This window comes from Sciurus carolinensis, chromosome 6, assembly GCF_902686445.1.
Source record: "Sciurus carolinensis chromosome 6, mSciCar1.2, whole genome shotgun sequence".
NCBI lineage: Eukaryota > Metazoa > Chordata > Mammalia > Rodentia > Sciuridae > Sciurus > Sciurus carolinensis.
In genome coordinates, this window is record NC_062218.1 from 137,668,242 (window position 1) to 137,786,656 (window position 118,415).

At 38.1% G+C, this 118,415-nt stretch overlaps 2 protein-coding genes across 4 annotated transcripts; both read right to left on the reverse strand.

Annotated features, from left to right (window-relative positions):
• Window positions 1-3,214: 3,214 nt before the first annotated feature.
• On the reverse strand, window positions 3,215-6,261 carry Il13 (interleukin 13). Of its 2 annotated transcripts, none has more exons than XM_047555273.1 (4): window positions 5,716-6,261; window positions 4,698-4,751; window positions 4,355-4,459; window positions 3,215-4,006 (listed from the first exon to the last, which is right to left on the reverse strand). In XM_047555273.1, exons 1-4 carry the CDS (start codon window positions 5,845-5,847, stop codon window positions 3,902-3,904), a joined length of 396 nt encoding a protein of 131 aa, XP_047411229.1. In that variant the 5' UTR covers window positions 5,848-6,261; the 3' UTR covers window positions 3,215-3,901. The 2 variants fall into 2 exon arrangements, with proteins under 2 accessions (XP_047411229.1, XP_047411228.1); XM_047555272.1 differs by having other exon boundaries at window positions 3,215-4,009; window positions 5,716-6,259.
• An 11,081-nt stretch (window positions 6,262-17,342) lies between these two features.
• Rad50 (RAD50 double strand break repair protein) lies at window positions 17,343-107,323 on the reverse strand. Of its 2 annotated transcripts, XM_047555270.1 has the most exons (25): window positions 106,903-107,323; window positions 105,520-105,603; window positions 95,839-95,990; window positions 92,875-93,060; window positions 85,453-85,657; window positions 82,988-83,116; window positions 82,576-82,741; window positions 81,767-81,960; window positions 81,162-81,368; window positions 79,790-79,972; window positions 79,043-79,200; window positions 77,144-77,319; window positions 76,229-76,466; window positions 68,870-69,059; window positions 68,391-68,517; window positions 67,745-67,938; window positions 65,243-65,353; window positions 64,673-64,765; window positions 64,484-64,597; window positions 50,563-50,690; window positions 48,707-48,931; window positions 24,937-25,022; window positions 24,259-24,401; window positions 21,541-21,674; window positions 17,343-20,118 (listed from the first exon to the last, which is right to left on the reverse strand). In XM_047555270.1, exons 1-25 carry the CDS (start codon window positions 107,029-107,031, stop codon window positions 19,932-19,934), a joined length of 3,939 nt encoding a protein of 1,312 aa, XP_047411226.1. In that variant the 5' UTR covers window positions 107,032-107,323; the 3' UTR covers window positions 17,343-19,931. The 2 variants fall into 2 exon arrangements, with proteins under 2 accessions (XP_047411226.1, XP_047411227.1); XM_047555271.1 differs by lacking the exons at window positions 17,343-20,118; window positions 21,541-21,674; window positions 24,259-24,401; window positions 24,937-25,022 and adding an exon at window positions 40,097-40,161.
• Between the last annotated feature and the right edge of the window lie 11,092 nt (window positions 107,324-118,415).

The following is a 118,415-nucleotide window of genomic DNA, read 5'->3' on the forward strand; positions in this document are numbered from 1 at the left end:
TCAGTCCTGATCAGCTCCATTAGGGATCACATACCAATCTCAGTTTCTTTTTGCTTTTTAAAATTTAAATTTCTTTGTCCCCCATTGGGAAATGAATGTATGCTCATTATAGAACATGTGGGAAACAGAGAGAAGGAAGAAGAGTAAATAAATGAGAAATTGCTTTTCCTGGATGGTGTCACTCGGTTCCCTTGTGTAGGCCTGGGACTGCCCAAAGGATCATAGATCTTCTGGTCTGGGTGGTCAATAGATTATAGGAGTCGCCATGACTGACTTGGGTCTTCCTCCCCACGTGGGTTTCAGGAAAAGCCGTGCGGCCCCCGCAGTCTTGTCCATAGTGATGCAGAGAGCAAGTTGACGAGAGTTACTATATTTAATTTTGGTGTCTGCGTCACCTCTGACCACACAGCAGCCCAGGCAGTGCATGGACTGGGGGCGTTTCTGAGTGACACTGTGAGAGAGCCACTTTCCACAAGAGAAGGCACGGTGGAAGGGAAGAGAGAGAGAGCAACAGAAAGTGAGGTCGTAAGTAGAAAATTGCTTCTGGGATTTCAAATGGCTTTGTCATGGGGCCCTCCCTGGCTGCCGAGAAATCAGTTGATCTGGGAAAGTTCGTTGCAAACCATGCGCCCTGTCGCTTTTGGGTGGAGCTGAGAAATGAATGAAGATAATGAGGCCTCATGACTTTTATTTTTTCAGAGTAAGAGAGGGCAGTGTGTGGGAGGCCATCCTAGCCAGCCCAGGGGCTCGACTTGGCCAGCGCGTCCAGGCTGGGCACCCCTTCTGGAGCTCCATCAGCCTCCACCGCTGGCCTTCCCACAAGGGAGCCTGGCCAAGGAGGAGCAGGGTATGTTTATTACAACTGACCATCTAACTGACTGGAGAGACTGAGCAGAAAACACCTCCCCATTGGCCATAATGAAAAAGTGACAAGCTGATGAACTGATAACCCCAGCCCTCAGGTCGCTCTTCTGTCACAGGAACCCAGACGTTGGCCTGTTCCCTGGTCTTGCTCCTCCTCATCCTGAGCCTTCAGGAGTCGTCCTCAGAGAAACCCCTGATGTGACTTGCAGTGTTTTCTGACACCTCATCTGAGCAGCAAACAGAGGTGTGTTTCACAGGAAACTCGAGCTTGTGTCTCACTTCTCACTTGAGCCCTGGCCCCTCTTCCAGTGAAACCTCCCTGACCTGGGGTTCCAGATGGTACCAAGGGGCTCCCCACCCGGGCCGCTGACATACCTCTGCCTCCCACTCACAACTACTCTTATCTCTTCTCGACCCCGTCTCTCCTGGCCCTGCTAAGGATTTGCCCTGTGTATGGAAGAGGCCAGGCTGATATCTGAAAACTCCCAGCAAACAACCCAGGGGTTGGTCCCCAGGCAGCAATGCTCCCAGCCACTGTGGCTGACACCTACATTTTTTGTTTCTTCTCCTTTCTCATTCCTGACTGCACCACCTCCCTATTGTCGCCAACAGCAGCTTGGTTCTGCGGCTCTGAAAGGCATCCTTCATCCCTGGAAGGCCCTGTGCCTGCTCCAGCCCACTGCACACCAATAGGGACCACAGGTCCCCCTGTCTGGGGACAGTTTCTTGGGACTGGCAGTTGTGGCAGGGCTGAGGATGTGGCAAGCTGTGGACCCCTAGTGGCAGGTCCTGGCACAGCTCCGTGCACCACCCGGTCCCTGCACCAGGACCACCTGAAAGGGTGGCTTGGGATGCATCCTGGGAAAAATCCTAAGGGACCCACACCAGCCCAAATGCCAGTCTTTGTTCTTGAAGGATTCCCATGGAATTTCACCGAAGAGTTTCCATCTTCTTTTTTGAACAGACAGGCCAATGTTGTGGTCATGGAGAGGGTGGAAAATAATGCTAATGGAGGATGGATCACTAAGTTCTGTTTAAGAGAAAAAAATATTACTTTTCCATAAATATCCTTGGTCTTAAAGTCCTGTACTCTGGATGGAGAAGGATGCTAAGTGCCTGGCTTACCCCCTCCACTGTCCCAGACTTTCCAGTCTCTTCCACCTCCCAGGAAGCAGCGAAGCCGCACCTCCAGAGGGCAAGGGAGAGCAGCTTCCCCCAGACCCTCCATTGTTTAAGTTCTCTGTGGTGCCAAACCTCAAGGCAATGTGATACCTTGTCCTCAATAGCCCAGGTGGCTTCTGCTATGTGGGGCCACAGGAGGTCCTCAGCAAATGTAGTGGGACTTAGGTCCTGTGAACTTCTTGGCACCCCAAAGAGCAATGAGGTGAGGAAATGGAAGGGCTGGTTCCTGAGCACTCAGTCACAGACATGGGCCCCCTGCCAAATCCCTGCCATGTCCACTGCATTTTCTGGGAGGTACACAACCCTAGGGTACCTGCCTGACAGAGTGTGAGACTGCCCTAGCAAACCCCTACCTGCTGCGAAGCATCTTGTCCTCTGGAGCCACCCTCTGGGCGCCTCCAAGAGATGCTGGCAGGCAAGATTTAGCTGTGGCCTGTTGCTTCCAGACTCCATTGATGCTGGGCTCACATAAAATAGACCTGCTCTGAGGAGTGAGGTAGCTGGAGCTCTGGGACCCATTCTGGTCTGGGGGTGAGCACTTCCTACTGAGTGGTGTCCAGACACAGAATGGGCTGTCCCAGGAAACAGACAGTGAACCCCCCTGTCAGCAGGGGGTGTCCCAGGAGGCTGATGACAAGAAAATAGTGCATTCAGACAGACGGCATTTGGACAGAGGCAAAGTCCTTGGAGCGTGGGCTTTGGAGTTCAAGTGAACCTGGGTTCAAACTCTGGCTTTGATCCCTAGTAATCTCGGGTGAGCCACCTACTCTCCTGAGCCTCAGAATCCTCATCTGTCCCCGAGGGTGACATGAGAGAGTGTGGGTGGTGCCAGACACAGGTGGACACATCAGGAGTGCTAGAAATGATCTCATCTTCAAGGTCCCCGCCCATTCCACATGTCCTCCTTGAACCCCATGCTGACCTCAGCTTCCCCTCCTCAATGGAGGCAGCCCCCAACCCAAAACCACGCACCCCAATCCCAAGGCTGGCTTACTCTTTCCAGCTCAGGTCGTACCTCACTCCAACCAGTCTGCCTCTCCCAGAGCTCCTCAGAGTTCTGTAACCAGACTGGTGTCCCCAGAGGCCAAAATAAAAGGCAAACATCACCAAGCTTGTCTGTCACCATCTTTAATTCTGGATTCCAGTTTGACACAATGGAACAGCTTGTTCGGTGACCCCCTCTCCCCGAATCCACACACACGGCCTTCAGTGTTGTAGGCCGAGTTTCCATATATTATTAACTCTTTGTTAACATATTTAATATTTAACTTTAAATACAAGGATAAAATAATAAATTACTCCTTGGCTCCGGAGCCCCATTGAGGTAGCAGGATTGTGTGCATAGTACTTGTTACTAGGGACCCCACCAGTGCCCACTGCTTTATGCTAGAGCCCCTAAGTCATAGGCACCCAGGTGGCAACAGCCTCCCCACCCAACACTAACAGACACTTAAATAACACACAATAATAAATAAGAAAGAAGACACGTGCCTGAGCTGCTCTCTGCCTCAGTCACCTGTGTGAGGCGGGTCCCTCTCCCACCACATGTCTGGCAAGAACAGCACCTACTGTAATGCTACAGTTTGCTCTAGAGAGGGGGTCCAGGTACAGGGCAGTGTCTTCACCCCGGTCCCCTGAGCTCAGAGCCCTGGACAGAAGAGGGGACTAGGCTGAACCCTGGGCACCCAGGCAAGGGGTTGGTACGACTGAAGGCAGGTGGCACAGGCTGAGGTCTAAGCTAAGGCAATCTTTCCCCTCCAAACCCTCCTCCCCATGTCTCCCCAAAGTTTCTGACACTGGTAAGAAAATGAATCTGCAACTTAAATAATCAGGGCCCGTCTGCAAATTTCATGCTTCAGTGGAGGTTTTTGTTGCGAATAAGACTCCGTAAATGTGTGAGCAGTTTCTTCACAAACTGGCCCACTTCAATTTTGGTGTCTGGGATGGGCATGGTGAACATCTGCTGCAGGACAAAGAAGGCAGTGCATTAGTGGATGTCATGGACAAGGACAACCAGGGGCTTTCCAGGGATTGTCTCATTCGGTCCTTACAAAAGTTCCCCAAGGTGGGTACTGTCATTATCCATATTTTACAGAAGTGGAAACTGAGGCTCAAGCAGGAGTCAGGAGTCCTTGATCCCAAGGCCTATAAATCCCAAAGGCCATGTTCCTATTGTCACCGAGGACCCACTCCTGGGTGAGCGTACACTTCTTTCAGGTGCTCAGCCTTGTTCCCCTGGAGCTCCCTGGGAGCCGGGGGTGGGTGTGGGAGGGGGACCTGAGGGCGTGAGGGTCGGGGGAAGACTTACCCCAGGCGTGGTCTTGCGTGTGCAGAGGCCTCTCAGTATCCTCTGTGTCTTCTGGATGGCACTGCAGTTGGAGACATTGATCAGGGACTCCAGGGCTGCACAGTACTGTGGGAGGAAGACGGCAGGTGTCAGGTCCAGAGGGGGCAGCTGGTGGGTTCACAGGAAGAGGGGCCAGAGCCTGGCAGAGGTGGGTCTGGGTTGGGGGAAGGGCCCCAGTGGTTAGGGAGAGAGGGTAGCTCTCGAGCTCGTTTGGAAAGCCCCAGGGTGTGAGTGGGGCTCAGAGAAGACAATCCCAAGGCCTACAGCCGCTGCCACTTCCCCACCAGCAGCCAAAGGTCCTTACCTCACCGGCTGTCAGGTTGACGCTCCACACCATACTGCCATTGCACAGGGGAGCCTGAGGGAGCAAAGTGACGGTGAGCAGACTGGGAGGGCCCCAGCCACCCCAGGCCAGGTTCCCACAAGGACAGGCCCACCAGCAGCCCTGGTGTGGCAGTCAGGGCTGGCAACCCCTCAGCCCTCCTGAGCTTCATTTCCTACTCTGCATAAGAGTAGGAATGCTTCCCAGCCATTAGAGAGGGTCCCGGAGCTGAGAGAGAAAAACTGGTAAGACAATAAGCTTTCTTCAACGTGCACCCACTTAGAGTAGGGGACTCAGAAGGGCTCTGAGCCAGGTTGGGTGAGGGAGGTGATGGCCCAGTCTGCCGGTGACCAGGACTAATCAGATGGGAGGCAGTGGGGGTCTGGAGTATTAGGTACCTGTGTTCTCTAGAAGCACTACCGTTAAGAACCCTCTGGTGTCAACCAGACCTAGTTTGAACCTGGCCTCTGTCAATTAACCTCACTGAATCTTAGCAAAATGGGGGTCATGACGCTTGCCTCTGAAGGTGTGGGCAGCAATAAAAGGACATGTTAATCAGTTGGCATGGGGCCTGGGTGCGAGCTGGTGCCCATGGGGAGAAGGGCCAACTGTATGATGAATCTTCCCGCTGAGTGGGCTTCACTAATCACTGACAAGGCTGGCTGGATTACTATGTTCAAAACCTAGACGGCAAATTCCAAACAGCTCTAGGAGGGCCCTGACCCTTCTCTGCTAACAACTGGCTGAGTAGGGGCTGGGAGTGGTAGGGCCAGGTCAGAGGAGCGGTGGTTCCTGGGGGCTCTGCTGAACCCCTTCATAGGTCCATATTGCTGCACCCCCAGCTGGCTCCTCTCTCTTCCTCACGGCTGGGCCTGGCCCCTCGTCCATGAGGCTCTTGCTCACCCACAGACATACAGATCCAGCCCAACCTGCTCATGACCTCTTCCTGATAGGTGCCCATGCAGCCCCTCAGAGCCCTGCTTGGTCAGCCCATACTCACCTTCTGGTCCTGCGTGATGTTGACCAGCTCCTCAATGAGCTCCTTGAGCTCTGTGGAGAGAAGCACGGGGCCTGGGGCAGCAAGGCCACTGAGGCAGGCAAGGGTGAGGACCACAGTCAACCAGGGCGCCATGAGACCCAGAACCAGCACGGAACAGAGGAGCAGACGTGTCGTGCGCTGGCCAAAGCTGAGCGGCTTGTGGCCTTTGCTTCTTGCAGTGGCTTTTTATAGGCCCAAATGGTGACGCCTCATACCCTGGCCTCCGCTTTGTCGGGCACTATCTAGAAACCACATCTTTACTCATCTTGATTTTAGTTTGTGGAAAATCCAGCATCGTATAAAGGAAAGAGCTTGATTTCTAGCGGATTTATTGAGAAGGATCTAGTACAGAGTTTCCAAGGTTGGAATGACTTAATTCCAGGTGTGGGTGAGAAGGCGCTGAGGGCGGTTGGCATCAACACTGCAGCACTTAACCTGGTGACCACCCTGAGCTCCTGGACAGCCAACCCGATTCTGAACTCCTGTCCTCAGACCCCTCTGTGTCAACAAAAGTGTTGGACAGTCCAAGTGGCACTGTATCTGTGACAGGTCTATGAGCTGTGGGAATTTGGGACTTGTATTTTTTTCTTAAATTACCAAAGTAATGCTTGACTTTAAATACAACATTCAAACGGGACAAAAGGAGAGACTGAAGTTCAGTTTTTCTGTCCCACGTGATTCCTCCTTGGCTCCCACCACGGAAAGGATTCAAAATGGTCAGACTCCCAAGTCTCTGAAAGAGCCAATCAGACTTAAGGTCCTCTTGGGACTTTTAATTTTTAAAGATGCTTTGATGGTAACTTTGGGTATGAGCAGCCTGGACCCTGGGGCTCACCACGGCCTGCAGTCAGAGCCATCCTGTTAGGGCACCCTTTAGTGCCCTAACACCAGCCCAGGTCTGAGTGTGTAACTGTTCCCAGTGCCAAATGAGGCTTGGGGCCACCACCTTTGCCCACCAGTCTCTGTAGGAGCAGCCCCTGCCCCCAAGGTCCTCACATTTCCCCTGTGCAGAATAAGCGCTGGGGAGGGCAGCTCCTGAGCCTGTCCCCTGCAAGCAGCACCCCTGCAGGGACGCTGGCATTGTAGTCTTTTCCCTGCTCTTCCCACATTTCCCTAGAATTCCTCCAGAAACCCCCACCGCAGAGGCTACAGCATTTTCTTATTTAGCGCTGACGTAAAGATCACCCTCTTACCCACTTCCTCTCCTAGGCCAGTGCCTGCCACCCCAGGTCCCCTCTTGGCCTGCTCAGGTTCCCTTGATCCCCTCCTCTTTGGGGCTCAACTTCATGAAGGTCTTCCCAAGGATGCCAGAACCTTCGATTTGCTTCTCTTTCCACTGGGACCACAATTCCCAGTCTGAGGCCCACACGCAAAGCTTTGCAGCCCAACTACAGGCCCTGACAACTGGGAGCCCGCCCCTGCCCAGGGAGTCCTCCCAGCGCCTGGCGGCATTTTCCACCTCTGTAGAATAGGGCCCATGACATCTCCCATGGGGTCTCCGTGGTGGGGGAAGGATTGGGGAAACACCTTGGGCTGTGCAAGTCCCCAGAGCCCGGCGCATGCATGAGTCAACGTGCCCCTACCCCTCCTGACCAGCAGAAGGCATGCGGGCAGTGGTGGGCCGGCTCGCCTCCGCGCGTGGGAGAAGGCGCGCTGGCGCGGCGATGGCCCGCGAGATAGGGGAGCGGCCTTATGTAACGGGAGATGGGGCCGATAAGCGGGATCCGAGCCGCACGGCCCTCCCCCGCGGCCTCCGGAGGTGGCCGGTGCGAGGAGGGCTAAGGGCGCAGAGCGGCCTCCCCGGGAAGCGAGGGGGAGGCAAGGGTGGAAGTGAGCGATCCAGCTCCTGGTGGGCAGGGGCACCATGGCCCATCGCGCCCTCCGACGCCCAGAACGCGGTGCGCACAGGCCAGGGAGCGCCTCGTCTGCAGCCCTGACCGTGTGGGGCGGAGACCTGCCCTCCTCCGGCCCGGCCCTCGGGGGCGTCGCGCGGCGGTGGCCTTCCCGGACGAGAAGCCGCGGCCACGCCGAGATGAGCACCCAGGCTCGCAGCATCGCTGCATCGAGTGGTCTTGCGTTGCATGTTCTTGATTGGCGGCATGGCCTGTTCACCTGTCACACCCCGAGCAACTGGAAAGAACACACGAACGCCCAGTACTTGACAAACGTGGCGTGCATCTAACCTTCGAGCCGTGGCGTGGGCCGCCCCCTCGCGCTCTTACAGTTGTGAACCCGTGGGGGTCGGCGATTCTCGCCTGGTTCTTGTTCTGGGCTGCTGGGAATGGGACAGTCTTTTCTGGGATCGAATCGCCCTGCAGAGTGAGGAAAACTGGGGGTGGCTGTATCAATTTTCCTGCTGTCTGGGGGACTCGGTTGCAAAGAAAAGATTCACAGCTGGGAAGTGTAAGGGTGAGTTGTTTTAGTAAGTAAAACTACTCTTTAGATTTTTAGGAGAGTTAAACTTGCAAGTAATTTATACAATGAAATAATTCATGAAGTTTGACCGTGAAAACCACCAGTGTTGGGTAAAAGTTCCCCATGGGTCTCTTGCATTTCTGTTTGTCTCGTGGAGGCATTGACTGTCCTACTTTGTCTCTTTTTTCTTTTTGCAGTACTGAGTACTGGGGATTGAACCCCCGGCCTCACATGCTAGGCAGGTTCTCTCCCACTGAGCTACATCTCCAGCCCTCCTCATTCCTTTAAAGGACATTTGTACAGCAAACAACCTTGGGAGAGATACACTCTTTCTCCAGCGCAAAAGGCAGGCGCACCTGCTCATTATAAAAAGTTCAGGTTCCCTAAGCTAAGACTTCCTCTCCTGAAGCAACCCACTGAGTGCACAGTTGCACTCTGGTCCTCTGCACCACCCCGTGAGCATTGGGATTCTGGGAACAAAAACGTTGATATTCTACTGCTTCAGTGCATCATAAATGTCTTTGTCTCTGAGCCAAGAACCCCTGGTTTATTGCCGGCATCTATGAAACTGTGACATATTGACTTGATAGCTTGTAAACACGGAAAAATCTCAGATCCTTCCATTTTTGACAAGTTGTTTTGGTTTTTACCTCCCTCCCAGTTTCTAAGTTAAACGTGTTGCTATTTCTTGATTTTTAGATATAGGCATTGTTGTCTAGGATAAATGTTTCTTCTTCCCTCCTTCTGAGCGTCCTCCACTTACATCTTTCCATTTCCTCTTGCTACCAATCTAAGATCATAATTTGGGTCAGTCAAAAGCCTTGTTTGTTTAAATAATTATTCTAATATATTCACAGCACAAAGGGGGTTAATTATGATCGTTTTTATTTTCCCTGAAAGCATTTTCCCTCTGGAGTTATCTTGTTTTCCCATTTGTTTAGTTTTCTATGTTCTCAGCGATTTAACCCTAAGCTCTTGGTCACTTACATAAATCTCCTTTCAAGAGATTTGGTTAAATCAGTAATTCTCACAGTTTTATCTTCCAGAGACAATTTTGTTTCAACCCCATGCCCTACCCCTACTAAGGATTGAACCCAGTGTCTCCCACATGCTATGTAAGTGATCAGAGTTATATCCATCAATCTTTTTTTTCTTTCCATTTTTTGTGAGATCCCGTCTCATTAAATTGCCTCTTTAACGTTTGATCCTCCTGCTTTAGCCGTGGTAGAAGCTAGAATTACAGGCAGGTGCCACTGTGCCCTGCTCATTTTGAATCTACGTCTTTTCTCTGGAAATGTGTAGGAATTTTCTAGGTTCTTGGGCTCCAAATGTCACAGTGACGTGCTTTGGAGTGGTTCTGTTTTCATCTCATGTATCAGACACACAGAGGACCCTTTCAAACAGAGAGCATGTCATTAAGTTTAGGTAACTTTTCTTTCCTAACAAACAGAGAAAATCCCCACAAAACTTGGCTATTTTCTTTTACTTCTTATTTCTGGTATTCCATTCATGAGACACAAAAATCAAAAACTATGTACATTTTAGGGGGGCATCTCTACTCCCTCTTACAAGTGACTACTTTTACTGTGCTTTTGTATAACTTATTGGGGTTTACATAAATATAAGCAACCTACTTTGTCCGTACATGTGAGGAGACATTTTGCACCTTTCTTTTTCTTACTTGTCTTTGTAAGAAGTTATTTTTGTATCCACAGTTATAGAACTTGGGACATGCTATGACTTTTTCTTCTCTCTTATTGGAAACATCAGTTAAAAAATTATTATAATTCTAGTTTATATATTTTCTAGTTTTTATAGTCTATATTCTAGTTTTCTTTTCTCTATTTTCCATTAAAATTTCCCTCCTCTTGTATATTTTCATAACTTTATCTTTCATCCCAAAGGTGTTTTATTCTTGTCTGAACATGTGTGTGTCCTCATGGTACCACATTCTTATTTAATGGGGTAGCCTCTCTTAGCAATATGAGAATTTTACGGGTTTGTTTCCTTCTCCATACACAGTCTTTATTTTCTCCAAATTCTGTCCCCATCCCACCACGCACACATGCTAGGCAAGCAAGTGCTCTGCCACTGAGCCACATCGCCAGCTTTTTTGCATGTTTATTCTCTTTCATGTTATGGGCTTTTCTTGGGTGTTGGGTGGCCCTGCGTTGGGGGTCCACTGAAAGCAGATATGGAGCTGAGAGGATGAGGGTGTGGACGTGGTTGGGAGGTGTTCACTCTAGGGCCAATAGTTAGTTGTTTCTTTTGGGGACCTGCCCTACCAGTTTCTGAAGTCATTTTTTTCTGCGGGGAAGGTAGCTTCCCCAGCAAAGATTCTCCATGACTCTCCTGTTGCCTGTACTCTGGAAGCCATGAGTGGGCAGAGAGCAAGGGCTAGGCTGGGGGTCCCCACGTCTGTTAACTGTTGACTTGGTGCCCCAATCTGAGGACAGTCAGTCTGCCCTTAGGTAAGCCTCGTGCTTCTTGGTGCAGATACCCGGAAGGGCTTCTGTCTGCTAGAGGGGGCTCAGCTGACTTTGAGGAGTAGGAGCCATCTGACTGCTTCTTCAGCCAAGTTTCAACTCACTTTCCATATTTGCGGTCCTCCCCTTTCAAAGGTACTTGGTCTTCTGCCAGTTCGTGAGCGCTGGGGATTTCACACATCAGAGTAGGTCTCACCTTCCCTGTGGCTGGTTCACAATTCTGCTGTGCTGGGTCAGTCAGTGCCTGCCCGCTGGCCCTCTGCTCTCCACCTTGCAAATTGCTATTGTGCTATTGTGGTTCTCGCCGCTCCTGGTCCTGTGTGCTAAAAGCTGAAAAATTTACTTATTGTCACTTTAGTGGGTTATCAGACAATAGTTTGTGTTCATTCCATTGTTTTTGCTTGAAATTTATGTTTTTAATGTAGAGAATTTTAAAGAGACAAGTAGTAAGAAGCAAACACTAATCTCAAGCCCTTTTAACCTGGACTCAGTAGCTATTCCCAGTCTTTTTGCTGTGTACATTTGTATTTTGTTGCAAAACTGGAATAATTCATTGTATAACTTCTTTTTGTCTTTTTTCTCTAATATCAGTATTCTGCATTTAAAAAAACATTTCACAAAATACGTTCTTGTGTAAAATGCAGAGACACAGATGAATAAAAAGCCCCCATAATCCCAGCAGCCAAAGATAATAATCACTGTAATAATTTGGTAGCTGTCATTCTAGTATTCTAGTAGATGGATGTGTGTAGAACAAGTACCGTTTCCTGAAATCAAAGTGAAACCTTTGCCTTTGTAAATAACTAGTTAGGGCACAGCACACCTGTAATCCCAGCAATTTTGGAAGCTGAGGCAGGAGGATGGTAAATTCTAGAGCAGCCCCAGCAATTTAGCAAGAACCTGTATACACCTTGAGGGGTTGAAGACTGGGGATGTAGCTCAGTGGAACAAATTCAGTCTGGTATGGAAAACATATTTGAAACAAAGAAATTCTAACAACTGTAAGTTCACTTATTTATTAAGTAAATGTTTACTGTGTGCTTACTGTATGCTGGGCATCAAATAAAACAGCACAGTTCTTGCCCTCTTGGAGATGTATTGTAGTGGGTGGGGAGATTAATCTATCTGAACAAATGAACAAGTAACTGCATAGTATGGCAGATGGTTAGAAGTGCAATAAAGGGCAGGGTAGGATGGGGTGGAGATGGGGACAGGGAGGCTACAGTGGGTGTGCTGTTGTGTAGGGGTGCTGAGGAAGGGTCTCATTGGGAAGATGCCATTTGAGTAGAGGAACCTTAAGATTGAGAGGAAGCAACTACGCAGATATTTGGGGGAAGAAGTTTCCAAGCAGAAGGCATGAGCAAGTGCAAAGGCCCTGTGTGAGTCCTTTTGTGCTATCTCAGATAACACAATATCTGAGATTGGTGGTTTATAAAAAGACATAAACTCAATTCTCACAGTTCTGGAGACTGAGAAGTCCAAGGTAAGGCACCAGAAGATTTGATGTCTGGTGAGTGCTTTCTGCTTCCAAGATGGTGTCGTCTTCTTTTGCCCATGGCAGAAGGGCAAAAGGGTGGACTCTCTCCTTCACGCCCATTTATAAGGGCACTAAGCCCACCTGTGCAGTGGAGCCCTCATGGCCTAATCACCTCCCAAGGGCTCCACCCTTTAACACCATCACCCTGGGGGTTACATTTCAACATAGGAGTTTTGGAGGGACACATACGTTCAGACTGCAACAGCCATGGAGCAGGAAGATGTGTAGTGTGGAGGATTAGCAAGGAAGTTGGCATAGGCAGGGGTAGTGAGTGGGAAGACCAATGTGCCCAGAGCATCCCGTCTTTTAAGCCACTATGCAAACTGGGGCTTCCACGACCAGTGATGTGGGAATTCACAGGTTTTGAGCAGAGTAGTAGCATAACCCAATATACCCTTTTTTTTTCTTTTATAAAAAAGACCCTTTTTTCTGAACTAATTTTAGGTTCACAGAAAAGTCACAAAAAATAGGGTTTTCATAATTCCCCTTCCCCCTCTTTTCCTAATGGTGACACCTTACATAACCATAATGCAATGATCAAAACCAGAAAACATTGGGCTGGGGAGATAAAAAAACAGAAAACATTGACTTATTGATAAACTACACTCCTTAATTTGAATCTCACCAGTGTTTCCCCCAAAGCCCTTTTATGCCTGAAGGAGCTGGTAATGTGGCTCAGTGCTTGCTTGGCATACGTGAGGCCCTGGGTTTGATTTCCAGCACCACCACAAAAAAAAAAAAAAAAAAAAAAGTGAGAGAGAGAAAAAAATAAAATAAAAAAAATCCAACCCACATCCCACGATGCATTCAATTGTTAATTCTTCCTGGTCTCCTGCAGTTTGGAATAGTCCCTCAGTGTTTTCTTGTACTTTCTAAGAATACTGACCAGTTTATGCTCTTCAGTTTGGGTGTGTCTTATGAGAAAATTATGGGATTTTCTTGTAATTGGATTGAGGTTATACATTTTTGGCAAGAATATCAGAGAAATGAAGTTGTGTCCTTTCTCAGTGCATCTTGTCACAGGATTCATGTCATCCATCACTGGATGTTGACCTTGACTTGGTTAAGGTGGTTTCTGCCAGATTTTTCCACTATAAAGTTAACACCTTTCTCTTATACTAGTTAATAAATATATTGAGGGAGATAGTCTGAGACTATGTAAAATCATTTCTCCTTAATGTGTTCCCACTAATATTAGCACCAATCAACAACTCTTTTTTTTTTTTTTTGGTAGGAGGGATTGAACTCAGGGGCACCCAACCCTATTTTGTATTTTATCTCACTGAGTTGCTTAGCACCTTGCTTTTGCTGAGACTGGCTTTGAATTCGAGATTCTCCTGCCTCAGCCTCTCCAGCTGCTGGGATTCCAGGTGTGTGCCACCACACTGGCTTCAATGACTCTTACTGTGGTTATTTGCCTAGTGGTGATTTTTCAATTTCCTTCTCTCCTTCTACATTTATTATCTGTGGTCCTATAAGGACAGGCTGTCTTGTCCATTTTATTTGGTTAAGTACTTATCATATCAGTATAAGCTCACAGGTATTTGTTTTTCTATGGGTTATAATCTAATACTGTATTTTGTTACGTTATTCCACCTTTGGTCAGTTACTTCAGGTTAGGTCTTTGAACAAACACTTTTCTTTGAATATATATATATATAATAGCTGACCCAGCTATCCCACTCCTTGGCCTATACCCAAAGGACTTAAAATCAGCATACTACAGAGATACAGCCACATCAATGTTCATTGCTGCTCAATTCACAATAGCCAGACTGTGGAACCAACCTAGATGCCCTTCAATTGATGAATGGATAAGAAGGTGTGGTATATATATACAATGGAATATTACTCAGTTATAAAGAATGATAAAATTATGGCATTTGCAGGCAAATGGATGAAATTGGAGAATATCATGTTACGGGAGATAAGCCAATCTCAAAAATCCAAAAGACGAATGATCTTACTGATAAGCGGAAGATGACACATAATGGGGGGTTGGAGGGGGGCAAGAATGGAGGAAGGAGACTGTATAGAGGGAAAAGAGAGGTGGGAGGTATGGGGGGGAAGGAAAAAAATAACAGAATGAATCAAACATCATTACCCTATGTAAATGTATGATTATGCAAATGGTATGCTGTTACTCCATGTACAAACAGAAACAACATGTATCCCATTTTTTTACAATAAAAATAAATTTAAAAAAAATTGGAACACAAGGTGTTCCAGACTCTTTTTGTATTTTTTCCTGCTACAGCCCTAGAATCAGTCACTTCTCCAAGCAGCATGGTTTCCTTATATAAAAGTGAAATCAAGATCATAATCAGGGCAGTAAGTGTGCTCATTATTACTAAGGTGCCCTCAGTGGACAGAGGTGGAATGCATGCGTGCATACCAGTCTGTGATGGTATGTACTTAGCTCTATCTCCTTTAAAGCTTTTAAGTTGTGGTAAAACACACATGAAACTTATGGTCTAAACCATTTTTAAGTGTACAGTTCAGGATTTTTAAGTACATTTGCAGTGTTGTATAACCAATCTCCCAGAACTTTCCATCTTACAAAATAGGAATTGTGCCTATTAAACAAACCCCCATCCTCCCCTACCTCAGCCCCCTGTGAGCACCCTTTTCACTTTGGTCTCTATGAATTTGTCTACTCTAAGTACCTCATATATGTGGAACCATATAGTATTTTTCCTTTGCTGACTGGTTTATTTCACTCAGCCCAATGTCCTCAAAGTTCATCCATGTTGCAGCATAGCCAGAATTTCCTTCCTTTTTAAGGCTAATATTCCATTATATGAATACCCAATATTTTATCTGTCCATGTGGGCTGTTTTTATGCTGCCATCAACAAGGGTTGAGACCCTCCACTTCTGATTCTTTTGGCTATATACCCAGGAGTGGTATATATGGCTTCCATGGTAATTCTAAATTTTTATGCTAAAGGATTGATATTCTTTAAATTTATGGTGGAAATCACCAGTTTATCACTGGGCCTGGGTTTTCTTTGTAGGAGGTTTGATTATTAAATTAGTTGATTACTAACTGAATACGTCTATTTGTTATACATGTACTCAACACTGGATTCTTATTAATCTACAAAATATGTATGTGTTGTTTTAGCACATATAGATCCTAACTTAGGATGGTTCAACTTGTCTGATTTTATGGTGTGAGAGCAGTATGCATTTGGGAGAAACCATACTTCACATTTTGAATTTTAACTGAATTTCACATTTTGAATTTGAACTTTTCCGGGGCTAGCAATATGCTTTATGGTACTCTGTTACGGTGCTAGGCAGTGGCAGTGAGCCCAATCAGCCAAGCAATCTCAAGGGAAACAAATGACACTATGTAACTACACTAGGTTGTTAACCTAGGATGTTGGTAGGTTAAGGGTGATAAGTGCATTTGACTTAGATTTTCAGCTTATAATGGTTTTTAAATTTTTTTAGATGTTCATAAACCTTTATTTATTTATATGTGGCACTGAGAATTGAACCCAGTGCCTCACAAATGCTAGGCAAGCACTCTACCACTGAGCCACCACCTTTATGATGGGTTTACAGGGATGTACATTGTACATCAAGAAGCATCTGTACATAAAAGTTTCAGAATTGCTCCCCCATGGCTCTGTGAGAAACACATTTACTTGATTTACCATTTTAAAAGATCACTGGCTCCTGTGTTAAGCAAGTGGGGAGCAGGACTGTCAGGGCAGTTAGATGGTTATTCAGATAATTTAGATTAGAGATGGTACTGTCTTGGGCTTGGGTGGTTAAGAAGGCAAGGCACACTCAGATTCTAAATGCATTTTTGAAAGTGACTCCATAGTATTAACTGATGCACTGGATGTGCAATGTGAGATAAACAGAAGAATCAAGGATGTGAATGCAAAGTTTGGCTTGAGCGACTATTAGAATGGAATTCTATTAACTGAAAGCCTGTAGTGGGTGTGGGTTCTGGGTGAAGAAGAGTTTCAGATGTCTGTTAAATATTCAAGTGCATCTAGATGTCCAGTTGTCCACAGGCAGCTGGATATGAGCTGGGAATTTAGGATTGGAGACATTTATGAGTCAACAGCATAAAGATGGTTGTTACAGGGGCTGTCGTGCTTTGCTCTGATCCTAGGACTGCCAGTATGTTCCTGACACTGGCCAACTGCTGTCATTGTCTGAAATTTTCTTCAACTGTGGAAGGTAGCTTTGCTGGTACCTAACATGTGCTACAATAGTCCTCAGCAACTGGGAAGTTGAAATATAAATATCCCATATTCTTGTTCTCCAGGCAGGGTGTAATGACATGTCACAGATTTTTTGCCAAATTGTCCAGAGTTCCCTTGGGGGATTAAACTCCTGTTGTCCACTGTGGTAGGTTTGCCAATGGCTGCCTTCTTTTTTCTATATAATTCCCCCAATCTCCTTATTACTTTCACTTGAAAATCTTGTTTCAGGTTCTGCTTCTGGGAGAGCCCAAACTAAAAATTGTTTGAAAGTTATGAGAATAGATGATATCACAAAATAAGTGGGTGTAGAGAGAAGATGCACAGATTCAGTCTCAGCACTGAAGGGTTGCAGCAGCAAGAGATCAGGGAAACTGCAAAGGAAGTGGCATGTGCAGGGAAGGAAAGAGGGAAATCTACCCAGGGCTAGAGCAGCCAGGAAAGCACAGGATGGAAGAGGTGGGTGATGATACGGCATTTAAGTGGTATAAGTAAAGGTATGAAGGAAATGAACTGTGAATAGGTAGTAGAAATTCAATCTTGGTGGGATCAAAGAATTGCTGGGGTTGGCATCTCCAGAAGTGAACTGTCACAGAGGGGTTATTGGAGAGTGAGGAATTTAACCTCCAATGTGAAATTCTTTACTCTCCAATAGAGGGTTGCAGTTCTTATTACTAAAAGAATCAGGCTCCAGAGTAAGACCATGGGTTTTCAACAGGAAGAACAGGAGCAGAGAGGTCAGGGGAATCACTATTATTATGTGAAATCATTATATATTGAAACCATCAGTGATTATTAAAGTAGTTTGGAAGGAGTGACACTGAGAAGGCAGCTAAAATCTTCACTGTTAAAAGGGACTGACTAGCCCAGATGCTAGGATACTGCAACAATAAACTGAAGATGTGAGGTTTTTCTTGATCAAACACTTAAATAGTGCTTACTGTGTGCCAAAGCAGGTCTAAGTGGTTTATTAATACTAAGTCATTTAATCTTTATAACGGCCCTACAAGACAGGTGCCATTTTACCCACTTTATAGATAAGAAAGCAGAGGCAAAAAGAGGATAAGTACTAAAGGTCCCTCAGTTGGCTAGTGATGGTGCTGGAATTTGAACCCCGGTTAACTAGATGGTTAACCTCCAAATTGCTATGACCATTCATTCTGGGGGCGGGGACATTTAATGGAGAATATAGTCTCCAAGCAGCAACAATAAGAAGGGTACCTATCTCATTTCCAAGCCCAATGAAACGAGTGTTACGAGGTTGGAAGGGTCACTCAAAGGGGCTGTGAGGGAAGCTGCATCCTGGGTGTGGGTGGGGCCTAGATTATAAATGGGAAGTCTGTTTTAACTTGTAAATCATAATTTTGTTTCACTGTGTTTAACTTGTATTTCTTTTTGTTCATTCTTTATTGCAAAGACCACAGCTTTCAGAAACATACTGATAGAAGGTACCCAGTTTTAATACTGACGAATGTTTTTGTTTTTGACTTGATAAGTAACATTCAGAAAATAGTTACAAATATGCTAAACCTGGGATATGAATTTTATCAATTCAATCAACTTATTCTTGCAGTATTGGGATAAACACAGTTTGGTTACTGTAGATATTTGCTTTAATGTATGACTGGAGTTGATTTGCTTTTATTGAATTCAGGAGTCCATGGGCCTGTGCTTGCTGTGAGAGTGATCTACTCTTCTTTCTTATGATTCTTTTGCCAGGATTATGCAAATTGGTTAAGAGGGGATTTTCAGTTTGACAAAACTAAGTAGGATGACTGAACCTTGTCATAAGATGGGCCTTGGAGCAGACAGGAGCTGAGGGTGGAGTGGTATGCCCTCCTGCCTGGCCCTCCAGAGCTTGGGTGAGGCTCTGGGCCCCCTTTTCTTAACCAGGCTTCTTATGTGAACCTCAAAACATGATTAAAGCATTTCCTTTCTCAGTTCTCTCAAGGACAGTACATAACTAGTATCATTTTAGATGCAGAGAAACTGATTTCTATATTCATTTCCTAGTACTGCTCTAGTAATTACCCAAAATGCAGCAGCTTGAAATAGCACAGACTTATTCTCTTAATAGTTCTGAAGGCCAGAAGCTCAGAATCAATTTCAGTGAACTGGAGTCAAGAGCTGACTCCTGTGGACTGTGAGGGAAGAATGTTTCTTTACCTTTTCCAGCTTCTAGTGGTTGCCTCTATCCCTTGGCTTATGGTCCTCCCTCCATCTTCAAAGTGCATCTATCCAATCTGCATCCACCAACACATCACCTTCTCTTGTAATCTAACCTCCCTCTGCCACCTCTTATTAGGTTATTTATGAATACACTTAGCACCCACCAGGATAATCTCCCTATTTCTGAGATCCTTAGCTTCTATCACTTCTACGAAGTCACCTTTGCCATTTAAGGTAACATTCAAAGGTTCAGGTTATGAGAACCTGGATGTCTTTGAGGGCCACTATTTAGCTAAGCAAAGATAATTTAGGGTCTTAGGGCTCAAACCTCTTCTGGACCCAGCATGAAAAAGGTAGTCTAGACAATATGCTCACCAGATCTGAAGATGGCCCAAAACTTGACTGAATCAAGATCCAACACAGTTCTGAATGATAAAACTCCACAAAGTAGAATTCTGAAGTATGACTTGGAAGTATCCTGTATAGAACAACTGCAAATGGCTTCAAGATGTTATCTGACAATTCCAGGGGAAAGTGTACTGAGCGTTATCAAAACTGGAGTGGAAATGAGAGGTTTGTTTTTCCGGGTCTGGTTGGAGGCACTGGGAGCAGGACCTGACTCTGCGTGAGCCTGGCTTGTCTTCCACACTGAAACCTGCCCTTGAAGAGTAGTCAGGATTTATGATGAAGCTGAGTTGATACACAGGAGATGTAGAGAGAGTGACTGGCTTCTGCATGGTGGACAGACCAGGCCTCAAGTGGGCAATTTCCTCTCTAGAGAGCCCTGAGTCTTGATGTCTATCTGGCAGGTAAGTGGGGAGAGAAGATGGTGGGTATTCAATGCGATAACTACTTAAGGTTCCTGTCAAACCTTGAGACCCCATTCAACTACTTCAGATTCAGGGGAAACCAAAGCCCAGGCAGAGAGGTCACTTGCACAGATTTACAGATAAAGGGAACCCCTTCTTCTTAACAGTGAGGGGAGGAGATATTCATTTATCCTATGGAGGAAAGAAGAGTGGCTGAGTCCAGCTATAGAGTTGCTGAGCCCTGCAGGCCTGTTAGAGGATGCTGCAGGGGGACACAGATCATGGAATCAGGGAATTTCATGTAAAACAACTTTATGATCTTAGAACTTCTTAAACATTCAACATCCTAGACACAAGGTTTCTTTAAAGACTATTTCATCAACTGGTTCAGTTGATATCAGAAGTGAGCTGCTGGTGGGGATATAGCTCAGTTGGTGGAGTACTTGCCTAGTAACTGCAAGGCCCTGGGTTCGATTCCCAGCACCACACACACACACACACACACACACACACACACACACACACAAAGTGAGCAGCTAATGAACATACGATCCCAGGGAACTAACACTGCATTTCACAATCTCTGAGCACTGATCAATGTTCTTCTTAATCCTGTAGAATTTCTCCACATATTCAGAACGTCCTAAGAGTTCCACAAAATCTTCATCATGAGTGATGATCAGAAGCTGGAAGTTACGCTGCTGGGAGCGACTCTTTATTATCCTGAAACAATATATTTAGGATATTTTATGATTTAAGAGCATAAATTTGGAAAAGTCATCACAAACCCTGTCAGACACATGAACTGCTGCATGTGGCAACCAAGCTTTTCCTGTGCGCTGTGTGTCGGGGCCTCTGGCTACCCTGCAGGAAGTGGGGGAGGGCTGGGGTGGTCAGGGGCCTTCAGCCAGCAGGGGAGGAGTCCCATCCCCTGTCCAGGCAGTGGGGATGGATGGCCTGATTCCCTGTCTTAGGGACTGTGAAGAACCAGGCCAAGAACTTGGACTCATTTCTCTAGATTGCAAAGTTTTTCCTACTAAAGAAGGTGGAGGCATTTGAGGAATGCCTCAATTGCTCAACTTCAGGAATCTGACTTCTTTCCCTACATTTTCCTGACCTGTTGCTAGTTTTCTCTGGAAGAAAAAATTTTTTAAAAAGATGACAGACAGGGGAATAACACTGCCTTCTTGAGAGCTGGGTCTACTTAGAATTCTGCCACCACTAGTCACTAGATGCATCAGTTCTATGACACACAGGAGACCTGAGTGGGTGGACTGGGAACATTTTTTGCTCATCTATATGATGAGGTAACCAGCTCTGAGACTGAGACCTGAAAGACTTTTAACTAACCACTTATTTATCTCTTGCCTGAAGCTGGATGCACTTGAGGTTTCTAAAGCAGCAGCCCTTCCTCGTTGGTCCCACATGACTACTGAGAGCAGACTGAGGAGGATAGCTCCACGCTGCTCAGGGCACTGGCCCATGCTGTGCTGTCAGGCAGGAAACATCACCTCTGCCAGAAAGTCTCTCTGGAGTTGGGAGTGCCCCCAAACATTCCCTTCTACCTCAGGGTGAGGGCCCTTCCTCTGTTAGCACGATGCTAAGGCAAGAGCTGCCCAACCATGGAGCCTGCGCCCACACAGGTGAATGTGGTAAAAGGTGTGTGCAATTTTACCCTTTGCAGTCTACTTAATCACTAGTGTGCTTTTTGAATAAGAGCTTTGTCATTCCTCAGAGCTGTTTCATGCATTGTAAAAAGCTGGAGAGACAGTCCTAAACCCACTACGACCACGTACACACATCTCAGCAGGGCACGCCAACTCCTCCTGATTACTAGGCGAGCGCCCTCCAAGAGAAGCCAAGGCTTCAGGCCTTAGGGCACGCCAACTCCTGTACGCAATGCGTGGGTTCACAAGAAAACCAGACAAAGCCGGAACCCCTCACTGTGACTTTCCTTATGAACATGCTTGGGAAGAAGCAGGACATGCCTGGGACTGCTGTTCACTATTTCCTTCTCAAGAGAATCTGAAGAATTACTATCAAAAGGAAAAGCAGAGAGTCTGTCATCAACTGGCTTCCCCAAGAAGGACACATCTAGGTCTCTTGATAAAAACTATCACAATCTCCCAAATGTGAGACACTTACTCAACCAGAGCATGTGCAAGAGATTCAATGTTTTCTCGGTCGAGATTTGTCGTTGGCTCATCCAAGGCAAGGATGCCACAGTTCAGGCAGAAAGTTTCAGCCAGCGCCAGGCGAATGATGAGTGAGGCTAACACCTGGGGAAAAGACCAGGCGTGAGTTGCATGGCACAGACTGGCATGATTGCTTCAGAAGGCAAAGGTGGGTAAATGTCACAGGATCAGTGACATTAGAGAAATTGCTGCTGTGTGGGAGGGTCCAGCCCTGCAACCAGGTTCTTATGTCCCTCTGAAAGGTCATTCAGCAGCTGCATTCTCACAGCCCATCATTTGCAATGAAATAAAGTGCTAAATGCAGTGCTGATCCTCCCCCTACCTGCCAATAAAAAACATCAGCTATAATCAAAACTTGAAATCACAGGTTTAAAACACAGATGTATTACCATTTGGCTGTATCTAATAATTTTAATAAAACTATGATTTATGACCTTAAAAGTTCTTAACCTGACCTTTAGAGTTTCCTGATAAAGAGACTTGGCACCAGGTATTGTGTTCTGGTCAACACTGAAATGTTTGTGTGTATAATTTTGAGAAAGTAAGAGGGAAAAAACAATCATGGGTCACAGTATCAGGATGAGTATAGAAGTGTGGTTTTGTTTACGCTTACCTGCAGGAAATCCAAGTAACTGGAACCATTATCACTTTCATGATTAACAGAAACCTAATACTAAAACCCTCACACTCAAATGAAGCCAACTGAGAGTATAAGGAACATAGAATTAAGAATGCAGGGCTATTCTGTGAAGTATAAACTACATTTATGTGAGCTATAAATTCCTTCTCCTACTGAATTTGTGAGTGAATTGATTTTACAGTAGTACACACCTTCTCACTGATGTCCAGGGCAGGCCAACAGATTGCAGAAACCCGGGCCACTGCTTCCCCTTTGGGGACAGGCACTTCCTGCCTTTGAAGCCCACTGCTGCCAATTTTACCACGACCCACTCACACTGGCCTCTAAGGCCTCAGAAAAAGCCAGTGTTAGGTACAAACCATTTGTTTGTCCCTCTCTCCCAATGCCAAGAAAGCAATTGTTACTATAAAGCAATTACTACTAACTATAGTAAGTCTATTTTTGCTTAGAAAGTATTTTTGAGTTGGGTGTAGTGAGGCAACTGTGGCTACTCAGGAGGCTGAAGCAGGAGGATTGCAAATTTGAGGCCAGTCTTGGTAACTTAGTGAGGCCCTGCCTCAAAAAACAGAAAGGGATGGGGGTATAGAGTGGTAGAGCATCCAAGGGGATAATTTCCAGTATCGCACGCACAAAAAGAAAGTAATTTTGAAAGCATTTTAAATCCAGAGGTATCATGATTCCAATTCACTTATAATTAACACTAAAAAATCACAAAAGCAAGTAGGGATACTGATTATAGATCATAAGTTTGTCATTTTTGCAGACTACGATTTAGATAGTAATCTGCAGATGTCTTAAATTGCTATCAGCTTTCTGGGCTGACAATACAAACACGCATGGTTTATTCATTTTTTTGTGTGTGGTGGGGGACCAGGAATTGAACCCAGGGGCACTTGCTAAATTACTAAGGTTGGCTTTGAACTTGCGATCCTCCTAAGTCATTGGGATTACAGGTGTGTGCCACCGTGCCCAGCTGCATGATGTATTCTTTCTTTCTTTTTTTTTTTTTTTTTTGGACACAAAACCTCTTTTTATTATTATGTGGTGCTGAGGATTGAACCCAGGGCCTTACGTGTGCTATGCAAGTGCTCTACCACTGAGCCACACCCCCAGCCACTGCATGGTGTATTCTTTAAGTAAAAAATTGAAAACTATAGAAATAATTAAAAACATGGGCATCCTTTTCTTTTTGAAATTTTATGAAAATCAGGGTCCAGAGGTATATCAAGTATAATCTACTTCTAATCTGAGAAAGAGAAAGCTGAAGAATCTGGGAAGTCTTTGGTAGAAACCTTGCACAGTGAAAGGACCTAGTCTTATACTGAAGGATGCAGACCCCATTATCCTGACTCTTTAAAACATCATTCTTCTTTCTGATTTTGCTGTTCTCCCAAGAGACTCATATACAGCCAGTTGGCCTGACCTGGCACCTGTCTTATGTATGTGGTGCTGGTGACAGAAGCACCTGTGGGTATCAAGGCAACTGACTGGCAAGAGCCCTCTTTTAGAGGGTCTGTGGGCCCAGAAACTAGGCTGGGGTGGTGGAGGGGCTTGGACCTACATGGGGGCTACTTTCTCAAGGAGATTCTCTTATCTACGGGACTGTCTTATCTGGGTCAACCTAGGATCTGACTTATTAATACTACTATGATTAACAGTATAGATACTATTATTAATATAATTAATATTAATACTGAAATGTTTATTTCTCTGAAATTGGAATATGTCTTACAGTTGTTAGTATTTTTTTTCTTGGTGGCACATTAAAGAGCAGTAGATGAAGCAGTGAGTGACCTTACTCTGAGAAGGAATGCTGTGAAATGATAATGGGTTCAGCCCCTTGTTCGACAAGAGCCTATCCTGAGACCCTTCAGGCCCTTCTGTTAAAACCACCATACAGAATGCTGCAGGAAATGTTGGTTGGCATCAGGAAGGGTAACCACGGGAGCTGAAAGGAGCTTCCTATCATTCAAGGGCAGCCCTGGGTGCTTCCTGGTACTGTTTCTGTCAGATTTCCGAGATACCTGCCTTCTGTCCGGCGCTGCATCGTCCTCGCATATCCAAGGCTGTGTCTCCCTTCAGCATCACCACTCGGTAGTTATAATTCCGCCTTTTATCAGAAGCTGATACATTTTCATCAGCATCAGATCGTATTTCTATGTATTCAATATCTGATGCAGAAAGAAAAATACTTTAATGTAAAATACTTTACCCTCTGCAACCTTTTGTCATTTTCTAACATTACCAAGTAAGCCTAGGAGCAACACATGAAGCTGATGTCACCTGGGGAAAACACTGGCTGGTTTCAAACTTATTTCTCTGGCTGGGGGGATTTAAGAACCTGGAAGTCTGGCCAGAAGCAGCCTGGATACCCCAAACCCTCTGCTCCTTCTCTAAGTGTTTCCTTGGGCAGGTTTTCTTCTTATCATATCAGGGTTTATCCCTAGCTACACTTCAATAAAACCTATTATGTCATCAGCCAAATATAATGCCTTCTACAGCCAAGGATGTAAGTCCTATCAGGCTTTGGAATAGAAAACTTGGCTTTTTTTTTTTTTTTTTTGCTATAAGATTTCTTAGAAAATCTCAAAGAGATGCTTAGAAAGGGATCCAAGGAGGTAATGCATGCATGATGAGAGGTCATATGGGAAAAAAGCTGTGAGGAAGGCTTTGTAAAGGGTGTTTATGACACACTATGTTAATTACCTTGTCCGCGATAGGTACTTCGCCAAAGATCACGAATAATTTTATTGATTTCTTCCATTTTCATACTATGAAATTTCATTATTGCTCTGGAAAGAGAGGCCATTGGTACTTTAATGGAAAAATAATACATACTATTATATATAAAAGATGTATGATTACATGCACTAGTGTATGTCAAAATATATAATTATATATATTAATACAAATAACATAATATCATGAAATAATTCCCTAAAACTTTCAATTACAAAAGCAGAATATGAGAAAAGAGTTGGGCACAGTAGTGCATGCCTGTAATCCCAGCGGCTCAGGAGGCTCAGGAGGTCTTGAGTTCAAAGCCAGCCTCAGCAATTGCAAGGTGCTAAGCAACTCAGTGAGACCCTGTCTCTAAATAAAATATAGGGGTTGGGGATTTAGCTCAGTGGCAGAGCACTTGCCTTGCACGTGCAAGGCCCTGAGTTCGGTCCTCGGCCCTGAAAAAAAAAAAAAGCCTAAATAAAATATAAAACAGGGCTGGGGATGTAGCTCAGTGGTTGAGTGCCCCTGAGTTCAATCCCCAGTATCAAGGAAAAAAGAAAAAAAAGCTAGAAAAAAAATAAGTAGGGCCAAAACCTTGTTGCTTCACTAGTACTAAATATTGTGAGGCATATTTATAATATTTCAGAATCTTTACCCTTCTCCATTGTCATTCTATGATACAACAAATACCTCTTTTAGCAAATACTTAGAAACTGTAAAAATTTCAGAAAACATAATTGTTTGGTAGGCTTCTTTCTTAGGCATGATAACTTACTGGAGGGACTGTTTCCCCTGATGCCCACTGGTTATAGGAAGGCCTGCTGAATGCAGGTGGGTGAGTTACAGGAAGGGGTCCTCAGTCCCTGGGGAAATTAACGAATCTTGGAAACTGCTTCCTGGTCCCTCTTCTCTTACTATTAAGATTTACCAAAAGCCAGGCCATTTGTGATGCTTCTATTCCTCAGATCTGTGAAATTTTTTCCAATTACAAGGAGGTTCTGCTTCACAGAGGGTGATTTAGAAGCTTAAATTATTATGAACTTTAAAATTTTATTTTTCCTTCCTAATTGCAGATTCAGAAATCCTAATTCTAAATGAGTGTATTAACTTCCATTTGGTCCTGGCACGCCCCTCCCCACAAATCTCTTTTAAGATAGCTCCTAAACACTAAAAATAATGTTTGTAAAAATAAAAGTAGCCTGTCAAAATATTTTATAGTTCTTTTATAGTCACCTTTCATCAAAAAAACCTTAGGTTCTTTGGAAGTAGGTTTATGAACTCATAAATGTCACTCCAATGATAAAAAGGCAAACATCACTGCCATCACCATACAAAGGATGTGAGGCGAACTTACTTCCATTTGCAGGCCTCTTATCTGATGTATACAAAAAAAGAAACTGAACGTAATGCTACTGCCTCTGCAGAATCATTTCATGATCTCTTGGTTCACCAGCAAAAGAGAAAGAAATGACTCAACATAAATACATCTTAAATATCAGATGAGGGATTATTGAAGTAGTGAACCCTGGAAAAAAACCATACTCTGCTTCTTGATAAGAATGCAACAAGTCTCCATTTTCTACTTTACACCTCTTAAGTTCCTTTCAAAAGACAGATATGTTGATGGTGGTGGCACATGCCTGTAATCCAAGTTATGTGGGAAGCTGAAACAGGAGGATTGCAAGTTCAAGCACAGCCTTGGTAATTTAGCGAGAACCTGTCTCAGAATAAAATAAAAATGGGGGCTGGAGATGTAGCTTAGTGGTAGAGCATTTGCCTAGATGCACGAGGTCCTGGGTTCAATCCCTAGTACTGAGAAAAAGAAAAAAAAGAAAGGAAAAAAAAAAAAAGTGATAAAACACTTAAGAATTTCCTAAAAAGTCAAAATAAAGCTCATAGACTGTGCTTGGGCCAACTGTATAAAGACTTCTTTCCTTAGCATTATGTAGTATGAGCCTGATTTTTCAAGGAACTTTTTAAAAAAAGTTATTTTTCCATCCAAGTTAAAAATCTTCAATAATTAATGTAAGCAAGTATTCCCAATGTGGAAAACAAATTCCAGTAGAGCAGCGGTGTCCAGTAGAGCACACAGTCTGTCCTGATTCCCTTGTAGAGCAGGAGGTGGTGCATTCCAGCCATGTAGGTCTGCCAAAACACAGCACTGCAGAAAGGAGCCAGTGAGATCCAGACCCACCTGGGTGTGTCACAGGTAGCTGATGTCTGCCACTGTTGGCTGCTCCATAAACTAATCTTTATGTCCTCTCTCTTTCTGGTATGGAGTTTACAACCATACTGTGCAACAATTGGAGATGACTAAGATAAAATCTACCTAATGGAGTAACTATATAGTGGTTATTACTGATGGACATTTACCTTATGTGAGCCACAACAATGCTAAATAGCCATATCATCTCTTTTAACCCTTACAACAATACTGGGAGTTAGATTTTATCTCCACTTACCATTAATAAAACAGATTTGATGAAATTAATAACTTGTTTTAGATCAGAGAAAAGTGGGTAGGATATTAACAGTCCTTGATTACAACAGCAAAAACTGAACAGGCAGTTAACTTCATCTTCTGAAGTTATCAGTCTCAGATTTATCGGTGTGCATTATCAAATCCTTGAGATAGACCTAGCTCCCAACCAAATATATAAAGTATTAAATAGCAAGGAAAAACATAAGTGAAAAGAGGACAGAAAAATGTCAGGCCTATTATGTGTATGAAAAGAGAAAGAAACACTCTAATTAAAACAAAATTTAGTAAGTGAGGGTATTATAAAGAACACATGACCATGTGGTATTTATCACCAAGAAAGCTAGAATAGTACAACAGAAAAAAAGATGATCTTGATAGATGTCAAAGAAGCTTTTGATACAGTGTATCACTGAGTTCTCATTAAAAATCTTCAATAAGAGAAAAATAGAAGTAAATTTCCTTAATCTGACAAAATTCCTCTCAGGTACCTACAGCAAGCCACCAATCTAATTTAAAATATACAGAAGCATTCTTTGTACAGCTAAGAACTAGAGGAAAATGCCCGCTATTATGTCCACTCTAAAATGATGTCCTGGGGATCTTCAACAGTTTAGTAGGACAACAAAAAGAAATGAGGCATAAATGATGGGGGTATGTGTGGGGGAACCTATTGTTTTTGTAGATGATATAATTGTATACCTAGGAAATCCAAGAAAGTAAACTGAAAAATTATTAAGACTAATAAGATGGTCATAAATAAATACACATAATTGGTAGGTTTAGTATCTAATGGTTAATAAGATTAGGAAAGACAATAGTAAAAAGAAGGGATCCTATTCACAATAGCAACTATTTAAAAAACTATAACATACATAGAAATCTAGCAAAAAGGTATAGAATCTAGAAGAAAAAGCCATAAAACATTATAGCAGGACAAAAAAATTGATTAAATAGGAGACATACAGTAAAAGGTCCAAAATGGTAGACCCAATATTGCAAAGATATCTATTCTCCCCAAGTAATCCATAAATAAAATGCAATCCAACAGAAATCCAAAGATTAAAAAAAATTTTAATGGTATCCACAAGGTGACTCTAAAGTTCTAACAGATAATGCAAAAGAATAAAACTTTGGTAATAAGAATAAAACAGCTGGGAGAGCCAGGCGAGGTGGCACATGCCTGTAATTCCAGCAGCTTAGGAGGCTGAGGCAGGAGGATCGCAGGTTCAAAGCCAGTCATCTTAGTGAGGCCCTAAATAGTTTATTAAGACCCTGTCTCAAAATAAAAAGAATATAAAAAGGGCTGGGGATTTGGCTCAGTGGTTAAGTACCCCTGGGTTAAATGCCTGTTACCAAAAAACAAACAAACAAACAATAAACAGTTGGTAGACACAGAAAATACAGAAATAAGCCCAATACACATAGAATTTTTATCATGACATTTTAAACCAACTGCAAAACTTTCAATATGGCTGGAAAAGAGAAAAAAATTAAAATGGTATAACTACTCTTCATCAGACCCCAAAATAAAACTCAAATGAACAAAATGATTAAATGTTAAAGTAAGCTGGTATACTGGTCTGCAGTTACAGCTATTCAGGAGGACTGCTTGAGCCCAGGAGTTTGAGCCCAGCCTGGGCAACAGAGTCAGACCCCATTTCAAAGAAAAAGAAGGAAAGGAAAAAAAAGCAAAATAAAACTACCAGAAGAAAACATTTTTCATAATCTTACGTTGGTAAGACTTTTCTAAGGCATAGAATTGAGGAGCCACAAGTAATAAGACTAAAGATTTGACTATGTAAAAATTAAGTTACAAATGACACCATAAAGTTAGTTAAAGGACAAATGACAAACATGGAATAGGTACTTATGATGTTTGTGAAATGGATTCATATCTAAAGTCCATGAAAAAGTGATGTAAATCAATAAGAAAAAGACAATCTAGTAGACAGTCGGCAAAGAGATACTGAAAGGAAATTCTCAGTAGAAATACAAGTAGCCAACATATGAAAAGACATTTAACCTTACTAATAAGGAGGGAAATGCAAATTACAGTGAAAGCATTTTTTGTGCAAAAGACTGGCAAAAGTTAAAAAGGCTGATGATAAAAGGCAGACATGGAAATGATCACTTTAATGATATTATTGATGGAAACATACATTTAATAATCGTTTTTGGAAGACAATGTAGCATTAACAAGTTAAAAATGTATATTCCCCCTGACCCAGTAACTTCAGATATCTTTCTGGTATATCTGCATAAGTGTGCAAAGATACACACTACAGCATAACTGGTAGTAGCCAACTTTTAAAAGCTTCCTTGTATGTCTATCAGTGGTTAAATATGGCAGATAATATCTATTTAGATTATGAAGCCATTAAAAGTAATGAGGTACTAACATGAATATAAATGAATTTCGTTGTGTTAAATGAAAAAAGAAAACAGAAAAATAACTAATGTGATACCATTCACATAAAAACAAAAGATATATTTGCATACTACATGTAAAGACATTGTGAGGGAAATGAAAATATGTCACTGATGTAATACTGAAGTGATGAATAAACAGTAGACACTTGTCATGGAAATTAAGCTGAGTCTAGTCTGAAGTGTGTTCTATGATTTGTATAATCATGAAGTATGGGGAAGCAGAAATTATCTATAAGACAAAGGTGAATGGGTTAAGTGTACAAAGTATTATGGAGTACGAAGGAAGGAAAAAATATCTGGGAAGGGTTTCACCGAGGCAGTATTTTGTGGAGAAGCGGTGTAGGAAAATGTGGTGTACTTTAAGGGAACAAAACTGTTCAGTTTGGTTAGGAACGCAGTAAAGAGTGAGAGATAAAAATGGGAAGGGCCAGGTATGGAAGTGTTTCCTAAAAAGAAAGGAATAGGGACCACCACCTTTGGAAGGTTAACCTGGTAGAAAAAGAAGAGTGTGTATGTAAGGGTGGGAGGAATAGTAAGAGATAAGAGGTAGAGGAGGCTACCATAGTAATATGTAAGAGTTAGGCTGGGGCCATGGAAAGAAAGCAGTTCTGAAACTGTACCCTGGCAGGAACCCTGTGGACCTAACTGCTTACTTACTGACAGTGGACCAATTAACTTTAAACACACTGAGTACCTGAATTTTTTTTTCTTTGGGGTTCTGGGGATTGAACCCAGGGCCTCTTAAATGCTAGGCAAATGCTGTCCCACTGAGCTACATTCTAGTTTTTACAGATATTTAGTATTAAATAACTTAAAGAAAGACCATGAAAGTCCCTGGCCTTTTCCTGAAGCCAAGATTTGAACTTCATGGGCTAGAAACTGTGGTAGGCAAGTGGTTACCTCATACATTAGCCCCACCACCTGCAGTGTGCATGTCTTTCAGTTTAATTGCACATACTAACTCATGTGAAATGGTATACTTTTTGTGTGTGTGAAATCAGGTTCCCAAATGGAAGTGAGAAACTCTAATATCTAAGAAAATAATGGTTTATAAATTACTTTAGCCTTATATTGAAATATTTGTTAAGAGTCTAAAAAAGATTTCATCCAGAAATTTGCAAAAATATATTGCATTTTCTGAGGATGCATACTGGCTTTAGTGGCATTTATAATTCTGGTGATCCATGAAAGCCTTAGGATGTGATCCCCACAAATGACAAAGGTCTAACATGTTTCCTGTTTGAAAGGAGGCATCGAGAAGTCAGAAAGACAAAAAGACATATGCCAGTGAAACTATTCTATGTGATACTATACTGATAGATAAATGCCATTAGATATTAATCAAAACTCACAGAACATATGTCACCAAGAGTGAATTAATGCAATCTATGGATTTTGGATTATGGTATGTCAATGTAGGTTCACAGAGCATAACAAATGTATCACTGGTGTAGGACACTGACAATGGGGGAGGCTGCACATGTGGAAGGCAGGGAGCACATGGGAAATATCTGTACTTTTTTTCCTGCTCAATTTTGCCGTCAACCTAAAATTGCTCTAATAAAGTCTATTTAAAACAACAACAACAACAATGGGCTGGGGACGTAGCTTAGTGGTAGAGCATTTGTCTAGTGTATATAAGGCCATAGATTTGATCCCCAGTGCTGCAAAACAAAACAAAACACAGACATGTGCCAGTGGTGGAGCCGTTTCCATCTGTGCCCCTTTTCCTTCTGTATACAGACATGCCTTTACCTTTAAATGCCTAGCGGACTCTATCGTCCTTCAGCACGTCTTTCTACCAGAGCTTCTGCCCCAGCTATGAGAGAATTTTCCCTTTGGTTCTAAGCTATCCAATGCCTCCAATACTTGGCATTTAAGGAATAGCTTCTTAGAGCCTCTGAGTTACTTTCTTTCTAAGCATACATGGCTTCCAGCCTCATGTCACAAAGGAAGCAGCATATTAAGCCTACCTTGGAGAGCAGTTAGGGTTCTTTTTATCATTTATTATTATTATATTTTGCAGTGACAGAGATCAAACCTTGGCTCACTCATGCTAGGCAAGCATTCTGCCACTGAGCTGCATCTCCAGACCTTTTAATATATACATATGTATATATATATATATATATATTTTTTTTTTTTTTTTTTTTTTTTTTGAGACAGGATCTTGATAAGTTCCCAGGCTGGCCTTGAACTCGTGATCCTCCTGCCTCAGCCTCCCAAATGGCTGGGATCACAGGAGTGCACCATCACACCCAGCTAGGGGTCTTGTTGCTGCTCTGATCACTTTTCTGACCATCTCAGAACTTAGCCACTAGCATTGAACTGAATGCCTGAGACACACCATGAAAGAGCAGGTATCTAAGGTATTAGAACAGTGTCACCTCAACAGACCAAGACCTCACCTTTTAGAAAACTTGTCCAGCTCTCACTTCTTTCCATACTTAAACCATCTTCAGGACTCAAGCTACTAAGAAGATTGGCTAAACTGTGCAAAATGTGAACTGATGCTCAAAATCAGAAGTACACAAGAAAGGTGAATCTTGACTGAATTTCCCTGTAATCTCAAAGCTATCTCACTGATGAGAACATTATCTGGAAAGGCCAACATTAATTCTAAAGTATAATACAAAACTAAATAATGAAAAATTAAACAAGTTGGAAAAAAGCAGTAAAGATTATATTTACAAAAGTCATTTCCCAAAAATAAATTATCCTTATCCTTGTATTTATAATTGTACCAAACTCTGAGATATGTAGGTTGCTGAAAAACTGGCTATGATTATTATTCTTTGTTACAGTGGCTATGTTCCCCTACTGCCTTGGAACTTAGCACTGGGGGAACATTCTTGCTTCCCTACATCTGGGTCAGTGAAAGTCCTCTTGCATAAGGGAAATGGTATCATGATTATTGTGTTCCAACCTACTAGTGACTTTTCTTACTTAGCAAAATTCAAAATCCCTAATTTGCCAATCTTAAATTGTTAAAAGGAAAGTGACTCTTTTTTAAGATATAATCCTCCAAAGTACTAAACTAATTTCCTGTGGCTAGACTCCTAACCATCAGTTTTTAAAATTCAGGCAATGTACAATCATTATTGCAAGATAAATATTTGGTTAAAATAACCTTCAGTAGATATGAAATGCCACTGGTTATCTTTTTATTTTGTAATCTACCCTTCCCAAGATGCTACTAATGTGAAATCTTACTGTACTCATGGTCTGGACTAGAATGGTGGCCACAAGGTGAGCCTTGAATAAAGACCTCATCCAAAGTTCTCGAATGCAGGCACCCATGCTCCAACAGCCTGAGAGAAAGATGGCTGCCTCAGATACAAAACTGTCAAAGTTGCACATTACTCTGAGTCTCAGAAGAAGTATGACCTAATATGCAATGTTCCATATCTAGGAAAAAGATGAGAGTAGAATATTTTGGGCATAGAGTAGAACATTACACCTTTAGTGATAATATTCCAAAATCATTTAAGTGGATATATTCTGAGGTAATACATTCTAAATGATGCATGTTTTCCTCTTCTCATCTGCTGTGTCTCTGACCATTGCCAATGCTTCTACTTAGTGATGTTTTTAGATGATTACTAATAACAGATGGTAATCAGCTTTTCTTGAAAATGCACTGCTAATTTCCTGTGTTACCTTAAATAGACAGCTGAATGCAACAATTACACTGACAGCATGCCTTATTCTAAGATGTGAAACAATGAGGGAAATTTTAGACCTTATTTTCTTCCGGGGAAGAAGGCAAATTTAGGGCTCACAGTATAAACCTTGAGAAGTCCATTGTTTGCAAGCATAAGCCCACAAAGACACAGTTTTGGGGAAATTTGCACCACTTTTTTCTTCTCATTTAGAAGAATCCATCTGATTACCAGATAACAGATCTCAGCAAACAGCCCAGCTTTGTTCCTTAAACCGGTCTAAACTGCTGGAAAGCACCCTTGTACCTCCCACCCCCACCCACACTGCCTGGCTCCATGAAGTGCCCTCACACGTCCTCGCCGTGCTCAATGTGATGACTCTGTGACTAAGGCATTTTGGTGAACTGGCCTTCCTTCCTGATTATAGGTCAAGGTCCAATAGAGGGTGGAGCACCTACCAAGTTCTCCCCCATCTGTTGGTAGGCAGTTTAGAGGACGGACAGGTCTTATGGTGGGAATTCCTCTGGATCCTCTGTTACTGGCTCTCAGGGTATGCAGGGACAGGTGGAGGGCTTTAGGTGTAGTGTTCTATTCATTTAACACACACAAAACCCCAGGTTGTCAGGGCAGTGCACCACAGTAAAAGGAAACTGGTTTTGGTGCAGAATACAATACTTATAAGTAAATTTAAAACAAAACCAACTTGCTACCTAACTCGGTTCACTATTCCTCAAAGTCATTAACAATCTCCATTTTGTCAAATTCAAGGGTCACGTCTTAGTCCTCATCTTATTCAACCTCTCAACAGCATTTTTTTTTTCTTTTTTTTTTTATTGGTTTGTTGTTTTTTTGTGGTGTGGGGAATTGAATCCAGAGCCTGGCATGCTAGGCAAGTGCTTTACTACTGGGTGACATCCCCAGCCCCTAGCATTAGATTCTTGAAGTACTTTTTTTCCACTTGGTTTTCAATATCCCACACCTTTAAAAAATTTTCCCTACCTCTCCAGCTGTTAATTTACTGTATTTACTGATTTATCTGTAAACATAGTGAATCTTGATTTCCCCTCTCTGTCTAGTCATTCCATATGTAATCTCATTCCATGATTTTAAATGCCACATTTATGCTGACAATTCCCAAGTTTCTCTCCCCAGAACTCTAGACTGGATTATATATCCAAATGCTTGCTTGACATCTCTACTTAGAAATCGATAGACACCTCAAACTTAAAGTGTTCAACATACAATTCTTTGTTTTCCCTCCCATTCTTTCCATTTCAAGAATGGCATCTTGTTTCTCCAATGTTCTGTTGCCCAAGTAAAAATAAGGTAGAAGTAATATTTGATTCTTTCTTTTCCTTCTCTATCCTCAATTCAGAAGCAAGGCTTGTCTACTCTATTCCCAGAACAAATCCTGATCCTTCACCTCTCTCCATTTCCATTACTACCACCCAAGTCCATTGCCATCTCCTAGGGCCCCATAGCAGTCTCCTCATGCTCCTTAGAACCTGTTTTCTACATAGCTGCTGGGGCCATTCCTTCAAATTATCAATTGGATTATATTACTTTCCTGCCTTAATCCCTCTAGTGACTTCTCAATGTACTTAAAATAAAACCAAACTGTTTACCATGACATACTCTGCCAACAATTCATCTGATTATCTTCAACCACACTTTCCTTCTTCCTGTTCCTTGAACATGTTCTGTTCATACTGGTCTTGGGACCACCGTATTAGCTACTTTCCCCCTGGAGCACAAGTTCCCTGAATTTTGCATATCTTGCTCTCTCACATCAGTTAGGGCCCAGCTTAGATGTCACATTCTCAGAAAGTGTCTTACCTTAGAAAAGTCTTCAAGTAGTCCCTCAGTCACTCTCATAATGCTAATTTTTTTGTAGCACCTACCATCACTTGTTATTTTCTTAATTTTATGTTTCTTCATTCCTGTATACTTACTTAGTGTCTAGAACAGTATCAAGCAAGCATATAAGCACTCAAAATCCTAATATAATGACAATATGTATCATCACATATGGACACACCTCAATGAGCAGTTACAAAATATATGAAAATTAGTTGATTACTGTGGCTGTAAATCAGGAAGCATGCATTAAGTAACAGTTACAACACTATTATATAAATACTACTTTTTAAAAAGGTTGTAAAATGGGCTATTATAGTAGCCTCTTGGCATAGGAGGAGGCACAGCTCGGGTCTGAGATCTAATTTTATCTCTGCCATTCAGCTGTGCAATTTTGAGCAGTCTACTTAATCTCTACAATACTTATCTTTTACAGGATAGACATAAGAATTAAATTAGATTATAACTAACCTGCAGTAAATATTCAATTAATATTAGTGTGTCCTCTGCACAGTCAACTTTGGGACATTTAAACTTTAAAAAAGTTTAAATAGGAACAAAAGAAATTTATATTTTCTTTCTTTCTTTCTTTCTTTTTTGTTTTTTTTTTTTTTTGTGGTGCTGGGGATTTGAACCCAGGGCCTTGTGATTATGAGGCAAGCACCCTACCAACTGAGCTATATCCCCAGCCCAAAATTTATATTTTCTTAATAGAGTTCCTTAGTGCTATTAAGGAATAGAGTTTAAGAACTTACATAAAAGAATATGAAAGTTAGAGTGGAAGAAGTAAAAGAAAGGTGTGTGTGGGGGGCAGGGATCTTATGAAAATCAAAAGGAGGTGAGTAAACCAGAGGCAAGGGACTAGGGGGTGGAAGGAAGGAAGGAAGAAGGAGGCAAGTACTGGGGAGTGATATTGGCCAAATTATACTGTTATATCATATACATGTACGAATATGTAACAACAAATCCCATCATTATGTTCATTATGTTCAATAAAATAATGTAGGAAAAAAGAGAATAGCCTCAAAAAGAAAATGGAAAAATATTGAACACAATATTTATGGTAAAGAAGCTATTTATAAGCTGTGTAAAAAAAGAAGCAGAATTATAAACTAAAGGTCATGATCAATATGAAAAAAAAAAAAAAAAAGAACTCATATTAAAGAACGGAACATGACAGAGAAAGGTGGACAAAACTCTAAACTGCCCTTGAGTTTTCCTTTTAACTTTCTTCATACTGAATGCTATTATGGATTTAAAATCTTTTTTTCCATTTTAAAGACAAGGAAATGGAAACTTGGGATATTTAAATAATTTGCTTAATACAAGAGAATTCAAATTCAGTTTTAAGGGACAGTACTTTTAGCCATGTATTATGGAATTTTGAGGTTTCATGATGGAAAAATTTATCATCTTTCACACAAAGTCCATTCCTGCTTTGTAATTCCCTCTTTTGTTTTTCTATCACAACCACTTTAAATTATCTTATTCCATTTAATAGGTTCTTACTAACAGAAATCTGTTTTGAATTGTGTTTCTTCAACTAAATTTAAAATATCCTTGTCAGCAGGATCTGGGTCTCCCATTCCTTAGTGTTCAATGAATGTACGGTGTTGAGTCGTTTGGATTCACAACATCTGTTGCTAAAGAACTAAAAGTAAAATGTCTCCTGCAGGCATAGGAGAAGCCTAAAGAGAATTATTGAAAAAAAAAATAAAAAGGGAAAAATATGTATATGTGTAGTCTACTGGGCAAGGATGCTTTAATAAGTCTTGCTTATGTTCTTGTTCCAAAACCTTTCTTACCAACGTTGCAGGATACAAAATCAACACACAAAAATCAGTAATGTTTCTATATGCCAGTAGCAAATTATGTGAAGAAGAAATCAAGAAAGCAATGCCATTTACAACAGCTATGAAAACAAAAACCTAGCATATGTATTTAACTAACAAGGAGAAAAATCTCTACAAAGAAAACCATAAAACATTTATGAAAGAAACTGAAGAGGACACAAGAAAAGTGGCAATATTTATATACTGTGTTAATAGATTGGAAGAATCAATATTGTTAAAATGTCCATGCTACCCCAAGAGATCTACAGATTCAATGCAATCCTTATCAAAATATCATAGAACCAGTACAAATTTTCTAAAAATTCAGATGGAACTACAAAAAACCCCCCAAACAGTCAAAGTAATCTTGAGCAAAAAGAAAAGAAGCTGAAGGCCTTATACTAAGTAACTGCAAAATACACTACCACTACAAAGCTATAGCCATTAAAACAGCACAGTAATGGACTAATGCAATAGAATAGAGAGCTCAGAAGTAAACCCATGCATCTCCAGTCAACTTATCAACAAAGGTGGTAAGAAAATGCACTGAAGAGAGGGTAGTCTCTTTGATAGATACTGCTAGAAAAAAGGGATATCCATTCACATGCAGAAAAACAAATCTGGACTTATTTCTTACCCTATACAATAATCAACTCAAAATAGATAAATAATTAAATGTTAAAGGCTGAAACTACAAAACTACTAGGAGAAAATATAGGGGAAGTGCTTTAGGACACTGAAACAGGCAAGGATTTTTTGGTAAAAGACCTCCAAAAGCACAGGAGACAAAAGCAAAAATAGACAAATGGGAGTACATCAAACTATAAAGCTTCTGTGCAACAAAGGAAGCTAACCACAGAGTGAAGAGACAACCTAGAGTATGGGAGAATGTATATGCAAGCTACACATCTGGTTAATATCCAGAAATAGGAACTCAATTCAATGGCAAAAACAAAACAACAACCCCAAAGAAGCTGAGAATAACACAGTAGTTACCAGAGGCTGGAGAGATAGGGGAAATGGAGGGATGGGGAAAGGCTGGTCAACTAAGAATTAGAATAAATAAATTCTGTGTTATATTGCACAGTAAGGTGTCTGCAATGGTAATATACTTATGTTTCAAAAAAGTTGAAAGGATTTTGAATGTTTTACCACAAAGAAATGATAGCTATATGAAGAGATAGGTATCATTTGAACATCACACGATATATACAATTATCAAACATCACATGGTACTCAATAAATATGTACAATGTTTATGCGTCAAAAAAATGACAAAATTGGGCAGGCATGGTGGTGCACACCTATAATCTCAATGGTTCAGGAGGCTGAGGCAGGAGGATTACAAATTCAAAGAGAGACTCAGCAACTAAGTGAGGCCCTATGCAACTCAGTGAGAACCTGTCTTGACATAAAACATAAAAAAGGTCTCAGGATGTGGCTCAGTGGTTAAGCTCCTCAATTCCTCATACCAAAAAAAAAAAAAAAAAAAAAAGACAAAACCAAATTTTTTTTTTCCTGGCATCAAGATTGAACCAGGGGCCTTAACCACTGAGCAACATCCATACTGCTTTTTAGAATTTTATTTAAAGTCAGGATCTTGCTAAGTTGCTTAGGGCCTAAGTTGCTGAGGCTGGCTTTGAACTTCCAATCCTCCTACCTCAGCCTTCCTCCAAGATCAAATAAGTCTGGGTTGGAGGCTGAGTTCCAAGGTTGTGCTGAATGCTGCTCCAGGGCCACTTTGAAATTTAATGTGTTTGACCTGAAGTCAAATAAGTATGTCAAATATTTAAAGGTAAGTACCCAAATAACAAAAGTATAGTAAATCATTTACAATCCAAAGGGAAAAAGAAGGGATACACAATGTATCAATCCTATAAAAGGTAGGAAAGGATTACTCAAAAGGGCAGAAATTCGGCTCTATTAAATAATTACAATGAGTAAGAAAGGATTAAGTTCAGTAAAAGATAAAGACTGTCGGACTCAACTAAAAAATTCTGCCACATGCTGGAAATATTATAAAGTTGCAGAAATTATAACCATGTTTTGTTGGTAATGGCACACAGATAGACAAAGTGACCGGTGAAAGGAGAACCTAGAACCAAACCATGCACATATGGCATTCTAATATATTACAGAAATGATGTGGCATATCAATGAGAAAAAAATAATGACTCAATATACAGAACCAGGACAACTGGCTATTTGTAAGAGAAGAAATGAAATTGAATTCCTACCTCACACTTTACATCTGTACATAAAATTCAATTTAAAATTAAATAACTAAATGTACTTAGATGCAAAAAAGACAAAACTTTAAAATTTTAGAAGAAAATGTAAGAATAGGGAGATTTCTGAATAAGACATACAAAGAACTGACTGATAAATTCAATTACCTTAAAATCAAAGTACCATCAAAAGACACTAAGTAAAATCATAAAGCTTTGATAGACATTTGTAATATATATAATTGTTTTGTTTTGTTTTGTTTTATTTATTTATTTATTTATTTATTTATTTGGTGCCGGGAATTGAACCCAGAGGGACTTTACCACTAAGCCACATATCCAGTCCTTCTTTTCCCCCCATTTGGAGACAGGGTCTCCCTAAGTTGCTGAGATTACAGGTGTGCACCACTGCTCCCAGATTATATAAAATTTTAAAAAGAATTAAAATGATGAAGAGATACAGAATGCCTATGAATCAGTTGAAAAAAAAAAGGCCAGCAATACATAAAAAAATGTGTCAAAGACATAACACTTAATAAAAGAAGAAACAATATGACCATCAAGACAAAAAGAAACTCAGCATCATAAGAAAGGAGGGATCAGAATGATTCAAGATGGCTAAACAGAGATGCTCAGCACTTACCACCTCCTTCACAAAGGAGAACCACAGTAACAGGTGTAGAGCTGTATTTCAAAGTGAATGACCACAGGAATAACTGGAAATCAACAAAAGAGAGTGAAACCTTGTAAGATTCAGAGACCTGGGACAAGAGCGTGGCATGAGAAACAAAACACCTTGGCATCTGCCACCCCAGCTTCACAGTGGGGGAAAGGCAAATCTCCCCACTGCAGAGGTAAAGGTAAAAGATAAGTCCCAGCAAACTATCAGTGCAGATATTGGCAATCTTAGATACTAGTAAGTTTCACAATCTACAGACTTGGAGCTCAATTAGACAATATGGAATGTGCACAGTAGCACAGTAGCCTTGTTTTGGAAAAGGATATCACATCATGTCCCAGTGAACCACCAGGATGCTATAGCCAGGAGTCATCTTGAGAAGTGAGTTACTGTCTGAATTTGGACTGCTCTATGGGTCAGAAACATTTGCATGTTTCCATTTCTGGTACTCCACAGACATTCTACGGAGCTGGTTCAGGGGGTTACTGCCTCATAAACCCAACTTGGTCCAGCAGAGTAATTGTAATCTAAGCCTGCTAGATGCCTGCACTGTAGGGGATGGGTGTTGTGATATGGAAGAGATACCACTCTTAAGAATCAGGGGAAGAGGGCACTTGCCCTCTGACGTCTAGGGCATGGCCAGTTATATGTGGACTTGTGCTGGTGCTAGGACTAAAGGCAGGGCACTCCTGTGATTCCTGTGGCCCCTTCTTCTCTGTGTCACACTCAGGTGCCTGTTGCTGATAGGGCAGGGAGGGAACACTATAGTTCATGCTGATGCCCTGCCCACAGGGGCACTGAGGGGGCTTTGGGCAACTCCATGGCTCCAGCCACTTCTCCACCACTGGATATACATAGTTAAAGGGGAGCTCACCTCTGAGAGGAATTTGCCTGGCTCTGTCCATGGTCCCAATTCCAAAGGACTTGCCACCAATGTGGTAGAGAGGAACACCACGGTTCCTGTTGCCACCCCACCTACATGGTTCCAACCACTCCAACTCCACACCTTGTCTGATAACGCACTGCTGCTGGAACTGAATGTGAGCACCACAGAGTGGATGCTATAGTTCCTGCCACTACCTCTCCCAAGGGAGCATCTAGCACCATTATCTGGTGGGAGGACAAGTGATTCATGTCCCTCACTACTGCTGGGGCCAGAATGCCAGAGAGGCACATGTTAGTAGCACAGCTAGCATCAGCAGTGCCTAAGGAATTTTAACACCTGACAGGGGCCACCACCCCCACTGTAAGAGTAGCCACTGTGAGGACCCTGCACCCACTGCTATCTACACCACAACTTCTTAAACTTTTAGCGTATCCCCACTCTTGCATGGTCTGCAGAGATGATGGGTCTCTCTGACTTGACCATAGAATGCACTGTGCCAAAGTCATTATCATAACCCAAGAAGCTATATAGAGACTACACTATGGTTCCCACACAGAATTAAAAGCCACTGCTGCATAACAAACTCATATCCCAAGACATATCTTCAGGAGAAAGGGGCTACTAAGAAGGTTCCCCTGTAAAAGATAGTAGAGCTAATGATCCATCAGATGTGCAAATCTCAATGTAGGAGCACAAGAAATATGAAAAAATAAGGTCATGTGAGGCATTCAAAGAGCATAGGGTCAAAGTCATAGAATTTAAAAGAACAATTATAAGCTAAAAGAGATCCAAGAGAATATAGATAAATAAATGAATAAAATCAGGAAGATAATGTAAGATATAAGTGAAAAATTCAGCAAAGAGAGATTCTGAAAAAGAATGAAAAAGAAATCCTGGAAATGAAGAGCTCAATAAATTAAAAACAAACAAAAAACAGTTGCAAGTCTCAACAACAAAGTATACTAAGTGAAAAAAAAAAGATTTGAACTAGAAACTTGAAGACAAGTCTTTAGAAATATCTTGAGTCAGAACAAAAAAGAAAAAAGAAAGAAAGAAGAAGAAAAGGAAGGAATGGAGGTAATGTTATTTGAGACCTATGAAACATTTTATTTTTATTTATTGGTTCTTTTTAATTATACATGACAGCAGAAACCATTTTCATATAATTATTCAAGCACAGAATGTATCTTATTCTAGTTAGAGTCCCATTCTTATGGATGTATATGATGGTGGGATTCACTGTGTTGTTTTCATATGTGTACATGGGAAAATTATGTTAGATTCATTCCTATGGGCCACTTTAATACACCTGTATTTATTTCTGGAGTAACCAAAGGCAAGGAGAAAAAAGTTAAAGGTACAGAAAACTTTCCTAATCTTTGGAAAAAACATAGATAGATATCCATGTACAGAAGGCTTAGAGAACTGCCAAAAGACATAATCAGAAAAAGTATTCACAGTATACAAACTATCAGAAGTTTAAGTCCAAGAAATAATTTAAAAATCTTCCAGGGGAAAACACCACACCACATTTAAAGGATTCCCATTAGACTAACAGCAGACTCTCAGCAGGTATCTTATAGACCCGGAGAGAATGGAATGATATATTCCAAATCCTGAAACAAAATAACTCTCAAACTACATTTCTATACCCAGCAAGGCTATCCTTCAGAAATAAAGATGTTCTAAGACAAGCAAAAACTGAGGGAATTCATGACTATTACGAAAAAGATGTGTAAGGGAGTCCTACATGCAGAAGGGAAAGATAAAGAACTACCATCACGAAAGCATGTGAAATTGCAAATCTCACTAAAAGAATACATACAAAAAGGAGAAACAGAAAAGAATCAAACACTGGCAATACAGCAAACCACTGAACCAAAAAGAACAAAAAAAATTTGAAACAACTAGAAGAAATCAACAAAATGACAGGAATAAGTCTTTACATATCAATAATAATCTTGAATGTAAACAGACTGAGTTCTCCAATTGAAAGATATAAACTGCCTGAATGGATAAAATACAAGACCCAACAATATGCTGCCTACAAGTAACTTACTTCACCAGTAAGGAAACACAGACTAGAAGTAAAAGTACGGAAAATGATGTTCTAAGTAAATGGAAACCAAAAGCAAGCAGGGATAGCTATACTTATATCTGACAAAATGGATTTTAAGACAAAAACTGCAAGAAATGAAGGTCACTATAAAATGATCAAGGAATAAATTCAACAAAAAGAATGATTATAAGTCTATATGCAGCTAATGTTAGAGAATCTAAATTTTTTTTTTTTTTTTTTTTTTTTGGTGCTGGGAATCGAACCCAGGGCCTTGTGCTTACAAGGCAAGCACTCTACCGACTGAGCTATCTCCCCAACCCCAGAGGATCAAATTTTTAAAAATTTATTTTTATTTTCGTTTTTATTGGTACTTATAATCATATAATAGTGGGATTCATTATTGCATATTTGTACATGCACACAACAGAACAATATAATTTGGTCAATTTCATTTCCTAAGCACCCTATTTTATAAAATAAAGTATTAGACCTAAAGGGAGAGACAGGCTTCAATAAGAGTGGAGGATTTCAATTTCCTACTTTCATCAATGTACTGATCACCCAGACCCCACAAAAAAAAATCAATAAACAGAGCTAAACTATATTATTATAGATCAATTGGACTGAACAGACATTTATAGAACATTCCATCCTACAACTATAGAACAAAAATTCTTTTCATCAGCACATGAAACATTCTCCAGAATAGACCATGTATTGGTTCATGAAACAAGTTTTAACAAATTTAAAAAAAGATCATATCCTGCCTACAAGTGTATTTTCTGGTCACAAACCAGAAGCCAACAACAAAAGAAATTTTAGAAATTATACAAATGCATGGAGACTGACAATACATTTATTTTTTCCAGTGGAGACTGAACACCTGACCTCAGGCACACAAAGCATACATTATCATTGAGCTATATGATCCACTCTCTGAACAATGGGTCACTGAGGAAGTAAAAAGGGAAATTAAAAAAAAAATATATTAACTTGGGACATTCAACCACTGAGCCACAATCCCCAGCCCTATTTTGTATTTTCTTTAGAGATAGGGTCTTACTGAGTTGCTTAGCACCTCACTGTTGCTGAGGCTGGCTTTGAATTTGCAATGCTCCTGCCTTAGCCTCCTGAGCTGCTGGGGTTACAGGCATGTGCCAACGTGCCTGTCTAAAATCTTAAAATTTCTTTAAAAAAAAAAAAAAAAAGAAAATGGAAAGTCAACATTCCAAAAATGTACAATGTAGCAAAAGCAGTATAAGTACTGCAAGGGAAGTTTACGAATTGAGTGCCTACATTAAAAAACATATATTTAAAATCAACAACCTAAAGATGCATCTCATGGACTGTGTACAGTAAGAATAAACCAAACCCCAAATTAGTAAAAGGAAAGAAATAACAAAGAGAAGAAATAAGTGAAATAGAAAAAAAAAATGATTCATGAAACAGAGTAGGTTCTTTGAAAAAGATGAAAACTGACAAATCTTTATCTACACCAACCAAGAAAAAAGAGAGAAAACTCAAAACAAGAGATGAAAAAGGAGACATTACAACTTATGCCACAGAAATACAAAGGATCATTAGGATTATAAAAATTTATATGCCAAAATGTAGAAACCCTAAAAGAAATGGACACATTTCTGAACACTTAAGACCCACCAAAATTGAACCATGAGGACAGAAAAAAAAAAAAAAAAAAAAAAAAAAAAAAAAAAAAAAACCTGACTAGAGCAAAATCAAGTAATGAGACTGAATTAGTAATAAAGTCTCCCATTAAAGAAAAGTCCAGGACCAGATAATTTTACTGCTGAATTTTACCAAACTTTTTTCTTTTTGGGTGGGAGGTAGGGGAGTCTTGCTATGTTGCCAAGGCTGGCCTTAAACTTGTGATCCTTTTGCTTTAGACTACTAAATAGCAGGGATTACAGATTACCAAACTTTTTAAAGAACTAATGCCAATTATTTTCTAAGTATTCCACAGAACTGAAAGGGAGGGGACCCTTCCAAACTCATCTTATGAGATAGCATTACCCTGTTACCCAAACCAGAAAAGGATGAAAAAAAACCAACAAAAAACTATTGGTCAATACCTCTCATAAACATAAATGTTTGCCTAGCATGTGTAAGGCACTGGGTTCAATTCCCAGCACCACATATAAATAAATAAATAAAGGTCCATCAACAACTATAAATTTTTTTTTTTTTAAATGAGGAAAAGTTGAAAGCAGTACCTCTGAGATCAGGAACAAGAACACAGCCTGTCATACATAATATGAAAAATGACAGAATGAGACAGACATCATTACCCTATGTACACGTATGATTACACAAATCGTATGAATCTACATCATGTACAACCACAGAAACAAAATGATGTACCCCATTTGTGTAGAATGAATCAAAATGTAGTTTGTAAAAAATTTTAAAAATAAATAATTAAAAAAAAAACCAGGCTGTCCACTATCACTGTGCTTATTCAATATAGTACTAGAAGTTTTAGCCAGAAAATTAGGCAAGAGAAAGAAATAAGAGGCATACAATTAAGAAGGGAGGAAGTCAAATTATCTGTTTGCAGAAGATACAATTCTATATGTAGAAAAACTTAAATCTCCACCAAAAGACTGTAAGACCTGATAAACAAATTCAGTAAAGTAGCAGGATAAACACACACACACAAATCAGTAACTTTTCTATGTATCAATAATGAATCTGTTGAGAAAGAAATCATGAAAATACTCTCATTCACAGTAACTATGAAAAAACAAACAACAAAATTCCCTAGGAATAAAATTTACCACAGAAGTAAAAGACCTCTACAATTAAAAAAAAAAATTATGAAACACCAATAAAGTAAACTGAACACACACACACACAACACACAACACACACACAGAAGCCCTCTCGTGTTCATGGATTAGAAGAATTGATATTGTTAAAATGTCCACATTACCCAAAGTGATATATAGATGCAAAATGATCCCAATCAAAATATCAATGACATCCTTCACAGAACTAGAAAAAACAATCTCAAATTAATATGGAACCACAAAAGACTGTGAATAGCTGAAGTGGTTTCAAGCAAAAGACCCACGCTGGAAACAGTGTATAATGCCTGATTCCAAATATACTACAGTTATAAATAGCATCATATTGGCATAAAATGGACCACAGAACAGCAGACATCCCAGGTATACCCATCCCCCCAAATTAATGTCACTTGATTCTCAATAAAGGTACTAACAACACACACTGGACAAAGGATAGCCTCTTCAATAAAGGGCAATAGGAAAACTGGATATCCACCTGTAGAAGACAGAAACATGACCCTTCTCTCTCAGCTTGTTCAAGGATCAACTCAAAATGGACCAAAGAGTAAAATGTTAAGACTTGAAATTCTGAAACTACTAGAAAAAAACATGGGGACAAAACTTCAAAACATTAGTACAGGAAATGGTTTTCTGGAAAGGACCGAAAAGCACAGGAAACAAAAGCAAAAACTGATTAACATGATCACATCAAACTACAAGGCTTCTGCTAGGCAGAGTGGTACATATCTATAATCCCAGAGACTTGGGAAGCCAAGGCAGGAGAACTGCAAGTTCGAGACCAGCCTCAGCAATTCAGCAAAATTATAATAAATAAATAAAAAGGGCTGAGTGTGTAAGTTCAGTAGTAGAGTATCACAGGTTTCCATCCCCAGTACTATACACACACACACACACACACACACACACACACACACAGAGAAAAAAACAGATAAACAAAAATAAAAAGTCTTCTGCATAGCAAAGGAATAATCAATGGAGTGAGAGACAACCTACAGAATGGGAGAAAATATATGCCTGACAGAGGGTTAATATCCAGAATATATAAAGAACTCAAAAAACTTAACAGGTAATTCAATTAAAAACTGGGCAAATGATCTGAAGAGACACTTCTCAAAAGAAGAAATACAAATGACCAACAAATAAATGAAAAATGTTCAATATCATTAGTTGTAAGGTAAAAAAACACATATCAAAACTACAATAAGATACCACTGAGTGGGTATTATAAATAACTATTGTAAATGCCACAGAATGGTTATTATTGAAAAAAAAATACTGGCAAGGATGTGGAGAAAAAGGAGTTTGTACACTCTTGGAGGGAATGAAAGTTAGTATAGCCATCATGAAGAACAGAACAAAGATTCTTCAAAAAACTGAAAAGAGATTTACCATATTATCCAGCTATTCCACTTCTGGGAGTGGAATATATATATATATATATATATATATATATATATATATATATATCCAGAGGAAATGAAACTAGCATATTCATTAAATACCTGCATGCCCAAGTTTATTGCAGCACTATTTACAAGAGCTGAGATATAGAATCAGTTTATGTGCCCATCAACAAATGAATGGATAAAAAATATGTGGCACGTATACACAAGCCATAAAGAAGAAGGGAATCCTGTCATTGCAGCAAAATGATTGAACTAGAAGACTTTCAAGTGAAAAAAGACACAGAAAGACAAGTATCACATGTTGTCTTTCATGTGTGGAAGAACAAAAATGTTGACTTGAAAAGGATAGTGATTACTTGAGATTGGGAAAAGTATGTGTTGGGGGAAGCGGTGGGAAAAGGGTGGATGGATTTGATAAGTGCATGCTATATGCATACACAGAAATATCACACTAATCCCATTAGTATGTACAATTACTACATGTTAATAAATAAGGGGATTGCAAATGAAGACCACAAAGATTTATTAAGTCCATTAGACTGGCAAATATTAAGAAATTTACAAAACTAATGAAAGAGAATGCATCAATGAAAAGTCTTATATACTGCTAGTGGTGTAAATTAGCGAAACCATTTTTGGAAACAATTTAGGACTGTAAAAGTGAGCAAACACTGCAACCCAGCACCACATTTTTAACTTTATTATGCCTTTGTTCCAGAAGATAGGACAAGAATGTTCCAAGCAGCAAAGTTTGTATTAGTAAAGAACTGGAAAAAACCAATAGGAGAATGGATCACAGTGGTATATTTTCACAGTAAAATTCTGTATATCAGTGTACATGAATGGCCTACAGCTATAAGCAACATGGATAAATAAAAACAGAAGAATGTAATAAAACAAGTCCTCAATGAGTACTCAGAATATAATACCATTTTTACAAAGCTTAAAAAGCCACACAAATATGATAAACCTAGTTTGTTTGTTTGTTTGTTTTTTTGCGGTGCTGGGGATCAAACCCAGGGCCCTGTGCTTGTAAGGCAAGCACTTTACCAACTGAGCTATCTCCCCAGCCCCAAACCTAGTTTTTAAAAAGCAGAGAAAGCAAAAGTCTTTGTCACTGGTTACAGGGAGTGGAGATGACTGAGGGTTGTGAAAAGGGAGGCGCATCTAAGTGGAGGCCAGTTAGTGATAATGGTAGAATTCTTGGATTGGTAGGGAGAGGTAGAATCATGAGTACTCCGTTTTAATACTAACATGCTTTATATCCTACATTCATAATTAAGTAAATATATGTATACATACATATATTTTTCTACATGGCATATATAAAATAAATTTAAAAAGAAGAAAGAACACTAAAATATATTCATGACAATGGAAACAAAATTTGGTCTAATACTTACTGGTCAAGGGTCTTATAATAAATGTCCAGATCTTTGTTTACCAGCTCTGTTGTTCTCATAACAATCATCATTTCTCTATACTTTTCCTCAGCATCCCGAAATTGAGGTTCTCGAAGTTCTTTCTTAAAATGAATAATTTCTTCCTCATAACCTTTCTGTCGCCCCAATGCCAAACTGTGATTTCTTTTTATATTTTCTATGTTCTCTTCCAACTTCTGATGTTCACTATAAAAGGGAAAATTTTTTTGTTCACAATATGTTCAATGCAGTCTAGTTTTATCTGAAATAAACAATTTTCTACAGTAATTTTTATTAAAAATTTGGACTTCTCTGTGAAAAAAAATTCTCTTGCACAAGTATAAAAACTGTAATACTGACCAAAAAGAAGTAAAATAAATAAAATCTTATGATAATCTGGCAGATTACACAGGCCTCAATGTACACTTTAAAATTTATTTATTTATTTAACAATTGTTTACTTATTAAGCATCCTTTTATGAGCTAGACATTGCTCTCAAGGTTATAGACATCTGAGAGCTGGCCTGATTGTATGTTCTGTTGACATTTCTTTTTTTTTTTTTTTTTTTTGCAGTACTGGGGATCAAACTCAGGACCTTGTGCTTTCGAGGCAAGCACTCTACCAGCTGAACTATCTCCCCAGCCCTCTGTTGACATTTCTGATGAATCCTAGTTGAAGAAAGGTATGAAAAAGAACAGATGAATTTAGTGGTCTGAATGTAAAAAGCACAAGTACTAATCACAGAAGAAATTTAAAAATATCTGGTTTGGGTCTTCAGTAGCAAAGAATAAATTATTTCATTTAAAAATTTCTTACACAAGTCTTCCTTTTACAACTTGCCAGAGAAGGCACTAATATCATACTGTTAGAGTTGAGGTTTGAGAGCTAAAGGGATGTTGGCGTCACATTCTTGGCTTTCATCATAATTTTTTCTGTGACTTCTCTTGGTCTTGGTGTCCAAATCCACAAAAAATGAAGAAGCCAAAGATGATAAGCTCTTCCAGTTATGGTCTTTGATATTTCAAAGAGATTTTAAATAGATAAAACAAGTACTTAACACAAGTCAACCATTTGTTATTTACAAATTAAATTAGAACTTCACTTTTACTATATGCTTTAGAAAATCCTAAGCATTTTTTGATCCAGATTTCTGAAAAATGCACAAGCAAGAGTTGAATGAATAAATGAGACCTGGATTAAACCAGTTGAGGAGGTTCAAATTTAAGTGTCTGGCAAGTACAACCTTTTATACCAGCTTAGTGTCTTAGCATCAACCAGGTTCTTTCAGAATTCCTAAGTTAACTCGAATGCAGACAAAGCAGGAACCTGCTGTACCAAGAAGGTAGCACCCACAGTAAGTACCAATAATACCAATTGAAGCAAGAGTCTGGCTAATATCTCCCACTCACACACACACACTCAAAATTATTCTAGTGGGCACAAAATTATAACTGGGACATGGGTTTCCATTGGCAAATTGCTCTGGAAATAACTCCACTGACAATATTATAGACTGTACAAGCTATGACCCAGGTAGGATCCACAGTCATACATTCCCTGTGCTCAGTACCATTATTCTGTGTACTAGGTCAGCAGAAGTTTGGGGATTTGACATAATACTGAGTGATCACTGCCCCTTCCCAGTGTGATTATCAATTTTATGTTACTTCTTTAGTAATTCAATTTTTAAGGTCTTGAAATATAAAAACCCTGTCCACCTTCCTGTTAAGTCTCCAGGGATATTAGGCTGAGGCTTAAATTCTTCTGTAGAATAGCTATTTAATTTCTTCACATTACATTAATTTATTTAAATTTAAAACTATTTTAAAAAACATACTTTTTCATTTGCAAAACCTGCATTTGACCCATTTCCTTCAAATGTTGTCTTCTTTCTTCTTCAACTTCTTTTAGCTCTTCATTTCTCTTTCTTAAAGTGAGGTTGTCCTGTAGCCACCTTTCTTGTATCTAAATATAAATATTTAGTCAGTTAATGAAAATAACTAAGTTACTAAATGAGATCCATAACAGGCACATGCCAACAGGTAGAGCTAATTCTGCCTTACTTAGAATCATGCTAAACTGGACAGAGGGAGAATAAACCAGTGTGAAGTTATCTCTAGGACTAGACTAATCTGGATGGCTCACTGACAGTTACAGAAGGGACATCTTCTATAATGCAGCTTTTACTGCCCTTTCCTGACCATGATGTAAAAAGCTACTTTCCTGTTTAATGGGGTGGTCCCATAACAAATCGTTTGAGCATATATCTTTGTATACTTGTTAACTTATGAAGTATATGGCTAAAAATGCGATTAAACATGTTCCTCATAACACATACAAAATAGGAATTTTAAATGATCAAATAAAAAATTAGACTTTTTTTTTTTTTTTTTTTTTTTTTTGCGGTGCTGGGGATTTGAACCCAGGGCCTTGTGCTTGCAAGGCAAACACTCTACCAACTGAGCTATATCCCCAACTCCCCAAAATTAGACATTTTAATATTTAGTACCTACATCCTAGTGGATCATCTTGTCTAGAAACCCTGATATGGAGTCTATTGATCTAAAAGATAACAAGACTCTATCAATATGTACAATTTTAATGTCTTTATGTTATCAGTTAAAAATAAATCTAATTTTTAAAAAATCACAAGAGGTCATTACTACTGTTGAAGTCTCCCTGTACTTTGTCTTTTCATGTGCCAAGACTATGAAATTCTGTAAGTTTATGTCAGATACAACCTCTGCTTTCAGGTTTAGAAAAACAAATTTAAGCATCTACCATGGATTTGGAGCATTTCAAATTTTTGGAGTAGAGCTGTTCAACAAGTAAAATCTATGCAAATACTCCAAATCCAAAAGATCCGAAATACTTATGGTCTCATGCATTTTAGGTAAGATTCTCAATCTATATAATGGTCATATAAGGCAGTAAGAGATACTATAAAAGTAGTGTTTGTCTACAAATTTCTTCATTCTTTCCTGGCCACTGAAATGAATTTGTAAAAACTGCTTGTTACTACAGGGAACTTTTTTCCTTAAAAAAAAAAGATAATCACTTAGCAATGGCAGCAAAAAAAATTTTCTCAGTAGCTTTCCTGGTGTTTATACTGAATTACATTATAAAGAGACAAACATCAGGAAGCAATTTATAAGTTGACTCCTTGGAATAATAAAAAAAAAATCTTGCAGAAATAGTGGTGGTCTGGCCCACAAAAACCCACATGTGGGAAATTTAACCTGAGTTTGGAGTCAGGACTTCTCCAAGATGAGTGGGATACCTCCAACAATAGGCCTTGCTGCTGAGTTAAACTCAGTGATGCAGGTAGCCAAGGAGGGAGGGTCAGATCTTTGGTAACACCTTACTGCCAACAATGAAGGTCAAGGTGGGAGCAAGAAGGGAAGTCAAGGCTTTCTCTCATATGTTTAATGTTCATGTCCAACCCTTGACCATCTGGAAGTCACCATTTTAAAATGTTTTTTAAAAATGTCAAAAAGTAAGCCTACCTTAATTTTTCTTAAAATACTATAAACATACACAATTTTGCTAATGGCAATATTATAAGGTAGCTAGAATAACACGGTGTTAAATGTTCTCTGAGGCTGAGGCAAGTACCATATGTAGCTGTAGATAGCTGCTATGGCACTGTAGTTAACTGCTACACCTCTTCAAGGCTCTTACATGGGAAACTATACTATATCCATTTTCCTCATTAGGAAAAGGAGAATGTCCCAATGCCTGTTTTCATCTGATACTATGTAATACTTGAATTTGCTTTCAGGATCTCGTGAAAGGACTCTTGGGGGAAAGGGCTATCACATTTTAGGTGAGACTGATTTTTGTCACAGAGTGATGTTTGTGGTCTATTTTCCTACATGATCACCAGGAAAGCAGGCATGTCTTTCTTTTAGGTCAGCTTTTATTATTCTTTAGTTTTGAAAGACAGTATGTAGCAGAGTAGTTAAAAACCATAGGCTTTGAAGTCAGGTATACTAGGCTCCAATTTTGGATAAATTAGTTTAAATTCTCTGAGCCTCAGTTCGCTTGTAACATGTTAATGAATACTACCTATTATAATGAGCTATTGTGAAGGTTAATTAAGTTAGTGTCTGTAATCAGTAGAGTGGCTCAATAATTGAGTGTAAAATGCTTTCTGGGTCAAATTTATCCTTTGAACTTTAAGCTGTGAGAATTCCAATTATAGTTTATAAAATATCCGAGAAAGGGAGGAAATAAAACCAGATTGAGTGATAGTATACCAGTACTTTTTCCCATTTTACACCAGAAATTTGACAATGAATAGTCAAGTTCTAAGTCTGTTACTATTTTTGTGTCCTTAGGCAAGCCAGGTTGTCTCCATGCCCCTTCATATACCCCTTCATCTGAAAAATAAGGGAGGCAGATTACTAGATTTCAAATTATTTTATTCTTTGGACTAAACTTAGTAGAGCTTAAATAAGCATGTAAACAAATACCATTAGGCTTCCCATTTCTTAAATAGCAACCCTACTGAGGTTGTAGCTCAGTGGTAGAGTGCTTGCCTAGTATGTGTGAGACACTAGGTTCAATCCTCAGCACTACGTAAAATAAATAAATAAAATAAAGATACATACAATAACATAAAAAATAGAATACCGTAAAAAATAGCAACCCTTATCACTTAGCTCAGATGATATATTATACAGACAGCTAGCTGAATTAGGTCTCTCCAAAGACAGAACTAATAGGACATATAAATATAGATATATGAGAAGGAATTTATTAGGGCAATTGGCTTATGTAATTGTGAAGGGTGAGGAGTCTCATGATAGGCTGTCTGCAAGCTGGAGACCCTGGGATACCAGAAGCATGGTTCAGTGGAAGAGTGAAAGGCTCAGAACCAGAGAGGTCAATTGGTGTGGCCAATGGTATAATTCTCAGTGGGAGACCAAAGGACTGAAAACCCAGGGGGCCACTGGTTTACATTCTGAGTCCTAAGGCCAGAGAGCCTAGAGTTCAAGGGCAGAAGAATTGTGTCCTAGCTCCAGAGAAAGAAAGAGGAAGTCCTCTTCCCTTTTCTCCTATTCAGGTCTCTAGCTAATTGGATCATGTCTAGTCACTCTGAGGGCAGATCTTCCACACTTAGTACACTGACTCACAGACCAATCAACTCTAAAAACACCTTCAAACACACTCAGGAGTAACATTTTGATATTTCTCTAAGTATTCCTTAATTCAATAATATTGAAACCTTTAAAATTAACCATCACAAGCCCATCCCTTTTCAACCTGGCACCCAAACATCTCCTTAAACTATACTTAATCTCCAAATAAAGAAAGATTATAGTTCTGCCTAACAAGACACAACAATCCTGCATTCAGTTGAAAACTCACTAATCCATTCCCCAGAAAAGCAGGTAAAGTTCCTGGGTAATGTTCATTCTTCTCCTGATATCCCATAACTTGAACAGTAAGATGTAAACTTAATAGTATAGTCACACATTATATAACAACATTTTGGTCAATGACAGACCACATATGATAAGATGGTGGTCTCATAAGATTGTATTGCCTAGTGATGATGTAGCTATCTTAGTTTGTACAAATATGTTCTGTGATGTATGTACAAAGATGAAATTGCCTAATGACCCATTTCTCAGAATTTATCCCCATCATTTAGGGATGCTTGACTGTGTATACACACATACACACACACACACACACATACACACACATTCTTAACAAAACAGGAAGAAAATGTTTATGAGAATTACAGTTCTTAGTTCTGTAACAGGTCACGTGGGTCATTGCTGGTATTCAAAACTTACTTCTCTTATTCTTTTTACCGTCCTTTATTCTTTTTGCCCACAGTAAGCACCTCAGCTGGTCATGGTTCTCTATCTGATGTGGTCACCCAAATCTTCACATTCCTGAAAGTCTGGGCCATTCAGTCCTGACTGGATTGGGTTGCTGCAATTTTCCATTTGACCTTAATCACAGGGCATGGTAATATTAAGAGATACCAAAGGATCTCCTGTGTTCCAGACATCCTATTCCTTACCCTCACTATGCAACAGTAGTCCAATTTCCCCTTGGTAGTCAGGATCAATCACCACAGTCAATACTGTAACTTCCTTCTTTATCTGTTGACTCAGAGACATAAAGAGCCCAAAGTGGCTGAGTGGCCATCTAAAGTTTCAGTTCAGTGAAATCATTGTTTTGTCTCCTGGCAGCAGCATTCCTCCCTTTGGAACTAAGACTTCTAAACCAGCAGAACATGAAGTCAGGAGAACAGGAAGCAAAAATTTTTGCTAGTGGGTCCCTATGGATAAGTGTCAGGTACTTCTATCTCTACCCCTTGATTCCTAGATCTGTGAATCCTGGCTATTAAAGAAATGGTATATAAATTGGTCCTTTTTTAATAGCACATACAACCCTTTGGAGAACTTTGTCCCAGTCCTGCAAAGTACTATCACCTAGCTGGCACTGTAAATCCAACTTCTGAAGGCTATTTCACAGTTCTATCAAATGAGCTGCTTCAGGATGATAGGGAATATGTTAAAAACCACTGAATTCCATAAGCAGGAGCCCACAGCTACAGTTCTTTGGTTGTGAGGTGAGTTTCTTAGTCAGAGGCAGTACTGTGTAGAATACCATGATGGTGGATAAGGAATTCTGTAACCAGCAGATGGTGATTCTGACAGAAGCACTGCTCTCAGGGAAAGCAAATCCATACTCTTCTGTCTATTTTAGTAAGGACAAAACACATCCCTTCCATGCTGCAAGTGGTCCAATATAATCAAACTACCAAGAGGTAGCTGGCTAACCACCATAGGGAATGTTGCCATATTAGGGGTTCAGTGTTAAGTTTTCAGTGTGGAAGTCTATGTTGCCAAGCCCACTTATAACCTCCATCCCTGCAGCCATGGCCACTTTGTTCACAGGCTGTTATGGTTTGGATATGAGGTGTACCCCAAAGGCTCACATGTGAGATGCAAAAAGGATTAGAGGAGAAATGATTGGGTTTCATGAACCTTGACCTAATCAATGAATTAATCCCTGATGGGATTAACTGAGTGGTAACTGGAGGCAGGATGGGCACGGCTGGAGTAAGAGGTTAATTGGGGGTGTGGCTAAGAGGTATATGTTTATATCTGGCAAGTGGAGTCTCTCTCTGCTTCCTGATGGTGTGAGTTGCTTTCCTCTGCCACACTTTTCCACCATCATGTTCAGTTTCACCTCAGTCCCTGAGGAATGGAGCCGGCTGTCTATGGACTGAGACCTCTGAAACTGTGAGCCCTAAAATAAACTTTTCTTCCTTTAAAACTGTTCTGGTCAGATCATTTATTCACAGCATCGAAACAGCTGACTAAAACACAGGCCCTCATAAAGAATGATAAAATTATGGCATTTACAGGCAAATGGATGAAACTGGAGAATATCATGCTAAGTGAGATAAGCCAATCTCAAAAAACCAAAGGAAGAATGATATCGCTAATAAGTGGATGATGACACATAATGGGGGGTGGGAGGGGTTAGTGTTGGGGTTGGAGTTGGGTTTAGGGAGGGGGGCAGGAATGGAGGAAGGAAGGACTGTATAGAGGGAGGGGGGGTGGGAGGGGTGGGGGAGAAGGGAAAAAATGGCAGAATGAATCAAACAACATTACCCTATGTAAATTTATGATTACACAAATGGTATGCCTTTACGCCATGTACAGGCAGAGAAACAACATGTATACCATTTGTTTACAATAAAAAAAAATCATCTAACTGGGTGAAAGAATAGCCTAAAATATTCTTTCTCATTAAGTAGCTATTAATAAAATGTTGATAGTATCTGAAAAAAAAAACACAGGCCCTTTAGGTGATGTGATGACAGTGGCTGGGAGAAGAGGCTAATTAGTATTCACAGGGTGGGTCATCCTAGCCACGTGATTTATTAAAGTCCTCTTCTGCTGAAACCACCCTTTGATAAGCATTTGCCTGGGACACAGATATATTTGCTTATTTTTGTCTACTTCATGAGGTCTACCCACAATATCCTTTTTTTTTTTTTGTCGCTACTAGGGATTGAGGGCAGGGTTTGGTGCATGCTAGGCAAGCGTGCTACCACTGAGCTACATCCCCAGCATCCCCCTGGACCCTTTTAAAATCTGAAACAGGGTCTCAATAAATTGCCTAGTCTGGCCTCAAACTTGCAATCCTCCTGCCTCAGACTTCCAAGTTGCTGGGATTACAAGAGAACATCACTGCACCCAGCCTCCCAAATTTCTTTTTCACCAATTTTCCAACCATGTTCTTTTCAAGTCCCTGACCATCTGGCCAAACCACTGGCTATAGTTCATTAATCTATACAAAATGCACATCTGGCTATTTCTCCTTCTAAGCAAAGGGCATCACCAGGTATACTACCCATTGGGATGTCCCTTCACCACTATCCTTCAAGGATGTCCCAGGAAGGGGCTGCTTTCTGTCTCCATGAATTTGTTTATTTGGGGCATTTCATATAGAAATAGATTTATACAGTATGTATAAATCTTTTAAATCTTTTAAGACTAGCTTATTTGCTTAATGTTTTCAAAGTTCATGTCATTGAAGATACCAATACTTACTTTTTATGGCTGAAAAATATCCCTCTGCAGTCATATATCGTATTATGTTTATCCATTCACCAGCTGATAGTCATTTGGGTCGCTCCCACATTTTAACTATTCTGAATAACTCTGCTAAGAACACTTATTGTACCAGTTTTGTGGGAACATATGTTTTCAATTTTCTTGATTCTATGCCTAGGAGTGTAAGAACCCAGACGATTCTGATGGGTTGCTCTAGCTAAGAATCACGGCTTTCAAAACACTAATAGGGCACTGCTGCTATCACAGCCAGGCTGGAAGCTCCAGCCAGACAGGTCCCTCCATGAGCATAGTAGAGGGTTTAAGGGAATTAAAGGAATCCCCATTTTGGGGAGGCCCCAGGTGTGTCTGGGTATGGAGTGTTTAGAGACCAAGGGCATTGTCCAACAAACCTGATGGACGCATCGCAAGATATCTGAGTGTGGGGAAAGAAGTTGCCACCTCTCCAGGCAGCATGCAGAGGGTAAAGGAAGGAACCATTTTGCAGCTGTGGTGCAGGGGCCAGCAACTGAGAAAGCCGATTCCTGGCAAACCTGAGTTTGGCCCAAAAGACAGGCCCAGTAAACACATGCTGCATGACACAGAGAGTGCTTAAGTGACCAGAAGAAAACCAAAGGTGGAGTGAGGTTTACACAAGGGACAAAGGTTGGGGAAACCCATTGGGTTCTACCTGTCTCCTCTAATTTGACTGCTTGCAGGACGGACTGAGAGAGACTCACATGGCCAGGAACTTAGAAGGGTGGGGCAGGAGAAATTGGAGACTAGAAAACATGGGGTCTGCAGGTGATGTAGGGGACTTAGAATTGCTCCCCCACCACACGAGTGGAACCCAAGGGAGCCCTGGAGTAAGGTCCTCCAGCATGGACCAATAAACAGTGGGTCCTGGAGGTAGGCTGATTTATAATCTCCAGACCAATTAGCATTCAGTGAAGAGCCTGGAGTCCACCTAAGCCTAAACCCTGCCTCCAGGAATTCCCCTGATGGGATTACCTCTCTTGCTCCAGAAATCCACAGGGTGGAGAATCACACTCCAGAAGAACCCACCTAAAATTTCTGAGAAGAGAAGCTGAGAATACTTTGAACTCCAACAAAAAGAATTCTTTAACTTTTCATCAAGATTTTTTTTCTTTATTCTTTTTTACTGTTTAATTGTGACCTTAATGGTACATGGACATTTATACAGTTTCCTTTTTTTTTTCTTTTTTTGTCTCCTTCTTCTCATCACTAGCATTTTTGAAGCCATTTATTTTACATGGATTGGTTTTTTGTGAACCAGGATGTTTGATTAGTATGTTTTAGTCTTGTTTTGTATTCTATTATTTGTATTTTTAATTTTTTTATTTAAATTTTTGCTTTATATGTTTTTTCTACCTGTTTCCCTTGATTCTCTTTTCTTCTACTAACAGCCAATCTCTATTGTTTCTTCTTTCACTTTTCCTTTCATCTTTTACTTCTGTCTTCTCTCCTCCTTCTCTCCCTCATAATCATCACATCTTATATCACTTCTGTTTTCTCCCTGTCCACCATTTAAAAATATAAACCCTTTTGCAAACTTGCTGTTTTTATTATAGGCATAACTGATCATATCATTTGTTTGTTGTGGTAATTAACATTGTAGATGTCACAGCAGAACTATTTGGTTTAATGATGTAAATTGTTTGCACTGGTTGTTATTATTTGTCTCCCACTAAACAGTGAGGTACTGGAAACCTTCAGGGACACTATAAGTCCACAGGGTAGAAACTCTGCTGCCTCAGATTTTATACTCTTAGATGGGCAGACACACAAACCACATAAAAAAGCAAGGAAACAAATCGCCCCAAGCAAACCAAGATACTGCAATAACAGAATCCATCAACATCACAGTGGAAGAAATTTCAAAGAAGGAGTTTAGAATGTACATAATTAAACTGATCTGTGAAGTAAAGGATGATGTCAGAGAGCAAATATAGGTAGCAAAAGATCACTTCAATAAAGAGAGATTCTGGGAAAAAAAAAAGAAATAACAGAAATCATTGAAATGAAGGAAACAATAAACCAAATTAAAAATTCAACAGGAAGCATCACCAACAGACTAGACCACTTGGAAGACTAAACCTCAGGCAATGAAGACAAAATATATAATCTTAAAAATAGAGTTGATCATGGAGAGAAGATGTTAAGAAAACATGAACAGAACTTCCAAGAAAAATGGGATAACATGAAAAGATCAAATTTAAGATTTATCAGGATAGATGAAGGCAGGGTAACAGAAACCAAAGGAATCTTTTCATTGAAAAAATATCAGAAAATTTCTCAAATCTAAAGAATAAAATGGAAAATCAAATACGAGAGGCTTACAGGACTCCAAATGTGCAAAATTACAACAGACTTAAGTCAAGGCACATTATAATGAAAATGCTAAGCATACAGAAAAAGGATAAAATTTTAAAGACTGCAAGAGAAAAATATCAGATTACATATAGGGGGAAACCAATTCAGATCTCAGCTGGTTTCTCAACCCAGACCCTCAAAGCTAAGAGGTCCTGGAATAACATATACCAAGCTCTGAAAGAAAATGGATGACAAGCAAGAATCCTATATCCAGCAAATTTAAGCTTCAGATTTGAAGATGAAATAAAAATCTTCCATGATAAACAAAAATTAAAAGAATTCGCAACCAGAAAGCCTGTAGTTCAGAACATTCTCAACAAAATATTACGTGAACATGAGATGAAAAAAAAAAAAAAAGTGAAAATCAGTGAAGGGAAGAACTACACTAAAGGACAGTCAATCAAAGGAGATATTGATTCAAATTAAAAACTAGAAATAAACCAAAATGATCAGGAACACAAATCATATCTCAATGATAACCTTGAACATTAATGGTCTAAACTCATCAATCAAAGGACAGACTGGCAGACTGGATTTAAAAACAAGACCCAACAATATGCTGTCTCCAAGAGACTCACCTCATAAGCAAAGATATCCACAGAATGAAGGTGAAGGGATGTGAAAAAATATATCACTCACATGGATTGTGTAAACAAGCGGGGTTTTTAATCTTTTAAAACAGACCAAGTTATGTAAGCTATATAATTGTAATTATACAATTGTAATATTACCTTACTACATTTTTAGCATCTTTAGGGTTGTTTTGATAGCTCCCTTTCCATTGATATATTTTCTTGTTTTCTTGATTAGACTTGTTAATATTTCTCAACTTTTAGCTATATTATTTCTTTACTGCTTCACACATTTCTGCTCCTACTCTTATTTTTTCCTTCCTACTATCTAATTTGAAAATAATCTGATTGTTAATCTGGCCTCTTTCTGATACAAATACTTTAAGTTATAAATGTTCATCTGAGGTGCTCAATTGGTAGAGTGCTTGCCTTGCATGTACAAGGCCCTGGGTTCAATCCCTAGCACCACAAAAAAAAAAAAAAAGTGTTCATCTGAGTACTATTTCATCCCAGAGATTCTGCTATTTTAAACTTTTATTATCACTTAGTTCAAAGCACTTTTTATTTATGTTCCTTGTGCTTTATTCTTTGCTCTGTGAGGTATTTATAAGTATGTCATTTAATTTTGAAGTAGTTGAGATATGGGGGTGGGGTTTTATATATCTTAAGGTAATTGATTTCTAATGTAATACATCATGCAGGAAACAGTATGCATGATTTCAAGTTTTTAAAATTTCTCAAAGCTTATTTTATGAGAGAATGTAATCTATCCTTATTAATTTTCTACTTGCCATTTTTGTGTACAGTTTTCTACAAATAACAAGTAGGTCAGGTGGCTGATAATGTTGTTAAGCCTTCTATAACATTACTCCTTCCAGCAAAGTGAGGGGGCTTAAAAATCTCCAAGTATGATTATGGATTTACCTTTCTAGTTTTACTCATTTTTACTTCATGTATTTTGAAATTTTGTTATTAGGTACATACATTTAGGATTGTTATACTTTCTTAAACAAGTTACCCTATTATGGTTATGAAATGTTCCCCTTTAGCTCTGAAAATACTTTTTCTTGAAATTTATATTAATAGTTCTACTTCAGATTTCTCATGCTTATTTTCCCCATCTTTTGCTTTTACCCTATTTGGTATATTGATTCTTAAAGAATCAATATAGAGAGAGCATATAGTTATTGCTTGCTTTTTACACATGTTGAACATTTATACCTTTTAATTACAATATCTAGTTCATTTATATTTAAATTAATTATAGATATTGTTAAAAAAAAACACCTCACATGAAGGTTAGAGGGAAAAAAAATCACTGTAACATGTATTTTAAGCTTCAATCATCTCACTTTCTATAAGAGCTGATGCTGAAACATGTTGTTTAAAAGAAAAGCCTAATGAAGTTTGTTGAAGACACAGTTCTTATTAGTCTACAAAGTATCCTTCTTTCTGAAAACAGAAACATTGTTCTCTGGTCTCAGTGTAGGGAACTCATTTCTCTTAGCCTTGACACAAGTAAAATCTTAATGAATTGTGACTTTCTTCATTGGACTACTAGAATCTTTAGCAAGCATATTTGATTTTTTTTTTTTTTTTTTTTTTTTGGTACCAGGAACTGAACCCAGGGGCACTTAACCACTGAGCCACATTGCAGCCACCCACCCTTCTACGTATGTGTGTTTTACTTAGAGATAGAGTCTCACTGAGTTGCTTAGGGTCTTACTAAGTTGCTGAGGCTGGCTTTGAACTCACAATCTTCCTGTCTCAGCCTCCAGGGCTGCTGAGATTACAGGTATGTGCCATAATGCCTGGCCAGACTTCATTTATATACATATATAAAGTATGTATGTGTGTATACACACACACACTTACTTCTCTCCTGGTTTCATTACCTTCTTGTCTTTATTTCCATATTGCTTTGTTTTCACTTTAATGTAATAAATATTTGACAATGTTCTACTGTTTATAACTTTGTAAATAATTTCTATAATAAGGCAGGTTACAAAGCAAACTGATGCCATCACATTCACTAGGCTCAGACGACCAATTTGAAAAGGATGGTAAATCTTAAGTTTTTGTATGTGTCTGTATATAAGTGTATACATAAAGAGAGGCAGGGAGCTGTTACTTATGAATAGACTGTGATTACATTATAGAGTCAACCCACATATAAGCTAGTGATAATTAAGTTCTTTGTAATACACATATCATAAATTATACAAGTATTTGGCATTTATTAGATGACCAATTTACCTTTGACTGATATTTGAAATTCCTGATGCTACAGTCAGAGAACTCAGCAGAAAGCTGATCTGGATAATCTTCAAAGAGATTTTTAATCACTTGATTATAAATGTGCCATAATGCCTGGCCAGACTTCTTTTATATACATATAATACATGCCTGGCATGTCTGGCCAGGCATTATGGCACATTTATAACCAAGTGATTAAAACAGTCAGATGGAAAATTTTGTTTAAAATATCAGGAACAGAAAAATGCAGGTTTTTTTTTTTTGCAATTTGATTTATTCACCTCAGTTTGAATCTTATAATGTTTGGTGATATTTACATTTTTACAACAAGAATATTTTTTAATTAAATCACATAATTTTAATAGGGACAAAGTTTAATTTAGGGAAAGTTATGCTGTGTACCAGATGGATGTTGGTAGACTTTTTGTAGCTAGGAAGAACCAAAGGACAAAAGAAAAAAACAGCATTGCAATTGTGGTGCCAGGAAGTTGGAAGGAAAGAAGGATAATATGCCCACCATTTAATTAAATACTCTACTTGTCTCTTCCTTTCCTAAGGAGGACCTGGAATAATATTCTTTTGTATTGGGTTTAGTGGGTTTGGGGGGCAATGAGCCAAGTAGTAGAGTCCATTTGGCAGCATTAGTCATTGATGGGAAAAAAAGAAAGCCTGTTCTATTGATACATTATCATAAAAGTCATTAAATTTAAAAATTAAATTGAAAAATGAGTTTATGAGTTTATTCAGCAAGATATACAATCAAGTGATTCTTGAAACTTGTAAGGAAAATATTAATTTCACATCAGTTCTATTATATCCATATATAGTTCTATCTTAATAACACAAAGTTAAAAACATATAGATCAGTAGGGTGAAATTTATTTTGATTAATAATACGTCTATTGAAAAATGCAGTTTTCAATGACATTAACTGCCACGGCTGCCTAAGGCATGTTGAATATAATATCTCTATGTGATTTTATTTACATTGATTTCCTTAATAAATAGATGAAATCAATTGCAAAATAACTTAATATTATAAATATTTCCCTTACAGATAACTTTAAAGAATACATTAAAGTCAGTTACACTGGTGCACATCTATGATTCAGAAGGCTAGGCAGGAGGACTGCAAGTTTGAGGTCAGTCTCAGCAACTTAATGAGACCCTGTCTCAAAATAAAAGGACTTAGAAAGTAGTTCAGTGGTAAAGTACCCCTGGGTTCAATTTCAGTACCCTGCCCCCAAAAGGAATACATTAGACTTTAATTTCTCTTTTGTCAATTTATCCTACATAAAGATATGTTAGAAAAATAAAACACACAGGGCTGGGGAGATAGCTCAGCTGGTAGAGTGCTTGCCTTGCAAGCACAAGGCCCTGAGTTCGATCCCCAGTACTGCAAACAAAACAAAACAAAACAAAACATACAGATGCATGTAGAAAAATATTCATTGCTATACTGTTTAAAAAAAGTAATCAAGTTATAGTACATACACAAAATGGGACATCTTATAATCATTAAAAAGAAAGTGATATATACGTAAGATCAAATTCTGTGAAGTGAAAAATGTACAGAATAATATAAATGGTAGGATCCCATCTGCAAAATAAATATAAACATACACACAAATAAATCTAAACTTATTTATCCTTCTGTCTGCTAGTACATGCTAGTACTTCTTTAAGAACAAATATGAAATTGCAACAATAAAGACATTTAGGAGTGAAACTGGGAATTAGGAGGAGAAGGACATTTAGTCTTATGTCTTTATGTTTAAACATTTACCAGATGGGCCTTTTATTGAAAATAAAAATGAAAAATAAAGAACAACAAAAATATGATATTGGAATTGATTTCTATTTGCATTTCTACTCAATGAATCTTCTATTATAATAAAGCTAGAGAAAAGAATGTCTAAGTGATACGATGAGCACAAAGACCTACCTTCTGTGTATCAATATCTTGTCTCATGATTCCCATTTCTTTATTGATCTTTTCTTTATGTTTGTCACATTCACTTATTTGAGTTATTACTTTATTAAGTTCAGTTTCTTTTTGCTATAAAAAAGGAAAAACTTTTAAGTGCATGAAATGAAAATATAACTAAATTAATAATTTTAAGTTTTAAATTACCTTCTTATAGTCATCTTTTCCATCTTGAATATAATTCTCAATGTCTTTCACATAACCATGGATATTTTTAATCTTCTCTTTGATATCATTCAGCTGTGGAAAAGTATTAAATTTATTCTGGATGGGATCAGGACACTTAATAGGACAGCACAGTGAAACAATGGCTTGGAAGTTAGGAACCTTCAGTTCCAGCTTCCCCAGATAAAAACTTTATGATCTCATATAAGTCCCTTTATTACCAATGGGAATGGATTCAACAGTCTCAATTCTTAACTTCTATATTAGATCAAGAAGCAAAACACTTTAAATTTTATTTCTTATTCTAACAAGAATCTCTAATATCAAAATTATCTGTGGATTTAACACAATGGTACAGCACCTGCCTAACATGTACAAAGCCCTGGGTTCAATCCCTAGTACCTCCCCTCTCCCAACAAATATACTTACATATAATGAATCTAAAAATACTATTAATCTTATCAAGCTATTTAATTTCACATGAAAAGACAGTGCTGTAAATGTGAGTTTAATAAAGATATTTTATAAGTAAATACATGAATGAAATCTTACTTTATCCTGTGCTATTTTGTTGCTTGTATGTTTTTTATTGATTAATTCTTCTTTTTCCTGCTGGAACTTTTCCAATGTTGTTTCCAAAGGATTTATCTGCTCTTTAGCATCCTAAAAACAAAAAACAAAAAACAGAAAGTCTTATATAACATTCCATTATTTTATTCTGTGTCAGACTTAACAGTTTTTTTAAAAAATTTTTTTAGTTGTCAATGGACCTTTATTTTTATTTATTTATATGTGATGCTGAGGATTGAACCCAGTGCCTCACACATATTAGGCAAGGGCTCTTCCACTGAGTCACAACCCCAGTCCTAGACTTTACAGTTTTAATAAATGCCCTTTTTATGTTCTAGGTTTTAAAGTCAACTAACTCATTTGCTCTGTTAGGAAGTTACCACTATTTTCATCCTTTTATTTCAGGCACAGAGAAAAATGTGTCCAGAGTCACAACAGTAAATGATGTAGCCAAGATTCTAATTCAATCTAGCTACAGAGTTTACTCTTTTAACCACTATGCAAGATTGCCTCAGTCACTGACTTGATAGTTGGTTCAGGCCATATGCTCCCAATTGTATTATCATGTGGCTTTAGGTACGCATTTTCAGGAGTTTCACAGGGGCCTATGTCAGTTCTGTGTGTTCTAAGAACAGGAAAGCTCATTTGGTTCAATATTCTCTTATAGGTGGGACTATGATGGCAAAACCACTTTTGTCCTTAAGCTTAGTCTGCTAAGCAATTATTGTACAATAATAAAAGTATATTCATATTGGTGTGTCCACACCTAAAGGAAGAGGGTTTTCAAGTAATAAACTATTTTACTAATCATAAGTTCCCATTATTTATCTTTGTAACATCTCTACAACATATCTGTATGATAATTACTGTTCAAAAAAATGACCCCCGAGCACCTTATGATCCTGAAATATCTACTGAATCTATAAAGACAGATATAATTATTTAGGATTACTTCACTAGGTATATTTTCTCATACTGGAAAGTGGTATGGTTTGGTGGGAAGTCAAATGTTTTCAATGTAAGAAGACATCTGAAAATCAGTGCTGCCTATTAGGTGCATGAACTTGGGCAACTCATGGGACATTTGTAAATCCATTTCTTTTTCTAAAAAAGGACTTAATCATCTGTCTCAATAGTATTGCTGAAACACTAAATGTTTTAATGTCAAAGTGATTTATAAATAGTAAAAAAAATACAATTCTGTAATATTAGACTTGGTAATTAAGGTACATCATTAAAAGTTGTACATGATAGGACATTTTTTGTTTTTATTGTTATGTTTTTACCAAATGATTAGTCCCCCTCCCAAGGCAAGCATGAATAAACTTAGGTTAAATGAAGCACGTGACATCAGTCTCTTAGAATTTGTTTTACTACATACTATCTGTATCTTTGGCTATCCTGTTTAAAGAAAAAGGACAAATGAAAAAACATGGCCTAGGGCTGGGGATACAGCTCAGTTTGTAGAGTGCTTGCCTGTCAAGCATAAGGCCCTGGGTTCAATCCCCAGCACTGCAAATAAATAAATAAAAGGTCAGCAAAAAAAAAAGAAAGAAAGAGTAAAGTAATACTACTTTATATTATATTCTAAGCCTCTGATAATCTGTGATCCTAAATTATTTAAGAACTAAAGAAACATTTATAGTAATTAGTGATAAAAGGATTCAGTAATTTATTCAGTGCTTCCTGAATGACTATGTATAATTATGAAAACTGCTGGGAGCAGTGGCACATGCCTGTAATCCTAGCAACCTGGGAGGCTAAGGTAGGAGGACTGTAAAGTTCAAGGCCAGTCTTAGCATCTAAGCGAGGCCCTATGCAACATACTGAGACCCTGTCTCAAAATAAAAAATAAAAAAGGCTGGGGATGTAGCTCAGTGGTTAAATGCCCCTGGGTTAAATTCTAGGACTAAAAAAATAAAATAAAATAATAATAATAATAATAATAATAATAAAAGAGAAGACGACGACAACTTCAGTTGATGTTTCTAAAACTGTTCATAAATTTAGTTAGTTAAGTCTTAGGTTTGATTAATCTATATTAGCCTTGGCAAATGCATTCCAGTACATGTGGCAAATCAGTGCCTGTTACATTGTATTAGTAAGGATTCAGAGACCACATCTAGAATCAAATGGAAACAATGCTCTGATGGATAAGAGACTACCATGGACCTAGCATCCACAGTTAACACAAACATCCCACACAAGGAACCCTTATGTATATTAATCCAACCCACTACCCGACCACTTCCAATAACATAAAGTTCACTGTTTAACCAAGCAGTTGGTTCTTTCTTACCACAGTCAGACTCCTCTTTCCAGAAATCTTTACTTATTTGGACAAATTCTATCACTCAGGAACCACAAAATTATAACATTTTCATTTGATTCTCATAGCAACTATAGTTCTGGCCATTATACCAATAAACATGATTTCATATATTTGAACTAATTTTAAAAACAAACATGTAAGAACTGTCATACCTTTATCTCTCTACATAACGACTGAACTTCGGTGGATAATTCTACACTCTGCTCCTCTAGTTGCTGGCGACGCTGCAAGTTAGTGGATATCTGAAGTTTCTCTGATTTAAGTTCATTTGTTGTACTTTTTAAGTGTTGAATTTGTTCCTGCTGGTCCTGTATAAGTTTACGATTCAATTCAATCTTGCTGGAAACTACATGAAAACATATTGACATGGTGATTAATGAAAGGGTACACAAATATTATTAGCAGCATCCTTTCAGCTTTTATAGTTTTATGGACTCCACCAAGGCTGAATTTCTGTGGGCTCCTCTGACTGCAATGAAAGTATAAAAAGAAAGTATAAAAAGAACCCCTCCAGTTCCCAAAACTGCTTGCTGTCCTCTCCTGACTACTTACAGGTAAAGCTCCCAGGGCAGACATGACCGAGAGGAGTACAGTTCATCTGACACTCTTACCTTCCCCAAATCTGTTGTGCAAAGCAAGGAAACAAAGAAGCAATGCTTTCGAAAAAAAGAGAATGGATATATACTGTGGGCTGGAAGGAAGAAAGTTCTTTGTCCATATAACAAGTATAAAATTTACCATAAAAGCACATGCTGGCAACATTGAAATCTTTATGGATGAGGAAGCAGACTATATTACCTGTATCTAATTTATGTTGTTTTTCTTGTTTCTCCTGGTTTACTTGTTGAACAGTTCGATCCAAGTCTATTCCTTGTAGTTTAGCTGCTTGCTGTGCAATTTTTCTTTCAACATCTTTAAGTTCCATCTTAAGAAATGAACAGTTATTTCCTCTAAGGAATTAATTGTGTTATATTTCAAAAGTTTTAAAGCAGAGTTTATCAGGATAAAAGTGAAATTAATTTTTAGCAATTCAAATGATGTAGACAAAAGGAAGTTTACTAAAAATGAAAACCAGAATTATGTCTAAATTTCTATAATCTATGAATAAAAAATTTAAAACTCAAGAATGTAAATGAATCAGCTATTTCCTGAGGCTACCTGGAATTCTAAACACAATACATACCTGAAAACTAGATACCATTTTTAACACTTTCACATTTCACATTCATGTCACTAAGAAACAAGTTTTATTCTGCCTTACACTACAATAAACTTACCTGGAACCTCTCCATAATTGTAACATCTGTCAGACATACTTTAGCACTATCTTCTTCAGGAATTATTGTACCTAAGAGTGTTTCCTGTTCTTCTATGTCATTCTTTAGGCGTTGTATGTCTCTATTGACATTCTGTAGTTTGTTTCTTAATTCTGGAATTTCCTTCTCCTTCAAATCAATTATGCTTTGCCTTAACAGAAAACAAACAATTAGAGCAATCTACCTGAAATTTTCTCATAGTTAGACTGAGGTTATGCATTTTTGGCAAGAGTACCATAAAAATGACACTGCTCCTTTCCTGAGCATCATATCTGTGGCTACACAATGTCACTACATCTTTATTAGTGGTGATATCACTATTATTCACTTGGCTAAGGTGGTTATCAGTCAGGTTTCTTCACTGTAAAATTATTATATTTCTCTTTGTATTTAAAAAAATCTTAGGATAGACATGTTGAGAATATGTAACTATCCTGCTTCTGAAACTTCTACCCACTGATTTTAGTATCCATTGCTACCAATACCAATCTTGCTTGCAATAATTATTACTATGGTTGCCTGCCAAACAGAGAGATCCTACAAATTAACTGACCATACTCATTAAAAGTGTCAAGGTTAGCTCGGTGCAGTGAAACACACTTGAAATCCCAGCGGCTCAGGAATTTGAGGCAAGTGGATCACAAGTTGAAAGTTAGCCTCAGCAACTAAGTGAGGCCCTAAGCAGCTTAGTGAGACATTGTCTCAAAATAAGTAAGAAGGGTCAGGGAAGTGGCTCAATGGTCAAGTGCCCCTGGGTTCAAGTCCTGGTACAAAATAAAAAAAAAAAAAAGGTATCAAGGTCATGAAAGACAAAGAAGGAGATGAACTATTATAGACTGCTGAAGCCTGAGAAAAAATTACAACTAGATACAATATGGGATCCTGGGTTGGAACCTGAAACAAATAAAGAAGAATAACAGAAAAATTGCTGAAATTCAAATAAGATTTATAATTTAGTAGCATTATAGTCCTGATTTTAAAACTGTTGTGGTTATACAAATTTTTAATATCAGGAGAAGCTGGGGTTCATGTGAATTCTCCATACCATTTTACAATTTTTCTGTAAGTAGAAAATTATTTCAAAATAAAAATTTGAAAAAATTATAGAGGAAGGATAGAAGCCAGCCATTCAGCCAAACGATACAAAGGTTAAACGTATAAAAACTGTCAACCTTTTTATTGTTACTAACTAATGAATTGCTGCCACTAAGACAGGTACTGGCTCCATATTTTTGTTAACACCTCTGAAGCAATAAAACTTGTATTACAGCTTTTTTTAAAAAATCAAGTTTATTTCAGAAAAATTCCAAATTCTTATTTAAAATTAAATTAGTATAGTGCTAAAGTGGTATAATAAATTAATTGCTAATAGGAATCTTAATAAAGAAAAAGAAAACCCAGAAACTCAAGGGTTGGCTCTTCCACACTGTAATCATATAATGGTTAAAAAATAGTGCATGCTATGATATGATCAAGAAATGCCAACCTGAACTCATCTGTGGCAACAGACCTTTATTTTAACATCACAGAAATATGAAGTATTCTTATTTCATATATAAGTAAGTATGAAGGTATGTAGATTATGAGTAATTAATTCCATGCTTATGTTACCTACAGAATATTGTTGTCACAGACCTGTTGGTCTTTAGTTATATACTTTGTACCTGAAAAGTAACATAACTAGAGAGCTTAATGATGGTCAAGCATTCACAAAACTAGGGGTGTCTTTGTGAAAAACTATAGGTGTACATTTTTTACATTTCCATACACACACACACAAAACCCTTCATCAATGAGGTGCAGGTTTTAGTGCCCCAATCCTCCCCTGCTGGTACTGGTGATGGAACTCAGGAGCATTCTACCACTGAGCTACAGTATATACCCAGTCCTTTTAATGTTTTAAAATTTTGAGACAGGGTCTTGCTAAGTTCCCCAGGCTAGCCTTGAACTTGTGATCCTCCTATCTCATCTTCCTGAGTCACTGGGATTACAGTTAAGTCCTACTATGCCCTGGTGGGTACGTTCTTTTTTGATAATAGATATAAGATGCTAAAATAACTGTTCTGAGAAAAAGTAACTTCCCTGGAGAATGGGCTACTGAGATCTGTTAGGGGTTCTCTGAGGTTTTTATTTATTTTATGACATTTTATTATTTATTTTCAATATTTATTTTTCTCATGGGTCACAAGTTTTTTTTTATTATTTTTGACAAGTAATTATTATACATATTTATGAGATATGTGATGTTTTCATATAGGCATACAAAGTGAAATGATTAAATCTAACTAACATATTTATTTTTATGGTAAGACATTTAAAATGTATTCTTCTTGGTTTTTTTCTTTTTTTTTCCTTTTTCCCCAGAAACTCAATTCACCTATTTTTGACAGCTTTTCCTTTTAAAAGCATTGTACATAAAAGGGCTCACACAGGTACAGTAATGAAGGAAAATAATCTTTGGGAGAAATGGAAAATATCAGTTGATTTTTATTTAAATGAGGTTCTATAATAAATGAATCTGAATAAGTACTAGACGAAATGATAAACAGATGTATTTTCAGCTGAGATTTCATTCACAATGGCAGCCTCAAATTAACTGTTGGGCTTTAAATGAAAATATTATTTTCCCCAAAGAAGATAAGCATGATTTGGTCTCCTCCTACCTCCTCAAACTCATCTTTTACTACTTTTTCCTTTGGCCTTCAGGTTATGTCTGAGATTTTTTTATTTTTTATTTTTGGGGGGTGGGTACAAGGGATTAAACTCAGGGGAACTCGATCACTGAGCTACATCCCCAGCCCTATTTTGTATTTTATTTAAAGACAGGGTCTCACTGAGTTGCTTTTGCTAAGACTGGGTTTGAACTCGCAATCCTCCTGTCTCACCCTCCTGAGTCACTGGGATTACAGGCATGTGCAACTGTGGCAGCTCCTCTGAGATTTCATCCTGACTGAAATGTTCTTCCTTTGGGCAAATGTGTAGCTGACTCCCTCAGTTCTCTAAGGTGTCCAATTGAATGCTACCTTCATCAGCAGCTTCCCTCCCATCACCCTTTAGCCACTCCCTATTCCCTTATCCTACTGTACTTTTCTCCATGGCACTGATCATCACCAGAATACTGTAAATTTACTTATTTGTTTACTATCTGTCTTCTCCCTACTAGCATATAAACTCAGTGAGGGCAGAAACTTTGTCTACTCTGTTTACTGCTGCATTACCAGTACCACACAAGAGTATCCATTAAGAATGTATTGGCTGAATGAATACACAGTTCTCATGAAAGCACTGGCATCAAGGGCACAACCGGTGAAAAGACAAATGGTACCTGATAAATATAACCTTTCTTATTTCATTACTTCACCACCAATAATAATCCTCACGTTCCATGTTATTTCACCAATAAATAAATCTAAGTGACTATCACAAATAGACCTTGAAAATGTTGCTGACCCAAGAGGTGTATGAAAGCAGTGTCCTATACTACAACCAGAGCTGGAAGGAAACTTAATGGTCATCTAAGTCAACCCCCTCACTTTACATGGGGAAAATTAAGGTCCAGATGGGTTAAGTATCCCTAAGGTCATTCAGCAGAGCGAGAATTAGGAATCTGTTTCATAAAGTTAATTTCCCACTCTGGGAGAGAGGACTTCTTCTCTCATAGAAACTAATTTCATTACTCTCCAGGATGGCTTCCTGCTAGAGGCTGGTAAACACTCTGGGAGCCATCATTAGCTTGCTCTTCTGGTTTTCATGTTTTGGTATTTTTAATAGAAATGGTTTCACCATGTCTTCACTTAGAAGCCCTGCTAAAATCTTGGTCTACTGTTAAGTGTTTCTTCTGGACCTTTTCTAGCTTCAGCTTCTTCTTCTTCTTTTTTAAAATACTGGTTGATGGAAATTTATTTATTTATTTACATGCAGTGCTGAGAATTGAACTTAATGCCTCATGCATGTTAGGCAAGTGTTCTAACACTGAGTTCTACCAGCCCCAGCTTCTTAATGTGTGGTGACACAAATGGCACAAGGTGCTGCTATAGATCTAAGAATACTAGGTAGATTAAGGTCAGTCACAAATTCTTTGACTCTCCTCCCATTGAGAGGCAGAGTGTCTTCTGTGATTCAATTTTGGCAGGTTTGCTGATTACTCTGACCAACAAAAAAATGGCAGCAGAGCCACTGTGTTGGTTTCAGGCCCAGGCCTTGAGACTTGCAGCTTTTACTTCCTGTCTCTTAGAATACTTGCACTTGGGATACTTCCTTTGGTAAGTCAGCCATGTGAAGGCATCCTGTCTGACAGCTCCAGCTGAGCTCACAGCCAGCAGTCAGCATCACTGTAGTCATGAATGACCTGTCTTGAATGTCCAGCCCTGTTGAGCCTTGAGAGAACTATGGCCAATATCTGACTGCAGTCACCTGAAAGACTCCAGTGAGAAGCACTCAGTTGAGCCCAGGCACTTCACAAAAACCAAGAAAAATCATTAAAAAAAAAAAATCACTGCTGTGAGGCTCTAAGTTTTGAGGATGTTTGTTACATGTCAACAAGTAGAACAGCTCCTACAATTCTCCTTCACTCATCAAACATTTATCAAAGTTACAATATAATAAGGACCTGTGGAGACACAACAATGAATAAGACAAGCACCTTACTCTGAGAAGGGTCCTAAAACTTAACACTATGTTAATTTCTGCTACTAATTATATTCCACAGAACAAACAACTAACAACTTTACATTCCTCTATGTGTACTTTCTATAACTTCAAGCTTTATATTCTATTTGATCTTTTATAGATATTATTTTATTCTCTTTCCTTTTCGTTCTTGAACTATTGCTCTACCTCTTATCATATGTTCTCTGTGGTCTCATGAAACTTGGTGCTTACACTAGTTACCCACTGTTACATAATAAAATCCCCCCAAACTAGCAGCTTAAAACAAACACACATTATTTCTCAAAGTTATGAGGATCAGGAAATATGCTTTTGACATTGGGTCTTTCATAAAGACCAGCTGTCAGCAAGGGATACAGTTGTCTCAGGGCTTAATGCTACAAAACCTGCTTCCAAACTTACGTGTTCAAAGGTCTTAGATTCTTGCCACATGGGCCTCTCCACAGGAATGTTCACAACACGACCACTACCTTCTCCCAGAAGCGGGGTATAGGAGCCATAACACTTTAGGTAACCTAACCTTGGAAGGGACATACTATCATTTTTGTCCCATTTTATTGGTTACACAGATCAAACCTGCAATATCATGAAAGGAGACAACAAATGAATACCAGGAGGCAGAGTCCACTGGGGACCAACTTAGCAGCTGGCTGCCACAAAGAACATTGTCTTAGACCTTTCCTCCTTTTTCCTGAAATTCATCCTTGGTTTTCCTGGACAATATATTCTCCTGGTTTTTCTGCTTCCAGATATTTTCTCATCCTGAATCACTCAATTTCCCTAAAAATACACATTTCATTAAATCCCTTAAGATGGTTCTTTATAACTCATGAAACTGTTATAACTAGGCCTGATTTAATGTAGCCTTAACTTTCCAACTTATGAGAATCAATCCCTACGAATGATTTCTCAAATACCAAATAACACTTCAGTGGCAGCAGAAGTCCTACTGCTCTTCCTGTGCATACAGGGTTCTAATTTCCCTCTTCCCTTTCCTCCTTCTAACTGAGTCATACAGACTTCTCCAGGTTTTTACTATCATTCCTACTTCATTCTCAAAACACTTTATCTAATGGCTTCTCTCTTTTTAACTTGTGTATTTCTAAGCACATTATTAAGCCCAGCTTTCTAATACTGAGAATTTATCTCTTTTTAATTAGACTATTAGCTCCTTTTGGATCATGTCTTACTGGTCTCTGTGATCAGACTTGTACTCTATGTTCTGGGATATATCAGGGCAATCATTATATGTTTCCTGACTTGATTTTATTTATAAAAAGACAATCATCATCTAGCCAGGTGTGGCAATGCAAGCCTATAATCCCAGGACTCAGGAGGCTAAGGCAGGAGGATCAAAAGTTTGAGGGCAGTCCCAGAAACTTAGCAAGTCCCTGTTTCAAAAAATGAAAAATAAATAAAAAGGAACAGGGATGTAGTACAGTGGTAGAACACCCAGATTTCAATCCCCAATACCAAACCAAACAAAATAACAACAAAAACTACCATCTAAATTTCTTGTGCAACTGTTGGTAGGATTGTAAATTAGCAGTATGAAGGTTCCTCAAATGTCTAGGCATGGAACCACCATATAATCCAGCTATACCACTCCTTGGTATTTATCCTAAAGAATTAAAGTCATCGTACTACAGTGATACATATATATCCCTGTTTACAGCAGCTTAATTAACAATAGCCAAACTATGGAACCAGACTAAGTGTTCATCAACAGATGAATGAATAAAGAAAATGTGGTATATATATATATACAATGGAGTGTCATTCAGCCATAAATAAAAATGAAGTTATGTCATTTGCAGGAAAATGGACAGAAAAATACGCAAAATAAGCCAAACTCAGAAGGTCAAGGGTCATTTGTTTTCTCTCAAATATGGAAGCTAGAAAGGAAAAAGGAAAGAAAGATGGCATGGATGCCTCATTAAAGTCAAAGAAAGATCAGTAGCGGAAAGGGTCCAGTGGGTAGGAGGAGAGAAGGGAAGGGGGAAATGTTGGGGAGTGATATTGGTCAAATTACATTGTTATACTTTGTGCATTTATGCATATGTAACAAAAAATCCCATCGTACGTACAATTACAATGTACCAATGAAAATGTAGAAAGAGAAAAATGAATAAATTCCTTGGGTGAGGGAACACAACAACAGAAACAATCTGATTCATCCATTTTGAAGGGGGAAAGACAAAAAAAAGTTTAAAATTTGATTTTTTTTTTTTTGCGGTGCTGGGGATCGAACCCAGGGCCTTGTGCTTGCAAGGCAAGCACTCTGCCGACTGAGCTATCTCCCCAGTCCCTAAAATTTGATTTTTGAAAGTATTTTTCAGGACTTTAATTCTTTTGCTAGAGAAAGTGACTATCGACAGTTCTAAATCTATTAAAATGTATGCCTCAGGAATTATATACACACACACGTAAAGAGTATACCTAGTTTTAAAAACAAGCTTACCTTTAAACAAAATCACTGATTCTTCTATCATATAAATAACACAAGGTAAGGTATTACTGGTTCAGAATCCTGACTTTGATTTCTAATTTTTCAACACATCCTTACCAAGCACCTACCATATGCCAGGCACTGTGGCCAGGCCTTACAAGGCAACTGCTACCTGTACAGCAATGATAAATCCCTGTTCTCACCTCATGGGCACAAGTCCCAGCATTTCATCACGCCGCCTTTCTTTTTTCTTTAGCTCTGACTCTGTTGACTTGAGTTTATCTGGAGCAAGCCTCAGCTTAGACTGCAAATCACTGATGACCTCTTGTAATTCGGCTTCTGTTTGAAAAACTCTCTGACAGACAGGGCAACATGACTGGTTTTCATCTGTTAGCTGAGTAATGAACTGGGAGTAAACTGCTGTGGCTCCAGCAAGCATGGCTATTTTAAGAAAATAAATAAATTTCTGGTGAGAAAAATATCTACCTTCTTCTACAAATGTATGATTGTTCCTCTTGCTTTACAAACACATTATACATGTACAAGTTGTTTTTGAAACATACAAAAAGAATAACATTTATTGAGAGAGAGCTATGTGCCAGGCACTGCTCTCAGGACTTTACATTTATAATATCATTTATTACTTTTTTTTTTTTTTTTTTTTTTGTGGTGCTGGGGATCAAACCCAGGGCCCTGTGCTTATAAGGCAAGCACTTTACCAACTGAGCTATCTCCCCAGCCCCTCATTTATTACTCTTTAATACCCTTGGTGGTAGGTAGTTGCATCTTCATTTTATGGATAATGAATCTGACACTCAGGAAGGTAAGTCGTCCCAAGTCAGACAGTAAGCTATAGAGCCTTAACTAAAGTTCAAGCCATTTGACTACAAGATTTTAAAATTCCCATTCTTGGGGCTGGGGTTGTAGTTCAATGGTAGAGTGCTTGCCTAGCACATGTGAGGCATTGGGTTTGATTCTCAGCACAACATATATATAAAATAAAAATCCATCAACAACTAAAAAACATTTTTTAATCTCCCATTCTTAATAGTTACTTATCTATGAATAAAAATTCAGAAGTGTCAAAATGCCTTCATAATATAAAGTAGGTAACTTACCTCGCTGTTTTGAAGATTTTTCAATTTCCTCTTTAAGCCTATCTAAATCACTTTCAAAATCCTGACTACCACAAATATCAAACAGCTTGTCTTCATAACTGGACAACTGCTCTTCCTTTCTTCTTAGTTCACTATTTATATGATTTTTATTTTGCTCTGCTGAAGCTAGTTCTTTGCTAAAATAAAAACAAATGTGGATTATAAACATGAGAAAAATTTGATAAGGTAGAAGAAAAATTTTACCAACAAATCATTACAAGGTATGGTGTGATCATATACATTCCTCAAATAGTTTCCTTCTATCTACCTACCTACCTACCTATCTATCCATCCATCCATTCATCCTACCTACCTACCTACCTAATTTATTTAGGTGCTAGGGACTGAACCCAGGACCTGTAAGCATGTGCTCTACACTGGGTTACACCTCTAGCCCAAATAATTTTTTCATAAGTCATGGCAACAATTCACTTCTATGAACATTAGCTCCCCAGACACAGACTCACTTGCCAATCTTGTTCATTATCTGCTCCCAGAAAAATGTAAAAGGCATAATTCTGCCTGATTTTGGAGAGGGAGGGTCACAGTCTTAAATCCCAGGTTAAGAGTCTCAGCAAGCTGAAGACACTTTGTCTACCAGAAGGAATAAAGAAAAGAAAGCATCTCCTAGTTCCCTTGGGTTCCTTTAAAAATATTACCTCCCTACTTTCCTATAAAAGCCTTTCCTTTGTCCCCTCTCTTTGTTGTGGTCGTCTACCTAATTCCAATTGCTTCTATCTTTCATTCATCAAAGATTTTGCTTACTAGTATGATTTATCTTCACTTTAATTCTTAAATCATGGCCAACTTCAAGGTTCATACATATTGTGTTTTTTCATGCAGGTTATGATATACCAGCAAGTCATATAATCAACTTAATGCATTGTACTCAGCATATTCTTAAAAATGAAATAGAAAAGAACACAATATATTAGAGTAAATAGTATGTAGAAGTGTTATTTTGAGAATTTGCTTCAGATAAATGTGAGTGCACACACACTTCATCATATTACCCTTGTGAGTCAAGGTAAAAATGTGGAAAAAATAATTGATATAGATGATACTTTCACCATTTTAGGTTCCACTGAGCAGTTCTCATCAAAGTCACCAAAAATCTAAATGCCAAGAACATTCTTCTAACTATCTTGAAAAGCACCAAACACTGTTGCCCTCTCCTTGGAGGATTATCTTCTCACAGCACCCTAGATACCATTCCTGCTTGGCTCCCACCCTGGATCCCTTAGCTTGTCCCTGTTTTCTTCACTTGTTCCTCTTCCTCTACAGGAATCCTGGTGTTTCCCAGGAATCTAATGTAACCCCACAAAAATCTCTGTGAAATTTCTCACCTTCTTATCCAACCACCAGCTAAGACAACATCTAAGAAAAACAATCACTTTTAGAATGGCTTATTTACAGAAATGAACAGAGAATTTTAGAATTTTCTTTTTTTCCAGGTACTGGGGATTGAACTCAGGGGCATTCAACCACTGAGCCACATTCCCAGCCCTATTTTGTATTTTATTTAGAGACAGTTTCACTGAGTTGCTTAGCACCTCGATTTTGCTGAGGCTGGCTTTAAATTCATGATCCTCCTTGTCTCAGTCTCCCCAGCTGCTGAAATTACAGGAATGTGCCATGGAGCCTGGCAGAAGTTTAGAATTTTAATCCTCTTAGTTAGATCTACAAATTTTCAAGGGACTTGAGGCCCAAATCATCACCTGTTACTATTTACTTAACTTACAAAAAACAGGTCAATTAATGATATACTATCATTGCATAACAATAAATTATTTGAAAACAATAAAAAACAAAAGCATGAAAAGACATTTCTATTACAATGGTAATGTTCTAAAAACTTACTTCAATTTGGCAAGCCTGTCTCTGGTCTGATTAATTTCTTTTGATTTACTATGAAGCCAGTCTTCAAGCTGCTTTTTGTTGGGAAAATACCCCAACAATGAAGTTAGTTCTTCACTGTGCCTAGATTTTATTTTTCTGATTTGTTCATCTTTGTCAGCCTATAGGTCAAAACAAACAAACAAACAAAAACTTTTAAAAATCAAGTCTGTATTTCCATTTGATATCAAGAACAAAAATAACTAGATTGACTTAAAACTACAAAATTGCAAAAAGAAAATATAAAATTTCTTGAAGTCTTCAACTGGGGATAGGAGTGCTAAGACGTAACAGAAGAACAACAAATCTAATGTAAAAATTAAAAATTTCAGTATGTTAAAAGTTAATAGCATACATGTTTAGTTATATACTTCTGCATTATTAACTTTTTGTAATTAAAAATAAAACTTTTGCTGGGCTTCGTGGTGCATGCCTGTAATCCCAGTTACTCAGGAGGCCAAGGCAAGGAGGATCACTTGAGCCTGGGAGTTTGCAGCCCACCAGGGTAACATAGCAAGACCCTGTTTAAATAAACAAACTAAAACAACTTTTAAGCTTAACAGTTCACTTTACAGAGTGTTAAGCTCATTTAGAGGGTCTAAATAGAATGTCAATACCAAATCAACACTTCATAGTCTATCAGTTATGAATGCAAGATAAGCTATTTTAAATGCCAGACAGTATAATGAGAACAGAAAAAAAAAATCATACTTTGTCTTTGGTCAGCATCTCCATCTGGGTACGGGTTGTTGTATGATGATTTAACTGCTCCATCTCCTGGTCCAATTTACGTAAGGTCCTGTCTAGGTCTACTTTCTCATTTTGAAGGCTTATTACTTCTGATTTTAGGGTCTCTACATTGCAATTTTTCTCAGCCTTGCTTAGCTCACGTTCCTAATCAATAATTCAAACAAATGCACAAATTCATATATTTTGGTTTTTTTAAGTATATATTTTTAGTTGTTGATGGTCTTTTATTTAGTTTATTTACACGCAGTGCTAAGAATCAAACCCAGTATCTCACACATGCTAGGCGAGAGCTCTACCACTGAGCCACAACCCCAGCCCCAAGTTCATATATTTTTTATCAGAATTAAAATAATGTATCAGAATTAAAAGTGTATAGGAAATTACTCCTGAGAATAGCCAAAGTATTACTGTTTGCTAGTATCCAAAAAGAAAAAAAATATAAGGCTGTATATATCTTAGGGAAAAATCTCATTAGGGTTACCATATTAGGTTATAATGGTAAAGAATTAGTAAATAAACCTATAAGGGTCAAACAGAAAGGAAAAATGAGAATTAGAGCAAAATTAGGAGAAATATATCTAAGTATTTAGATTAATGACTCTTCAGTCAACAATTAAGTGCCATGTAAATATCATCTGGCATGTAGAAACTACAAAAAGAGTGTGATGTAGTTCCCGACTAATCTTTCCTTACCCCAACAAAAGAATATTGTGATATGTGCCAAAAATGATAAAAATACACGGTATGATAGTGAGTTAAGGAGAAAAAAATGTTTAAATTATCAAAATGGGATTTCAAAAAGGATTTACAAACTTTGGGGATGAAAATGTGAAGGAAGGGGACAGGTTAGAAACAAGAAAGAATATTTGGACTTAGAATGGCTAAGAAACTTTTTTCATCACAGAAAAAAGTGATAACAAGGTAAAAAACTTGTAAAATTGCAGTGTGTGGAAACTAGAAGAAAAATACTTGCTTTTTTACTTAGGTAAGTATTTTTTAACCAAGATGTTCATAACAATTACCTAGTTTTGTTGTTTGGAACATGCATTCCCATGCCTCTCTCTCAAAATTAAGTTGATTTGGAAGGTTTGAAGCTTTAAGAACACAGGGATCTTTAACAAGCTCCCTAGGTAATTCTAATTTTCAACCCACTAGGTTCCAGAACCAAAGAGCTGGGTGATCAAGATATTCCAATAAGTTTGTTTTATATGTCAGCAAAGGCTGACATTTTTATTAAAGTGCCATAATCTTAAACAAAGATTAGATAAAATGCCTCAGAATACGAGATCTAAATGTCTTGCACTTGAGATTATTAGATTACTGAATATCTTACAGCTTTTTTGAGTTCCTGGTCCAGTTCAAGAATCCTGTCAGATGATCCTTCCAACTGCTGTAATTCATACTTCACATTTTTCAGCTCATTTTGTTTCTTACTTAGGATTTCTGATTTTAGCTCAATTATTCTTCCCAGTCCAGTCTTCTTATCCCTTATCTCATCTATCTGCTTTTGTTTCAGAGTTTCTTTTTCTGCAAAGTCATTCTAAATACATACATGAAGAATGTGCGTTAATATTTTCATAAAACAAAAAACTATTTTACAAAAGTAACATATGTACACTGAAGAAAATAAAGTGTTTTAAAAAATATAAAAAGCATCACCCAGAAATAGTAATAATTAATTATAAACATTCTTCAGAAATTAGCCTTAAAAGAGATTTTATTTAAAAGCAAATAAAAAAATAGGTCTACATTTTATTCATATTTTTATCCTTATAAATTTTTAAAAATTTGCTTCTATAAAGGCTTTTTTCTACTTCATAGCAGATTCTAATTTAACACTAAAAATATTCCAAAATAGGGTTCATCCAAAAATTAAACAATTCAAGTAGTAAATCTGATACAAAAGAAAAAAGCAAACACTATATTTCAAAATATTACCATTAGTTGGTTGGTAGTTTCTGCCTCCCTTTCTTGTCTTTCCCTTGCCAGTTTGTGAAAATTTTTAATCTGTCTTTCACTGAATGGTCCACGCTCAAAGCCATCCAATTCTAGCTGTGTTGCCAAAGACTGAATTAATGAGTCTCTAGCTTGGATATGTTCTTGATGGCGATCTGCTTGTAGTTGTAGACGACCTTAAAAAAAAAAAAAAAAAAAATCAATAATTCTTCTCTTCAGCTGATTTTTTAAAAAATAACACAACATGAGCCAGGCACAGTGGTACACACCTGTAATCCCAGCCTCTTGGGAGGGTGAGGCAAGATGATCACAAGTTTGAGGCCAACATGAGCAACTTAGCAAAACGCTTTCTCAAAATAAAAATAAAAAGGGCAGGGGATGTAGTTCAGTGGTACAGTGCTCGCCTAGCACACGTGAGTTCCTGGATTCAATCCCCAGTACCACGAAAAAAAAAACCATATACATATGTATTCAAACCAGGGATTGAATCCAGCGATGTTAAACTACTGAGCCACATCCCTGGTCCTTTTTATATTTCATTTAGAGACAGTGTCTCACTAAGTTGCTGAGGCTGGCTTTGAATTCACAATCCTCCCGCCTCAGTCTCCTAAGTGCCCACTATTTCTTAATTTTGACATTTTAAAAATGTTATATTATATAAGTGAAACCATACTATATATAACATTTTGAGATTGGCTTTTTTCCACTCAGTATAATTCCTTGGAGTTTCTTCATTTATGCAAAAAATGTATTGTAGTAGTCAAAAAGAACAGGTAAACACTGTGTCCTACCCTGTTCAACAAGAAGTTCTGATTTTTCTTGATTGAGAAGTCTAGATTCTTTATTCAGTTTTTCCAGTTCACGCTGACAGTCTACTAATCTCCTTTCTTTCTCTCTTACTGTTCTCTGATGATTATGATATAAATCATTTAGTTGCTCATCAGTCCCTTGAAACACCTGTGAGGGATCAAAATAAAAGCTTTAATGTATAAATATAAGAAGGTATAATCATCCTGAGATATCAAATATAAATCAAATCTTATTCAATATCCTTCATTTAAACATACACATAGAAGCAACAAACATTAAGATGTGTTATAAACAAATACAAAATTCCAAAATGTGGGTGGTAAAACTGGAAATGAGCTTCATTTCAATAAATCCCCAAGTTTTTAAGCAGAACAAAATTCTGCTACCACAAACCTTTTCCATTTTCTGTTCCAGTTCACTATTATCTTTTTCCATTTGCTTCTTTCGGCTATCCAAGGCTTTAATTTCATTGTCAAGTCTCATTATTTTAGAGAGGCTGTGTTCAATTTCTTTTAGGCGATTCTGAAAACAAAGAAACATTTTATAGAAATAAAATTCACTCTAGGGGTTGGGGTTGTGGCTCGGTGGTGGAATACTTGCCTAGAACGTGTGTAAGGCACTGGGTTCGATCCTTAGCATCACATAAAAATAAATAAAATAAAGGTATTGTGTCTATCTAGAACTAAAAAAAAAAAAATTCTTTAAAGAATCAGTTTGTTAAAAAAAATTCATTCTAGTTTACACTGCTGATGAATGAAAATAAAACATGCAAGGGCCAGGTTCTTAGTAAAAGTGATCTCATTTGATACCAACAACAGCATTGTAAAGGAAGCATAGAGAAACTGAGTGTAACAATCTGGATCCAGAAATGTCCCCTGAAAAGCTCAAATTTTTCAAGTACGATCCCCAATACAGTAAGATTCAGAGGTGGGGCTTTTAGGCAATGATGAGATTATGAGAGCTGTGACCTCATCCATGGATTAATTCATTTGATGGATTAACAATCAGAATGGACTACTGGATGATAACTGTAGGCAGGTGGGGTGTAGCTAGAGGAAGGTCGTCACTGGGGGCATCCCCTTGGGGGTTATATCTTGTTCCTGGCTCCTTGCATGCACGTGCACAGGCACTCCCTTTTCTTTCTTTCTGTTTCCCAGTTGCCATGAGCTGAGCAGCTTTCTTCCACCATGTCCTTCTTCCATGATGTTCTGCCTCACCTCAGGCCCATAGTAATGAAGATGGCTAACCACAGACTGAGACCTCTGAATCCATGAGACTAAAATACATTTTTCTTCCTCTAAGTTGTTCTTACTAGGATTTTTGGTCACAGTGATGAAAAGCTAACATATTGAGGCTCAGAGATGTTAAGTAATTTACCTGACTTTTCACAGCTAGCTGATAAAAGAAGAAATTAACTCCCCTTAAAACTCCAAAGCCCATGCCCTACCCTCAATACTTTCTACAAAAATCATTCATTTGTAAGGTACTGTGAGTTATAGTATTGGAAGTACCATGTTTAAGAAGTAATTCTTAAAAGGTGAATTTATTTATTACTATTATTACTCATTATTTTGTAGTGTTGCAGATTGAACCCAAGGTCCCACAGATGGTAATACAAGTACTCTACAAATGAACTATACACCCAGCTCTAATTTATTTTTTAAAGTATCAAAAGCACTGATTGGAGCAGAAACTCACAGTGAGTTAGCAGTGCATTTTGAGCCTGCAAGAAAACTTACATGGAAGATGATAATTCCAAGCGTCCTCAAACACAGAGGACTCTGAGAAGGGGCATGGCTAGAGGGACATGACAAATTATTTCAGTGGCCTGTTTCCAAGGCCTACTTTCAGGAGCAGTTGGTTGTCTCATCTCCTGGAATATGTATGACCCGGTTCAGAGCATTCTCTCCTTGAATGAAGCTGAGGGTACTCTCCCCAGGTTTGGCTCTATAATTCCAAAGTTGATCAACTCCAACCAGATATTTTTAGAACCTAATTTTAAACTAACATATTACACTTCAGTTACCAGAACTTTAGATATCAAATGTAAACTTTCATAGCAATCAAAATGTAACCTCAACTTTGTCATTTATTAAAATTATGCTAATACTATATCTTGTGATCTGTATACTAAGAGAATATATAATCACCATAGAAACAGGAACTTCATTTACTTTGTTCCCTAACTGTATCCCTAGTCACATAACAGGTGTTTAATGTTAGCCAAATAAAAGCTTTATTACTTGAACAAAGTTATTTTACTAATAACAAGTTATTGCTAATTGATGTCTACTATGTTCCAGAAAATCCTTTAAATTATACACATTCTCTACAAAGGTTTCTCAATTTAAAAAAATCTTAAAAACACAGAATTGTAAGATCAAGAATTTACACTATTTGACAAGTGGTGATCTACAGTACTAGTTTAATTTAGTGTGATGTTATAAATTTGTTTATTTTCAAATCCAAACTTGGCAATTTAAAGACTAGTCAACTAATATAGACCTAAGACATTAGCCATAATAATATGGTCTCTGATAATTTTTTAAGAAATATACATGCCATTCAAATTCATATAAAAATACTTTACAGGCAAAAGCCACCATGGTAAAAAAAAAAAAATTTATTTTCTTCCTAGTATATCAGATAACTACTATTGAACACGATGATAACTACAATTGATAACAATATATTGTGTACTTGAAAACTGCTAAAAGATTTTAAGAATCCCCCCAAAAAATGAGGTAATGTACATGCTAATGAGTTTGACTTAGTCATTTCACAATGTATACTTACATTAATTACATCACAAATATATACAATTTTTATCTGTCAATTAAAAATAGAAATCAAATTACCTTCAATGGATCGAGTTCATTCTCATAGGATTTGACAATTTCCTTTGAAGATGTTAACTGGGCTTCCTTACTAGTAATCTGATCACGAATTTCACAAGCTTTTTCCTTATTTTGCTTCAGATATTTCAGCTCTGTTTGACATTCTTTTACTTTTTGACCTTGTGTCTGACGTACCTGACGAAGTGTATCTAAGGCTTTAATGTACCTTTGAAGACAGAAAATAAAAATAGAATTTCTGGCTAAGTAAATTATGACATAATCATACAGTAGAACATTATGCAGTCTTTTTTTTTTTTTTTTTTTTTTGCGGTGCTGGGGATTGAACCCAGGGCCTTATACTTGCCGGGCAAGCACTCTACCAACTGAGCTATATCCCCAGTCAGTCTTTAAGATTACCTTTACAATTAAATTTTTTGTGCCATGTCAAAAATATCCTTCAAATTATAAACTTTCTCTAGAAAGATTTCTCAAAAAAAATAATCTTAGGAACACAGAATAGTAAGACTGAGCAATTAAACTGCTATTTGACAGTGATCCACACTAGTTTAATTTAGTGTGATGCTATAAATACTTTTTATTATTTTTTTTATTATTGTAAACAAATGGGATACATGTTGTTTCTCTATTTGTACATGGAGTCAAGGTATACCATTTGTGTAATCATAAATTTACATAGGGTAATGTTGTTTGATTCATTCTGTTATTTTTTTCCCTTCCCCCCACCCTTCCATCCCTCTTTTCCCTCTATACAGTCCTTCCTTCCTCCATTCTTACCACCCTCCTTATCCCTAACCCTAAACCTAACCCTAACCCTAACGATAACCCCTCCCACTCCCCATTATATGTCCTCATCCACTTATCAACGAGATCATTCGTCCTTTAGTTTTTTGAGATTGGCTTATCTCACTTAGCATGATAGTCTCCAATTTCATCCATTTGCCTGCAAATGCCATAATTTTATCATTCTTCATTGCGGAGTAATATTCCATTGTATATATATGTTACAGTTTCTTTATCCATTCATCAACTGAAGGGCATCTAGGGTGGTTCCACAATCTGGCTACGGTGAATTGAGCAGCAATGAACATTGATGTGGCTGTATCTCTGTAGTATGCTGATTTTAACTCCTTTGGGTATAGGCTAAGGAGTGGGATAGATGGGTCAAATGGTGGTTCCATTCCAAGCTTTCTGAGGAATTTCCATACTGCTTTCCAGAGTGGCTGCACTAATTTGCAACCCCACCAGCAATGTATGAGTGTTCCTTTTTCCCCACATCCTCGCCAACACCTATTGTTGCTTGTATTCTTGATAATCGCCATTCTAATTGGGGTGAGATGAAATTTTAGGGTAGTTTTGATTTGCATTTCTCTTATTACTAGAGATGTTGAACATTTTTTCATATATCTGTTGATTGCTTGTATATCTTCTTCTGTGAAGTGTCTGTTCATATTCTTAGCCCATTTGTTGACTGGGTTATTTGTATTCTTGGTGTAGAGTTTTTTGAGTTCTTTATATATTCTGGAAATTAGTGCTCTATCTGAAGTATGAGTGGCAAAGATATTCTCCCACTCTGTAGGCTCTCTCTTCACATTACTGATAGTTTCCTTTGCTGAGAGATAGCTTTTTAGTTTGAATCTATCCCAGTTGTTGATTCTTGCTTTTATTTCTTGTGCTATGGGAGTCCTGTTAAGGAAGTCTGATCCTAAGCCAACAAGTTGAAGGTTTGGCCCTACTTTTTCTTCTATACGATGCAGTGTCTCTGGTCTGATTCCAAGGTCCTTGATCCATTTCGAGTTGAGTTTTGTGCAGGGTGAGAGATAGGGGTTTAATTTCATTCTGTTGCATATGGTTTTCCAGTTTTCCCAGCACCATTTGTTGAAGAGGCTATCTTTTCTCCATTGCATATTTTTGGACCCTTTGTCTAGTATGAGAAAATTGTATTTATTTGGGTTTGTGTCCGTGTCCTCTATTCTGTACCATTAATCTACCTGTCTATTTTGGTACCAATACCATGCCGTTTTTGTTACTATTGCTTTGTAATAAGAGTTGAAGATCTGGTATTGCGATACCCGCTGCTTCGCTCTTTCTACTGAGGATTGCTTTAGCTATTCTGGGTTTTTTATTCTTCCAGATGAATTTCATAATTGCTTGCTCTATTTCTGTAAGGTACATCATTGGGATTTTAATTGGAATTGCATTGAATCTGTATAGCACTTTAGGTAGTATGGCCATTTTGACAATATTAATTCTGCCTATCCAAGAACATGGGAGATCTTTCCATCTTCTAAGGTTTTCTTGAATTTCTTTCTTTAGTGTTCTGTAGTTCTCATTGTAGAGGTCTTTCACCTCTTTTGTGAGATTGATTCCCAAGTATTTTATTTTTTTTGATGCTATTGTGAATGGGGTAGTTTTCCTAATTTCTCTTTCTGAAGATTCATCACTTATGTATAAAAATGCATTGGATTTATGAGCATTGATCTTGTAACCTGCTACTTTACTGAATTCACTTATGAGTTCTAAAAAAGTTTTCTGGTGGAATTTCAAGGTTCCTCTAAATATATAATCATGTCATCAGCGAACAGGGATAGTTTGAGTTCTTCTTTTCCAATTCGTATCCCTTTAATTTCTTTGGTTTGTCTAATTGCTCTGGCTAAAGTCTCAAGGACGATGTTGAATAGAAGTGGTGAAAGAAGGCATCCCTGCCTTGTTCCAGTTTTTAGGGGGAATGCTTTCAGTTTTTCACCATTTAGAATGAAACTGGCCATGGGCTTAGCGTAGATGGCCTTTACAATGTTAAGGAATGTTCCCACTACCCCAATTTTTTCTAGTGTTTTCAGCATGAAGGGATGCTGTATTTTATCAAATGCTTTTTCTGCATCTATTGAAATAATCATGTGATTCTTTAAGTCTGTTGATGTGGTGAGTGACATTTATTGATTTCCGGATGTTGAACCAACCTTGCATCCCTGGGATAAAACCCACTTGATCGTGGTGCACTATCTTTTTAATATATTTTTGGATGCGATTTGCTAAAATTTTGTTGAGAATTTTTGCATCTATGTTCATTAAGGATATTGATCTGAAATTTTCTTTCCTCGATGTGTTTTAAAGGTTTTGTAGAACTCGACTGAGAACCCATCTGGTCCCAGACTTTTCTTTGTTGGTAGGCTTTTGATGACCTCTTCTATTTCATTGCTTGAAATTGATTTATTTAAGTTGTGTATGTCCCCCTCGTTCAGTTTAGGTAATTCATAAGTCTCTAGAAACTTCTTGGTGTCTTCGAGGTTTTCTGTTTTGTTGGAGTATAGATTTTCAAAATAGCTTCTAATTATGTTTTGTATTTCACTCATGTCTGTTGTGATATTTCCTTGTCCATTCCAAATTTTAGTAATTTGAGTTTTCTCCCTCTTTCTCTGTTAGTGTGGCTAAGGGTTTATCAATTTTGTTTATTTTTTCAAAGAACCAACTATTTATTTTGTTAATTTTTTCCGATTGTTTCTTTTGTTTCAATTTTGTTGATTTTGGCTCTGATTTTAACTATTTCCTTTCTTCTACTACTTTTGGTGTTGGTCTGCTCTTCTTTTTCTAGGGCTTTGAGCTGTAGTGTTGTTTATTTGTTGATTTCTACTTCTTTTGTTGAAATAAATAAATAAAGAAATAAATCTTCCTCTAAGTACTGCTTTCATAGTGTCCCCAGAGATTTTGATATGATGTGTCTTTGTTCTCGTTTACTTCTAAGAATTTTTTTATTTCCCTCCTGATGTCTTCTGTTATCCATTCATCGTATAATAGTGTATTATTTAATCTCCAGGTATTGGAGAAGTTTCTGTTTTTTATTCTGTCATTTATTTCTAATTTCAATCCATTATGATCTGATAGAGTACAAGGTAGTATCTCTATCTTCTTGTATTTGCTAACAGTAGCTTTGTGGCATAAAATATGGTCTATTTTAGAGAAGGATCCATGTGCTGCTGAGAAGAAAGTGTATTCGTTCTTTGTTGGATGGTATATTCTATATATGTCAGTTAAGTCTAAATTGTTGATTGTGTTATTGAGATCTATGGTTTCTTTATCCAATTTTTGTTTGGAAGATCTATCCAGTGGTGAGAGAGGTGTGTTAAAATCGCCTAGTATTATTGTGTTGTGGTCTATTTGATTTCTGGAATTGAGAAGGATTTATTTGACGTACGTGGATGAGCCAATGTTCGGGGCATAGATATTTATGATTGTTATGTCTTGCTGATTTCTGCTTCCCTTAAGCAGTATGTAATGTCCTTCTTTATCCCTTCTGACTAGTTTTGGCTTGAAGTCCACATTATCTGAAATGAGGATGGATACTCCAGCTTTTTTGCTGTGTCCGTGTGCATGGTATGTTTTTTCCCATCCTTTCACCTTTAGTCTATGGGTATCTCTTTCTATGAGATGAGTCTCTTGCAGGCAGCATATTGTTGGATTTTTCTTTTTAATCCAATCTGCCAGTCTATGTCTTCTGATTGATGAGTTCAGGCCATTAACATTCAGGGTTATTATTGAGATATGATTTGTATTCCCAGTCATTTGACTCATTTTTGTTTTTTGACATGATTTGGTTTCCCCTTTATTTGGCTATTCCTTTAGGCTAGTTCCTCCCGTTGCTGATTTGCATCGTTGTTTTTCATCTCTTCCTCATGGAATATTTTGCTGAGAATGTTCTGTAATGCCGGCTTTCTTTTTGTAAATTCCTTTAGCTTTTGTTTATCATGGAAGGATCTTATTTCGTCGTCAAATCTGAAAGTAAGTTTTGCTGGGTATAAGATTCTTGGTTGGCATCCATTTTCTTTCAGGGCTTGGTAAATGTTGTTCCAGGCCCTTCTAGCTTTTAGGGTCTGGATTGAAAAATCTACTGATATTCTTATTGGTTTCCCCCTGAATGTAATTTGATTCTTTTCTCTCGTGGCCTTTAAAATTCTGTCTTTATTTTGTATGTTAGGTATTTTCATAATAATGTGCCTTGGTGTGGGTCTGTTGTAATTTTGTATATTTGGAGTCCTATAAGCCTCTTGTACTTGGTTTTCCATTTCATTCTTCAAATTTGGGAAATTTTCTGATATTATTTCATTGAATAGATTGTTCATTCCTTTGGTTTGTTTCTCTAAGCCTTCCTCAATCCCAATAATTCTTAAATTTGGCCTTTTCATGATATCCCATAATTCTTGTAGATTCTGTTCATGATTTCTTACCATCTTCTCTATTTGGTCAACTTTGTTTTCAAGATTAAATATTTTGTCTTCAATGTCTGAGGTTCTGTCTTCCAGGTGTTCTAGGTTATGCTTTCTATGGAGTTTTTAACTTGGTCTATTGTTTCCTTCATTCCAAGGATTTCTGTTTGTTTGTTTTTCAGAATCTCTAACTCTTTATTGAAATGATCTCTTGCTTCCTGTATTTGCTCTTTTAACTGTTGATTGGTGCGATCATTTAATGCCTGCATTTGCTCTTTCATCTCCTCCTTCAATGCCTGCATTTGCTCTTTCATCTCCTCCTTCAATGCCTGCATTTGCTCTTTCATCTCCTCATTTGCTTCCCTGATTGTTTTAATTATGTACATTCTGAACTCCCTTTCTGACATTTCTTCTGCTGTGCTGTCATTGGGTTTTATTGATATAGTATCTAGGTTTGTTTGGGACATTTTCTTCCCTTGTTTTCTCGGATTGGTCAGATGTCAATGGGACTCTGAGATATTGCAAATTTCCCCTATTGGCTTATAGTGTCCCTGTAGATTTCCAATGTATCACCTCCCAGCCTTCAGTAGCCTGAAGTCTTGGAGGAACTTGAAAATGCAGTGCTTCCGAACAAAGCTGCCCCTAGCCCGCTACTGGTTCCAGGGCTTGGAGCTGGCTCTGTGCGGAAAGGCTCTCACTGAGGGGCCTGCACTGTGCAGCTGGCCGTGTGGGAGGAGGCCACTGCTGGAGTGTGCAAGGCTACCTGGGGAAGACTCTAGCTGCCCTGCCCTACTCTGATAAGCTACCCCTATCCGGGCCTGCTGCCCAGGCCGAGCTTCACCCGGTGGGGGAGACTCACCCCGTGGCTCTATTTTAGTCCAAGTCTGTCAATGCCTCCCCTTCCTGAATCCTGGGCTCTGGAGCAACAGGAGATGCAGTCACCCTCTAGTCCGCCATCTTAGATCGCCCCGTGGAAAGAGCCTGCGGCCGGAGGGGGGCAGGACCGCCTGGAGAAGTCTCTGGCTGCCCTGCCCTGGTCCCAGAGGCTGCCTGCAGGTCGGAGCTCTCCACTGGCTCGGGGACTTGTGGCTCACTCTGTGTAGAAAGGCTCTCACTGGGCGGTCTCCTCCGAGAAGCTAGCCTTGAAAGGCGCCTCCCTCCAGAGGGGGCCGGGCTGCTTGGGGAAGTCCCTGGCTGCCCTGTCCTGGTCCCTGAAGCTGCCTGCAGGCCAGAGCTTGCCGTGCTGGCTCCGGGACTTGGAGCTGGTTCTGTGCAGAAAGGCTCTCACTGGGGGGCCTGCTCCGAGAAGCTGGAGAAGCTGGCTGTGTGGCGCTATAAATTTCTTTACTTTCAAAACTAAACTCGGCAATTTCCAAATCTAATTTCAGTAACTTAAAAAATGCCTGTCATAATGGTAAATGAAAAAATTGCATTTACGCTATCAATCTGGTAAATAAACACAGTACAGAAAGAAAACTGAAAGGAAATATGCTTAATGGTTGCCAGTAGGTAAAAAATAGTAAGTGATGACCTTTTGCTTTTTAAGTTTTTTCTTTAAGAAAAGAAGCATCTAGGGCTGGGGTTGTAGCTCAGTTGGTAGAGTGCTTGTCCAGTATGTATGAGCTTCTGGGTTCAATTCTCAGCACCAAATAAAAATAAGTAAAATAAAGGTCCATTAACAAATGAAAAAAAATTTTTAATAAAATAAAAGAAGCATTCAGCCAGGCATGGTGGTGCATGCCCATAATTCTAACTATGCAGGAAGCAGAACAATCAAAAGTTTGAGGCCCACATGGGCAACTTAGTGAAACCCTGTCTCAAAATAAAACAAAAACACAAAACAAAACAAACAAAAATAGGTGTAGGGATATAGTTCAGAGGTAGAATGTACCAGAGTTCAATTTCCATTATCCAAAAAAAAAAAAAAAAATCCCAGCTCTGGGGTAGGGTGTGCCAATAGCCCTAGCTGCTCAGGAGGTGAAAACATGAAAACTGCTTGAGGTCAAGAGTTTGAGTCTGGCCTGAATAACATAGAAGACTGTGTCAAAATACAAGGGAGGAAAAAAAAAAAAAAAAAAACAGGCTCAAGGAAATTAGTGGTAGAATATATATGCTTAGCATGTATGAGATCCTCCTCAGTTCAACCCCTATTAACACAAAAAATGGAAAGAAAAAAAAAGTTCAACAACTTAAAGGCTACAAAGTACACTCAAGAATTACAAACCTTGTTGCTGAAAAAATTTCATCAAACTTTTGCTTCAGAGCCTTTCCTTCACTTAATGGCCAATTAGAGTCTTCTTGGTGACAGAAAATGACATTATTTAGCACGGATTTGGAGACCCCAAGAGAACTTATCATTTCTCGGTCAATTTCTGCACATTTAGAGCTGAGACTGACCTTTTCACCATGTCTGTAGAAGAAGAAAATCAAGAATGTGAGTAAAATAATCTTTGGTCATACATATTCTATTGCTTAGTCAATCCATCGTACTGTACTTCTTTCAAAAACTAGTCCCTTCACCTATCTTGTTACAAGAGCTTCCTCATGCTAAAAATTACTATTCTTAAATGATTTAGCAGGTCACTGATGACAAGATTAGGTAAAATACGGTGGTACAGTAAAGAATTTGTTTTTTACCTATTTGAACTTTAAGATAATTTAAAATATTTATACTTAATACATACAGCAAAAATATCCTCTTTCATCACAGAAATCAAAAATAAGAGACTTAAATGAATAAAACAAAACACAATGATCAATAGCAGACAGGCAAAGATAACTTATAAACACCTAAGAACATGTACTTTAGAAAATGGGTTGTTCAATAATGGACTGATTAGGCAGGTAGACCCAGTACCTGTCTTCACTGTTGTTTTGTTTTGTTTTGTTTTTTTAAATACATTCAAATTTTGAAAATACTATACTGAGTGTACTCAGAATGTCCTGTAGAGGATAAAAATGGATACACGTAAGACCATAGGTTATCACATTAGACCATGGAAAGATGACGGTAGTTTGGATTTTTTAGAATGGTCGCTGTAGAGATGGAAACAAATTCTAGAAACATTTAAGTTAAATCCATGGTACTTGGTAATGAACTGGATATAGAAGACAAGGAAGGTATCAAGGCTTAGGTTCTTGGCTTGCGTCACTGCCTGGATAGTAGAGTCATTCACTGAGATGAAAAGTACTGCAAAAACCAGAAAGATTTTTAGGAGGGGTCAAACAGCGAATCACATGCTTTGTTTTGGGCATGTTGAATCTAAGGTATTATTGAAATAGGTAGGAAATGAGAGAGATAATTGGATAAATGAGTCTAGAAGCAGAGGTCTGATTTGTGCATCCCCTCAAGACATACAGTAATCTGAACAATGGATATGAATGAGATTTTCTAGAAAGAAAATATAGAGCCAAAATAGAAGATAAAGGACTAAGCCTGTCTGACTCTAACCTTTATTGGCTGGATAAATGAAGTAGGATGAGGTTGTAATAAGAAAGAAAGAGAGAAGAGTGTTACATGATGGGGGTCTAAAAAAAGAATTTTCAAGTAAGGGCTGATTAACAATTGTCATTTACTGATCTGTAGTACATGGAACAATGATCCTCCAAAGATGTGCACATTCTAATTTCCTGAATTCAGACTTCTACACTATGGAACTGTAAAATAATAAATTTATGGTTTTTGAAGCCACCAAGTTTGTGGTTATGGCAGTTACAGAAAACTAATCCATGAGTTCTTACTACATAATAAGCATTTTATATACATTAGCTCAATCCTTACATTTTTTCAAAGATATATTCAGGGGTAATGAACCCCTGTTTTACAAATGAAGAAAACAGGCTATTAGGCTTAATTTATATAGCAACAGCATTATTTTAATTAATAAAGATGTCATTAGTGACCTTAGATGGAGCTATATTAATGGAAGAATGGAACTGGAGAAGGAAAAGAGATGAAGAAAGGCAGACAGCAAGTATTAACCCTTGAGAAAAATGGCTGTAAAGGGGAAGAGGGAAACAGGCAGTAATTAGAACAGGAAGAAATACAAAGATAAAAGACAGACTCGAGTGTATTTAAGTCAGAAAAGCAGGGTGCACACTTGTAATCCCAGGGGCTTGGGAGGCTAAGTTCAAAATCAGCCTCAGCAACTTAGTGGGGCCCTAAGCAACTTAGTAAGGCCCTGTTTCAAAATAAAAAAATATAAAGGGCTGGAGATGTGGTTCAGTGGTTAAGAAACCCTGGGTTCAATCCCCAGTACCAAAAAATAAATGAGTGAATGAATGAATAAATGTATGTCAGAAAAAAGAACCTACTTGAGAAACCCGTGGCCAGTAGAGTGCCTCTAGCTAGGTGCTAAACATCATTGGCTAATTAAAGACCTGCTCAGTTTAATAAGAAAAATGAGGGGAGGAAGATGAATAGTTAAGTAATTTGCTAAATAAGGAGAAAAGCTTGAATCCAGAGCAGCTAAACTCTGAAATCCGTATCTATTAGAAGACATTACTTGACTCTAACACAATAACAGCTAAAAGAGACAAATTATTCTTCTTCCCTACTTGTCTGCTTCTCATCTCACCCATCCCTATATGTGACACTAGCACTTTTTTTAAAATCTATATTTGATGATTATATACTTTTGACTCTGAAATTGTTCATAAATTACTCAAGCGAATGGAACATTATCACTAAATCTTTAATGTGATCACTCTATTTAACCAATAAATAGTATCAAAAATTAAATGTTGTCAGGTTCAGTGGCACACACCTGTAATACCAGCAACTTGAGGCAGAGACAGAAGAACTGCAAGTTCAAGGCCAGCCTCAGCAACTTAGTGAGGCCCGAAACAACTTAGGAAGACCCTGTCTCAAAATAAAAAATAAAAAGGACTTAAGGTGTAGCTCAGGGGTGAAGAGCCCCTGGGTTCAATTCCCAGTTTACAAAAAAACAAAAGTTTAAATGTTGATAGTGGGGAAGCCTATGTGTGTGTGTAGGGGTGAGAAGTATAAGGCAACACTCTACTTTCTACTTGAATTTTTTCTACTGTAAATTTAAACTACTCTAAAAACAGTCTGTTGAAAGAAAACCAATAAGATCCTAAAAATAAAGTAACAGAAAAAAAAAATCCATGGTCTTATACATCTAAAAGACTAAAAATGAACAACATTTAAATAAACATAAACACCTACTTTGTTCTCGTAATGACTCCTTCCAGGGTTTTAAATTCTGTCTTTTTGCTTTTCTGACTACACACCATAGATCTCTGCACAGCTATAAGTTCGCCATTGACATCACGAAACTGCAAACGAATCTGGGCTCTCACATCTGTTTCGTGAGCAACCTTTGAAGGTAAACAGAAAAATCATGCTACCATAATAAGCACAATCTGAAAGAAAAAGCATAAACAATCTTACTTATTCAAAATGAGGGAACAAAAAAAGAAATAATACATTCAAAATAAGTCACATTTTTACAAGTTATTCAAAATATTAGAGGAAAAAATACTGTTCAATTGATTTACTAAAATGATAATGTATTATTTACTTTCTATACTCAACATTATTAGGAGACTGGGTATTTGGACTTTTCAAATAAATGAATTTTATCTTTTTAAGTACCAAAAATGTTGTTTAATTTAAAAAAATCATAACAGAAAACTGGAATTAAAAAGTATATATACCTCCCACACCCTTTAATCATTTCAAAGTATAGTGCTGATCTGATATCCTGTCACCAATATTTCTTACAAAGCAAAAACTTTTCAACCACAAAAATGAGGAAATTGATAGATATTTTAATACCATGCAGTTCACAGATCCCATTCCAGTTCTACAAACTGTTGTCCTTTACAACAAAAAGATCCAGTTCAGAATTACACACTTGGTGTAATTCGTTTGGCAGTCATATCTCTAGTTTCTTTCAGTCTAGAAGAGTTGCTCAAATTTGCCTTTACTTTTATGATTGATAATTTAGAAAATTAAAGATTATATTGTAGGATGTCTTTAAAATTTGCATTTGGCACTTCCTCATAATCAGAATCAAGTTACTCATCTTTGGTATTGTATTATAGAAGTGATGATGATTTCCTCTGCCTTTCATCAGGTACAACATGATTTCAATTCATCTCATTACTGGGAGCATTAACTTCAATCTCCTGATAAGGTTGTATCTGCCAGCTCTCTACCAAACTTCCTCTACTAGTCTTAGCATCTATTATTTTTACCTGAATTATTATGAGACTTATCAAGCAGAAATTTTCTAGTTCTACTACAAGAAAGATTCTACTATAAGAAAGAGTATTGTTCTTTCCCTATTTTTTTCTTTTCATTTTTTTTTTTTTTTTTTTGCATAATGTGAGTTCATGAATTGTTTACTTGGGCTCCAATCCCCCACAGGCTACAACAGTTTTTGTGGATGCATTCATAATTCAGCCCACCTAATGGTTTTTGGACTTAATTATTCAGGAATGAAGGAAAGTACCAAAGAGTTTTTAATGTGATTGAGTTTTAAATTTAAATGCATTTTTGTATCTATCAAAATTCATATAATTTTCTTTATTCTGTGGCAAATTATACTGATTGACTTTTTTAAAAAATCTTTTTAGATGTAGATAGGCCTTTATTTCATTCATTTATTTATATGTGGTGACGAGAATCGAACCCAGTGCCTCACACATGCTAGGCAAATGCTCTACCACTGAGCCACAACCCCAGCTCGACTTTTTAATATTAAACCAATCTTGCATTCCTGAAGTAAGTCCCACTTAGCTATGATGTATTATCTTTATTTGTATATTGCTGATTTGACTTGCAAATATTTGGTTAAAGATGTTGGCATTTACATTCATGAGAGGTATATCTGAAGCTTTCATGAATACCTTCATCTGATTTTGATATCAGAGTAATGCCAGTCTCATAAAATAAGTTGGAAAGCACTCCCTTTGTCTCTTTTCTGAAAATTTGTATAGAACTGACATTGTTTGTTTCTAAAATGTTTGGTAGAATTTACCAGTGGGACCACCTGGGCCTGACATTTTCTTTTCTTTTTTTATTTTTTTAGTGCAACTTTCTCCAAGTTACATTTTTTAAAAATTTGTTCTAATTAGTTATATAGACAGAATGCATTTTGACACACTGTACACAAATGGAGCACAACTTCTCATTCCTCTAAGTACATGGTGCAGAGTCACACCGGTCCTTCAAAGTCCTTCAGTCACATGGGTTGTGCAATCATACTCAGTGCAATCACACATGTCTATAGGGTAATAATGTCGGTCTCATTCCTCTGTCCTTCCCACTCCTATGCCCCCTCCCCTCCCGCAGTTTCATTGAGAGGGTTTTAAACTACAAATCAATTGCTTTAGTAGGTATATTTCTTCTTGAGTTTTAGTAGCATGTGTCTTCAAAAGACTTGTCCATTTCCCTTATTACATTTTTTGGCATAAAGTTGTTCAGAACATTCCCTGTAAGATTGTAGCTTTGCCTTCTCTTTGATTCCTAATCTTGGTAATTTGTCTTTTTTATCACTTTACTTGGAGGTTTATTAATTTTATTGATCTTTTCACTGAATCAGCTTCTGGCATCACAGATTTTCTCCACTGTCTATGTGTTCTATTTCATTGACTTTTGCTCTCATCTTTACTATTTCCCTCCTTTTGCATATTTTGAGTTTTATTAGTCTCTTTTTCGAGTTTCTTCTCTTTTTTTTGGTGTGTGTATACCAGGTATTGAATCGGGGGCTGCATCCCCAGTCCTTTTTATATTTCATTTTGAGTCAGAGTCTCACTAAATTGCTGAGGCTGGTTTGGAACTCGCAAGCCTCCTGCCTCAGGCTTTAAAGCCTCTGGGATTACAGGCATGTGTCACTGCCCCCAGCTCAAGTTTCTTAGGATAGACACTCAAATACACTCATACTTCGCTGGTAGGACTGCAGATAGGTGCAACCATTTTGGAAAGCAGAATGGAGATTCCTCAGAAAACTTGGAATGGAATCACCAATTGACCTAGCTATCCCACTCCTAGATATATACCCAAAGGATTTAAAGTCAGCATACTATAATGACATGGCTGCATCAATGTTTATAGCAGATCAATTCACAATAGCTAAGATATGGAACCAACCTAGGTGCCCTTCAACAGATGATCGGATTAAGAAATTGTGATATATATACATTATGGAATATTACTTGGCATAAAGAAAAATAAAATTTTGGCATTTGCTAGTAAATGGAAGGAAATGGAGACTATCATGCTAAGTGAAATAAGCCAGTCCCCAAAAACCTAAGGTCAAATGTTCACTTTGATATGCAGATGCTAACACACAATGAGGGGGGAGGGTAGAAGTACTTCGGATTAGACAAAAGAGAATGATGAAGGGAAGGGAGGGAGGATGGGAACAGGAAAGACAGTAGAAAGAATGAGACATTACTTTCTTATATTCATATCTGAATACACAACCAGTGTAACTCCACATCATGTACAACCACAAGAATGGGAAGTTATAGTCCATGTATGTATAATATGTCAAAATACATTCTACTGTCATGTATAACTAAAAAGAACAAATAAAAATTTTTTTAAAAAAGATGGGCACTAAAGTCATTGGTTTTGGACCTTTATTCTTTTCAAACATTTGATTTTATAAATTCCTCTCCAAGCATCCCACAAATTTTTATATGCTGTGCTTTTTTATTTATTTTTTGGTACCAGGTATTGAACCCAGGGGTGCTTAATCACTGAGCCATATCCCCAGCTATTTTTATATTTTATTTAGAGACAGGCTCTCACTAAGTTACTTTAAGCCTCACTAGATTGCTGAGGCTGGCTTTGAACTTGCAATTCTGCTGTCTCGGCCTCCCAAACACTAGGATTACTGTTTTGCACCACTGTGCCCAGTTATATGCTGTGTTTGTATTCACTCAAAATATTTTCTAATTTTCCTTGTGACTTTTTTTGATTGATGTATTATTTAGAAATGTGCTGCATATTTTCAAATATTTGAGGAGATATCTATTTACTGATTTACAGTTTAAGTCTGGTGTGGTCAGAGAATCCACTCTGTATGACTTTATTCCTTGTAAATTTACTGACACTTTAGTATTATTTTCCTTCAGCCTCAAAAAACTCCTCTATAATTATAACAGTGTAAGTCTGATTGTGACAAATTACCTTTTTAATTTTATTTATTTATTTTTTTATTGGGGATTGAATGCATAGGTACTGCCACTGAGCTACATCTTCAGCCCTTTAATATTTTATTTTGAGCTGGGAGTGGTATCACATGTCTGAAATCCAGAGGCTCTAGAGGCCAAGGCAGGAGGATTGCAAGTTCAAGGCCAGTCTCAGCAACTTAGTGAGACTTGAAGCAGCTTAATGAGAATCTGTCTCAGAATAAAAATGGCTGGGAGTGTGGCTCAGTGGTAGTGTGCCCTGGGTTCATTCCCCAGTACCAAAAAAAAAAAAAATTGAGACAGGGTCTCACTAAATTGCAGAGGTTGCCAAGACTGGCCTCAAACTTGCTGTTCTCCTGCCTCAGCCTCCTGAGTAGCTAGGATTACACACATGTGCCAGCACACCTGGCTGGTTCTACTTAATTTTTACTATATTCTAGACACTGTGGATGTTACATTGAGAGTTTGGATTCTGTAGACTTCTTTTAAAAAGGTGCTGGGGTTTTGTTCGAGCAGTTAATTTATTGGCAGCTTAGCTTGAGTCTGTCAAAGCTTGGTTGGAAATTCTGTTATGATAGATAGAGGTCTCAACTGTAATACTGAAGAGTTCCATAAGGTCTTTCCACTCTGGCATGTCAGGAATCAAATGTCTTCCAGCATTGTGTGACCTCCACAATCACCATTCAGCACATGGTACCAGCCCTCACCCTGCTCAGTAGTTGTTCTCATTCTGTATATGTTTAGCTTGTATTTTCCCAAAGATTCAAAGGATCCTTATATACTTTTCCAGTGCCCCCGATGACCCTACTCCAGTACTCTGCTCCATAAATTCCAGTCACCTCAGCAAACCCAAACTTGTTTTATTTGCTTATCCATGTCCCTGTTCTCTGTTGAATTCTAATTCCAAGTCCTAAAGTTTACAAAATGTCCCTAAGTAAAAAGCAAGAACAAATATAGTCATCTCATATGCTCCTCTTTCTCAATGAACAAGATCTGTTGTCAAATGCATATAAACAGTTGCTTCAAATATTTTTTCCATTTTCATAGTTGTTCATCTTGAGAGTATAACTGTTCTGCTAGTCTCACTATTCTGACCAAATTAGAAGTCTTAAGTTCTGCTTTTTTTAAGTTAGAAAATATTCTTCATTGTTTCAATGACTTTGATATTAAGTCATAAATCAATAAATATTTATAAAGTATTCTGTAGCTTTCATGTATTGTTTTTGTTTAAAATGACAATTTTTTTCTTTAGAGCATGGAAAACTGATAGATTAAACAAGAGTAGAAAAGATATGGTAAACACCATCATAAAGTGAAGGACAGGGTGCTCAGGAAGCAGAAAGCAGGGGCATCTCATCTATTTAGGAGAGGACAGGGAAAAGGTATTGTAAAAGAATGTTTAAACTGAGACCTGAAAGATGAGAAAGAATTAGATAAAGGGATTTGAGTCACTGAATGGTTCATGTACAGCAGGCCTCACAGGGTTCAACTCTGCAGATTTAACCAAATTTCAATAGAAAATATTTAGGGGGAAAATGCATTTAAACTGAATATGTAGACTTTTTTCCTTATCATTATTTTCTAAACAAATGAGTATAACAACCATTTCCATAGCATTTGCATTGTATTAGACATTATAAGTATAGAGATAGTTTAAAGTATATGACAGGATGGTCATAGGTTATATCCAAATATGACATTACCTGTCTCTATGTTTTCTATAAGAGACTGAAGCATAGGTGGAATTTTGGTATTTTGTGAGGGAAGGGATTCCTGGAACCAATCCCTTTTGGATTCCAAGGGACAACTGTAATTTCAAAATGTTTGGTGTAGAAAGTAAGGAAAAGTAAAGAGAAACAATGAACCCAGCAATTAAGAGCTTTCTGAATCATGTGGTTTTTTGGACTTACAGTGATAGAAGAAAGCACTGAAGGATTTGAACCAGAGGAATTATATGTAGTAAACATTTTAGAAGAATCATTTTCTCTTTAGGGTGAAGAGACTGAACTGAAGTAAGGCAGTAAAACAGCATGAACAAGGGTTTTAGCATTGAGGATGCTTCCTTGCCTCTCCTTTCTCTGAAACCAGTTTAATCAAAGCAGCAATGGACCACATATCCAAACATTCCTACTTAAGTATTGGCATGGGTAGAGCTGATAGCCCCCTCCTTGTAACACACGTTATTTGTTTGTCTTCCAAGATCTCATTCTCACAATTTTTCTCTTATTAACTGTACTATAGTATCCTCTGCTGGCTCCTCCTTTTTGTGATTTCTAAATGCATTAGCTCTAATGCTCTTGGATCTCTTCTATTCATCCCTGCTTTGATTTAATCAACCTTTAAAAATGAATATACAGAACTAAGTGTATATATCAGTGTTTCCTAATATTTTTCTCTAGTCCTAACCTCTCCCTTGGATAAACTTCTATTTGCCAAATGGACAGCTCCTCTGGGTACCTAACAGGCATCCCAAATTTACATGTTTAAAGTAGATCCACCCAAATCTCTTCTAGAGTTTTCCTATTACAATAAATGGTCAAACTTTTTTATCCACCTGTTCAAGCAAAAAACCTTGAAGTCATGCTAGGTGCTTTTACTTCTCTACACCATTATCCCAACTATTAGCCCATCTCTTGGTTCTACCTTCAAAACATCCCACATCCAAGCATTTTTCACCACTTCTACCACTACCTTAATCAGGCCATCAATATTTCTCACCCAAATTATCAAAAACCCCTAAATTAGTCTCTGTTCTCCTACCTTTGCTAGCTACAGATAACAGATGGCCTTCTCCCAGCAACCAAACTGGTCCTTTATTTTACTATTATTTTTTGGTATCAGGGATTGAACTCAAGGGTACTTAACAACTGAGTCACATCTCCAGCCCTTTTTATTTTGAGACAGACTCACTAAGTTGCTGAGGCTGGCTTTAAACTTGTGAACCTACTGCCTCAGCCTCCCATATTGCTGGGATTACAGGTGTGGGTCACCACATCTGGCTTAGAATCTTGTTTTTAGGAAAACCTGGTCACTTTTAAACATAAATAAGACCATGTTCTTTCCCTGTTCAAAATCTTCCCAATAGATTTCTACTTAAGTAAGAACAGAATTCAGGATTGTGGATATAGCTCAGCTGGTAGAGTGCTTGCCTTGCATGCATAAGGCCCTAGGTTCAAACCTCAGCACACCCTGAAGATAAATAGAATCCAAGGTCCCACAGAATTTAGCCCTTTCTATTGTTGTGAGATTGAATTTTCTACCATTTGGCCCCTCACTTTGCTCTTCTTGGTAAGAACACCAAACATGTTCATACCTCAGGGACTCTGTACTTAAATATTAAGATTTAATGGTACCTTCCCCCAGATTCTTAACAATTCACTCCCCTTGAATGAATATTTAAAAGATAACTGCTTGCTGTGTGAAAAGGAGAGAATTTCAAGAATTAGAGCAGGAAAAAAACTTAGAAGACTAGTATTTAACAGTTCAAGGGGAAGATGAACTGTTAGAGCAGGAAAGTAATGGCAATGGAAGGAAGAGGACAAATTCTGGGCACAATTTAAAAGAGTAGCTAAGAATTGCTGATGAATTGGAAACCAAGTGAGGTGCAAGAATCAATCAAGGACCGCCCACAGAGTTTGGCATGTGCAAATGTGTGGATGATGATGTAATTTACTAAACTGGTGTACTGAGGTAGTAGCAGATTTGACAATGTAGGAGGAATGGGGATACAGGAATCAAAAGTTCTATTTTGAACATACTAAGTTTGAGATGCCTAGTAAATATCCAAACAGCTGGACATATATACCTAAAGCTTAAGAAAGAAATCAGGGTTAAGTATATTGGGAGTCATTAGTACATAATCAGTACTTAAATTCTTGAGACTGAATGAGATCACTCAAGAAGAGAGAAGACAGAAAAGAGGCTGAGTCTTGGCATAAAAACAGTATTTAGAAATCAAAGGTAGATCCAGCAAAGACTAAGAAATGGCAAGTAAAAAAAAAAAAAAAAGGAGAAAATCATTAAGATTATGACGTCATAAAAGCAAAAGGGAATTTTTTTTTTTTTTAAGAATAACTGAATCAAATCTACTGAGAGGTTAATGAGAATTTGAAACTGTCCCCTCTATCTGGCAACATAGAGATTCCTGGTGACCTTACAAGGCAATTTTAGTGCAAGAAAAAAAGAAGAAAAAATCTGAAGAGTAGACTAAGGGGAAAATGGGCGGCAATGAAGAGAAGACAAAGTGTGTATACAACCCTTGTGAATTCTGCTACAACCTGGAAGAAAGCAAAGATAATAGCTAGAAGATGTTTTGGACTACAGGAAAAACTTTTTATCTGAACAGTAGAGTAGCCAGAGCATGTTTATATGCTGATGTGAATGATCCTACAAAGGAGAAACTGCTAATACAGACAGAAGGAACTAAAGAGCAAAATCCTTTAGTTGATAAGAGGGATGGATGGACTCTAGTCTCCAAAATGAGTTGGTTCATGTTAGATAAAATGAAAAACAATTTACCCTCAATATAAGAGAGGAAACTGTATAAGTACATGTATATGATAGTTTCATAGATTTCATGATTGGAAAATGAGAGAATTTATCTGATTCCTCCTATTTCTCAATAAAATACAAGGCAAGATCATTAATTGAGGAGAGTACATTATGGATTTAAGGAGATAGGTGAGAATAGTTATTTTAGAAAAACAATTATATGTACTCAGTAAATGTACCAAATAGTATTATAAGTTTAAGATGAAAATTCATAAACACTTTTAAAATTAAAATTATCTTTAGTTACACAGAAGTGGACACAACTTAGCTGACCAGTAGGGGGTCAGTTAAACTACAGGATATAAACTCAACGGAATATTACTTGGTAGCTTAAAACAATGAAAGAGAAACGTGTATATATACTAATAGATCCACAGTTTGTCACTAAATAAATTTTACACTATAAAATAAAATTCTACTGATTTGTTTAAAGATAAATGTATAAGTATATTTATATAACCACATGGGCATGGTTTTATAAAGGTGGAAAAAGGCCTGAAAGAAAAGATAATGAACTCTTAACTTAGTGGGTCTCAGAGCAGGGACCAGTGAGAGAAGCACATAACCTCCTGAACATATACACATTTTTGCTTCATATATAGGCCAAATCCTAGGTCCTTTTTTTTTTTTTTTTTTTTTTTGCAGTGCTGGGGATCGAATCCAGGGCCTTGTGCTTGCAAGGCAAGCACTCTACCGACTGAGCTATCTCCCCAGCCCTTCCTATGTCCTTTTCACATAGTAATTGTATAAACACCAAAATTCAAATAAGGACTCATATAGAAAGATGTTCAACTTGATATATATTAATGAAAAAACTAAAAGAAATCTAAGTGCAAAAAAAAAAAAAAACACAACTACTAAAAATGTTATAAAACATAGACTGAAAAGAAGCAATCATGTAACATAAGCCCATATTAAGAATTTATTATAGTGTTTTAATGATGTAGGACTTATGTAAAACAATATGTAAAGGAAGAGAAAAATACATGAAAATATCAACAATGGTTATCACTGGGTGCCAAGACTGTGTGTATAGGTGATTTTCATTTCTATACTTAACCATTGACAATTTTTCTACAATAAGTTACTATCACTTTTATAATTATAAAAAATTTATTTTAAAAGTAAAAAATTTTACTAGCACCATTACCTTGGGATCATGAACAAATGTATTTCCTTTGGTTCCAGGAGGGAAATCTCCAGTACAAATATATTTTAGACATTCAATGATGGTCTAAAGAAATGGAAAATTATATTAGTTATAAAAGAACTGCTTAAGTTTACCTTAAATATTAATTCATTACTAAAATATTTATCATGGAGACTATAAGAATATGATCAGAAAAAATTTGATAATGTAGACTCATAATAAGGATATGATTATGATTGCTGTAAGTTCAAAGAAAGGTATAAAATTTTAAAAGTATCCTAAAATAATTTGTAATTTAGAAGAAAATAATTCTCTATTTCCAATTAAAACCCTTTAAACTAAAAAGAACAACTGCTAACAATTACAGAGCTTCCTATATATATGCCAAGCAGTGATTTCTCCCATTAACCTTATGCTATAGAGACTATTTTTACCCCATTATATGAATCAAGACCTAAAATTAGACATAACAGTGAAGTTAGGTTACTAGCCAGCAGTCACACAGGTAATAAATGATGAAGCAAAAAAATCTGTACTCAGGAGGCCAGTACTCAAAAACACTTTAATATCTTCCCTCCAGTAGTGCACTTAGTACAATGCTGACAACATAATATGCATTCAATAAACAACATTTTTACATAAAAGGAGACAGTCTAGCATTCAACCCTCAACCTTCCCTTTCTACATGCATTTCACAAATTCTTCCCTTAGACTCTACTCGTTGCTGTACTGAAAATGTCTTACTTTTTCTCAAGCTATTCTTTCCGGACTAGAACACCTCTTGGCTCACCTTTCACTCAAATTTCTATTATTACCTAGTCTTTTAACAACAGCAGTCATCAAGCTGTGCTCCAACTTTATTTTGACTGGGTAAAGTCAAAAAATACTGAGTAACAATACAGTTCTCCAATTTAGTCTCACGACATCAGTTTCATTTTAAAGTCACTTTGTTTTCCATTTATTGGGCTTAACAGTGGGCATCTTTACCGAGTGTTGCATATTTATCATATTTCAGAACTTTTTAATGAATTCCTGTATGGGCCAACTACTGGGAAGTGAATACTGTGCTTCAAAAGCAGGGAAGCAGAGGTGGAGAACATCAGCAATGGCCAAAGGGCTTCTCGTAGGACCCTGAGTTAAGAGTCTCTGGGTTTCTCAACCAAACCTGTCCACGGGGCTGTCCCGGGCACAGGAACGGCCCGAGACTGGGGTGACTTTAAGGCACACCAGGCCACGCCCCGAGACGCTTCCTAGGCCTCCGGAGGCTGAGTAGTAGGAACGCTTCTCCTTTTCCCTAATCAGAGTCCTGCACTCCCCAGGCATTTTATTTTCTGGACTCGTAAGATGGGGCGAGTAAACTGAAGGCGGCTATTCAGGACTTACCGTCTTCCCCGCCCCATTGGGTCCAACCAAAATTGTGAGGGGGCTGAAGAAAGTGATAATTTGCTTATCTTTGTCCTCTATTCCAAAACTCCGCACGCCCAGAATGCTCATCTTTTCAATCCGGGACATGTTTGCAAATGTTTCGTATCTCGACACCAAAGAGCCTGGAGCCCACCGAGGTTTAACAGTGAGGCTGCAGCAGGGCTAGCGCGGGACGAAGAAGCCGCAGGAAGGCCAAAAGGTCCGAGGGCGAGCCGCGACAGTGGGCAGGGGCTCAAGCTGGAGCCCTTCCTTCCACACTGGCTTCCGTCCCGGCTGGAAAGCAACAGCTGAGGCGGGAACCGGCCGGGGCTGCCGGCCCGAGGATAAAAGCAAAAGCCGAGCGACCCTGCGACCGCGCGAACGCACAGATTCCCGCCTGGGCGGCTTCACAGGTCACGTGGGCCCGAGCGCGTTCACGTCACACGCCGCACGCCCGATGCACGCCGGGAATCGGGGGGCCTGCGACAAGCACAGTGCCGGTTTCCAGGTGCTGAACCTCGGGTAGAGTGTCGGGCCCAGGTGTGGTTGCAGGTGACTGCGGACTTAAAATTTCTTGCTGGCGGGGGGGCAGCACGAGAGGCACGAATTAAGTGAAAGGAAGACCCTGGCCTGCGGTGGACCCCACTGCGTTTCTCAGAGCGTCATCCCCGGGCCTCTTGGAATGGAGTGGAATCGGGTTTCAGAAATGACAAAACTATTTTCCTAACAATAGAAAGGTTTCCTTTTTCACTCTTACTCGCTAATGTCCAGTGGTTTCCTTTGATCACATGGTGTTAATACGTCATTGCAACGGAATGTGTACCTGTATATTCTTACAGTTAAAAGAAACTCAATTTTAATTTCTAATTGACAGTGAAGCTGTAATTCACATAAATACAGTTTGAAGGCAACAGTAATTTTTTAGAGTGTAAAGGGGCTTTTAAGTCAATCTTGAGAACTGCTGTTGTAGACCAGAATCCGATGCTATGATAGGACTGTTGAGTGTTCTACAAATACATAGAATGTAAGGGAATCCAGTCCTAACAGCCTTCCACAGGAAAGAGATACCTTCCCTCCACCCTTGGTACCAAGGATTGGTACCTAGGGCTTCGCGAAATTGCTGAGGCTGGCTTTGAACTTGGGATCCTCCTGCCTCTGCCTCCCAAGCCACTGGGGTTACAGGCCCGTACCACTACACCTGGCAAGGATAGATACCTTTAAAATAAGGGAAAGAGAAATCACCCTCCGAAATTGAGAATATAGCTTTCTTGGAAACAAACCGCGGAAGGACACAACATGTAAGGACCTATAGGTAAATTTTTGAAAAAAAAAAAAAATTCTGGAAGACATTAAAATCAAAAACTTTAGGTTAATGTGATGATATAATTTGCTGCTGTCTGAGATGGCAAAATGTAGGGAATGCTGTCCAGTCACACAATCCAAAGAAAATAATGTACAGAACCTAATACATAAACCAAAAAATTTCATGTGTTTAGGAATGCAAGTGGGAAGGGCCAATGACAAGTAGTCACTTGGACTTAGTAAGAGGACAGGAACGTGTAAGTTATTACAAGAGATATTTAAAATTATCAATGCAACAAATTATATCAAATATATATATGAATATCTTAGTTGGCACACCAGTGTAATAAAACAATGGGAAAAATTAAAGACCCATTATCCCCAATTTTTAAAGTGGTAAAATACACATAAAAAAATTTAAAATCTTGACCATTTTAAGAATATAACTCAGTGACATTAAATATATTCACAACATAGTGCAACCATCACCACCTTCCATCTTTCCATTTTGCAGAACTGAGTGTCTACACCCATTGAACAATAACTCCATTTACCCTTCCTCAGCTCCTGGAAATCACCGTTCTGTCTCTATAATTTTTGACTATTTTTAATAGTCTTGTGGAAGTGGAATTACAATATTTGTCTTTTTGTGACTGGCTTATTTCACTGAGTATAATGACCTCAAAATTCATCTGTGGTGTTGCAATTGTTAGAATTTTAATCCCTTTTAAAGTTTAAGATTCCATTGCGTGTACATATCTTATTTTGTTTATCCATTCATCTGTCCATGGACATTTGGGTTGCTTCCATGTTTCTGGTATTGTAAATAATGCTGTTGTGAACATGGATGTACAAATACCTCTTTGAGACCCTGCTTTCATTTCTTTTGGGTGTATACCCAAAAGTGGAATTGCTGGGTCATTCTTGATCAATCTTTTGAGGAACTGCCATCTTGTTTTTCACAGCAGCTGTAGCTTTTTACATTCCCATCAACAGTGCATAAGGGTTTCAATTTCTCAGCATCCTCACCCACACTTGTTAATTCTGTTGTTGTTGACTTTTTTTAAATACCAGTTATCCTAAAGAGTGTGAGACCGTATCTCATTTATAGTTTTAATTTGCATTTCAATAAAACAAATGATTTCTGTGCTTATTGCCCATTCATATATCTTCTTTGGAGGAAGTTTCAAAGTCAAGTTTATTGACCCATACTTTCACACAGTAAAATTCACCCTTTCCCAGAGTACGGTTCCATGAATTTTGACAAATATAAAGATTCATTCCCCATCAAGACCATTGAGATAAAATTTGGGGGATACCAGAACATCAATAGGAAGAAATAAAGCAAGTCCGCACCTTATTTTAACTTATTACTGTAAGTTCCAAGTAGATGGAGATCTAGATATTCTTTAAAGGAATGAAAGGTCAGAAATGTAATTACTCCCACTTTAAAGGAGACTTGTGACTCAAAATAACAAGAAATTAGTAATGACTTGATTGCATGTCTCTGATCTCAATATGAAGTCCCCAACATCACCCCTTATGCTGTTTTGCTTAAAAAAAAAAAGTGGGGAAGAGAGAGAAACTTAACTTGAATCAAATCACACCTTTAGATTTAGCTTCCAGTTACCAGGAATTATAAGGATTAAATTAACAACACTAAGGATGGAAAAACCAAATCCAGAAGATTGAACACATTATAAGACATTGGTCCAGGTTCTCAAGAGATCAGTGTCATTAAAGGAAAGACTGTTGTAGACTTTAAATAAAGAAATTTTTGAAATTAAAGAGATTTGAGGTAAATATTGTGTGGATGTATCACATGCTCCTGGTTTGCACATAGACATGAGGAATTTGGGGGGAACACATTAGGAAATTTGAATGTAAACTTGAAACTAGATGATAAAATAGAAGTACTGTTAATTTTATTATATTAGATGTGAATTTAAGAAAACGTTGTTGAGCTCGGGCTGTAGCTCAGTGCTAGAGTGCTTGCCTGGCATGTGTGAGGCACACTGGGTTTAATTCTTGGTACCACGTATAAATAAATAAAATAAAGGTCCATTGACAACTTAAAAAAAGTTTTTGCTATGCAAGAAAACTATATTTTTGAGATGCATATGGAAGTATTAGAGATGATGTCATACTGTCTGTTCAGAAAAACTTAGTGAGTTGAAGGGGGTGGAAAAGGACAGATTCCATTACGGTGGAGTGGGGTGGCATCAACTTTGTAACAATAGGAAACAATAAAATCAAGCCAAACTCTTTTGGGGTGGGAAATGTTTTCCAGTCAACACAACTAGATCCTCAAATAAAAAGAACTTAAAGGCAAATAAGTCAAGTCCCCACTTTTTAGTAAACTACTGACGTACTTTTGAAAAATGTTTGGTTTTGCTTGTAGGAAAATTAATGTAATGAAAAATAAAACCACCATAAGATACTATCTTATACCTACTACAGAACTTCTTCATTCTTATAATACTTTTCAGCATAAATTCTTTTTCCATATTGGTTTGAGCCTTCTTTTGAGTAGTATTTTTTCGGTACATCTTTCTATAGAATTATTAATTTTCAAACTTTTTACATCATTTCCCTTTATGTATCTCTTGAAAATAGCGGATAGATATTTTTAATGCAATTTTATAGTATTTACAGATGAGCTTGTTTTCAACAATTCTGATTCCTGGTAAATTGGACTTATTTCTCATGTCTTACTTGGTGCTTTTTCTTGGCTTTTTTTTCTCTTCACCAGTTTTTTTAGATTAATTGAGCTTCTTTATTCCTTTGTTTTACTCCACTGGTTTGGAGAATATGCATTTTATTTCTGTGATTTTAGTTATTACTCTTAATGTTTTCACATGACTATTTGAAGTATAAATTTAATATCCTTAGTATCCTTTTGAACATTACAGACTATAAAATGTGCCAACTCTGACTACCCACTCCATCTCCCACATTATCATTTGTGATTTTTGGTCCTTGTTGTCTTGAAATAAGGGACAATATAAGTTAAATATTTTATTTTTTAAACCAGCATTACTTATTTAGGTTTATCAACACAGTTGTCAAACTCCAATTACCACTTCTTCCTTCTGGAATCATTCGCTTATTACATTCCCCAAACTGTAAAAGCCTGGTGCTAATGGACCTTCAGGTAAAGAAATCTATCTCACAATGCTGATGTCAGAATTAAAGTTATTTTTGTGAAAGTTCTTTATAAGTTGTAAACCAATAAGGTGAAAGGTGTCTCTTCTTTGTGTATTGAATATTTTCAGAGAATGATATGGTAAAGTGTAACTAAAACTCTAAAAATGATCATACAAATTCCCTAGCACAAGGAAATTTTTTTTTAATTCCACAACAAGGTTTCTGGTTGCATTATTCAATTTTATAATGCTAGAAAGAACACCAAAACCTTTAAGTTGGGGAGTGGTGAAATAAACTGTTACATCAGTTTCATCCAATAGCATGTAACCATCAAAAGAATAAGTAGGAAACTACCTATATACAAAACTTTATAGAAATACAAATAAGAAATATTAATAAGCAAAAAAGATAAATGCAAACTGTACATAGTCATTGATTACAACACTGTAAGACTATCTATGTATGTATCAGTAAAGATTGGAAGAAGTCATCAAAAAAACATTTATTGTGCCAAGGGGAAATTCAGTGTGTGTTTTCCTATAACTTTTTTTGTTCAAAAATATTCTAATAAAGAAATGCTTGGGGATTAAAGGGATGGAGATTAAAATAGAGTCAAAAAGAAAAGGAGATGTAATCAGTTAACATTTAGTCATCACAAAAACTTTTGGGGATCATGCTCAGTTGATTGATTAGGATCAGTTCATGGAAAAGTCATTTGACCTTCAATGACTGCACACAGTAAAAACCACAGTTACCAGTTTAAAATGAAAAAAAAGATGTTGCCAATATGCAAACCACTAAAAGAGATAAAGGTTTTAGGACAAAAGGATGAATGTTACCCACTAACATACCTTTTTGAACATCATTGTTTTAGACACATATTATTATATGTTATGTTATATATTATACGTTTAAATTACATGTATTATTTCAATATGTAACATTATTATTAATGACATTATTCAAAGTCCTTTTTCTCTAAATTACATAATTACCAATCATTCTTTAAAATTCAGAGTACTGAGCTAGGGTTTTGGCTCAGTGGTAGAGCACTTGCCTGGCATGTGTGAGGCACTGGGTTTTATCCTCAGAACCACATATAAGATAAATAAATAAAAATTATTGTGTCCATCTACAGCTAAGAAAAAATTTAAAAATTCGGAGTACTGATTGCTAATTTCTGTCTATTCCCTTAATACAATGTGGATTTTTTAAAATGTCACAGTTGTTTACATTGGTTTGGTGTCTGTAACTGAGCCTTAGGGCTTTGCTCTGTTTTCCAAGAGTCCTGCCAAAGTTATTTCTGTTACTTCAATTTCCCAGCACAGGGAATAGATTCCTTCAATTTTCAGAGAATTCATATTAATTTGTTCAGCTAATACAACAAAGAACCTGCTTATTAATTTACTTATTTATTCAAGAAATATTAATTGTCTGCAGTAAGGTAGTCCTCAAGGAGAAGGAGATTAAATAAAAAACTTATTCTCAAGAAGCACAGTCTAGTGGAGAGGTGAAAAGGTCCCGTGCGTGGTATTCATGGAATACAAAGTCCTTTTAAATAATAATAGTAAAAGTAATCATTAACTTTTTTGAATTTGCAGAGTCATCTCCCCCACGTACACACTTCTTATGCTGATGATTGAACCCAGAGTTTCAGCACATTCTAGGCAAGTTCTCTACTGACTGTGCTATATCCCTGGCCCACACTGTTCTTTTAAAATAACTTTCAAGTAATTTCAGATTCACAGAAAAGTTTCAAGAGTATTATAGAGAGTACCAGCGTACCCTGAACTCAGTTCCCCTGACGTGAACATTAGTATGGTACCTTCTTCCTAACTTAAAAAACCGGCATTGGTACTTTAGTAGACTCTTCAGGGTTTTTGTTTTGTTTTGTTTTTAATTTCCTTAGTTTTACCTACTGTTCTCCATCTGTTCCCGAATCTCATCCAGGATAGCATATTACATTCAGAGGCAGAGAAAAAGGAATATAATTTTGTGCACTCATATTCTAGGCAGCACTACTCACAAAAGGCAAAAGCTGAAAGCAACCAAAGTGTCCATCAGCTGACAAAGGGGTAGGACTGGGAAGGCAGCTCAGTGGTTGGGTGCATGCTTGGCACACTAGAGACCCTGAGTTCAATCCTCAGTGCCACCCAAACCCAGAACAGACAAATGGATAAAGGAAACCTGGTCTATACATACAATGGAAATTATTCAGTCTTAAAAAGGAAGGAAATTCTCACACATGCCACAGCATGGATGAACCTTGAGAACAGACATAACACTAAGTGAAATAAGCATGTCACAAAAAGACAAACACTATATGATTATATGAGGGTCCTGGAGTAGTTGAATTCATAGAGACAGAAAGTAGAAGAGAAGTTGCCAGGCACAGCAAGAAGTGGGGAACTGGGAGTTACTGTCCAATGTTAGCAGAGTTTGTTTTCCAAGATGGAAAGAGTTTGGAGATTTGTTGCAGAACATTCTAAATGTACTTAACACTACTGAATTGTACACTTAAAAATGTATAAGAAGGTACATTTTGTTATATGTATTTTACCACAATTTTTTAAAATTCTAAAGAAATACAATTTTAAATAGGAAGTATTTTTTGTAACCAGCTTTTTTTTTTTTTTTTTGGTGCTGGGTATTGAACTCAGGGCCTTGAGCATGCAAGGCAAGCACTCTTCCAACTGAGCTATATCCCCAGCCCCTGTAACCAGCTTTCTAATAGAAACACATAGTTATATAGCAAATCATACTGCAAAATGGTACCCTGAAATCATCGACATTTGAAAATCAGATTTCAGACTTCTTTGACAAACTGGATGATCTGGCAATGCAAACCCAAGAGTGTCACACTTGAGTGCTGAGAGAGCAGCACCTGCTGCTTTGAGACACCATTTACATTTCCACCTTTCCCTTCTCACTCACTAATCCCCTAAAAATCTTGGTTGGTTGGTGAGTTTTCTCTTTCCCATTGAAGTATAGTACATTGGCATCTCAATCTGCTACTTCCTCTAAGTGTGCAGCCCTATGATAGAATTTAACATTCAAACTTTAAGGTATTAGAATTATAAACTCTTCAGTGATTTCCCTGAAAGCTTTATCTAAACCCACATTTCCTCAGGGTAGCCCAAAGGTGTTAGAGGGGAAGCAGAGAAAATACTTTCATTCCTTTTGGCAGAGAAGGCCCTGCTAGAACTTGATTTGTATTCCAAGGGCACCATTTTAAAAGACCCTTGATCCAAGTCTGCTATGATTTATAACTCACTACTACTAGATTCCCTGAAGTGAGCCAGTATCTCTCAGGTGTTCAAATCAGACATACCTAAGAGCCCCAGATTTCAGCAGGTTTGTGTACACACACACACACACACACACACACACACACAACCAGACATGGTGTGGGCAGATGCTACCAAAATGCTGGGGTTTTTTGTTGCTGTTGTTGTTGGTACCAGGGATTGAACCCAGGGGCACTTAACCCCTGAGCCACATCCTTAGCCTTTTTTATTTTTTTTTTATTTTGAAATAGGGTCTCACTAAGTTGCTGAGGCTGGCTTTGAACTTGCCATCCTCCTGCCTCAACCTCTCGAGTCACAGGGATCACAGGTGTGTGCCACCACTCCTGGCAAGCTATATTTTTATACAGCCAGGGCAAAGCTGGGATTATATACATGTTAGAAGAGTGTCTACCTCCTAGCTGCCTGTTTCTCGTGGAGAACAGCATCCAGCTTTGGAGAAGGGTTCTGAGTAGCATTATATGTTTGTTACCACCTACGTTAGATGCTCAAAATAGTTCTGAAGTCAGGCTTCCAGGCCACCAACACAACTACTTTGGGATGCAAATCGAAACCCTCCATTCCATTACGTGTGCCGGATCAAGAAAGAAGGATATTTTTGGCCCCTTTGTCTAGTATGAAAAAATTGTATTTATTTGGGTTTGTGTCCGTGTCCTCTATTCTGTACCATTGATCCACCTTTCTATTTTGGTACCAATGCCACGCCGTTTTTGTTACTATTGCTTTGTAGTAGAGTTGAAGATCTGGTATTGCAATACCCCCTGCTTCACTCTTTCTGCCAAGGATTGCTTTAGCTATTCTGGGTTTTTTATTCTTCCAGATGAATTTCATAATTGCTTGCTCTATTTCTGTAAGGTACATCATTGGGATTTTAATTGGAATTGCATTGAATCTGTATAGCACTTTTGGTAGTATGGCCATTTTGACAATATTAATTCTTCCTATCCAAGAACATGGGAGATCTTTCCATCTTCTAAGGTTTTCTTGAATTTCTTTCTTTAGTGTTCTGTAGTTCTCATTGTAGAGGTCTTTCACCTCTTTTGTGAGATTGATTCCCAAATACTTTATTTTTTTCGAAGCTATTGTGAATGGGGTAGTTTTCCTAATTTCTCTTTCTGAAGATTCATCGCTTATATATAAAAATGCCTTAGATTTATGTGCATTGATCTTAAATCCCGCTACTTTACTGAATTCACTTATGAGATCTAAAAGTTTTCTGGTGGAATTTCCTGGTTCCTCTAAGTATACCATCATATCATCAGCAAATAGGGATAGTACTAGACAAAGGGGCCAAAAATATGCAATGGAGAAAAGATAGCCTCTTCAACAAATGGTGCTGGGAGAATTGGAAATCCATATGCAACAGAATGAAACTAAACCCATATCTCTCACCATGCACGAAACTAAACTCAAAATGGATCAAGGATCTCGGAATCAGACCAGAGACCTTGCATCTTATAGAAGAAAAAGTAGGTCCAGAGCTTCAACATGTCGGCTTAGGACCAGACTTCCTCAACAGGACTCCCATAGCACAAGAAATAAAAGCAAGAATTAATAACTGGGATAGATTCAAACTAAAAAGCTTTCTCTCAGCAAAGGAAACTATCAGCAATGCAAAGAAAGAGCCTACAGAGTGGGAGAAAATCTTTGCCAATCATACTTCAGATAGAGCGCTAATCTCCAGAATCTATTAAGAACTCAAAAAACTCTACACCAAGAATGTAAATAATCCAACTGACAAATGGGCTAAGGAAATGAATAGACACTTCACAGAAGAAGATGTACAAGCAATCAACAAACATATGGAAAAATGTTCAACATCTCTAGTAATAAGAGAAATGCAAATCAAAACCACCCTAAGATTCCATCTCACCCCAATTAGAATGGCGATTATCAAGAATACAAGCAACAACAGGTGTTGGCGAAGATGTGGGGAGAAAGGTACACTCTTACATTGCTGGTGGGGCTGCAAATTAGTGCAGCCACTCTGGAAAGCAGTGTGGAGATTCCTTAGAAAACTTGGAATGGAACCACCATTTGACCCAGCTATCCCACTCCTTGGCCTATACCCAAAGGACTTAAAATCAGCATATTACAGAGATACAGCCACATCAATGTTCATAGCGGCTCAATTCACAATAGCCAGATTGTGGAACCAACCTAGATGTCCTTCAATTGATGAATGGATAAAGAAACTGTGGTATATATATATATACAATGGAATATTACTCAGCCATAAAGAATGATAAAATTATGGCATTTGCAGGCAAATGGATGAAACTGGAGAATATCATGCTAAGTGAGATAAGCCAATCTCAAAAAACCAAAGGAAGAATGATATCGCTAATAAGTGGATGATGACACATAATGGGGGTTGGGAAGGGTTAGTGTTGGGGTTGGAGTTGGGTTTAGGGAGGGAGGCAGGAATGGAGGAAGGAAGGACTGTATAGATGGAGGGGAAGGGTGGGAGGGGAGGGGGGAAGGGAAAAAATGGCAGAATGAATCAAACAACATTACCCTATGTAAATTTATGATTACACAAATGGTATGCCTTTACGCCATGTACAGACAGAGAAACAACATGTATCCCATTTGTTTACAATAAAAAAAAATAAAATAAAATAAAAATAAATAAAAAAAAAAAGAAAGAAGGATAGGAGACCTAGAAGAGAGCCTCATTTGGTCTTTTCTTGAAAATAGAGGTCTGAGTGTAAGGAGCAAAGACTGATTCCCTTGAGTACACATGCTCATACATAGCCCACCCAAGGTGTGAAAGAACCTCTCATCTTAGCCTTGTGGGACACACGGGAAAGGCCATGCTCACGTGTTACGTGTCTGTGACAGATATTTATTGGTTACCTTCTCAGCATTCCTGGCCCTCTTACAACTCCTAGGACCTCACATTCCTCAGCTGTGTGGTTTGGGGGAATGAAGTTTACCTCCAGCTCAGAGAGAACCAATGCGTATAGCTTATGTCCTTAGCCACAGTACAACGGTGAACACTTGACCCTTATCACAAAGCATCTAAATTGTTCTGAATGATTGGAAAAGCAAAACTGGCTTTTTTCCTGCTGCCAATGACAGGATACATATAGATCCAGGAGTTCTGGCCTCATTTAGGGTCCACAGTGGGAGAGCTGCCTGAGAATGGAGTCAAGGAAGAGCTGCCAAAGTGAGCTTGACAGACAGGAGCCTCTGCCCCTATTACATGACCCAAATTCTCTGCTGATCTCTACCCTATTTGGATTACGCTTGGGGTCCCTGAGAACAGAAAGGATCCTAATCATAACCCTATAGAACACAACTTGATCCTACCAAGTCAGTGATCTCTGCTTTAATCACTCTCTTCCCACTAGTCTTTTCAATTCTCTTTGAGACAGATCAACCCAGCCGCAACCACGGAAGAAGCTAGTTCATCTGAAAAATATTCCCATTCAGTATAAAATTCTGTTGAGTAGTTTCTATTTCTTTGTGTACACCTCTTTTAAGAAGAAATTAAATCTTCTGATTTTAACTAATGCAAAAGTGAGACATTGATGAATATCAACCTACAAATTTTCATTTGTCATAGAAAATTTTTTTAAAGAGGGAGAAGCAGGGATTTTTAAAAAGATAAGTCAGGCAATCCCAGCTCTTTGGGAGACTGAGGCAGGTGATCATGAGTTCAGAGTCAGCCCGGGCAACTTAGCAATACTGTTTTAAAGGAAAAAAAAATAAATTAAAAATTTTGAAAAGTTG

Coding starts and splice junctions, on each gene's coding strand:
- Il13 (XM_047555272.1), bottom strand. CDS start 5,847: ATGGCGCCCTGGTTGACTGTGGTCCTCACCCTTGCCTGCCTCAGTGGC. Junction 4,752..5,715: donor ACATCACGCAGGACCAGAAG/GTGAGTATGGGC, acceptor TTGCTCCCTCAG/GCTCCCCTGTGCAATGGCAG. Junction 4,460..4,697: donor TCAACCTGACAGCCGGTGAG/GTAAGGACCTTT, acceptor TTCCTCCCACAG/TACTGTGCAGCCCTGGAGTC.
- Rad50 (XM_047555270.1), bottom strand. CDS start 107,031: ATGTCCCGGATTGAAAAGATGAGCATTCTGGGCGTGCGGAGTTTTGGA. Junction 79,201..79,789: donor AGATGCTGACCAAAGACAAA/GTATGATTTTTT, acceptor TTTGACCTATAG/GCTGACAAAGATGAACAAAT. Junction 25,023..48,706: donor TATTATAAGACCCTTGACCA/GTAAGTATTAGA, acceptor CTCTCTTTCCAG/AGCAATAATGAAATTTCATA.